We start from the raw sequence: 121,896 nt of genomic DNA, 5'->3' as shown, positions 1-121,896 counted from the left end.
AAATGGATACTCTTTCATCCTCATAAAGAAAATGTTCCTGGATATTCAAACATTAGTGGGTGGTTACGCTAACAAGATCACCTAAAAATAAAAACAAGCCATGTCAGTGTTTCTGTAACATCAATGCACACTGAATAAAACACTACAGTATTTTCAGAGGGCATTTATATGCATGAGTCATCAGCTGAGTCACTCTTTTCCTGTCTGTGATGCTGGGGCACAAACGGCTGTCATATCCCCCTCCTTTCCCCCCATAATACCCTAAAACCCACCCACCCATTTTACCCACTGTGCTCCTACTTAGACTATGGGTAGTTAAAAGAGGAAGGGAGGAAAGGAGTGTCTGTGAACATTTTTTTGGGCTACACTCCCTGTGGTGCTATGTTTGCAGGGAATTACTGCAAAAAGATGGGTTGCAGAAAATGTGAGAGACCACAACACATTTTCAGCCAGCCCACAGATTGATTTGGGTTTATTAAATTTTGGCCCATTGCATCTCTCTGCTGGCCAACAGTGCAAATCAAAGGCAAACCGCTCTCTCAGGGTGCCAAATGATCGCTACCTCCCTGCTGTGCAAGCAAACAAGATTCTCTTCCCTTGCATCTGTGTTCTCTCAGGTACTATTCACTTTACAGCCCGAAATAAAAGTGCATTGCACAAAGAGCTCTTTGGTCATTGGTGGGATGAGGGGGTCAAGAGAGATTCAACTCACAGTAATTCTTCTCAAAAAGTAAAGCAAGATGAATATAAAGAGGCAATGTGGTTTTTGTTATGCATATTTAAAATTAGACACGCTGCATGTCATTTATTAGTTAACAGTATATGAATAAAACAGCGTGTTCTCTTGTACAGCTAAAACAATTCATATTTTTGCTATATCATTTACACATTATAACGTGTTACAGCACATTCAATCTGCACATCTGATTCAGAAAACATGTTCAGATACAGACAGAGGTTAACATACTAACCATAAGACTCAAAAATAATGAGTCGAGTTAATTAAGATATAACCCCGCCAGTTCATGGTCACTTGTGACATTTGTCCAAGACTTTTTTATCAGGACCACAGCAACCACTGAAGACACCATGGTCATGCAGTCTCTTTTTCAGGGAATGTGGGTGTTTTAATGACCTGAGGAGGAGTTTACATTATACACTTAGACAGAAATCATAGATGGTGGGGGTTTCAAGGTTCATTCTGATATGTTTGCATTCCCTTTGATGTTTTTTTGGAAAATAAATAAAACAAAATAGATGGATTTAATATTTCTTTACTAGAAGTAGACTATATAGGCCTCCCTGGCAGTGTGCTGGAGGCTTTGAAACAGCCTTTAAACCATCATATTAGAGGATCATATTTACAGAAACATAACTGAGACAAATAAATATTGACTTCCTGGCTATTAATCCTTGTTGGGATTAGTGGCAGAAGTGACCTAATACAATAATGGATACCACTCACACCCTTTATAAAGGGTTAACACATAAATGATTTATTAATTCTTTACAGATCAATTACAGTAGAAGCCATCAATATAGCCTAAGAACATATTGTTGTCAGATTGTGAAACATTCATTCAGCTTGTGTTTACAGGCTACTCTCTATTTGGTAATTATAAATGTTGGAAATCCATCAATAAACGCTTTAAAAGTTGGTAATGAATTCATTTGGGTCCACGTCTTCTGCAGCCCCTTTCCAGTCCAATCAGTCAAATGAATTTTAAACTTGGCAAATGGTTTACGACTGATTAAAAAGCTTTAGTAAATTATTTACAATCAATTATAGAGCATTATGTTACAGAGTATAAAATCTTCATAAGGGGTGCTTCATTTCAAATGTATTAGCCTATTACTTGCACTGCATATTCTCGTGGGAAAAGCCAATTTTCCCCTCATGTTGTGTTGACAGCATAAAGAGTTGACTATTTTGTTGTTGTTGTGTTGGTTTTAAATGAAAATCTTTGGTTTCATTCAAAATGCATTTTTCATGTATTTTTGTAAATAAATGAAAATATTTGAGCTGTATTATTTTTTATATATTTGTGTCTTTAAAGAAGAGGAGGGGGGGTCCCCATCAGACGCTGGTTTCCTTTGAGACCAGCGCACTATTTAACAGGAGGTCCATTATTCCGTTTGTGCGGATTAATCCACGTTTGTGAGAAGGCTCTGCTTGTCAGTCAGACTTTGAACAGTGCACTGGCGCTCATCACCGCTAATCTCCGGCCGCTGCCTGTCATCAACGACCCCGCTACTGACAGTCACCACCGACGAGCTCAGAAAAAGAAAGAGAGAGAGAAAAAAGATTAGGATGAATAGTAACTAAGAGAGGTAGGAAACCCGAGGGCAACACTGTAAGGGACCGTGCGGAGATTAAAACGTTAGCTACGCCGTTTAACGTTCACGTTACTCGGGAGTTGCGATGGTCCAGTCAAGGGATATTTTTCTAGCCTTGCTTCTTGTGGGCTGTGCAGGTAAGAACATCTCACATTCACCATTTTACGTTTTTTTCCCTCGAAAGCTTTTACTGCTTATATTTCATCCTGTGATATTTTGCCCATCCTAATAGCTGCTAATAGTGGTCAGGACCGCAGAAGGCACACACTCGCCTCCTGGTCTCCCCTCTCCCTCCGCCCGTAGGCACTCCTGTTAAGTAGGTGCAGCGGTAACGGTGCTGCGACTGCTGCTAATTAGCTTACTGGCGAGCTTGGTGTTTTTTTGAACTAGTAAACAGGCAGCTCTGCTTCCAGTGTGTTTGGGTACCATTTCCCCTGGTCAACACACTCACAGTGGGGCTATATTAAACCGCTGCTCTTTGCGTGACCACCCTGCAAGCTGACTTAGCGTCATTTTGCATTAAATAAAACGTGCTTCAGAGGGACAAGCCTTTTATATATGGTGAAGTAAGGATGTGTGCATTGTGTGAATGTTAATGTGGCGGGCCATTTATTATTTTTCTTTTTCCTTTTTTTTAATTTATTTTTTTTATTTTTCATTTACTGTCGTGTTGGTGTTGGCCATGCTCGGATGGGACGTGTTTGTTGTTGATCTGGAAGGTGATGCTGGGCTCCCCATACAACCTCCATGGCTGAGTCACAGTGTTAAAGGTACATTGTGCAAAAACAAACCACTTTGTAGTGTACCTGTCAATGTGTGGTGGAGGTACCATGATGGCGTTGAGGAGGGGGTACCTGACATTGGGTGCTTGCTTGCATTAAGTCAATCAAGGGTCTTTCAGGGACAGTGATGATTTATTTGGTCTTTTCGTGCTCACTAAAAGCACACAGCATACACAACTTCTACTCTGAATCATCTGTTATGTAATCTGATGCCATGATAAAGGCTTTGAAATCAGATCCTCTAAGTTGATTTTTAAAAAAAAGTGTTGTTATGTAAGTCTAATTGAGGGAGATTTATGTTAAATTACATTTTTGATAACCTGAACACGCCCCTTTAAAAAGAATTAAATTCAGTAATTTGGCATGTGAGGGCTTATGGGTCGGTGTATCACTCTGAGCTATACTCGCAGTACAGGGTTTTCGTGGGATAGCCTTTTAATCCTTTATGTACAATCCAGTATGTGCAGGGGTGTTCCTCAGGCAGGAGAGCAAAACGCAGAGGGAGTGGAGCCCTCACTGCATTGTAATGCTAATATAATTCATGTTATCGTTATTGGGGAGTAGAGCTTTTCAAGAGCTTCATGACTGATTCTTTTTCTTGTTTCTTTCTTACACCATCGTTTCATGTGTGTGACATTTGTGTACTAGTACCAAACACTCTCAAACACAATCCTATAAAAAAGAGCTTGTAATACAGCATGGTAACTCATGAGCCGCTTGTGAACAACTTTAGGAGATCTTGTTAAATTAGGTTTGAAAGCAAAAAGAGAAATAATGCAGACTAACTTCTGATACCTCTGAAAATGTCGTATTCTGTTTGAGAGGGAGCATCTTTTTTAAGTTTAAGTGTCACTTATAATGTCGTTGGAACATCAGATGCTAGAAGTAATGTATGTGTGACTTGAGTTACTTCAAACGAACAGTCTTGTGCATACATTTATTAGCCAGATAGTTAAAGTACAGACTGATGGATACTGAATTTTATAAACAAATAGCACAAACAAACCTTTTTCCTTTCCAGAATTGTGACCAAGCTATGTGCTAAGTGGAACATTTAGTAGTTGAAAAATATCATTGGATGTAATGATGACACTGTTTCTAAATGACCTTCAGATATATCTTCTTCTTATCACCCAATCAATTCATCGTTAAGAGCATAAAATACTAAAAAATCATGAAAGAATGGCATTCACAACATGTCCGAGGCTTCTGTCACGTTAATTACGCTATCGCCTTATCGTACAATACGTGGACATGACCTTGATCATTTTTGCTGACCTCGATCATGCCCATTGTGTGTGTGTGTTTACATGCGTGTTTGTTGACAGAAGAGAGGTGTGTAGGCAGTGTTTGGTTGAGAAAGAAAGATAGAGTGAGAGAGTGAACATGTTTGCGTGGGCAATGATGTCAGCAGTTATCTGTATGTGAATCAAAGCTATGACCTCCTCAAGACCTGAGCCAAGGTCATGTGTGTTTCCCACCTGCTGATTGAAGTGAAGGGGTTAGCCCTGAAGTTAGCCACAATAGGTTAGCCTAGCCTGGTCCGGGCTCACTTAAGGTGGAGCGACTTTGATATGTAACGAAGACAAGACATTTTACAGTTTAATAATAATGATGATATATTGGCTGACTGATAATATCGGTTGACTGATAATGTCGGTCGGGCTCTAAACTGCTACTAAACTGAGAGTGGAGATGTGTTTGGCGTCTCTTTGAGTTCTGCTGTGGTGGTCGTAAATAGTTTTTTTTGAGACAGAAAAGGACGGATGTGTATATGAAGTATTTAATTCATGAAATCCTTTCTCTTTATGAGCAATCACATCACCCCAACATATAGAAATGGTTCCTGACATCTCTAGAAACTCAAAATTCTCCCTGGCACCTTCCAAATGGTATTTTAACCAAAACCTTAATTGAGTTTCTTTTTCTGAATTGGGACCAAGTTATATCGTAAGTGGGAAATTTTGTTGTTGAAAAATATCAGTGGATGTAATAATGACGCTAAAGGCTTTTCTTTACACCCAATTGATTAATTAAGTTTATAAATAATGAAAAAATTGCATTCACAATCTCTCAGAGGCTACTGTTTTTTTGTCTCACTAAACGTTAAGATATACAGTACATTTATTATATATGAAAACGAACAGAAGCTCAAACCCTCAAATATTTGTCATTATTGCTTGAAAAAACAACTGAGACGATTAATAAATGATCAAAATGCCAGTAAACGATATACGCTATATTTGCAGTGTGCTAATATTGCTACAATCAGTGGATTGAATAAGGAATTTAGGATCTGGTTTTGGTTTGAGGCCCATGTAATAAAGTCCAATCATTACCATAGCATCAGTCCACGTCTCTATTCTGATCTCGTATTGTGTCGACTACGACTCTCACGCTGCATCACTGAAGCTAAAATTACAGCGTTTCCTTTTATTTAATCTACTTTTTCTAGTGTTTGTTATGCCGTGCACACAGATGTCATAAATAGTGCTTTTTTTATCTAAATATGGCTTTTAAATCTTGAATAGTTGAATGCGAATCAAAGAGAGTCCTAATCTTTTTATAGATGGTTATATGGCGTGGTTGCAGTATTTATGACTGAACTGAGATTGAGGACGGATTAGCCATCGTTCCTCTTCCTTTTATCCTCCCTGCCTGCTGCATGCTCAATGGGCCTGTTGAGCCTCTTGACATAATTATTAATTGATCCTCTTCAAACTGATAACTGGAATACGGGATATTTTTCAAGACTGCGTTTCTGGCAGAAAATGAAATATGGCCTCCAACAATCAAAGGGATGGAAATGAAGCAGGACCGGCCAAGATAAGAGACGAGTGCTAACTGTCCCCAACCTGTGGGCTCTTCGATGAATGGATTGCAGCTCAGTCCGCATCTCACCATATGGCTTCTTCAAACAGGGGATATTTATGGCTCTCCGGTTAACAGTAGGATTGTTTGACTGAGCCTGTGTTACATCATCGACCAGATCATGTGGAAATGATGACGTAGCTCCGTACTGCTCCATTTACAAAGCAAGATGGAAGCGCAGCTGACTGCAGGCCGACTTTACAAACGGCTCCAGACCTCTTTACGTCTGACTTAGCTTCACGAGGATCGTAATCAACACTGCCAAAACCAACGGCCGAATGTCCACTAGCTTCAACTTGATGAAGCGATTATTTCAGAGTAGTGTGTGCACATTGTGAGCTGCCCAGCAGTGTTTCCCATATTTAAAATTTATTTGGGCAGTGCACCAAATTAGATTCTCCTCCCACCCTCCCAAAAAAAGACACAGCAGATCCTTTTTTTTTTTTTTTTTTTTAATGCAGTTTTCTCTTCAGGTGCCTGCATGACCTCAGCCAGCCAGTTTACACAATAGCTCGAGTGAGTGCAGCGAGCATGACAGTGTGTCCCTAAAAAAACCCTCATAATATCACAGCTCAACATGGTCATCCCTTTCAGTGAGACTACAGGGAAAATACATTTAATTAGGACTGTGACTAATGATTCATTTACTTGTATATTAATCTCTTTTGATTAGTTGATTGATTGATTTTGTTTTAATTGTGGAAGAGGCCTGTCTAGTCACGTTGCGTCTTTGCACATGTTGATTTCTTTATATTTCTTGTTTTGGCAGCTAGTGATGCAGCAGCAAAACCAAACATTTGATTTTAATATGATATAAACATATAAAACATAAACAGACATTTTTAATTGATTCCATTTGAGACGCTTATACCAGCAAATGTTTGACATTTGTGCTCAGCATATTACTCAAAAGATGACTTGATTATCAGCATTATCATCAATTTAACTTTCTGTCAATCAATTCATCTTGTCAGCACTGCATATGATCATGTCTACAGTGTCCTTTATTCAACCCAAAATGTTAAACATTATTTCACTTTGGAATAAAAACCACCAAAGAAAGCAAATCTGTCAGTATTTGAAGCAGAATGAGTCTCTTATAAAGCAGCTGCAACAGCTTTGCAGTCTGCTAACCCAAACTGGCCTTCATCCAGTGTCTAGCAGGAGAATTATGCCAAATCACATTAATATCAGACAGACACATTCACCTTTGGAGAAAGATCCATTAGGGAAATCTAGCCAAAGCAGGTAAAGTGCTAGTCTAGTCTATCGTTTCACCTCAATTTTCTGTGATTTTTCTGTTTTGTCATCTCAAATAAACCAAACTGCCAACAATATATGGTGGCTACTGGCAAGCTGTTGCTAAACTTTAGAGGATGTTTATTGCACGAGATATCATTTCAAAATGAAGCCACATACGGACTGGGTGAAACCACTGTCAGCCATGTGTATTTTAGGTATTTTATTTACTCAGACTAGTAATTTTAACAAATCCATATGTCTTCTTAACCCTAAAACAGTCAATGACATACCCATTCCCCACAATTTAGATGCACATTTACTTTAAAGCCCCCCCATATCCTTTTCAAATCATTTTTTAAAAATTCGCAACTTCAGGTTTTTCACCCAGTATCAGGGAGGAGAAGAGAAAGAGGCTGTGATTTTGTTCCAGCCAGGACTACTTGACTCTGTGGTGATGGGAAGTAGATCAGACAGATCCAGGTCTGAGAGAGTTGAGAGGAGATGTGTTGCCTTAGGACGCTAAAAAGATGACATTACACGTGCACGTGACCCTGTGAAGCACTGTGAGAGGAACATAAACAGTCTTTCCTGAGGGCTCGTTCACAGTAGAGGCACAGACTCTAGCTCAGTAGCTGCTTTTTAACTAGCTCTTGTAGTGGTACCATCCTTTATTTCATTTCCTGTTAGGCTTCAGATATTAAGCAGTGTGAGGAATTCGTAATAACCAATTATAATTTCAGAATGTACCAATCAGGTTCAATTGAGACCTGGCTAAAAATGGGCCTTGGAAAAAAATGTTGAACGTGTTTCTTTTTAGTTAAAGATTGCAGTCTACCTTCATATAAGCCTGCTGCTCTGAATATTGAAAACATGCTCAGATCTCAGCGCTATTAGGGAATTAGAACAGTGTGTCCTTGTCATTCATCAAATTTAAAAAAAAAAAGAGGCCAGCACTTTGAACAGAGGATCCCTGTGGACATGTAACCTTAGATTGGCACCTTTAGGCATTATGTGACTTCTCTCTAAAGCTTTTGCTTTGTGGGAGTAAAGGAAACTGATGGGAGTGTTGCACACTGTCAAAAGTTTCATTAATCCTGCAGTTGTCTGCTGGAAATAGGCTTGACATACTGATTGTATTTCTTAAGCACTCAAGTAATTCTATAGGCAGGAAATGTTTATGATTACCTGTTTGTAAACCTCTGAGTTTATCCTTCATTCTGAAGCTACGTTTGGGCAACCAGCTCCCTCTGCTCGCTGAAAACAGTTTTTAGCTATTTCACTGTGAGTATTTCCTTTTTAGATTATCATTTTCTCCTAGACCAGTCATCTACCGCTATGTAAATGCTTGTTGCACTTGGCAGAATGCATCACCTCCTCTCACCAGGCTATTCATTTGCAAATAAAGACTGTTTTTCTCTTTTTGTTCAGGCTGTTATGAACAGAGAGCACCTCCTGGCTCCCTTTTTTGCCTTTTCGTGTCTTACTTGGCAGTGAGAAAAGTGGGGAAAGCACAGGACTCTTGTGACCTAAACTAAGTCATCACAGACTTGTCTGTGGCTTATGTGGCCATTGAAACAGGAAATTAGTTTACAATGTCACTATCCACACTGGGAGGGACTGTTTACAAGAGGTACAGATGCGTCTTATCAACTCAGAACTCCTGACAGCGAGCTTACAGTACGTCTGATTTACGTAAATAAGTGTCTCATCTTACCGTGATAAAGCAATACGCTGTTGGCAAGGATTTAGCTTTCAACTTCTTTTATGAAGTGTGAATGGAAGCCGTGTGTGTCTTCTCACGCACCCATGCACATCATGGTACATTCATTACTGAAACACTATAGGATGCATCTCTATGCACGGAGCAGGGAAAATTCAGGTTGCTACGCCTCAGGCTGCCTTTTTATGCAGTCAACATAGTGTTTCACCCTTTCTAACATTATACCCTTTTACAGGCTTAGTCATTGCCTGGAATCTTAGAGATACCTCAGTTTCTCACAAAATGATGACATGCGTTAATATTATTATGGGAAAAAAATCCTATCATTAAAGTATTGAAGTGACACTCATTCAGTAGAAAGCTGTTATTTTTAATCTCTAATTAGATCACAGTAAGAAGGCACTATCTCCAGAGGAGCTGTAGCAGGCTGTAGCAGTTTCTGATCCCCTCAACGTGCAGGATCCACTTCGAAATGATGTCAGTGATTCCCACTGATACAGTCACTAAAGTATATTTTGACCCATTTAGCGTTTTACAGTCAAGAGTTTTGTCTGTCTTGTAATGCACAGCAGCGGAAGACAGTTCTTTGCATTCAACTCCTATTTGAGTGTTTTATATGTAACCTTGCACAGCAATCCCAGCTATAAGAAGTGATCTCTTTTTTTATGAATTTATTAGCCCAAAGCTACAAGGATCAGGCAGCTAAGTGTCACGTTATTCTTGAGTTGAGCATATTGTAAGAATAAATGTCTGTTCTGGTATTATGAGTTTTGGAGTACTAGAAGGAGAAGGAAAAATAGTTTATTTCTATCACTGGGGATGGGAATTAACCTCATTTCATCCTTATTCATGCAGTTTAATCTAAAATGATGTAACAGACTTGTCCAAAGATAGAAAGAAACCTATAACATGGCACCCGGTTTTGATGTGTAGCATATATATAGTCTAGGCTAATTCCTTTAAATATAATGGTATTCTATAGATGTACAATAGTATAGTTTTACAGTATGCTGTTTTTAAACATGAGTCTTTCTTTTAGCCATCAGATTTCAGTCAGTCTAGTCGAGCCAAAACCAATAATGTTTTTATCATTTTAACTTGTTTTACATAAGATTTGATCTGATCGTCATCTGATGAGAAACACAGTTTGAATGATTAAGAACACAGCTTTGTAGAAAGAGTCTGATGGTTTCAATTTAAAGAATACATCAGGACCTGAAATATGTTCTGATTTGCATTTTGCACAATCCAACAACTGGGCCCAAAACTCTTTTTTAAACAATGAGCTGTATAGACAATAAAACGTTTTGAAACCAACTTTTTGGTTGCTAGTAGCTAGTTCACATCTCTTCAATATTAAAGGCAAAACAAGGCAAGGTATGCTAGATAAACAACCATGATAAGGCAACATTATAAGCTTCTATTTTAATCCATACAGCTATCTGCATGAGCTCTGTGAAGGCTCGTGTTTAATTTGGCTTTGTGACATGTAAATGTGACCTGGAGTCTATTTTCCTCCATTTCATGCTTGTGACTACACTACATTGTGTACTGGGCTCTGAGCGCTTTCAACACATGGGTGACCTACACCCAACACTACACCTGCCAGTGTAGATGCACAGACAGAGCACTCGCTGCTGCTAACAGGCTGCTCAGTCTATGCCTCCCCTAATATTTAATTATCTTGCACGTTCAAATCTAGATAAAATAACAATATATCGTTCAGCCCTACTATCAACGAAGAGATTTTGGCAAAGTTTTAAACTACATTCAGTGTTACGTTTGTCATCAACGATATTGTGTGTTGATACAGTCACAGTAAGTGACATGGGGGCCGTCTCGTCTTGTCTTAGTCATGGAAAAAAACCTGTCAACAAACACATTTACTCACAGCTTCCATGAAGGAAATTATAATTACAATTGTCAGTAAAATGTGCTTTACTTTCAGAACTCTCTCTATATATAACTCTCTACAGTGTTTCAGTAGCTGATGAGTCACACTGATTATTTTACTTTGTTTTATCATTCATTCTCATTTTATTTTAGACAATTGTCCTTTTTTGTATTTGAACATCACACCAAGGTGATAATTTTGACCCAGTGCAATCTGAGATCTTAACATTGACTTTGACCTTTTTTATTTGGACAGCACATGCAGGCTTGTGGTGATTGATCCCAATGAATAATGAATGAGTAACGGTTGGGACATTACACCACCTCTTACCACCATTTGCCTCGGTACAGCTTGCACTCTGCAATAAGTGCAAAAATACTACTGTTGCTGATGCCCTTTTAACAGATTGTGACATTAACATTTCTTTTTTTTTATGTATCTTCCCCCGTTCTCTTTCCACAAGTCCTCTTAACACTGAGGTATGTAGCTGCTAACTGGACAGCTGTGTAATTCCTCTAATACGCACGGAGTCACGACAGCCTTTTTATTTTTTCTCCACAGAGAGTAGCTTCACCAGGAGCCAGGAGGGCGTAAAACACACATACACACACATGCACACACAGGTTCACACTAAATACTCTAGATCCCATCTCCTTTTATACACCCGACTCCTCGACCAATCAGTTGTAACCACAGACCTGGGCCGAGGAATGAATTTCAAGAGGCTATGGAGTGATAATTTTGAGGTGTTTTCAGTGAGAGTGCTGAATTACTAACGCCAACAAAGCAATATTACAGAGAGCTGGATTCTGGATTGAGCACTCAGCAGAATAAACACCACTGAACAGGAGGTTCAGCTGGAAGATTCGAAGGGATTAGAGTCCATCTTTGAGTCAGAGGTCACTGGAGTACTACGGTTAACTCCTCAGTGGCAGGCTGGTGGAGGTGTGAAGAGATTTGTCTTGAAATACTGAAGGCTGTGGATATTGACAGGCTTGGTGGCCAGTACAGTTCTGTGTGTATATAGTAGAGCTGGGTGATATAGATAAACTCAAATATCACAATAGATTTGACCAAATACCTCAATATCGATATCCCAACAATATTGTAGGGTTGACTATTGGTGCTTTCACAAAATAGTTACATAATGAGATTTTTGATAAATAATAATCAGTAATTTGGATAAAATGACAAAGTGGGTAATGGCAAATAATAGAGCAGCTAGGACAGTTTGGTCAGTTCAGAAAATTATCATTTTACCATAATGCAGTGTTTAAAACCAGGAAAAGACAACACTTGTGCCGTATCACGATATTATGATATCCAAATTCTAAGTCTCATATCACAATATCGATATAATATCGATATATTGCCCAGCCCTAATTTATAGCCTTGTAAGTCCACCTTGAAAGCCTGTTCTAAGGGGCTGGAATATATTTCTAGCCTTTCGCCAAACAGATTCACCCGTGTGTCGAAATAGTTGGCTGGGTTAGCCATGGTTAAAGGGTCATGATGGGAATGTGTTATTTTTAGGTTTATGACAGTGTTTCATGTGTTATTGTGTGTGAGGGTACTACAGGGGGGTGGAGGGCGGCTGTTGCAGTCTTCCCCTGTAAACAAGCTGCGTTTGCAATGTTGGCATTAGCTCAAGCACAGTCAGTGCTGGCGTTGGACTCTGACAAGGGTTGACTTGTCACCTTTACTGTGTATGATACTCACAGACAGGATATCAAGGCACAGTGTTTGGTGACATTGGCGTCCTTGCTAATTATGTTGTGATTCTTTGAACAACAACACAAAGCAAAGCTGTCAAACTCTCAACAGCGGACAAAGTCGGACTTCACCTTTGCTTACAAGTGACCAAGGTTCTCAGCAGGGTGACTACGGATATAATGACTTAATAGGGAGTCTCTGGCTCTCACTGCTTGCTTAACACACCTTACTGTAGCTCCAATCAGGCTCTGCCATGTTGGCCAGTTTTTGGCTCCAGTAACCGACAGAGATGGCAGTGAAGTCTAAATTCAATTCCTGGCACCAACAAATATCCCAGAGGCCCAAAATACTGAAGATCTCGAAAAATCCAGGCAGTTTTATCTCCCGCTTCTTCGGGCATTCCACCAAACACAATTAGCATGTTTACAGGGGGGAAAAGCTGGGGAGGATCTTTGTCCATGTTGCTGTCTGCACTTACTGGTTGATTTGGGGTGTCTGTCCAGTGAAGGTGCAACAGGGAGAGATACCTTTCAACCTGCCATGCATCGTACCCTTATGGTGAAGCACATGGGTGAACATGTCTGTCTGTAGAAGCCCCAAGTGAACAGTATGAGCATTGTAAAATTTGAGGAAAATCTTATGTATCAAAAAAGAAAAATAGGTAGGATTACATTGGTTTCATTAAATAAGATCAAGTAGACCTTTCTCAAAACTTAATTGCCAAATATTTCAAGCACAGAGTTATTAAACCGTTCATATTTCACCTCCATATGTGAAAACTCAGAGACACTGTTGCTGTTTTATCTCAGGTTAAATAACAACAATGAATTATGAAATAAACCAATCTGACAAAAATATTCTAATCACAATGAAGTGATAAATATCTTAAATGTGCAATTTTTTAACATTATATTACCAAATTGGGTATATCATCTTAATATTTATGGTTTTAGAAGTATGTGGATCTCACAAATAGTCAAGTGCTGATTATAATGATATGAAAACATTTAGAGTGCACAAAATAAAATAGAAACCCACTGTGGCTTTTTCTGTAGAATAATTCATTCACACTGATATGATGTTACAGGTGCAAAGTTTCAGCAAAACAATCCTCATATTATCCTCATAATCGTTAAATGTGTGATTACGATTATTAATTACTGAATTGTTAATTATGATGGTCATGGATTGATCTGCTTGATACAGGTAAAAGCTATTATCCTCTATTATCATTGTTCCCCCTGTACTCCTACTTTAATCACTAAAGAGTAGATTGGATACAGAGAAGATAGGTTACAGTATCTTTTTTTTTTTTTTACCCCTGAGACAATTGGTATGACAAATCCCATGCTTAATTGAATAGGCAGATCTTAAATCCCAGGTTGAATGAATGAAACATACAGACATTAAATTGATATAATTTCTTTGGATCTCAGTATTCATAGACAGTACCATTTGACACTTGGATTGCTAAAATCTTAATGATTCCCATTCACGGTTAAGAGTGTGTAATGGAGAGTGAGAAGATAAAAGGAGAGGAAGGACAAGGGTGGAGATCCAAGGTTACAAATCTGACTTAAACACATGATGTGAATACATAATAGTAGGATTTTTACTTTCATGTAGGCCAACCCAAGACTTTGACTGGTTTTTATTAAAGGACCAGTGTGTAAGATTTAGTGATATTTAGTGGTGAGGGTTAGGGTTAGTGTCCATTCTGGGCCACTGTAGAAACATTGCGGCCTCCATGGAAGAGGACCGCTCTCTATGTAGATAAAAAAAACTAATTGTAATAAGAAAAATACATTTGATTATACACTAAAACATAATTATGAATATTATTTTACATTTTATCACCTTAAAAGACAGCAAAAGACGATAATGTAATATCTTTTTGAGCGAAACTTTTTTGGTGTACATTTTATGCTTTGCATTTTTTTTAAACCATGTCTCTCACGCTCCTTTCTGAAGGATCTCGTCTCAGAATGATTCATTGACTGCCTCTCCACTGCCTGGAAGCTGTCTTGCTGTCTGTGCCAACAGAAGCCGGATGTGTCATGAACCCCATCGTGCATCTTTTCCATGAATGCCATAGAGTGCAAAGGCAGATGACAGGCCCTCTGAAGCAAATAAAACTATCTCACATCACCAGTCATACTGACCAAGCCATTGTAGGGACAGAGTATCCTTTACTGGAGACGGCTGCAGAAATGACTTTGGATGAACCATCAGTGTAAACTGCTGCTATCCAGCAATAATAGTGGCATAACTTCTTAATACTAGCAGTATTAACTCACTTTTACAAACTTGTATTTTGAAGCAGTTCACGTAGATTTATTTCCACGTTTGGGGTCAAAATAGTCATTGTGCTGTTTGTGTCCCAGTTCCTTTTTGGCATCATCTTTTTCAAGCTACATTTTAAAGCTTAGAGGCATTTTGAGATAAGGAAAACACATTTGCCGAAGTAATATTTGCATCCTTCAATAATTGAACATTAGTACGAATGTTATTCACTGTGGGGGGAAAACGCAGGCATGTATGCTGTTAGCAAACAGTAATCAGCCCCTGTATTCTCAATGGCATATTGTTGACTTGTCTACCAACTCCCATCGGAGATTTCTTCACAACAGTCACCATTAGTGGGGAGAGGGTGTGTGCCTGTAAAGGGCTGTTCTCTATCCTGTGACAGCACTCGGAGGCTTTCTCTGCCTGACTGGCTCCAATATCACACAGTTAAAACACATTTTGACTGAACAGGGTCAGACCCCTGATTCACTAGTGGATGAAAGCCACCTTGCTGGAGCAATAAGGATATTTGACATCAGCTGTTGCTGCGTTCAGAGCATTTGTCTTTCTTACTGCACCATATTGTGTTTCTGGTATATTGATATTATGGGAACGTTGAATCCAATAAACAAGCAACCACCCATGTCAGTTATTGTTGCATTACTTATCCTTACTATTTGGGATTATTTCTTTCTACCACAGCAGACATGGACTACATTTGCTTGCATTGTTTCAGATCAGAAAACGTATCTTTATTTAAGATATGCATGTAAATATCATGGGAATGGTTACTGATACTGAGCAAAAAAAATCAGATATTGATATACTGGCTGATAATGTTATATGTACATAATATTTACATAAACACTCACACACATAATGGAGTCCGTGATAGTTTACAGTTAAACAATAAACTTTGTTGTGTAAAATTACATTAGTGTACTGAAACAGTTAACTACACTGGAAATGCAATGATTATAATTATTAGCTATCAATTTAAAAAAAAACACAGAACAAAAAAGAAATGCATTTATTAAACTTGAATTAAAAAAAATGATCAAGTATACATAAAATGCTGCTTATATAACTTTAAAATATCGGCACATATCAGACAGCATACTCACCAATACCGATATATCTGTAATAGGTCAATATCAGCCAAAAACTATTGTTTGACTGATATATCGGTCGGGCTCAAGTTGTTTCTCACTGTAACTTTCTGTATTAAACGGTAGGTTTAAAAGGTTTAAAAAGTGGGACTTCTACTGCTGCCAAGGGTGGTCATGTTCACATTTTCGTAGAACTGCATCAATGAAGCGATTAGTTGATTAGTCATTTGACCGACATTACAATTTTGGTAATTCTTTTAACTTGATATTATTGTCTAGTCATTATTGTGATGTGTTGTACAAAATACACAAACCAGTTCTCCAGCTAATTTTCTCATAGAACATAATTAGGAACTTGGCTTGAAGGAATACCATGTTGAAATTCTTTTTGCAGCGTGTGATGTTGTGATTGAAGGACTTCATCTTAGAGCAGCCTCAGGTTCTGGATATTTAGAGTGATCGGGTGACATCTTCTCCACCAATACTAGCATGCTGTGGGGCTGAGGCATAATTACTGTCTCAAATTGATCTCTTGTCACCTGTGATGTAGCTGGCAAAATAAAATGAAAAAAAGAATAATAACATTAAAAGCTAGAGCAATACTAAACTAGAGTTGAGTAGTCTTGTGTTTAGTCTATGTTTAATAAATGTTTGTAATATCCCTGCTGCATTCAGGCTCTGTGTTATGTGCTTTTGGCTACTTCGGTATGCCTAAATTATACCACATGGTTGCATTCGATGTAACATCCTTGTAAAATTTGCATTTTAGACCTTGTGCGCAGATGATGCATGTAAGTGAAAACCTCTTTAAAGTGCAGTGGTCCTAGTAGTTTATTTAAATAAAGGATGAATTTCTGAAAATACTTAACATTCTCAGATGACTTGAATGTCTCGACTCGTGAATTTCACACATTCGTGGCAACAAATTTATTCTAGCTGTGCATCTCAGCTCACAGGGTTCATAACAGAACATCCATTGAACTGTGAATGAATCAGCTGGCTGGTTATTATCAAACCAAACAAATGAACTCCATCAAGAAAAAAATAAAATCTAACAAAATCATGACACATTATTGCAACATGTCATAAAATGAACCACACCTAATGTTATTTTCTGCTGTATAATACCTGAAAATCATTGACGGTAAATGTTACCCTCAAATCCATGAATATCTACTTATAATGAAATATTAGTTCGGACCAATTAGCTGAAACCGACACACATTCAGAGTCCTGTTATCTGTGTAATCAGAAAGCAGAAAATCAGGAGGGGAAAAAAATGCATTAACCTACTCTCATTCATCAGAACCTTGTTTTGTAAGTGGCCAGATTAATGACGATAGTCCTCCCCTTCTCTCTGCAGATGTCTCCGGAGATTGTAGCCCTGAGGAATAGAGTAGTGAAATCTCTGGAGGCTAGCCCTGTCCCGGTATCTATTTTTACTATCTGGCCTCTGATTGGTCAACAAGGTGTGGAGGCTCATGTTGTGTCATAAGGTGCCTCTGTGCCATCTGTCGCCCTCAGTAGAGCCGTTGTGAAGACAGACCATTGCCAAACCAAGCCTGTCTCAGAGAATGCAAAACACAAGCTTGGGCTTTCCTTGCTCTTTTAGTGCTGACAGCTATATCAGAGACATGACGGGAATGTGGGATCAAACCTCCCAATTCAATATTCAAATGTTTTTTTATGAATGAAGAACAAACAAAGTGGTCCGATTCCTCTTTTGTTGCCATTTCATGCAGATAACTATATGTGTTATGATGTAGTGCATTTAAATGACATCTAATTGTTAGTGTGCTTTCGTGCATTAAGTTTCTACAGAGAGGAGGAACACCTAATACGACATGTGAACAGCAGACACCGACAGATTTTCTGAGCAGGTGTACTAACAGGCTGTTTATGAGTCATTGCTTGTCTAGTCTGAGTATTAGTTTGTTGTCTCATCAAAAGTGCCTGATGATTAAATCACAGCTTTTGTGTTATAGGCTCGAGAAAGAAAGAAAGAAAGAAAGAAAGAAAGAAAGAAAGGAAGAAAGAAAGGAAGAAAGAAAGGAAGAAAGAAAGAAAGAAAAAGATAGAAAGATAACACAAAACAACATACTTTCTTAATGCTGACTGACCAAGACGTGCCTGATCTGCCCCCCTGCTTATACTTTATCCTCATTAGCATTAGCAGCCCACACAAAGACACCTGGGTTTCCTCTGGGTGCTATGGTTTCTCATCCAATTCAGAGACTCTAAGTTGGAAACGTTAAATAACCCATAGAAGATAAATGTTGATCTTTCTGCACTTGTCTGTATGTTAACGGTTTAATAGGCTGGCAACCTGGCCACTGTCTTTGTTCATTGCTCAGTGCATGATGGGATTAGTGTCTCATTGTTTTGCTACTTTCTATGAGGGGAAAAATAAAAGTACATCAAAACATTAGGTCACTGCGTAGCATACAGCACACTAATCATACTAGTTGCTCTCTGAAGGAGTCTGAAGCTCACAAATGTGTTTCCACAAGTGTCAATCTGAATAAGGGGCAACTTTGTTATTGGTATTCTCAGCGGGCCACGACTGAGTCAGAGCAGTTTTGTCAGAAAAAAAAGTTTGCCTCGTGTTACCCAACCTCATCTAGCTTGTCAACAGCACCTCTAATTAGTCCGAAACCGGAAAACTTTTTGGAAGAGTACGGCGCTGTTGCTTAAGAATGCAAATGGCCTGCTGTTATGGCTTAGCACAATTAGATGTGGCGTGGATTAATGAGGGACATCAGGATGGCCTTGAATAAAATGAAAACATGCTACCAGAGTACCAAGCATACCCTTGTCAGAAGGACTATATACAGTAAAGCTTTTCCCAAATATTAAAGAAATCTGACATGCTGTGTTGAAAATCTTCAGTCCCAAAAGAGTCTGAAATAAGAATTGAAAGCATAACCCTGAGCATAAATAATACATCACAAAGCTATCAGTCTTATTTATTACATCATATTTTCCTTAGCATTGCTGTGAATACTGTTGACACTCGAGGCTTACAGCAACTGGGTTTGAACCCAGTATTCCAATCGGGCCTTTTCTGTGTGGAGTTTGCATGTTCTCCCCGTGTCTGCATGGTTAGGGTTACGGTGTCCTGGTACCCCAAAGACATACTCTTTACTTATTATGATGATGATTTCTACTACTGCCCCTGATCAACGTGCTCATCTCAAAAGTGGAGTTACCCCCACACACCTCCCCACACCCTCCCCCAGGCTCTAAATTGTGGGTGCCCGGTGCTGCTAAATAGTTAGGATGGGTCACATTCAAAGGACAGATTTCCCCCCTCAGGGACTTATAAAGTCTAAGTCATTTTTAAGAGGATAAAACAAATGAGCTCTTAGTGGAGCATGTTGTGTTATGATCAAAGGTATTATTTTGAAATAGCTTAGACAGCCAGCGGCCGATTTTTCAGCATGGAGCGGTAATGCACGTCCATATCAAAAAGATTTAATTGAAGGTAACACAGTCACTGGTCTGGTGGTTGGAGATGTGGTTCATATTGACTGTTTAAGATGAGAAAATGTTGTGTAGCTGTGAAGTCTATAAGGTTAAATCACATTATTGGACAGACGTAACATAAGGGAATTATGTTCAGTGTTATTTGGTGTTTTGAAATTAATTACAGTCTATTAATATAGTAGGAACAGTACATATGTTGGGCCGTTATATGTGCTTCAGTAATAACCAAAAGAGAAAGTATGAACAAGTTGCAGGTATAAATGGAGAATTTATAGGAGCAAATTGAATGAATTCTTTAAATTTAAAAACAAAACTGTCATTAAAGAACATTTTCTTCAGCATTATAAGATGGAGCCTATATATACAAATTTTGGCCTTTGTACTCATTGACTAAATTGTGACCCCAATTCTGATGAAAATGAGTTTATCCAGGAGAGTTGCTTTCTCATACTGCAGAGAACCACAAGACAAAGTGTAAAAAAGGTGCAAGTATAAAATAAATCAGCTTTATCAGAGCACTAAATTCATATTTTTTCTTTCAATTCAACATAATCAAAACAAAACTGTCATTAAAGAACATTTTCTTCAGCATTATCAGATGGAGCTGATTATATACGTTTCCTGGCCATTTGGTACTTTTTTTTAGATTTATTTTTGGGCTTTTTTGCATTTATCTGTCAGTACATGGCCGAGAGAGAGAGAGGGAGGGGGATGACCTGCAGCAAAGGTCCCTTGATGGAATTGAACCAGGGACGCTGCTGTTATGTAGCATGCACCTTAACCACTTGACTACCAAGGCACCGTTATTTTACTTCTTCACTAAATTGTGCCACCAATACTCATACTGCAGGTAACAGCCTTGTCGTTCCTGTTTTATGGACAGTCTGCATGTTTTCAAGTCAGTGCAGAGATGAGCAAGTAGAGGCTTTGATTTTAAACTTACTTCTAAAATACATCTTTTTCTCTCTGTTTTTAAGATAATCCTTTATTAGTCCCATGATGGGGAAATCTACAGTGTTACAGTAGTAAAGTGGATAGCAAAAGAAGAAAGAGCATCAATAAAAAGGAAAAAAGAACAATAGATAATAATATAAGTAAACAAGCAATAAGAACAATTGGAAATAAACAATAGTAACATTTTAGCTTGCTGTTTTAGGAACAGTTTTCTGATGGATCGCCTTGAACTTTTATACAGACATTAATGTTTGCCAGAGTATGAATCTTACTGACTTTGGTGATACTTTTCATCTGGTATCACGTTGGTTTACGACCAATTACCTTCAAAACTCATTTATTGTCCGCAGTCTCAGCTGCACTCTGTGTTTTTGTGCTAATATGCCGCCAATGTTTCTGATTGTTTATATTACTTATGATAAAAAGGCCTGCATATTTATTGGAAAAATTATTTTTAAAAAAAGTTTTAAAACTAAGATGGTGAGTATGATAAACAGCCTGGTCACTGTAAGCTCATTGTTAGCATGCGCACATTAGCTCAAACCCCAACTGTGCAGCCTAATAGAGCCTCGAGCGTGGGTGTAGACCTTAATCATACTGGCTGTTATCTGTAAACCAGTGATAGGATAGATCATCATTGCATTCAGGCAATTGGGGAAATAGCAGTTTAGCAGTTTTGTTGTGCAGCCAGCAGCATGATTGGCATCTAATCAGAGGCCTGTTTGATGCACAGCCATTGTTGTGCTTTGATTTAATTGGCTTACGGTTAGAGAGAACGTGTGTTGTAGTCACAGCATCGTAATCTGAAGACCAGGAAAAAAAAAAAAGACCAGCAGAGGCATCATCATCATCGCCTTGGCCGCTGTGGTGGATGACCCTTGTTTATTTATTGGCAAAGACACATTTTTTTACTGGCATTTGATACTTGGCAGGTGTTAACTCCAGACTCTGTTAGTATGAGAGGCGGGACATCAGTGTGTGATTGACTGCTGGTGGGCGATGTCCAAATGCCCAGCTGCAGCCAACTGTTTCCATGCCAGCGAGCGAGGGAAAAGAGATGACCATGGTGAACATTGTCCAACATTTCTCTGGTCATAGGATAAGTTTGGGCTTTCTTTACCTGCGACGTGTGGCATGCTCACAAGATTTTTTTTTTCTCAGCTCCGTAACCTTGATGGGAGACATGCTTATGCCACTTTTTATTTTCATTAGTGCCGTTAATCCAATTACTGTGTGGCCTGCTCTAATCTCTAATGGGTCTGTGTCGTCCTCCTCCTCCATTCATAGATTACTCCAGAAGTGGCTTGCACACGCTGTGTCATCTTACACAACATAATGAGTACTCAAGTGCTTGCTCTGCCTCTCTTGCCCTGCCCCTGGCTCTGTCTGGCTGTATCTGAAATGGTGCATTCCCTCCTATTGATCCTCTTCCTGGTGGAGTCACAGGCAGGCTTATCCGGCTCGTCCCAGCTTGTCTGCCTTCTGAATGGACACACAGAGAGCGCTGTGTGCATGTGCCAGGCTTCGGGGCTCTGTGTAGTCCCAGGCAGCTTGTGGCTGAGTGGTCATTGTGGCTCCCTCTCTCTCTCTCCCTCTCTCTTTTGCCCTCCTGCCCTCCTCTGTCCCCTGTTTTTTTTGCTTCTTTGTTGGTACAGTAATCATTAGAGATGCATGCTCACATTCTGCTCACATCATTGAGTTATTTTTCTGTAAAAACTTTAATAGCTTTCTCGCTTGTAGCAGCGGAGACAGTCTCTTTGTGGCCTCTTTTTTCGCTTTTTTCTTGGGAATGTGTCGTGACTAGTGCTAACAGGGAAGCCACTGGAGTTTTTTTGTGACAGTCTGTGATGATTCATTGTGTTTGCAGAGATGTTAACATTTCAGTCATTGTTCATGCCACACAGACCCCCTATTCTTTGTATGTAGTTGCCACATAGGATCCGAGTCGAAAATATAAAAAAACCCTTGCACAGACCCCAGAATTCAGCCTCCAAGAATCTTTCCATCTCACTGATTATACATGTCTCTCTTTTTTTTTTCTTCTTTTTTTTTAAGACTTCAGGACAGACTGTTCTCTCTTTTCTCAGCACAGGTTGTACAGCTCAACTGGAGCCCCTAAGCTGGATAGAAATCAAACTGGGATGTTGGCGTAATTACTATTTCACACAGCATCGGATATCTGTGTCTCATAGGTGACAAAACATGTTTACCATGGATTATGGTAGGTTCGGTTTGCGCTCGACGAATTGTCACAACTATTCCAAATGCCACGATTAATCACTTGCTATGATTTTCCAGCAGCCCCCCCCCCCCCCACACCCATCCCTGTATTTTAAGTGTCCCTGCCAGCACTATCTCCATTTTCCTCTGGCCTTGTTTTCAGCCTTTCTAAATACTGACTCATTACAGGAGAACACAGCGTGGCATGATGGGCCACAGACGCTCAGCTCTCTGCCTCCCTGGGCTTTTGTTGTGTGGTGCACAGCTGAGGCAGATGCTGAAGGGCACTCACACTAAATTGCCTGAATGAGAGCGAATTCTGTTTGGCTGCTGAAGTGGGGTACACCGCCGCTCATTGAGTCGTGGCTTATCTTCGATGAAGAGGAGAAGAGCAGTGTAGCTCAGAAAGGCGTGCTGTCATTGGACTGAGTTCATTTTTACTCATATCTTCGCTTCAGTTTGAGTCATGTTATTTTAAGGATGTTATTGCACCATTGTAGTGTTTCTCATATATGAAGGTTCGGTTTGTTTGTTTTTTGCTCCAGCACCTGTTGTTTTTAGATGTGCATGCCTCACACTGTCAGTGCTTCCCGTATATAAGATATATTGAGAGGCCTACCCAAACAGATTTGCCTAAGGCCAAACATTTTCTATGTTTTGGATGAATTATTTGATCTTCTCAGTGGTCTGTGAAAGTGCTAAGTGTTTGTAAAGTGTGGCAGAATGGTGCACTCATGTGCAACTGCGTAGGCTGGAAAAATAACTTTCCTAATCTGAATTTAGCTTGTGAATGCAGCGCTGCTTTGCAATAGACTCAAGTTATACATGTTGTAGTTATCCACCATAATTCAATTCTCATCTAGAGAAGAATCGTTCAACATCCTGTCCAACAAAACACCAGGGTATATCCTTAAAATGCTGATAACTGTTTTTTTATTTTTAAATGGTACTAATGTCACATTTATATTTATAATAAAGACCGTGTACTGGAAGTGGTGCATGGTATATGTGTGCATAAAGGTATCAAAAACAAGTTTAGTCAGTGGCCTATTAAATGAAAAAGTAATTTTCCATTAGGCCTCTTAATGCTGCAGTGATCAACGAGCAGGAGTTCAACTTTCAAGTCTTAAAAATGCTGTCAGGAAAGTTTTTTATTGGTTTCAGTTGAATTAATGTGTTTTTATATCTGTAGTATTCGTATATTTCATCATGCAATTTTTTCAAGAATGTATTTTGATATTCATGAGTCAGAAATGAAATTAAGTACATTGGAATAAAATAATCTCTTTGGTTTATGACAATATGAGGAACAAGGCATAAAAATTACATTTTATGATGCTTCAGTATCAGAGCCAAACACCTTTGGAACAGCCACTCTTAAACAACAGATTGGAGGCTGAATCATCTCTGCTGTGGCAGCTCAGCTTCTGCTGCCTCGGCCTCTTACTTTAATGTGCGCTGCCCTATTATATAACTCATAAATATGACCATTACGTCAGCATTTCAAGTGATATTTTACACCCTCATTTTCTAACATGTAATATTCTGTTGCCACAAAACAAATCCTTTAATCTCCAGACTGTGATTGCAGAATATCTTAATTTTCAGATGTAATTAATCATTTATAACTAATAAAAAGGATTCAAGTAAATGTGAATTACGTTTTAAGCCTCATTGAGTGTCGTAAATGTCACAGAAGAAAATATTTGGGATGATGATTTAGTTTTTAAAAGGGTAATATTTTTACATAAATCCCTGAAATAGTAATGACTTGAAACCCAGGCAGTTTTCTCTATTGATAGCTCCTTTTGGGTTGGCACATTACCATTTCTTTTAAAGCTAATGCACGGAGATTAAGTGTGATCTGCTCACCATCTGTAATGCAGTTTCATTATGGTTAAAAAGTAATGCGCAAATGAAATGCCCCAAGTGTCTAAAGCCTGGCAGATATTGATGCCTCAGCTTGTGGCTATAATAAGGGAAGCACCAGCTGAGCCCCAAATGAATTGTTAAGATTTGCTCTTTAAACATCATGGGGGTTTCACAGAGTAATATTGTACACAGGGTTGAATTGTTAGTTTGGAACAATAATTTACAGTATGTATGTGCAGCTGGTGCAGATGTAAGAAACACTGTGCTGTACCATGAACTAAAATCAACATCCACTAAATCTCTAAAGTCACGGTGATGAGTTTAAGTTGCAGTGTTTTGACGGCTTCTTCTATGTAAATAATCACTGCTCACCAGGTTGCACTGCTACATCCAATCAGACAGCAGTATAAGAGAGAGGAAGAGAGAGCGAGGGGTGGATGGGGGTGGGGGGAGAAAGCGGAGAGCAGTGATTTCAAAATATGGGAGAGGGTAGCCGGGAAACACGTTTCCATAGCAACCGGTAGAGGAGAGTATAACTGTGGTTGAGAGGCATGAGCAGCAAGCAAATACTCACTTGTTCCTTAAAACTAGCGAGTCCTGAATGCTAGACCACTTTGGGTGTGCATTGTCACTTTCAAAAAAAGATTGCAATTTGAATGCTGTGTTTGTTTTCTGCATTTGAAGCTTTGTGGTTCATTTCTTGTTTGTTAATTATTAGTATTATGCTGCTGCCCTAGGAGAATGAAAAGATAAACCAAAACACCTGAATATGGGCTTCTGCATAATATAATAGACCATTTTTTAAAGAGCAAAGTGTCTAAGAGCAAATGTTTATTTCAGATGTGTATGTGTGTGATAATGAATTTACACCATGTATTGGGTGGGTAGTGGGTGTGGGGACAAAATAACATCCTGATACAGTAAGGTCCCAAAGTCTGAGACCACTAGTCAATATACCTCTATTTTACATTTGTTTCAACTGTAATACTATTTTAATGTAACACAACAGTTTTTTAAGTTGAATCTTTGAAAAAATGCACGTGAATATCAGAATATCTTAGTATTTGTTGTGTCCACCCTTTTGCTTTAAAAGCGGCATGCACTCGAGCTGGCATGGACTCCACATGTTTGTGCAAAACCTGATGACCCGTGCTATCCCAGCAGGATTTGACAGTGCTCCAAAGAGTTTCTTTTGATGTCCCAGGATGCTCTGATTTCTCGGTCTTCAATTGTCCCCCATAGATGTTCAGTGGGGTCGAGGTCATGTTACTGTGGAGGAAAGTCCATGACAGTCAGGGGTCCTTGGTCTTCTTTGGTTGTCATGTAGTTTGTTTGGATTCTTTATCCTGCTGCAGTATGAGTCCTTCTCCACAAAGATGCAAACCAGAGGGCAGTATGTCTCTGAAGAATGGAATGGCACTTCTCCTTGGTCAGGATGGAGTCATTTCGGTGCAGGTGTCCAACTCCAGAGAGACAAAACACCCCCCTGGATTTTAATATTCCCACCGCCATGTTTCATTGTCTGATACTCTGCGGTATGGTTCTCTCTTCTGTTCCTCTTCTTACATACCCCCTTCTGTTGCAGCCATGAGTGTCAAACTTGGATTCATCAGTGAACCGGACTTTTTCTAGAAATACCACTGTGGTATATCTTAGCCCACCACAAGAGTTTGGCTTTGTTTCCCTCCTGAGAAGTGCTTAAGAAACTGCTCCTCGTCCTCTGAGACCACTACAAGACAGCCATTTTTTTGACAGTTTTTTTGCTGATTGGAGTCTTGTGTTCTTTATTTAGCAAAGTCTATATCTGTGGTGAAGTTGCTTTTCTATCTCTCAGGGAGCTAAGCTTGATGTATTGATCTTCTGATGGTGTGGTCACTTTTGATCTGCTTGATCGTTCTTTAGATACAACCCATCCAGTTTCTGCAAACCGTTTCTGCCCCTATTAAAAAGCTTTAGTCTAGCAATGATTTGACACTGAGAAAGCCCCTCTTTGCTTAGAATAACAACACTTTCACTTAGTCCTGATGCCATGTTTCACACTATGTCACAGTGCCACTTAGTAAGCAATGATCTGCAGGAAACTTGAGGCACAGCCATGTTTACAACAAGTGAACACAGCCTACAAGTAGAGACTCTTAAACGAGCCTCTGCTGAGTAGATCTGAACGCTTCAATTGAACAGATTCAACTCAAGGAAATCTGACCTAATGAAAGAGTTGAGTTGGTCAATGCCACAAATTAGCTTATATTTGATTGCTGATCTAGAAACAGTGTAATCTTCAAACGTTCTGATAGGGTTTTATGTGAAAATATTAGAGATTTTCAATGTGGTCTCATATTTTTAGACCCTGTTGTATATCCTAGTCCCTTTTCAGTAGCTTTTGAATTATATATTACAGAAGAAGAGCTACCTTCTTCCTCCCTTTCCTGCAGACGTTTGAACTCTGAAATGTTTCTTTCCGGCAGTAGAGCCACTACCAGTTAAAGACTGTGTGTTCATGTTGTGTGTTTAAAGGCTCAGTCTTCCTTCATTTTAGCACGCAGCTTTTCATCTCAGCTGTCTATAAAACCTTCTTTGAGTCCAGCTATGTAAAAGCCCCCCCCCCCTCAAAAAAACAAAATGCAATTCTGCTTTGCTTTCGGTAACACAGGTAGTTAAATTTGTTGTGAATGATGTAACACACATCACCAAAGCCCCCACTGTTTTGACATGATGTTATACCTTGGGCAAAAATATTGTGTTGGTGATGTATCACAAGGTGCCCGGTGACTCCAGGCCTACTGGCTAGCGTGCCCATCCTGAAGGACACATCAGATTTTTTCCTGTTTATTTTAAATTACAGATAGTAAAGCTAAAGTTCATGACTGTGACTGTCAATTTGGAAGGTTTATAGTTTAAGTAGTTTTGTGTGTGTGCATGGGTGTGCGTGTGTGTGTGTGTGTTTTACGCTGGCAGAATAGATAATGAGCATAATCCCACACAGCAAGTGAAGCGAGTCACGGCTTGGGTCGAGGCTTACTACTACATCCAATAGCAGAGCACCCGAGGTGTTGTTCTAAGATAACTACAGAGGCTGGAGGAAAGAGGCCAGGCTCTGCATAAATTCTTATCGGTGGCGGTGTGTCCTTGTGCTTCACATCTTATCAGTTACTTTCAACATAACTGTGTGAACGCCAGTGTATTCCTGTAGGGAACTCACATTTAAGAGACAACCCGAGCTAGAAAGGATAGGTTTAGGGCTACATAAGGCTGTTTAAGCACCTCCAACTGCAACCACTGATTACTGTTGCCCCAAGGACATCAATGTACATCATTTTCATTCATGAAATAACCTTCTACCACAGCCACCACAGCCACCACAGTCACTACACAGTCACGTGCAAGCAAATGTGCATGTACTGGTATTAAGTAGTACAATGCCTCATGGCGGTGCTGAAGAAATCATGGCCATGCCCCTTAAATAGCAACACAGGACTATGCTATAGTGTTAATTAGAAACAATGGCGGTCATTTCTGGTCTTAAACTGTAGTTCAAATAAAGTGTATGTGATATTATGTGTTTTGCCACATTAGGAGTAGCAGAAAATGAGTCTTGTAACCGATAATATGATTCACATGAATAATAATGTAGTATGTTTACTATGTGCTGTTATAAATTTAATGAGACTGCTCAAAGAGTACAAACACTAACATTTCGTTGACCTACAGATGCATGAATTATTGACACTGCAAGCTGTCAGCTATAGTCATTTTTAGCCTGCATCCAAATATGACGTTACATGCTAAATGAAGCGTTACAGTCAGAGGCACAGCTCCTATATTACATTCAAATGTGCCTTCTGCTTTTCTGTTCTGTAAAAAAAAATGTGAAAAACAACTTGAGTTATTGCCGGTGATTTTTTGGTATTTCTCTTGGTACTGTGGTAACATTTAGGCGAACCGTGATTCTCTACTCATATGTCATCTGTCAAGTCATTTTCAGCCCAAGCACAGTGCGTGATTGTAAATGAGACTTAAATTGCCGCTCAGATTTTGGGACAGACCGGCTTCCCTCATCCATTTGTTGGCAGTCAATCGAGAGGTTCCAAACATATTATGCATCCATGGTTGGCAATGCCTCAAAGGCAAAGATTATAAAATCTAATTATCCTCCTTGGTTTTTAGTCAGTATGTCTTTGTTTCTTGACTTATGCCTTTAGAGAAAAATAATTGGTGTGAAATGGAATCTAAACCTATTCAGAGCCATAACTCGTCTGTGGATGTTTTGCGGTCAGTCTCCAGTCCAAATTTGGTCTTTTCTCACTATCGCTGAAATTCTTTTAAGATGCCTTTGCATGTTAGCTCCACATTCCTGGTTTAATTTACAGTATTGTGGGTGTTTGTTGTGTTAGTTAATTTTGATGGGGAGTGAACTGTATTTTTTTTTTTTTTAATTCATTTTGGCTCAGTGGTTTTAAATCTGTGGAAGGAGGCATTTTAATATGGAATGTCAAGTTTAACTGCGGGGAGATTGCATGTTTTCTCAGAACTAGGTCACTCTTATCTACTTGAATTGTTTGTTTCTGTGTAGGTCTCTCAACCAGTCTAGTTTTGAGGGGCTGTAACAGCTAGGAAACTTAAGACAGGTTTGGGCATGTTACCCTGTTTGTATGCAAGTTTTATAAGCCTATGGTCAGGTTTGCCAATTAGTGGTACATAGCACCTTCTGATGCTCTCGGGGGCCATCTTTCCCTCCTCCTAATTTAAGTCCTTGTTCTAGTTTTTTTATACTTACTGCAACAGTCATACTTTGAATCGTCTTTGATAGAGCACTGTTCCACCTCCAGGCGAATGATGTGCTTACAGTAGTTTTTTTTTTCTGAGTTCCTGTCACAAAAGTAACAGAGCAGTTTGATAATGACTCTTGAATGAAGTTTTCAATCTAACAAAATAGAACAAACTGGAGAACGTAGCATTAAATATTCAGAGGTCGGAGGAGGGGTTTCCCATGTGGTTTGGTGTTTGTACTGGGCACAGAAGGAATTGAATGCACTCATACAAAGAACATGGACTCTGTGTTCATCAAAAACTCAAGACAACATGTCCAGGGGTTTTTCACATTACTGATGTAAGACTACAAACAAAGGCAGCCTGTACCCACCTATCCCTTATACCCTACACACACAAAAAAAAAGAAAACCCAACAACAACAAGTCAGACAAAACTTAAACCATAAACGGTAGATGCCAAGTTTACAGTATCATGTATTTTTACCCGCACGTCAAGCATAGCAGCAGCAGTTGCGGTACACACAGCATGTCATTGGTGTGGAAGTTCTTCAGCGTGAGTAAAGAAGACTCAAAGTTTTTAATTTGTTACAATTTGAAGTCCAAAATAAGCCATGGAGAAACAACCTTGAAAACATTTGGAAACAGCTAACTTAATCAGACACCGGTGAAAACATGCCGGAAGAAGAAAAATGTCAGTTATTTAAGTAGTTAATGAACATACGATCGAATTTCAATTTTCCATTAGAGAAAAGTTGCTGAAAATGTTTGTGTGTGCCATCAATTATAGCTCTTTAGAAAGAAAAGCAATGGAAAAAATAAAAAATCAGAATCTGCCAAGAAAATTGCAATCAGCGCATCTTCACATTTAAACATCACACATCTCATTAGCCACTATCAGGATAACACACTCAAGTCTCCAACGCAAATGGCGGTGCTCGTGTTGCAATGTGGGTAAGGTAGTCATTAGGTTTTGAGGGAAGAATGCATGGCTCAAAAATGACATTATCTCTCACTCCATTGTGAGCGCGACAGCATTATAGTGCAACTCTAAACCGCTGAAGCATACTCTTGAAATACACCATCCTTTTATTCTCTGCACTCCTTTTAACTTCTCCGTCATCTCCGTGCAGTCTCAGACCTACTTGGGTTTAAAATGGATTGGTCACTAGGGATTCACATTCAGATTACATTTCTAGGACAGGCAGTTGCTTCATGTAATTTGGCCACCCACTGCTTTGAAAGAGTTTTCTGCCCCTTAAACTAGACTAAAGCTACAGTAGCTTGTTAGCCTCTTTAATATATGAAAAGTGAGCTGTTGGTTGGAGAGCAATTACGCTGTCTTGTTCATAACTATCTGCAACGAGAAGCCACGGCTTCGATCTCAGAGAACCAATTAGTGTTTGGGCCACAGAATAATTAAATTTGGAAAGCTCCCAGACTGGGTAGGTGTGTTGCTCTTGTATTCTACAGAATAAGGAGGAAAAGAAATTAGTGAGTGAGAAAAAAAGAGGGATGGGAGATCATGGCGGAAATTCCCTCGTGGAACCGGCATCCTCCCGATGTCAGCTTGCTCGGAGGTTATGAGAACAGTTTTGCATTATTGGTTTTCATACAGAAAACGCAGCGTTGTAAAGTACACTGACAGATTTTATAATCTGGTTCTCTATTTTCTGACTCCATGACATTAATGCCATGCACACAATTGCTCTGGATAGATAAAAGTTTGGGATGTTATAACACTCACTAAAAATGTCAGTGCCTATCATGATGGAAGAGGTTTTTTTTTTTCTCATGTTAACGCCTTTATCAATTCACCTGTTCCTCTCCCTGCAATAAACACTCCCTTTAGTTAGACCATAATGTTGTTGAGTCTATTCATGCTGTTTATTGTATTGTTTTATACTGGGAGGTGTTATATTTAGTCTGCCTGTATTGATATTTCTGGGTGGAAACAAAAACCAAACACAGCCTTCATGAGTGTAGGATTTATGGCAGTGTTGCTGCTGTATTTGACTGCTTTAGTTTTAGCCAGATCTACTTATTAAACAGGCAACTAAGTGTATAATATCACAAATAACTGAGTGTTGCATTTAATTTGCTCCTCAAACATAATGCTACACTAAGCATTTAGTATATTTTGGCACAGTTCTCTGGCCTCAGCCTTTTCCTTTCATGTTACAAAGGCTACAGTAAATCCTCAACTAACATTTTGACTGTACCATCTGGGTCTCCTCCCAGCAAGAATGTCAAAGAGAATAAGCGTCTGAAGAAAATTTGTTTTTGCTTTCACCCGCCAGAACAAAGTAAATGCTCACAGAAGCCAGCTACAGTATTTCATTCAGTATGTAAAATTAATCAACCACCCAACGCCTCCTTTGTCCTCTACTGCTACCACACCTACGTTACCCCTTTTAATCTGGAGCAATATGAAGAGGTCATACTGGACTAGTCCTTGCACTTAATTCATTGAGCTAATTCTGACTTTAAGTACATGAGTGTTGAATTATAATCTCACGTTTGCGTTTTGTCTTTGTAATGAATGTTACCATTTTCATTTATATTTATAATTTCACACATTTTTTGATGTAATTAACATTTTTGAGGAGTTTTTCTTGACTGCTTGCATAGCATTGGGTAGGTTAGGAACTGCTTGTGGTGTAAAACCCTTTCAGACACTGAATGTGATAATAGGCTGTTCAAAACGACTTGAATAATCATTATCATGTCTCCTTTGCAAATGAATTGCATGTTTGTTTGACTAAATGAATACCAACTATATTTATTTTCTCTACCCAATTAAAACAAAATCTGTATCCATAAAATTAGCATAACATTGTTTTAGTTAGTAGTTCATATGAAAACAAGGCAAGTGTTTTTGATGCCTGGATTTCATGTTGTTTCACTTTAAGCATCAAAACCAAAAACGAAAGTAAAACAAAATTTGGTTCATTTAAGAATAAAAGTTTAAAGCATTATTGCCGTGCATCCAATTAAAGATGCAGTGCTGTGCTTAGTTTTGACTTGTTTAAGGAAAAACTGACAGCAGAGACTCATTTTCAGATCCTTCTTTTAGTTTCTACGGTACACTGCAGCTGTGATGGATTCATATAATTCTCTAAACGCTGACTTAATATTAATTCATGGAAGCTGCAGCAAACATTATTTGGTGTATTTAAATGTTAATACAAAGGTTCTTCTGTTCGCTACTGATGAGGGACATTAATATTTGGATCTGCGGATAAGAAAAATCAGATTTTAAATCAGTACAAGGGACCAACAAATTCTCTACTTAGAAGTTTAAAGCCACTTTTTACCAGTTTCAGTGTCATCTTGTCCCCGTTCCCTCATTGATTAATATTGACATTACTACAAGAGACGTAAAGATAGAGAGTTACTGAAAATGTACTGAAGATGAATTAAATGTTATCAGAAGCTTTCCAAGCTGTTTTTTTTTTGTTTAGTCTTTCCAATATCAGTAACTGTTGTCTTGTGGGTTTTACTGTCTTTGGCTGAGAGTCTGCTCAGGGTTAGTGATGCCCCATCTTTTTTTTATATTGTCACATAATTAATTAAAAACAAACTTATCAGAAAGCGGAGCAGTTAGACAAACATCAGCGTGATAAGAACTACGTACTTAAAATTTTTTCTAATTTTGCTAACATGGAGGGGACCTATAGTGCAGCCAGCCACCGGGGGGATCGAGATGTTTTGGCTTCACTTTTGGGGATTTGTCATCGAGTTCATCTTTAAATAGCCCGAGGTTGAATTATTTTTCATTTTCATTCCAGATTCTCATTTCTAGCTATTTCTTGCTAGTTAAACATAGCAGCAGCCACTGAGGAACATAAATGTATATTGTTACAGCCCAGCAGTTGTCACATTTGAGGTGGTGTGACTTTATGATGAACAGAATTTAGTTTAAACAACTGTGATCATAATTTATCAGTCATTACTTGTTCACATCATGTGTTGATGTTACAGAAATAGTTTTGCTTATTCAACCCATCTTCACTAGACATCGTCATCATCTTTCCCTGCGTCACCTAAAAACACTGTGTCCTCACTCCTACTCTGACCCACACAGTGTGTGTATGTGTGTGTGCACTCAATCAAAGATGGTTCCACACACACATACGCACATTCTTGCTCATGCATAATATAGAGCTGGATTTTGGGCCTATTTAGTCACACTTCTTAGCCCACTGCAGGAACCCTTGACTGCCCCCTTGAGAGGTTTCTGCAGGAAACAAGTGAAGCTTTGTTCTAATTAAGCCCAGAAGTGTTTCAGGCCATACTTCTGTCTGTCCATGTCGAATAACAGAAATTTGTCTTTTTCACCCAGCCTTTGATGAAGCGCAGGCTTTCACTGACATACACACTGCATTTATCTTGCTTGACAGCATGATGTGTGAGAAATTTTGAAGCATCTTAAAGATAATTTCTCTCAAGGTACATTGGCAACAGAGCATTGGTTCTTACCAGCTGCTGAATGTTAACTGAATAATTGCAGCGCTGGTTTGATGTTATTTCTCTTGAAAGGATTGAACGACTGCAGGCAAAAGAGGAATAGAAAAAGTCCATCTTTTTGATAATAAGGCTGCTAAAGTCATAAGTGGCATAGACACTTTCTTGATGTGTATGAGCAGAGCTTCCCACAGAGTTGCTGTGCTGCCTTTTCAGAGGCAGTGAAAATATACAGACGGGTGACAAATTGAAGGAAAAACCAGTACAGGTCTGAATGCTTGACCCCTACAGTGAGGGGATCCGGTGCCTCTGTTATGCTGTGGGGGGAGGGCGTTTTGCTGGCATGGGTCCACTTAAAGGGAACAGTCACTGCAAATCAACACAAAGTTGTTCTGAGTGATCATCTTTATCCTGTGATGAAATGGTACTTGATGGGAGTGGTCTCCTTCAAGATGACAATGCCCCCATCCAGAGGGCACAATGGGTCACTGAATGGTTTGATGACTCTGAATATGATATGAATCATATGGTCTTTTGCAGTCATCAAATCTCAATCTAATTGAACACCTATGTGAGATTTTGAGCTGACGTTTTAGATGGTGCTCATCAAAACACCAAATGAGGGAATGTCATTTGGAAGAGTGGTGTTCATCCCTCCGATAGAGTTTAGAGACTCGTTACCCGTCTATATTATTTATACAGACAACGCTGGAGCCACTAAAATTTTGACACCTTGCCCACTTGCAATCATGAGCTATGTCTTTTAATTACTTGCTCAAACTGTTAAGCAAAATTAAACAGTTGACCTCACAAAACGACGGTCAGGATTTGCTGTACAGTTTAATTTCAGTTTTCTAAACATGTATGCCTTTATTTTTATGCTTTTTGGAGGTACTTGACCATCAGTCAAGTGTTCATTGTGTTAAAATAATCATCTGTCCTCAGAGTTAAGTATACATTCCTGTATGACTGTATGAGGATGCACATGAAACCAGTGTAGTTTTCTACAAAAATATCACATTTTTAAAAATGTTGGTATTTGGTATTGGTAGCAGTGCCTCAGTGCGCAGTTTCTTATTTTGTCTTGTATTATTTTTTCCTTCTAGGTTCACTGGAAGTGCAGATCATACCCAGCCACGGTGAAATTAGTCTTGGAGAGTCCAAATTCTTCATGTGTGAAGGTAAGTTAATGTGAAATACCACACTTTTTCCATTTTAAACCATCAAATTGAAAATTTCACCACCATGTTTGCAAACATGGAGTGTAATCAATCACCACACCAGCGTCAGTACGAACACTGGAAGAAGTCAGCCTGTTTTTATGAGTTTACATGTCTCACAAATCCTGTAAACTTTGGTTCAGGTGTGAGACTTAAAGACTTAAAAATATAGACAGCCCTTTAGCAACAGTCAGATAGTGGCCTCACACAGATTTCATGTATTGAGTGCTGAAAGGTGGTTATGATGGACTTGCTTACTCATGACCTACTTTATTATACATGTTTATTGCCATTGGAGGTGTGACAGGAGTCATGAGGAAAAATGTAGCAGGGATTGTATCATGTTCAAGGTAATTGCTGCCAAAACAGTCTATGGTATCTATAAAATGATATAATTATTTTTGATATTATTCATATTCATAGTATGTTCTGCAACCTGATAACAGTCCGTGAACCGGGTGTTGGGAACCCCTGGCACAAAAATCAGGCTTTTGTACGTGCAGTAGTATGAACAACCTGCAGTATTGAGTCTGTGGGCACTGGTCAACTTAGCTTATTTATAAGAATAGGTGCGATCATAGATAACTGTTTTCTTTTGCTCTTTATTGTTCTCACAGTTGTAGGCGTCGCCAAGCACATAGAGTGGTATGGACCGAGCGGGGACAGGATAGAACCTAACAGACCAGACATAACAGTAACCCGTAACGATGAGTCATCTTCCACCCTCACGCTGTATAAAGCTGGGACTGAAAATGCAGGGACATACAAGTGTGTCGCTACCACTGGAGATCAGCAAGCGGAGTCAACTGTCAAAGTGAAAATATTCCGTAAGTATTTTCTTCACCTTACACACTCAAAATTATTGAGTGGCATGAACAGAGAAGAAAAAAAAATCTTGTTTTATAGAACTCGTAGTATTTTATTGACTGCTCAAGGGCAACACATTACTCATTTTCTTTTCAAGTGAGGATGGATTTTTCATCAGTTCAATAAACGGTCGGAAGACCATTAGAGGGCTGCTTAATGATCCTGTCTGTTGTGCAGTTCTTGTGAGTAATGGTTTTTATTTTCCATGAATGCCAAGCATCAGCAAATGTCTGTCAGAGATGAAATCTTTTGATTTTCCAAACAGAACTTTTCAGTTTGTTTCAATGCTTATTTTAGGTAATCATTTCAAGTGGCCAACCATATAAGTTATTGCATATAAAAATCCATTTACAGTTTCAGTTGCAAGAAAAAAAAAGTTTAATTTAGATGTTTGTAGTCTCTTAGGAGCAAGGACAGTATTCAGATTGGCTCAGCAAATTTTAAAATCTGGATTTTACAAAAAGAAAATGAAACCATTTGTATATACAGTGTGTAGAACCTCATGGAGCACACTCTCAAACTCACACAGTCACAGTAAGCAAGCTAGTGTCATTGTTAGACCAATTAGTGTACACATGCCACCTTCTGTTACAATGTCACCCCCTGCAGGAAAATAGAATAATAACTACTGCAATTTCATCAAGTGTTCCACCTGCAGAAAATTAGTATTACAGCTTTAATTGAATCTTTTTAAAACTGTTGTTTTCTTTGTGTGTGAGATTGTATGCTAACTTTTACACCTGCTGCACCTGAGACTACAGAAACAAGTAGTCCATATAAATGTAAATGTGCAAAATGAGAAAATATGAAAACATATGGCTATAAATGACTTCATATCATATGTTACTCCTTAATGTGATTGGCTTATGTTTGGAAGTGGAGTTAAGTTAACCTGAGGTAAGGTTGTGCTTCATACCATGCCATGTAATCCTACCAGTAAATTAGTGCGTAGAAAATTAGAAAATCTAATCTGCAGTAAATTGGAAATGACTGTATATTATGAATGTGTAAGCTCTGATAATTTAAGAATAAACGGTGAGTTAGAGGAACTTGATTAGATTAATAATGAGTCTGGGTTAACCACTGCCTAAGAAACACATTTGAGGTAAAGATACCCTCCTTATTGCAGTTCAAGGAAATTGAATTAGTTAGAATAGAATTAGTTTTATTTGGCATCGGCTTTTAGAAATTATTCAAAATGAGAAATTTATATTTTTTATATGGAAATGAAGCAATTAGTAAAATTTAATTGAAAGCAAATATACTAATATACAAATATGATACTGAATGAATTATATTTATGTCTAACAATCAAACTAAGGACAAAGACATTTTTGATGAGACTTTTTATACCACTGAGTAAATGATGTGTTTCACTTGTTTATTCCAGAAAAAATCACCTTCACGAATGCACCTTCACCACAAGAGTTTACTGAAGGAGACAACGCCAACATCATCTGTGACGTGGTCAGCTCACCTCCACCCACGGTCCTCTGGAAATACAAAGGAGCAAGAATACAGATGGAAAAAGACGGTGAGATTCTCTGGAGACAGCATGCTAATCATATTTTCATTTCACTCACTTGTAAGGCAGGTCTCCATTATTTGTTTTTAACTTGCCGTAAAAAACAGTGTGAAAGTTGCACTGGTGTATAAGACACAGTCAATTTTGGGGGGTCTCATGCTTGGAAAAACGCTTTTCTTTTAAAGACTGGTTTATTTGAATGCACCATAGCATTTCATTCATAAACACATATGATTATAGAAGTTACTCCAAAACTTTTTCAGTCTACTTTTATTTGAAACACAATTAAAACACGCACATTACACCTGAAACAGTGTGTCGGGTTAATGGTTAACGGTCCCGGTAATGATTTGCTGAACTGAACTGGACCGGTATATTAACTGGGTTCAGGTCAGGCTATGAGTTTCAATAAACCTTTTAAATGAACACGTTACTTTACATATAATAACATTAATACAATGTGTAGCTGTAGCTCTTCATCAGAGCTGTCCCTGTGTGCAAATATTGTACTATACTTCTGAACAACACACTGAGTCAGCACCCACCTGTGAACCCGCCTGGTTTTCTTTTTCTGTACAACATACAGCAGTAATGAGTCATCAATAGCTTATCTGTTTTCATCAGCTGCTGACACAGCTGGAGCGTGCAGCCCGTGCTTGACTGGACGTTATAGTTCAGATTAATTATAGTTATAGTTATTGTTCTCATTGTGGATGGCCTTTCACATATCAATAATCATATCCAGATCCAGCCTCCCCCTGTATCTTACTGGTGTACAGGATGCGCAAGTGTATAAGACGCACCCCACAAAAAATTACTTTAAAGGTGCGACTTATACACCAGACTTTGTCATCTCTTAACTTCTTATGAATAATTTTAAAAGCCCTTTGTTTCATTTTACAATGGTTTGCACAATGATTTGCATTAAATGTCTATAAAAAAAACTATCACGTTCAAAAGACATTCAAAACCCTGTCATCCGGTTTCATTCAGACTCAGTGTTCCATGTGCAGCTTTTGAAAGCAAAAAATAGTCTTGAGTTTGTTAATCAATGTAACAAAGTAATACGCCTGATCATGAATAACAACATCAACATAAAGCATATTTTAAACATAAATTTCATACTATAAGACTGCATAATCCAAATACATCCACAATGCATTACTAGTGTTTTGTGACTTGAAACTTTCATGACCTGCTTTTGTTGTCATTCTTCTCCCGGGTCTATTCTGTGCTTTGAAAGGAAAAATTAATTTGATTTTGAATTTGAAAAATACATTTGATGCTCTGTTATTCACCCTTGACACTGAGCAATATTGTAGCGTGTATTGTCACAAAAAATAATAACACGAGCCCATGTGTGGGCTGTAATAGTATTTTGAATTACCACACTGTTAAATTTATTCGTTTTACATTTCATCTCAAACTGAGAGAGATGTCGTGGGCTTTGGCCGTATTTCTCTCCTGCTGGTACAGGATTGGGCATTTTCACAGATATGAATTTGACAGAGTGGAAATAACATATAATCTGTGCCAAATAAAAGGTGTGTATTTTCTGTTATGTTTTTTGTTTTTTTTGTTTTGTTTTTTTCATCCAACAGTACACCCCAGACTGAGAAAAATATTGCATATTCCTGAGACAAGTTGATTGCAATAAGAAATACATAAATTCGACATGAAAATTGTAATAATGATACAAAAATGTCCGTGATGAAATCAGTTTGTTGTTGACAGCTTCTTCAGACAACAATTTTCCTCTCTATATTTATTGCGTTCCATTACATCCCCCACGTGACCACAGCAGCTAAACTCAATGTTATTCATATAAAACCTTTCATACAAACATGCAGCCAAACAACATGTTTCACATAGTGAGATTAAAACAACATGGACAAGAATAGATAGGAAAAAAATACAATTTTGCAAGATTCATGAATCTCAGTTTTAAGGGGACTTGGCTGTTGGCCAACATTTCCTGCCAAAACAGGATTTGAAGCTGCTACTGCATTTGGCCGACACATAGTCACACTAATATACCTTGATTTTCACACAAAAACATGGCGCTAATACTGCATACTGCACTGTTTAGCCACCCTGAAAAAAAGACAAACTTGAACATAGTGCGGTTGTGGCATTTGCTTGCCATCCACTGCAGTTGGCTTTTCTGTTGCACAGTATTACAATATAGTAGTTATTGTGACAGCCCTGCAGCGCAGGGTCTTAAACAGTACGATACTGATACTGATTTAGCTGTAATTTCTTGTAGACTCTTTAAGTAATCCAGTAAAAATGGAAATCGCTCGTTGCTTTCTGTCCTATTGAAAGAAAATCAGTTTTCTCCTCATTTAGTTTATTACGCATCCATAAATGAATGTCAGTGAGACAGGCATGAGAGCATGTACATTGGGGTCATTTACTGAGACAGATATATATCGACATAAAAAATGATAACTGTCATGGTGATGTTTAATAATGATTACTAGTAGGGGCATATGTAATGAAAACAAAATTGGGCAGTGAATGCTTCCTTGAGGAATACCCTATTTAATATTGTGAGTCTATGATATGCACCCAGGCTGATAAAAAACTGCCTACCAGTTAAATAAGATGGAAATCAAGCTAATGCCGATCATATTGAATGCTGCATTGAGCTGTTTCGCATCAAAAATTGTGACTTGTAACATACAAGGCGCCTAATGATGCATTTATCATCTGCTTCCTTTCAGTTCGGTTTAAGGTGCTGAACAACAATCACCTTCAGATCCGTGGCATAAAGAAGACAGATGAGGGCGCATACACCTGCGAGGGTCGCCTCATGGCTCGCGGTGAGATTGATCTGCGGGTCATCAAGGTCGTTGTGAACGGTAAGCACCCTTCTCTCTCATTGCACTACTTCCTATTCCTTTTTGTTCTGTGTGTATGTTTTTGTGTGGCAGGTGTCCCATGAAGCTTAAATAAGCTGTGGATCCTTAGAGGCGACCAGGCTCAGCATCAATATGGAAACAGTTGCCATGAGCAACCATGTATCAAAGATGATCTATGCTAATGAGAAGTCTGTTTCCTGCAACTTCTGAGCCTAGTAAATGAGTGCCCAAAATAAGTGTTCTGAATTCGTCACCGCTTCTGTTTCTGTTTTCCCTCCTTCTGTATATCTCCGTAACTAGCTATGCATGTACTGCATCTATCTGCCAATTTGTGTTATTTATCTATCTCTCTGTGCCTCTCAGTGCTGCCGACCATCAGGGTATGGCAGTCAGAGGTGAACGCCACAGCAGATGTCGGGCAGTCTGCCATGCTGACTTGTGCTGTTGATGGCTATCCTGAACCCATGGTGACCTGGACAAGGTAACACCCTGCTGGTATACATCCAACATTTGCAGCAACACATGTCAGATGCCACCATATTGCCTAAGAATTATAAACTATAAATTAGTTGATTTGTAGAATTTAATATGTAAACCTCATTGCAAACATGAAGAGAAAGATGTCAGTTCTTACTGAAATAAACTACTGTTGGGCTGAACCCTATAAAAACAAAGTTTATATGAGAAATCCAATTAAGATGCCTGACTTTAATTTTCCAATGACAGTATGTGTGTTTGTAGATCTGTAGAAGGTTTTTATGCATTAGTGAGGCAGTGTTGCATTGGTGAAACCATTCAACTGAAGGTTAGTGACACTCAAGGATATTGAGGATATTCTGCTGACTGGTTCATTCATTGCAATAGGATACTTAATCACAGGGTATCAAAGGTGCATGTAAACACTGAAACCTGATAACTAGAGTGTCATCAATAGCTACATTGTTCTGTGTCTGAATACAGCCATTGATAGGATCCTGCTTTGTTAAACTGTTCCTGTTCATCTCGTTTCCAAGAGAGCAGCTACTCTTGTAGACAATTTGAATTTGAGGACACAAAGTGCAAACAGACTCAGAGCTAGTGTTGGCCTCGGTTTTTCAGAATTTTGTGGCCCTTGAAATCACCTTTTTATACTTGTGTAGTTCACATCTGTGCACTTCAAAGATATCAAAGACAGTGCCTGCACTTTGTTGAAAGCTGTATTAAAACTCCAAATAAGTGATTGTAAAAAAGGGATGAGAACATTATATTTTCTACATTCCTGGCATTGCTGATAAACAGTTTATACTCCACGAGGACAAAATGAAAATATGAGCCATTTCTTAAAATGAGCTCTTAACATCAAATGTGAAAAAGCTTACAATAGAAAAACATTATCACTGAATATTACACGCATGTTCTGAGCTCTGAAATGGTCCACTTTCACCCCTACTTTTTCTTCTTTATCCTTGTACTTCATCATTTGATCCTTTCACTAACTCATTGAAACATTTAGTGTTTTTAGAAACTCAAGTGTCATTAAGTTCTCTTTGAAGAACAGCGTGTAACATGGCATAGTTCATGTTATGATACGTTTAACATTTGTGTTGGTCTGTCGTTTTCTTTCCTACAGGAACCAAGTAGTTCTAGAGGCAGGAGAGAAGTACAGCTTTAATGAAGATGGCTCTGAAATGTCAATAATGGATGTTACTAAGCTGGATGAGGGAGAGTACACCTGCATTGCCAAGAACAAGGCTGGGGAAACTGATCAAGAGCTCAGTCTGAGAGTCTTTGGTGAGGAGGAATGTTTTCTATACTATATACACATGAACTAAAGTGACAATATGAAATCTTCCAAGTGTGTGGGATTGAAGTATTGCAGTATGTAGGTGGGGGAAGAACAATAGTATGGTTATGTGTCTGTTTTCTAAAGGATACAAGATGAGGTGTTGTTGCAGTGTGGGTTGTAATTGTTTCATGTAAAGAAGGATCTTAAGGATTTAGAGAACCAGCCAAGTGGGAAGAGCACATCTGAACTCTTAAAAGTACATACTTTACTTTGTCATCTAACAACTACTATAATTTCAATCACAATGACAGTGCAGGTTGACAGATCCTTAAGGAATAGGGCAAATAAAGCAAAGAAAACTGAAACCAAAAGGAAATTCCGGGTGAGATTTGCCATTAACATATAGAGAGATTTAGTAAGATTGTTGGTGTTTACTCTGTAGATTTCGGTTTTAATCAAAGTGGAAAAATCTGCAATCAGATCTCCTCGTGAGCTCCCACCTCTGAATATGAAAGCTGTTAAAGTGGATTTCCACCACTTTTGCCTCTGAATCTCAGATCTTAAGTATTGAGTACCTGTCAGTGCTGTCTGGTGGGATATTTATACTGTGCACACTCAGCATTAAGACTTGGTAGTATTTTAAGTATTAAGTATTGTTCTATAATATTGACTATACAATGACTAAATAAGCAACAAGTTAGATAATGTTTGGGGGGAAAAAAAACATCCTTGAATATCATTTATTTAATAGTTTAAGGTTCAAAACCTCACTTGCTTCATCCAAACATGTCTGTGTGTCTGATTTGGTCAACTGGATTGACTGTAGCCTGGCAACAGAGTTAAACAACTCCGTACATGTCGCAGATTTTGATTCACATATCTGATTGGAAAAAGTAGTTTTCAGGAACTTTTTTAATAGAAGTACATTGAAATAAGTTAAATAGTTTGAGAGTCGAATACCTCTAAAGAAAATACGTTCTGTATAGAGATGCGTGGAGCTGTAGTGGCAGAGAAGTTTGGGAATTTCTTTTATCTCTTCTCTTCATTTTCACCATGACTGAAATAATGAAATTCAGATGCATTTGTTATGCAGACACTTTTTAGAGCTGTGGTGCACCTGCAACAATGCTCAAAGCAGCTCTTCCTCCTATAATGCTGACACACAACATCAGTGCGGTTACTATTATTGAAACTGCTGGCAACTGTTCATTTGTTTGTGCTTATTTCAAGGTTCACTCTCCCACTACGCTGTGTGCTAGAAAGTGATTCCAGTGTTTTCACGAAGAATCAGAAATGTCTGAGGGTTTATATAGCTGATACAACAATGATAATTAGTTTGGTCCCAATCCTGCAGATTAGCTGTAAATACAAACTGTTGCATTTTCAAATATGATTTATTCAGAAATAACAAAATGTCAAGACAGCTGTTCCTTTGTTCTTGTAATGACTGTTAGTCGAGATAACAGCATTTAATATACATTTGAAATTGCTTTTGTATGCTGAATATAGTAAAATATTCATTATACTGAATACTTCTGTGTTGCTTGTAGGTATTGCTTAATCCATGTGATCATCGTTCATAGGGTGGAATAAAAAGATGAGAGTGCATGCACAGCTGCAAGCTTCAGAAGTAGCTCTCCAATTTCCTTAGCTCTGCTCATGTCATACTTGTGGCACCCTGCTGTGTTTTCAGGGTAGCTCAGGTGTATTGTAACGTGACAGGTCGTTTCAATGTAAACACAAATAAAGGCCGGATCCTTTGAGATAGGCTAAATAAATTATAACATGAATTAAGTTTGGATTCACACAAGTTTGCCGCTGCTGGGAATGGGGAAAGCTTAAATACAGTTTTGCTGCTCTAAAAATCCCCCTCACCTGTCAAGCTGTGCATCTTCATCCTTCCTTTGAACTCATCCCAAATCCTTTGCTGTTTTGCTCATTGTACTTGTTCTGCCAAACCAACTGGCTGTCTTGTTATGCCAGTGCTGTTGTGATGACTTTGTGTTTGTGTTTTACAGTCAAGCCTAAGATCACATACATTGTAAACCAAAGCACTTCAGAGATGGAGGAGCAGGTAACTCTGACTTGCGAGGCTTCAGGAGATCCGACTCCCACCATCAGCTGGAGCTACGGAGGGGATGTCTTCACTGAAGGAGAGCAGGTAAAACATGTACAGATGTGTGGATTGCTGTGGTAGATACATATTTAACTGGGTACTCAGTTTTGGTCCTTGAGTTCCGGTGTCCTGCAACATCTTTCCTCACCTGGCACCTATTAACTGCACCACTGTTGCCCTACACTACACATTGATTCTTACCACTAATTTTAAGTCTGTTTAAGAAGGTAGCAGACACTGGAGAAATTACACTAAAATAATCAATACAGGGGGAAAACATAATTTTGTTTCAAATTGGTCATTGCTCCCTAAGTTGTGGTTTGACATCAGTGCAGAAGTTATACAAAACGAGCAAAAAAAAAAAAAAAATTCTTTCTCATTTCTTACAATAGTTTTCTCAATAAAACATTAATATCTGATGACAAATCAGGACACAGTAACTATTAACCACCTGGGAGGAACACAAGCCTGCAGGACACCAAGGTCATAAGGAAAGGAATTGAATACCTTTAACTTAAATTCCAGAGGTATATTGATCACATGCAGGTGGGAGACTTTTGCAGTTTCATTGTGAAACACTCTCAGCAAGGCTTCTGTTCTGCTGATAATTCTCCCTAAATTAGCAGCTCCTTCGAGATGGCCCAGTGGATCTCATGTAATTAGCTCAGTACTCAACCAGTAATGTGGAGTACACTCAAATTTGACTGGAGTTTTCCCAAATGTCAAAAAAAAATCAACATTAGAAACCCAATTATAACATTCCCAAAATAAGCAAGCAATTTTAGGCAATAATTAAACTCTTTTTGCTTCTTGTGTTTGCTAGAATGAGCACTTGAATGATCAAGTGTTGATTTGGCATTTTCAATCACCGTTACCATTTCTCTGCTCATGCTAGTGATTGAAAATATTCAAAGTTATACAGTAATGTTATAATCTATATTTTTTTTATTGGTTGATTAATTGCTGTCATCTTTTAAATTTGTTTTGGCACTGCAATGGTTAACTACCATTACATCCTTGATACGACTGTATGTTTCCTTGGTAATGTCTCAATATTTCATGCGCCATCAAAAACCATCAAAAACAATGAATACCTGATTGGTATTCTCGTACATCTATTGCCCACATGACCTGGTTCTTCAAGGTCGTAGTGTCTTGCAACAGTTGAGAGGCAATGAGGGGGGAAACACTTCAGAGATATACTGTAGGTTATGGAGTAATTTTGGTGCCAGTCCATTACATGCACTACATTTTCTTCCTACAGGCACATCTAAACAGGATCTATCAGGTATGAAATCCGCGTGGCACAGAAATGTGGTGGAATAGTGTCGCAAAGTATGCCTCCAGATTTGACAAAACCCCCCTGCTAAAATCAAATAATCCCCTTTCATTGAAAAATTCCCAGCTGTTTCCTGAAAACCCCAAGGAATGATCTCATTAGAGTTCATGAAATTGATTTGACTGTTGCATGCTTTAACCTGGAAACTTCACTGATCTTGTGATAGAAAGTGTGTGGAACTTATCTCATGAGATCAGATGAAAATAAGGTGAATGACATAATAAAAAGGGAAGATGCCATTTCTGTGTCGCTGTTACCTGAACATTTCAAACTTTCCATCACAGCATGAGGTTGCCTGGATTCAAACCCAGCTCAGTCTGTCATCACCATAATAATGTAGATTGAAAACATTTTTTTTCATTATCACAAAATGAGTGTAAAAGCAAGCTCTCTTAAAGTGATGCTCCTCTTACATTGACTCACCCCTGCACACTTTACTCAGCTGTATTTTGGTATATTTGTGAATTTGGTGAAGATGTGGATTATACTGTAAGAATAGCTTTCAGTTTTTATGGACCATATGAAAATGGGTCCCTTTTGGTCTCCATTGTAACTAACACAAATTCAAGCAGAATAAACCCACTGTGCTCTATGGAGAACAGAAGTATTGGCTTTTTTATAGCTACCTGTGAAGCCTGTCGGGTTGAGTGTATGATTATCTCAAATAGATTTTGAGTGGAGCATCACGTTGAGTGCAAAACACGCTACCACCATATGGAATGACGCACGTCACAAGATGGCTATTTTTCTTCTTTGTAAGCCCACACACCCATCATGGTGAGGTGCTCTGACAAACATGGGCACACCACCCAGTAACAGTTTACACCTCTTGTTATACAGTGAGGATGCCCTGAGAGAGACAGCTTTTTTTTTTCTTTTTTTTTTATACAGAATATACCTCCTAGCTGCTGTAGCTCTACTTCTTCTTTTGTCAGTGACAGGTCGTCTTCTTCTGAGGTCTGGGAACTGTCATAATGGATGTGGAGGGACTCATTAGAGGTGTAGAGGAATACTCTATACCTCTTCATCCTCCAGTCTCCCCGTTATACCTCATAAAAACATTCCCTGGTTAGTTTTATTATAGGTGTGAAGATTGGCTCTGAGGACATGAATAACACACAAAGGCTTCATGTTATTACAAAAGAACATTAGCCACACATTCTCTGCACTGTTGTCCTGTTGACATGCAGCATTATGGCATGTCACATGGTACGCGTCACGTGATGCACAGCTGTGCCGTGGTGGAGTATTTTGCACTCTAGTCTGCAGTACGCTCAGTGATCTGTAGCCATCTCTTCACAGCTGTCTTCAAAGAAATGATTAGCAGCCTTACCAAATCACTGTAGTGTTTAGTAAGAGAGGATGCAGAAGAGACTGCATCGCTCATGTTCTCCTTTTATAGTTCTGATTTTCAACAAGGGAAATGATTGTCATGGTGGGGCTATAATGCATGCATGAGGAAATGGCTGCTAATTGTTTAATTGTCTTGTTCTGTTTGTTCATCTGATGTCCGTCTGTCATGCTATCCATAATCATCATAACAGCTGTATTTCATCTAAGATGGGTGTAAAAAAAGAAACAACATTCATTTGGGGTTGACACAGTAAATTTAAATGAATGCAACTGTAGCTCCATTGGAGCATGTTTGCACAAAGGGGCAGATTCACACAGTTTCATTGCAATAGTTTGTTTCCAAATGAACATTTAAATAGTTTTTTCTAGCTGTAATCATTCCCTCTGTTCATATTATCCATTAGAAGATCCCTTCATAATGCATTTACAATGTAAGTGATGGGGGGGGGGGGGGGGGGCACGTTCTACAAGCCTCTTTCTGTGCAACAGTGTTCTTAAAAGTTTATCTGAAGATAATAAATGAGTCAAATCAAGTAGGTATTGTTCAGTGTAACAGTCTTCTTAGTGTCTAAGTTCCTCTGTTACTATATTTCCACTGCAGCTCAACGGGGAAACAAAAACAGGGAGATGCTATAAAGGCTGTAAATGTGACAGATATCCACTTAAAGTGACTAAACTGCTGAAGCCTCATAAAAGCTTCAGATAAGATTCTGAATACATTTTTGCACAAAATGTGTTGACACACTGTGGATTTTGGCCCCCATCACTTCCATCACTTTAAATAGCCAGTATGAACAGGAGGAATGCTTACAGCAAGGAAAACTGTCACTGTTCACATGGACACCTGACTGTTAAATGATTAAATTTCCTTTATTATATCAGCGTGAGATTTTTATATTGGTCAGAAAACAGAGTAGAGATCTATACTGTGCCATTTTAGATGTGTGGTGGTAATGAGTAGACTGAAATAATTAGCTGTTTACTTGAATGTGTTTTCAGTTGTTTGGCTCCCTAGTTGATCAGTTCTTTCATTTTTTTCTCCAAAGATTGTTTATAGCATCATGCTTACTGTTCAGATTTGAAATTCAGTTGTACACAAGAGGAGGATTATGAGAGTAATGTGAAAAATCCCAGCAGGGTTTAATAGTTTGCTAGTCATTAGTTTTAATTTCACAAAATTCAATTTCTCTTGTAAGTTATGGACTACTGCTCCAGAAATAATAATGTCCTCTTCAATGTGATACACTTTAGTGACACTAAGTTTATCTGCCCTGACTTTTATCTGCCCTGACTACACAAGAGACTGTTCAAGGACTGTACATTTTGGTAAATAAGTCATTTGATCACCTTTAATCTATACAATATAATAACACATCAAGTAGCTGTTACACCACTGCAGCAGTGTATCAGTGAACATCTTGCAGTTGAGAAAGACTATAGTGTCTCTTTCTGGTTCAATAGGCAGTCAAAATATAATTAGAAAGATACAAACTTTGAATAATCTTCACAGTATTTATTTATTTGTTTGTTGTTATGGCTTACTGCAAAATAAGATGTACATTATCATTTCATTTTCAGTTTCTCGATTACAGTAGAGATACTATTAGACATGTCAGAATAAGAGGGAAAAGAGTGGCAAAGGTCAAGGTTTTAATTAGGTTATCTTCCGTTTACTATGATATTTCTGAAGCAGTAGATTGAGGACACCATCTCTTTCGCTCCAAATATTGAGCTGTGATGTTTGAGCAAAAAGATCAAGATTAAAAAAAAACTTTTAGATTCTGTTTTTTTTTTTAAATCATGCAAGAAATTAAAGCCGCTCCATGTTACATTTGATCTTCTGGGACAGATTAGCCATTCATTGTTGTATTTGATGGCTTTGTCTGGCTTCGTTTGACTTATTGTACTGTGGTCTGGAGTTTTAAAGGTTAAGACGAGGAGAAACTAATTCGTTTTGAATAGCCTCCTACACAGAATCTGCAGTCTCGGCAGAAAGAGGCATTGTCCGATAACCGTGAGTGAAAGGTGCAGTTGGAGGATTGAGGGAGATTATTGTATCATACAATAGAGAAGCAGTGGTACAATACATAAAAAAGGCAGGATCAAAGGAATATATTGAGAAAAAGGTTGTACATGTGAGTTAGTTATGTTTCAAATTCAAATAGGCACTTATCTTGGGATAGTTTTGTTTTTGTTTATACGTCTATTAAAGTTAAGTGTTTATTTATTTCAAAACTTTCATCAACTTTACGTGAGGTATTTGGTTGTTTCAGTCAGTGAATGCATTTGCTGCAAGTCACTCTAGATAAGTGTGTCTGTTTAATAACTGAAAATGTAAATGAAGCATTTATCCATGCTTTGTACATTATCTACATAATGAATGTTTGCTTATTTGAATACATATTAAATATTCAGCTTGATTCACAGAGTTTTCCAGCTATAATTATCTGGAATATTGTGAGCTATATAGAGGAAAGTTGTAGCAAAATAGGACTAATTATAACAATTTAAAAGCACATTAAAGATTGTAGTTGATTGGATGATAGCACTTAATTTCTGTGTTTTGTGTGTTTTTTGTAATAAATAAGTTTTAGGACACAAATTTGCTTTTTCAAATTACCACAGGCCGTGTCTACTGTACATCCAGATTACTAATTAGAAATTAAAGAGTTGAGAAAAGAAATTCATGATTATTTTATTACTAATGAAATGCTTAAAGAAAAGTTGTAATTAATGTTGTGTAGCAGCAGTTTAAGCAGGAATTCAGAAACGGAGGCACGCAGGCAAGTGTTTCAAGCCAACACAGACAGAGCATTGTTTTCTCCAAACACAAAAGGCTACATTTACAACAGCACGCCTGCTAGTTCTGTAGTGGGGTTTCTTCACTAAAACGCCTGTCTGTGATGTACTGGCAAGAGTTCCCGGGCTCAGCGGTTAATGACACAGGACGATGACGATATGCACAATCAGCAGTTTCAGCCAGACGCTACCCAGTGAATGAAACACAGTTATGGTTCAGTACATTTATGTTAGTTTTACTGCCATTTGTGTTGGTATGTCTCCTCTCTGTATTACCCTCTTCATGCTGACTTTACTATTCATGCCAGAACAAAGAGAGAGGATAATTCTCGATGGAAGAGAATAACAATGAGCTAGAGAAATGATAAGTCCCAAGGGAACCGTCACCATATTGTTCTGCGCGATTGTTCGGAGAAGTGATTGTGTTATGGTGTCTTCCGTTTTGCACTCTCGCATCTGCTGTTGTTCATTGTCCTTTTGTCTTAAACAAACACCTGTCACAGATATGACAGTGATACTTGTCGGCTCACTTACTGCAGAGGCAGCGCTGCAGACAAGTGTGTGTAGATGAGGTTGTGATGTTCCAGACTATTAGGTTGCCTGTTTTAATTGGGCTAGCGCTTTCTCCACAGCATCATGGTGATACGCAGCCAACTGCTGTTTGTACTGATGTAGAGCACACAGCGTGTTTTGCTGTGACAGTAGAGGACTTAGTATGCTTTTAAGAACATTTGAAATTACACTCACGCTGTAAGCTTTGCATATGATTTGCCTAATGAGTGTTTTACCAGCCTCCTGCTCATTTTTATAGTAAATGGTGAGGCAGGTTTGTCATTGATATCAGGTAGATGAATGCAAATGCACCATATGGTCTTTGTGCTATTTATAAGCTTTCTGCAGTTTTTGTGAGAGGATAATATGGGGGCGACTTTAGATGTGAATTCATTGATGGTTTGATTCAGTGTTTTGTTTGACAATTATTCCAGCAGATTGCTTTCATTTACTTGACATTCTCTTTCTGTTGCACCTGATGAAATAGCTGTTTATCATTTCGCCTGTTACGCTTCAACACTTTTTTACTATGTGGGCCATCACATCCCATTGTCATGCTTAACATTTTCTCCTAAGCATCCTGAAATCCATAGAGCATGCTTTTGTCATGTTTAGTTGGGGCTTTGTAGTGTCGTTGTGATTTATATTGACATTGCATGTTGTCTGGTGCAGTTCAAAGGATTGTTTGTTATCCAGAGGGTTGAATTCAAATCATGATGTTATATAATTCTGTATTCAGTGGGAAATTAAGACTGTGATAATTATTTCTTAGTTCTTATTTCTTTTTACCTATTACTTATTATAATAACCTATTATTTCAATGTGATTCTATTTTCCTTAATGACTTAAGATAACATGATCAAATGTTCAATGTTCAATTCATATAAATCCAAACCAGATCGGTCCATAAAAACACAATTGACTACACAAGAGACTGTTAAAGGACTAAGCCCTCATGAGAATGTGTCACTACATGATTGTATGGAGAGATGGTAAATTACAACATTGGATAATAACCCCCCTAGTTGTCAACATTCAAATAATACAGGTTTGGTAAATTGATAAATCTTTAGTGTAACCATTCATATAATACAGAAAATAATATATTTAAAGCTAAAACACTGCCAACATTTTTTTAGATGAATGAGACTCTTCAACAATTCATGAATTAATGCAAATAACATTGTTTGCTTCATTCAGCCTTGGAATACAATTAGAGCATAACAATGAATAATCTGAATTTGTAGTCGAGCTTTTTGTTAACATTCAGAGCAGCATATCTGACTTGCAAAGTCAGACTTAAATCCCGCCACATGTAAGCAAAGATTTATTCCAGGTCTCACAAGGAGTGTAAAAACAAAATTAATTCTTTCAAAGCCCTCGTTGCTTATTGAGAAACCGTAGAAAAGTTGCTCAGATTGATTGACCAGGATACTAGCTGTTATTTCCTGATTTAGGAATGCACAAATAAAGACAACGGCCCTATAGTAAATTTAGTTTATTGGGTGTTATATTCTCTTTATTGCTTTAAGCCTGTGGCCTGCCGCTCCTCTAAAATAGATTGTGAATCGATAATTGCTGTCGTACTTTCACCCAAGTGGCTGACATATCTCTGTTGTTGCAGAGTTGTTGCAGAGTTGTGGAGTCACCTCTTCGTGGCAAACCAATAATACCAATAAACCAATAAAACCAGTGATAAATAATGAACCAACAATAAATCATTCTTATCTGTAAGCGTTTGTGCTACTATGATGGCAACAGACATATTTCTTGTGGGCTTATAAACAGTATTGTTACAGTGTGAGGTATAGAAAATGTCACACCAGAGAGATCCTAAAAAATATTTACCTTTTAAACTAAAACCTTTGTTGTCACTTAACAAGCTCCTCTATTTGGAGAATCCACAGCATACTCTGTATTATATCTCCAGACTTTCAGCTCAGGCACTGTAGATGTACAGAAAATAAACTGGACACTTAATAATTGCATTCAGTGTGCAGCATCCCAGCTTTGCCGGGATAAGGATTACTCTCTAAGAATTGCTTTGCCTTTTGTTTGTTGTTCTGTCTCTGCTCTCTACAGGCATCATGGACTCGTCCCGAGCAACACAAGGTATTCTAAATGCATGACTTTTTCCTGGACCCATCCATCTTTCATGTCACAGGAGTCTAATTCAATCCTGGATGGATGCAGATCCAAATTCATGATCAAATCAGGGTCAGGGAGAGTCTAAACCCTGAGAAAATGCAGTGGTCAAACAGGCCAGCGCATTTATTCTGTGTCTCTGTTTAAAGTGTTGTTTGCATAAACTTTACATTCTATAACTTACCTAAACTTTTTTCCCTCGTACTTTTCACCTAGCCTGCTAGAACATAAATCAGTCCACAGCTTGAACAAATCTGACTTTTTTATTCTCAGTTTTTGTTGATATACATTTTCACATATATCTGTTATGTCATGCAATTTCATGAAGAGGTAAATACTCTCTTTGTCCTTCCATCCACATCTCCATATCTCACTCAGTCGTCTGCCAAATTTTGATAATAACTTAAGCATTTTTGACATTAGAAAATACAGTTTTAATTTGTTGAACAAAAGACGACTGAATGTGAATGTGTATGTAAGTGAAAATGTAAGAAATGTTTGTGCAGCAGCCCAGAGCATCATAGCCAGGGACTATTTCTGAAAGAAAGTGAAAATTGGCCAAAGAGAAAGAGCTGCCCACATAAGCTTTTCTCCAACGTACTTCACTTTTGAATATGTGTTTTACATATGTGTGAAAATAAGTGAGAAAAAACACTTTGTAATTTCTAAAATTAGTGATGAGAGCACCGTATAAGTCTGAGTTCAGAGCTGATACAGATTTATCTTTCAGCTTTCAGATCAACAGAATTTTTTTGCTCCAGTGCTCGTCAATTTTCAATCAGCTCATCAGCTGACGGATGCTTAAAGTCAGTGTTTCAACTGCAAGATCAAACATTTGGGTTGCCGACATTATTCATACCTCCGTACCATTTGACAGGAAATTGATGAGTATTTTAGACCATCAGTTCTTAAAATAGCCTTTCCATTTATTGTCCAATTGCAGGAAGCACTGCACGTAAAAAAAAGGTCTTTTCCTTTTTTACTCGCCTCTCTAATTGTGTTTTGAGAATGACAGCTCACATCCATTCATTAATGACACCTGTGATTACACAAAGTTTATAATGAAAATCCTCATTACTACCCACAACTGGGGGCGAGAACTCACTCATCAACTTGCTCATCAAGCACATGCCGACAGTAAATACCAAGTGTGTGTGTAAACCAATTGTGAAATTTTGGGCTGATGCTGATGTTTAATCCTCATCCTACCGACATATTTAACATATTTAACATACAGGGACTACCGACTGTCGTCCCTGGGGAGCCAAATAATAAACTACTGTAAGAAACAACTGACATAGCAAAATGTAATTCTTCTCAAAACCTTTAGTAAGTTATGTAATTCATATCATCTGGAAAAAATATGTATTAGTTTGCATAGTTTGTGTGAAATGAAAATTGAGGGTTGTTGACAGAGCATGAGGTAATCGGTGTCGGCTATGTGTGTCTCCTTCCCAATTAGGTCCCATTACAAACATGAACACATTAAGTAGTTCCATCTATTAATTGGGTGCTTTTAAACCAGGGTCCTCTAGGATCCCAATACACTGGTATTTAATTATTTTAAAAAGCACAAATTAAAACAGAAACAGAAAACAATAATTTGAAGTCATAATGAACAAATTGATTGACTGTCATAAACAGTTAGAATGATCGAATAAAGCAGTTGTGAGTTATGACAAAAAGTATCTCTGGGTCCTGCGGGTCCCCTGGTCCTTAAAATAACAATTTGGCTGGTAGCTGATGCCCATTCTGATGTGTTTGTTCCCTTTTGTGCTGGGAAAACAAAGACATATTCATTATAAAAAAACGAAACAAAAACCTCCTGAATTAAACTATAAATTATTTCAGCCCTTCATCACACATCTTTTGAATGAGTACAAGTTCAATCAAACTAGTTTATGAAAAAAACCTTTAATATAGTCTTCTTTCACAAGATAAGATTATTTTTGTCAAAAGCCTTCTTAGCCTGCGAATAACTACCTACTCTATGAGAAGAAGTTTTCACTACTTTTTTTGAGACAAATTAAATGTTTCTCAAGTGCTGTGGTTATCAAGGACTGAGTTTTGCTGGCAGTGATTTGTGCTTTCTTGGTTTCTAGTTCCCTCCATTTTTTAAAAATTAGCTTTCAGGTAAACAGTAAGTCATAACTCCAGTTCTATGAGTACGTGCATCATAAGTCTGCTTTTTAGATAATAAAACAACAGATGGCTGATGAGACACTGACGTACTCCCACATAGCCAACGTTTTCTTTCACTTCTGCTGTCATCTGTAATTGTTGAAAGGCCCACGGGAGTCAACGAGACGAATACTGGTTGATACCGATGTTCGACCAATAAATCGGTGCTAGTGTAAAGTGTGATTTGCACATGGTTGCACCATCATTTTTGTGTACCAGCAATAATAAGCTTTTGGAGTCATTTGGAATGTATCGCTTATGTTTGCTAAACATGTTTCCTGTGAGTTTATGGGTAAAATATATCATTTTAACAACATTTGGATTATTATTTTTATTTGATCCTACTGTTACAAAACCCAAACAGTGCATGATACATTAGTTCCCTAAGTGTCTCAGTTTTTCAATAAGAATACAGATAATCCCGTGCAGGAGATACTATTCCCCAGAACGGGAGAACATACACAGGAAAGCATAAACATTTCATCTGAGCAGTATATTTGCAGCACATTTGTGGTTGCAGAGTGTGAATGGATTGGTTTACATTAATGGAGCTGGCAATAATCATTTTCACTCTCTGACATAATGATATGGTGTGAAGGTCCACCTGCACTCTGAATTGATCAGTGTGTCTCTGCAGGATACATTATAAACTGCACAGGAGAGGAATATGAGCATGCTGAGCATGTTTGTTGTGAATGCATGGGCAGCTGAGTGTTCATTTGACAAGCTGTGGAAGTTAAGGTACATTCAGGCAAAGGTACATTTGTATGCTGGGCCAGTTAAGATTTGGTTAGACATGAGTTTAACATGTCCTCAGTGTCTTCTCAGTTTTATGCTCCGATGTTCCAGCAGTGTTTCTCTCCGCTGCTGAAGAAGCTGTTTGAGAGCTCTGCTGTCAGTTTGGTTTGATTTATTAGAGGAGCTTATGAGGAACAGTCTCCTGTCTCTTATTCTCTTATGTTTTCTCCCTGCATCTGTTTTATACCTGCTTTTCACAGAGGCATGTTAAGTGTTTTTGTACCACTCACACAGTATGTGTGAATAAATGTATTATGCATTATTCTGAAAATCCATCATTATGAAACATTAACGAACTGCAATATTGCATTGGATTGCGTTGAACAATTTTTTCCCCCCTGCTAGATAATAATATTCATCAGGGGCTTCATATATGGAGTTGAGTAGCTGCCGTCCAACATTGTACATTTAATAATCAATATTAAATGTGATGGACTAATTTGGACGTCATGGCTTACAATGTGTGGCATGTTGCACAGCTGCAGGAGCCAGAAGCAGTAATCCAGGGGTCGAGAGAGAATATTTTCTGCACAGGGGTCAAAATAAAAGGGTAGTGTGTTATGTAAGTGTCTCCCTGGTCCTGCTACCCGTTATGCATAATGAATGCCCCAGACATGCTTTGTCTGTTGAATTTGAATACAAACTAACAAGGGTTTCTCTTACATGGCTGCCCAGACTGGGCCCTAATTCAATATGTGTAAAAGCATCCGTGCCATTGTTTTGCCTGCAGCTTGGCTTAAAGCCACGCAAGCTACCAAAAGAGGTGCTTAGATATTCAGTTCTGCAGCACCTTATAAAAGGAACAATTCGCAAAAAAACACCAAAGCTTACTGTATAAAAGACTGCTGTATAATAACACTTGCATGTCCCAAATCCATATATTAAGCTACAAAATTTAAATTATTTTGAGACTTACTGAGTTTGTGATACTGAGAGGAAATGATGAGAATTGTCTAGAATACGGGTGAAATTTTCTATCATTATCAGCCTAATGAAAGTGTTTAGGTATTCATCACCCAAATCTTCAGTGATGGGAAATTAATAAATGTTTTGATTTGTAATATCCTGGTGGAGAAATTCTGTTTGTCTGAAATGTAACACCCTGACAGTTTAGTGTCACATGACATACAAACCACCACACAGAATTGGAGGATGTTGTAACTCTACATATCAAGTTAATGAAACCAGGTACCTGTAGAGTGGGAAGGTCATTTACACATCTCATTAGCCAGCTGTCTGTTATTTCCTTGGTTTCAAATGCTAGCTGACTTGACATGTGCTCCTCATCACAGAAACTGGGGCATGTGCTGCATGTGGGTTCATATCCATGACAAACTCGAAATGTAATTTTACAAAAATATGACACGAAACTCTGAGTGCCATCAGTGTAAAAGTACATGCGTGTCATGTCAGGTAATGCTCTGCTGTCTAGCGTCATGCATCAGCATATTTCATAAGTTGCTAAGCCCTCCATGTGAAAAGCTCTCGATGGTTTCCAGTGCCTTCTGTCATCAATTATTGATAAGCTCCCCTGCACTGTCAACTGTGTCCTTATGTTTCCACGTCCTTACAGAGCAGAGTGTGCCTTTTTCATTAATGTTTATACTGCTCATGAAAGGCAGGCTTTCTTAAGCTCTTTTTTTTTCAGGTTTCGCCGTCTTGTGCATTGTTTATGTAAATGTGCAATATGGCTACAGAAAATAATGAATGTTATTTCCATTTTCCCCTAAACCAAGTCTTTTTCTGCTCATTTAGAGTCCGGATGGAAATGTGGTGGTGAGGAGTGATGCTCGTGTGTCCTCCCTCACTCTGAAGTATGTCAAGTATACTGACGCTGGCCAGTACCTCTGCTCAGCACGTAGTGCCATTGGAGAGGATGAGCAGTCAGCATACCTGGAGGTCCGCTGTAAGTATTTCTGTCCCTCTTAATATAAATATATATGCTATATTACAACAGCAGTATGTCATCCACCTTACTTACTAAGGTCAAAAGGTTATGAGATAGTGTTACAATCACCAAATCTAAAATGGTTTGGAAAGAAGTTGCATTTTTTCCCTCTAGATCCCCCTAAGATCCACGGTGCAGTGGCAGTGTATACCTGGGAAGGAAATGCTGTCAATATGAGCTGTGAGGTCAAAGCCCATCCCAGTGAAGTGTCTATTGTGTGGCTGAGAGATGGACTTCAGCTACCCAACTCAAATACAACCAATATCAAGATCTTCAGATCTCCATTAGCCAGCTACATGCAGGTAAACATACACATATGCGTCAAACCATGATTTACAGTCTATAAAATAAATGTGCACATTACAGAGTTCATTCACGTGCACACACATACACACACACACACACATACACACACTCTGTGTCATCAAGATTTCTTGATATTAGACTTGAAGAGAAGGGTTTCTTTTCAGCACTATTGTGGAAAAAAAATCTGATTAATAATTCAGTGCCAGGAAAGCTCACAGCAAGAAATAAAAATAGGCTACTCTAATGGACAAACAAAAGGGTCACTTTCAGAGTGGTTGACACACATGTTTGTTCATCTGTTTTGGAACACTGCCCTTCTTATGTTTTCTGCTTTATTTTTATTTTTTCTCCTCCCCTAGATAACCCCTGAGTCTGAAAATGACTTTGGGAGCTATAACTGCACTGCTTCAAATGAGATGGGCACAGAGTCCAAGGAGTTAATCCTCATTCAAGCCGGTCAGTCATCATGCAGTGATTCACAGTGCTGTGCTGTTCTGCATCTACAGTGTGTGTGTGTCTGATGTTTCAGCAACATTGAAATGAATCGAATGGCTATTGATGTCTTTTTTATAGTGCATACATTTTCGAATATGTTTTCAAACACAGCTTATTAGTGATAAATGAATGATATATAGTTATGATATTTCATTGAAGCACATAAATTCAATTTAAATGAATGAAAGAGACTTTTTTCCTGGCTACAAAAACAGATTTTTCATATTCAAAACACACATTAGACCAAAACATTTAACAAACAATGAGATTACACAGCAGTTTTTGATTAGATGTTAAATTAAGATGAAATGTCTCTTCCCTCTGTTTGTTTATACAATACAATAGCCCTAAAGATTTATTTTGGTGCAGTTGAAAAAACTGCAAACAATAATATTGTGCATGAATTTGTCTGTGTTTTCCATGTGTTTTAGGTAAAAGACTATTTAAAACAGTTACATGATTTTATTATAACATCTTCTTAGCAGCAGCGAATACTAGAGACTGTATACTCACCACAACATTAGACAAATGGAACAGAGAGCAGAGAGATAATGCCACTCTTAAGCCACAATCTGAGGTAAATGAAGTGAAAACACCACATTCTTCACTCAGAGCACAACATGGGCAACCACAGTAATTACAGTATGCCTTCATTTAAAACTGTGCTCACACCAGAGCATGTGAATTTATTAACAGCCACCGGGACTCGTGTATTGTTGAGCTCAGTAGGTTTAGTAGTTTAAATGTAATTTTCTCTAAAAGATGGGAGTATGTGAACCAAAACAAGGTTGTTTTGATTCTTAATCATTATGAGGGGAATGTAAAGGAAAACTTAATCATGAATTAATTGAGTACACTGTAGGTTCAATATATACCGGTAATCTACACAAATCCAGAATTTACAGGCGCAGTCTGCTCAGTTTTTATTTTTTCAGTAACAGGTTGGCCACAATTTTAGGATGTATCCATTATGTTGAAACCTGAAGTTGTGCTTGGATGACTGCGAGGTGTTTGAGTCCATTTAAATTCAAAACTTTATTAGTATCAAAATCTCTCAAAGTTTTTGCTCTTTGAGTCCAAAGCTGTTCACTGTTCTGTATTGGAGGAGTCAGCTGATACTTCAACCATTCAGTCATATCTGTGTTTAAATCCAACATTCAGTCTTATTTTGTGAAATAATGTCAGGAGTATGCATCGTTTTAAGATAGAAAAACAGCATTAGTGTCACAAAGCATAGATTCCCTCCAAAGAATTAACTGTGTTGAAATGCATTTTCATACTATTAGGGGCTGTGAGCTCAGTCTCTTATTATAATGAAACAATAGATTCTGAACGTGTCGGTATGCTGCAATTTTACAGTTTTTGTCACATTTCACTTCTTCCCTTTATCAGAGGTGCCATCATCTCCATCCATCAGTGAGGTGAGACCTTTCTCAACGACAGCACAGATGCAGTTTGAGGAGCCCGAATCCACCGGAGGTGTTCCTATCCTGAGATACAAAGCTGAGTGGAGGATGCATGGCCGGGGCCACTGGACGCATAAAGTCTTTGAAGTTGAAGATGGTACGACAACAAGTAAACGGAAACTGAAACTTTCGGGCAACAAAAAAATAGTTTTTTTAACTTACTTAAATTCACTAAAAGTTGAAATTACGGTGATTAATACACATTTTAACACTTTTGTTATATGGGGTTACACAAGAGATAAGAAATTAGTCAAATCATTTGATATAGAAAATAATCCCAATCCTTAAATAATATATGTGATTACAGCCACATTCAGATTAACACTGTATGATGATGACTGGGAAACAGCTGACAACTGTTGTTTCTGTGTGTCTGGTTTTAGACCTTTTAGACCATCTCTAAATAGATTAATCTGTTGTTTAAACATTGTTGAAATGAAATCAGAGTTAGTCTAATCAGTGTTTACCTGATGAGATTAATTATGCATGTATTGTTGGAACAGGAGACGTGTTTGTTTTACTGCTCATCAAAATTATGAAGGTGTTCTCAACAGGGATTGCACTGTCTCTGATATTGTAACAGGCTCCATCGGCGAGACGACAATCACAGGCCTGAAGCCAGAGACCGGCTACGAAGTGAAGATGTCAGCCATCAACGGCAAGGGTGAAGGTGAAAGCAGCCCCGCTGAGTTCTTCAAGACCGAGCCCGTCCGTAAGTTTCCCATGTCGCAGAGTTCACTGCTCACAGTAGAGCTTTTATCACCCTCTTTTAAGCTTACACAAAAACCTTTTCCTCTATCTCTTGGAGTCAGAAGTGCTTGTCCATCACTGATCCATAAAAACTAATCGGAGAGTTGTAGAGTTACTCAGTTGCAGGACAACAACACTCAAGTCGGCACAGAAGCTGTTTGGACGATGTCACGAAAGCTTCTGGCAGTCTCAGCCTGTCTTTTGTCAAGTTCTTTTTGTCTGTCTGGGAGTAATACTGACAACAGGAACTGACTCACTGACCTCTTTGTTCTGTTGATTTAGTTTTTCCATGAATGGACCTTTCTAAGAATTCAGGAAACATTTTTGTCATTAAGTACATTTGGTTTAACAGCATCTTGCTATTTTACATTTCAAATTAGACCCTCATTTCAGCACACACTGGATCCAATTGCACGACCATTTAAAATCCACCGTTTCACAGTTATTTATTAGGCTCATTATGTCATAATGTGCTTGCAAAACCATGAATTTGAATATGAAAGGGATTTCTTGCTTCTATAAAAGAGACGCTTGCAGTGAGTCTTGATTTTATTGTTTAGTTTTTAGCTCCCTCTGTTGGTCGGTGATGTCTGTTTTAGGAGACGCTGCTACCCCCTGTTGGCTTCAATGTGCCTGTCGACTCAAAAATGATCCTATTGTTATTGTTTGACATGATTCAGTCTTCATGCTTATTATCATCTCCGCATATTTTCATTTTATCATTTTAATCATCCATTTTTTTCCATTTGCTCAATCTGTTGTGTCCATCAGGCCACAAAAGTAAGTGCCTCATTTCTCTTTGCTCTGACTGTCTCGACTGTTTAGGATTCATAACATAATCACGCTCATGATCAAAATTAAAGCCACGGCAACGTCAATAAATCTGTTTTGATATTAAAAATGATTTATTTATTTTTAAAAGTCTCACACTGAAGAAATAATGTTTGATGTCTGTCTAATTAGAATAACTAGATTAAATTTTGCAGCAATGTTTCCATGAAATATAATTTTTAAATGATTTTCACTTCGGGCTGCCTTCTTGAAAGCAGTGTTTCTGTTTCACGTACACTTGGCTCTATCTCATCCTAATCATAAATGCAGCCATTATTAAGTAAAATGTTTTTCCCCCTCTTGCTTTTCTGGTGCAGTCTTGGCAGAAATGATTCTTGCTGAACTCAGTGAAATGTTATTACAGAGATCCAGGCAGTCATTTGTACAGACAACTGATGCTGATTGCCTGATAACTTTTCTTTTATGTCCCTAGATGGAATTTTTCATTTTTTCTCTGAAGACACAGGTTTGTTCTGTAGTGAGGATGACGATTAGTTTTTCCTGCTGTAGAGTTTTCTATCCCCGCAGGATAACCCTCATCACCTCTGCTAATTAGTTGCATTTGTAGTAACTTTACAGCTTAGCAAAATGTGTATATTGTTTTTGTCTAGAAGCTGTGACCTTGTGTGGCCTGATCATCAATGCAAACTCCCCCGTGTTTGTTACCTGTAGATTTATACAATTATAAATATTAATATCAATGTGATTTGCAGCTTGTAAATTAATTGGCTTAAATAACAGTATGATGAATCAAAGTCACATTTTCTGCGTTTCAAAAGCTGCACATTCCCCTTTGGTGTAATTTGGGGAAAGTTTAGATTTGGATTAGGCCCATAAGCATTGATTAATCAGTTGCCTTGTAAATTAAAAAGTCTCTAATGTCAAGAAGATGAAGCTGTGAGATGTCTGCTGCCCTTTTCAAGTAGTAATGTACACAGAAGAAATCCATCTGTGCTTGGCTCATGTTTAATAGTATAATAAGCTTTTATGTGATGTTTTAGTTTGCCTCCATGCCATTTTTGTTCCTCCCATACTCATATGTGTGCTTTGTTGTCTCTCGTATTTTTTCACATCCATCTTCCCCTTTCCTTTCAACCACTCACATGTGTGCAATTCATGTGCCTGTTATTTGTCTTGCATGGTGCTGATGATCCCCTCCGCTCTGCAGAAGGTAACTTGATGTTGCAGATATTTGAAAGAAGATTCCTAACTTTAATCAGAGAATCCCACTAATTAACACCACGTTAATTGCTTATATGCAGCCACGTAATAGTCATCTACCTCAAACCTATTAATCAGTCATGTAGACATTTGCTTCAGCAGCGTGAATGAGAGAGGGCCAGAGCTGTCCTGATGGTAATACAGAACAGTCAGTCTGTGTTTAATATCACCATCACTTGGATAGTATTGATAGCTGACTACCTGATAGATGTCACCCCTCTTGCTTCTAGGATATGTTTCTATAAATCAAGTGTGTAATAAACTCAGTTTCCTTTAATCACAAAAGAATCATAATCAATGTCCTCCCACCTACCTGCAAAATACTGCTCCTTCCAGCAGTCTGCTCTGGTTGTCAATCAAGAGCTTTAAGTATTCATGCTGAGAGCGACAGCTAACCTTATGCATTGTATCTTCCATAATGTTCATCATGTTTAATCTTGGCAGGAGTTCATTTCAGGCGAGGACCAGTTTAATCAGGTTTATGAAGGCAAGAAATACCACAAGTCAGAATATATAACAATAACCACAAAATGCAAATCCTTGTTCTTCTTACCATCTGATTAACTTTTGTCACACATCATTTCTAGAGCAAGTCATCTGACACTGAACCTCATTGTCCACCTGTTCTTTGTTGAATGTTAAGTGTGATCTTTGCAGGCAGACCTGTTTGTTATGCAGTTAAGTTTTGAGTCAATGAAAAATAACTGTTTGCCCAAAGTGACACAGACAATGTCGGTCAGCAGTTTTTATGCCAACTGAATTTCACTCAGTAACTCACAGACTGAATCAGATGAGCATGTAACTGTGACGTTTGGTAATTAGTCCGACTTGACCATCTTGAGCAAGTTTCAAACTGTGGACTTTTACTTTAATTTCTAATCAAGTTTTTTTTTCCCTTTTCGTTTTACAATTCTAAAGGTGAACTCACAGAACAGCCTCTGCTTCTCCTGATAAATTAACCCGCTAGCTCTCTGCATCGTTTAAACGAGTCTTTAAACAACCTCTGATTGCTCTTGTGTGCCTGCAGGAAATCCCAATCCTCCTAAGCTTGAAGGAGCACTTCAACCGAAAGGCAACTCCCTCAAAGTCAGCTGGATCAAGCAGGATGACGGCGGCTCGCCCATTTTACATTATCTTGTCCGTTATAAGCCAGTGAGTATGACGATTATAGCTGACACGATAGAAAGAGCCGACAGAAAACTAATCAAAAACTATCTTAGTGATTATAAATCATTTATGTAATTTTTTTAAGCAAAAATGCCAAAAGTGATGTGCTTCTAGCGTCTCAAAAATGAACATTTGCTTGTTCTGATCTTTTTGATCTTTTGGTTTTCATTGCTTGGATGAAACAAGACATTTGAAGACATCACTTGATTAGTATTTTGTGACAGTTTTAGGCTAAACAGTTAATCATTAATTGGCTGTAATGAATATGATTGTTAGTAGCAGTCCTAATGGTGATTCTAAAAACAAAAGCTACATAATTCTGATAAAAAACATTATCTTCATGTAAAAGTTAAGTTGTAGTCTAATTTCATATTCACATAAATGTGTCTGTGTCTTTAGATACAAGCGCCAGACTGGAAACCAGAAATCCGGTTGCCCAGTGACAGCGAGTATGTGTTTCTGAGCGGGTTGGAGTGGGACACAGAGTACAATGTCTTCGTGGTGGCAGAGAATCAGAAGGGCAAGTCCAAGCCAGCAACCATGTCCTTCAGGACGTCCACACAGCCAGAAGCAGCCATCCCAGGTACCCCTCCCCTCAGGTCACTCACACTGCAAACTAAAAAGCCAGAAAACGGAGTAGCCAAACTCAAAGCTCACAACCAGAACGTCACGGTCTATTTTTACCTCTCGAGCTCTGAAAGGTGACTGACAACTAAATAAATCTACAGGAGGGAAAAAAAAAAAAAAAGATTTCCTGGACAGCGATGAGCCAAAAATGATTTTCCGGCTGAATTTTCTCACTTTAAAGTTTTGACAGCCCTTGCTAAATGAGCTTGAGTTTGCTCTCGCAGAACTGGGACAGGCAGTTTCCACAGAGGATGAAATGATTTCCTGTGAATGATTGCCGTTTTCTTTAGCTTTGTTTACTGTTAAAATAGAAGTTATGTGCCTGTGTGGAAGCAGCCTTGATAACCATTGATTAACTTGTACCTCAAGGTTTTGACTGAAGCTGAAGTTTTTTTTAGTTTTTTTTTTAAACTAAGCGTTGAAAAACCATACAGCTTGTCAGATACCCTTTAGGTGATACTACACACTACAGAGTGCTTTGCTTAAACATCGTAGCAAACCGTCTTCCTTTTGCTTTAATTTTCTAATTCATTTTCCTATCTAAGCATTTCCCACTCACCCACCACTGAGTCACCATCTAGTCAACATGGTGGAGTTTTTCCCCCCTCTGTGCTGTGCTTTTGCTTTGATGTGTTGCTGTATTTTTTTTTTCTCCCTCGATATGAAAAATCTGTTCTTTTTTTTTCACTTTTGGTTTTCAAACACATTTTCACTTTCTCTTTTCCTCTGTTTTTCCCCACCCTTCTCTTGTTTTCCTCTTTGTTTCCCTTCATTCTCCCCCCTCCCTCCCACCTCTCGTCCTGTATTCTGTCCCTTTCTCTTTATCCTCTCAATGTTCCTGCTCTCTTGCCTGGTCCTGGACATTGGTGTGATGGACCACGTGAACATTTCCGTCCCGACCTGTGTGCATTTTGGTGTGATCGGGGTTGTGCTGTCCCCCCCCATCCAGCCACTCAGGGCTGTTCATCTGTGACATGCACTTTGGCATCACTCATCTTGTCCCTCATCACTGTATTCCTGCTCTCATAGTTTCGCAGGCAGGGGTAAAGGGGGGGCGGGGGAGGAATTCGCACATAACCGTAGAGGAGAGCTCGCCTTTCTCTGGCATGGCTGTCTCTCTGGACGCTTTCACTCCTTAAAAAACAGACTTTGTCCATGACAGACGTGTCTCTGTTATGGGTGAGAAAAGGGTGCTGTGTAGCTTCAGAACAGACCAGACAGACGCGCTGAACCAAAGGCAGTGAAAATCCTCCGTCTCCCACAGATTTACTCTGCTCAGCATTAGCACAGCCAGTCATCAGCACTAGACAGAGAAGAATACCAGTTTACAGTAATGAACTATAGTTGAAATGAAATGAGGTTATATTAAAAAGAAATATAGTATTTTACATAGAATACAGAGTGATTTCTGGAGTGCTGGACATGTTTGTTTACATAAACATTGTATTATATTGTTACACTGCTCACAAAATCATGTATACAGAGTTACAACATTAACGTTTACATTATTGAGAACAGAAACATCTAACTGAAAAGTGTTTGTAATTATATCGGTATAATGAAACTTCTTAGTTATTACTAAGATAAATGTCCAGATATTTTTTGTGCGTGTAAATGTGTATCCAATGTCTTTCAAAAAAAAAAAATCTAACTATGTTTTCTACATTTATAATTGGAGGGTGCTTTACTCGGCTGTGTTTGATTCTCTAGCATTGTTGGTATCTAAAAGAGTTGAATTTATCTATAAAAAAGGGCTTTTTTTTTTTTTTTTTTTTAGAAAGTTCTGCATTCAACTATAATTAAAAAGGGATTTTTAGACAAACACTGAAGATGCATCACAGCATTTTGTGATATTTTAAAAAGCTGCACGTTTTTTGTTTTTGTTTCCTCTGCAAAATATAATTTCTGGGTAACTCGCAAAATATTGTAAGCTTTGGTTTGCTCTTATTTCTAATACCAAATAAACGGGTTGTATATAATTCAATGTTTTGGATTTTTTTAAGGACAGTGAGTGGGTTGCATACAAATTCCTTGACATGCCTGATATTTGAAATGAAATACATATAGATGATTGAACACAGGTCAAATACACTGCATTTAAATTTCCTCTCAAACTACTAGAACGTGTCAGTGCTCATCGCAGGTGAGTAGTTTCTATTTTATGAAACTATTTGTAGTTACCGTAGCATTTGATTTAGTTGTTTGTGGTCGTCTCTATTAAACTTTTGTCTTGCTACAGTTGTTCAGCGCTTCGTCTCTTGTCTCCTGTCTGGCAGATGTGGGTGAAGAGTCAGCGCTCCCCATGGGCACCATGCTCTGGGCGGGGATCCTTGTTGTAGGGTTTATACTCCTGCTGCTGGCCGTGGATGTCACCTGTTACTTTGTCAACAAATGTGGCCTCATCATGTGCCTCTGTGGCAAGTCAGGCACGGGGACCAAAGGACACAACATAGAAGAGGGCAAGACCATCTTCATGTAAGTATCAGAGACTACACTGCTCTGATCAATATATCTTCATTAAAAATGTATCAGATGACTGTGAGTAATGTGTCAGAGGGGGCATGCTTGCAGTGACAAACATACAGACAGTTATCACCCGACTCGGCAGCTCTCAGCCCAAATTCATAGCGTCTTTCAGCTCATTGTTTTGGGCTTTACAGACAGTATCTATTTTTACTTATCATCCTGACATGTTAGATGGTTATACGGTAATATGACAATATTTGAGTTTAAAAAACAACACACAAAGCTGGTGAGTTTAGTGGAGCTGAAGAGAGAGACATTTCCATCAGGAGTTGGCAGAGTTCAAAAGTTGGACTTGCATTCGCTTCACAGACTGAAATATGACTTAATTTAAATGCTCTGTATCTTCTGGATGTATAAATACCGTTTGTTGACATGTTCACCATATTAACTTTATATGATAATCATGTTATGAGCTTGATAAGCATATTAATCCAAGTTTAAATATTTGCAATTTGAAAAGAGAATGATATAATAGGTTTTTTTTGTAGACTTTGGCAAATCATTTTAGTAAAAAACACCATATGGTAATCTTTGCACCATGACGAGTACTCAATCTGTGATGTTGCATCTGCTCAGACTGCTCAAGTTGTGTTTAATTTATCTTTTTGTTGTTTACATGTTGCCTAATTGGACAAGCTTCTACTTTATTAAGTGACTTAAGATATTTTCAGAAGGTCTTACAACCTAAATAAATATCTTTTTTAGGTTGTAATTTTTTTTGCTAACCCAAGATTTCTGTTTAGGTGAGGAGAGCAAGCGATAACTGATGAAGGGTTTCAATCAAGACAAACAGATTTGTGCTTTGTGTAACTGCAGTGCATTATAGTCGGCTCTGCCAGTATCCACAAATACACAAATCAATAAAATGGTCCCATAAATGAGATGTTTTAGTTTTAAGAGGGAATTTCTCCTTCACTTGAAAAATGAAAGATGCTGGGTTTAAGTGAAGCATTGGAACAAATGCCCTTGTGTGCACAATAATCAATTTGAGTGGGGAGCTGCATTGATTTCTGCTACAATTCACTAAAATACACACGAGTGAGCTTTTAATATTCAGACTGTGATTGGGATGAAATGTTGTCTACTCTTCTGTGTCTATATCACTTTCTCTTATTGCACACCATGTCAGAGAGAGAGATCATTTGATCCGTTGCCATTATACTATTTATGATATTTGTGTCTCTGTCCTGCAGGAATGATGAGTCCAAAGAGCCAATAGTGGAAGTCAGAACAGAGGATGAGTGCACAGCCAATCATAACGCAGCAGGACCGACAGAGCCCAGTGAAACCACACCTCTCACAGAGCCAGAGTGAGTGAACGCTGGCATACAGCACTTCTTTTACTGCTCAAGTCTTTTTAGCTGTTGTACTTTGCACTCCACTTCAAAGAATAATTACCGTGTTTTTCAACAGGACCAAATTTGACCCTCAGTTGAACACTAATTTGATTTATTTGAAAAGTTCAGGTCATTCTTGAGTGGAGTCCACTGAACTGTGTTGCTTTCTGTTTTTATTCCCTTTCAGAGGGATTACTGCACTTTGTGTTTACTCTCCAGCCTTTGGAGATTTTTTGTCTCATTATATCAAGGTTGAAGCAATACCAGTCAAAGACACAGAAAGACTTTTGTCCTCTTGAGTGTGGTCAACTCATATAAAGTCATTTGACAACCTCAGCAAGCCATCTCTCATATCAGCAGCCTGGAAATATTAGATTACACAAGATTGTCACTGGTACTGTTTAACCCTTATAGGTGGTTCTGCGTGGTGCTGTAGTTTTCTGCAGGAAGACTGGTGCTTTATAGTACATTAGTTTTCCTAGTCAGTGTACTCCATGTTGGTGTGTGTATGGGATGTATCCTTCACTCACAGCATGACGCCCTATTTTCTTTCTCTTTTTCTCACTAGGCTTAATAGTTGCTGTTTTTTAGTTGCTTTGTCTGTTTGTGTGAATTTTTAAATCCAACTAATCCCTCTGCATGCTCGTCCGAGCCACCCTTCCTCTGTCACAGTCACCCTGGTGTCTAGTCTGTGTGTCTCTGTTCTCTCCCTGCTTCTCTCAGGCTGGCGGCTTACACTGCTGCTCTGGCACTGGACACCCTCTCCTCCGTAGCCACCAACTCTGACACAGCCACTGCAACAATTGACCCCGCTCAGGACAGCCCCTCTAGCGAGACCACTACCCTCACTTGTAGCCTGTCTACCCCGGCCAACGACCCCTCACCTACCCCCATATCGGCCCCAGCGCCGACCCCAGAGTCAAACACGGCCCCGCCGACTCCCCTCATCTCCACCTCCGCCGTCGAAGCTAAAATGGCCCCGTTAGTAGAACAAAGAGGAAGTAACTCCCCGGAAGAGCAGGAGAAAATTTCCTCTCCTGAACAGACTGAATCTCAAAAATCTGGGACACCAATACCACCTAAACGTAGACACTCTCCTAAACTCGCAGCTTTGAAAGCTAAAGGTAGCCCCCCTGTATCACCACTCGCTGCATCTTCCCCCGTTCCCTCCCCCACTGTAACCACCAAGAAACATGCCCCGAGCCCGCCGGTCACCAAGCTTCCCACGCAGCCAGACACTGCAGCCTTACACATTGGGACACCAGCACAAACTGCCTCCACTATAGCAACCACTGCCACACCAAAACTAGACCATGATTTAAAAACCACTGCCCCATATCTCAGCCATACTGCCTTTGATATTAACAAACCTGCTGACCAAACTATGGACACAAACATACCTACTGCCAAAGATACTACTCCTCTAGTGGCAGGCATCCCCTCTCCTCTACCTGCCACCCCTTTTTTTTCATCTCCTGCCATTGCTAGTTTTGAGTCACCGCTCTCGAATAACCTCCCGTCAGACAAGTACGACTTCCTAGGCACTAACACGGGGCCCAAAAATGATTTCAATTTAGAGCTGACTAACTGCACAGACAGAACCTCTCTGCCCACCGAATTCCTCATTAGCTTAGCGAGTCCACCCTCTGCCCCCTCTCTGCCCAACGGTGATGGAGCAGACCTCCCCCCCTCAGGCCCAGTTCTGGAGGCATCAGAGACTCTGGCCAAGACTGCTCCTCCTGTCAACGATGAGTACGGCTCCCTCTAGAGGTTTATCTGTGTGTGAGTGTGTGTGTGTGCGTGTGTGTGTGTGTATCTTGTATGCCCATTCATTCACCACCGCATCTTGCCATTGACCACACAATATGAAATATTGTAATGGTAAATTGTGGTAATGACATTGGGACAATTAGTAATATGTTGTGGATCGTGATAGACGAGTGATATGTCCTGTTTTTATGCTTGTGTGTGTGTGACAGCTCTCCATTTTTGGGGTCTTTACTTTTATAAAATTCATCACAAGAATAGTTGAGCCCCTTTCAGACATTATACAGATGTGCCGGCAATTTTACATGTCTGTGACTTGTCTGAATATGGTTAAAAGAAGTCACAATGACAATCCTGCTTGGTTGGACAGAGTTAGATTTCTGTTAAACGTCCATCACTGCACAGATTTTAATGCCGTCTGAGTAACATTAAAGCATCAGCAGCACCAAGTTAAATACAGAGAGAGAGACTGAATGCATGTCTTGTTCTGCCTTTTAAAGAGCATAACAGCATGAATTTATCATTTGTCATCAATAAACCAGGAAACACTGAAATGAGGCAATTTAAAAAACTCCTCATGTTAGATCTGTCTATAAAAATGCACTTCATGTTGTGGGGTAAAAACAACAAACGTCTCCCTCTCTATATTTTTTCTCTCATGCAACTTCATGATGAAATATTGAATATCCAGAAAAAAAACACTTACAATTAACTTATTGTCATTCTATAATTGGCCACTGTCAGACAAATATGAAAGAAGCAGCAGAATTCACTTTCTAATAAATGATGAATGATGTTAGTCATTAGTTGAGGTTTCAGCAGCAAAAGTTTTAAAATGCAACTTGATTTTGTGAGAGAATAGAAAACATTTTCCTCCTCGGTAAAACTTTGAACTCAGCGATGCCACCGCTCCTTCTTGTTCATCTGGGGCCACATGCATAAACAATGCCACACACAAAAACCATGCGTACGCCTTTTTTTTCCCACACATGAACTGGTAGTTATAAATACAGAATGTGCACAGTTCACGCATACGAGGTGTACATATGTTTTTTTTTAAACTGATCTGAGGGTTAAGTGATGAGGTGGAGGTGAGATAAAAGGTGAGAGAGAAGATTTTAGTAAAACATTGTTTAGGTTTGTTTAGGTTGATAACCAGCAGCACACAGATTTATAAAATGCCAGTTAAAAGGTGCATTTATAACACTGATTAGTTGATTTTGCATGAGTAACTTTAGTATTATTTTAAATTACATAGGAGTCCACATTTTATTTTGCTGTTAATATTCTTTTTTATCTTTAGTTGTGTAACACTTTAAGTCAGTTTAGATATGAACAAAGTAATTATTGATTATATTTCCGATTTATCACTGTCAATGATGGCTTATACTTCCATGTCATTGATTATTGATGTGGATGTTATAAAGAGCCTCACATCCATGTGTAAGGTCACACGTCATGACAGCTGTTTGCTAGTGCAACACAATCAGTGAAACAGCACTTCTTCTTTCCTGTTGGTTCATTGACAGGTGTACATAATGCAGGAGCAGGCGGCGAACTGATATGACAACAGCTGGTTTAGGGCTTGTGCACATGACATGCGCCCAGTTCCTCAATGACGTAGATTTTTTAAAACAGGCATACACATATGAGTACACATGTTTTTATAAATGTGACAAAAAGAATGCGTACACACAGTTTTAGTCATGAATCTACAGATTTATGCATCTGGTCCCCGGTATCAAATAAGCATGGTGGCTCAGAGGTCCTGTCATGTCTGAATAAAGCTGTAACGAACACTTACATCTGTCTGAATGACAAAGAGCTGTCACTTTAAGACAGGTAAAGGCAGCCATGTTATGTAATCGATGTCTGAAATGGGCTTCATTTTAATAAAAAAAATGTTTTGTCTCTTACTCAGACAGTAGTTTTTATGCTTCTGAGTGTTGCCTAAATCCTCACCAACTCTGCAGCTCTACTAAAAGAAAACAAGCAGAGGCTAGACGGTGTTTTCCTGCTCTGAAGAGAGGAGAGGAGAGGAGCTGCAGGCAGGATGTTACAAACTGCTTCACTGCTCTAACATGAACGTTGATATCACACAATACCAACCATGGGCTCATTAACTGTCCAATCATAGTCTCTTTGAAGTTGAACTAAACTGATTCATCAGTATTTTCTAAATAGTTTAGTGTAGATTGGAAAAGCTAGTCTGATACAGGAAGAATTATATGGTACGTCATTATGTGTCTGTTGAATTTTATCCAACTGTTGTAAAGGTGGTGAAGAAATATGCAAGAAGACATCTACATATGTAGTGTCTTCTTACATATTGGGTGAAGATGTCATTGAGAATAAATGGTTAACATTATGTTCAACCAAACTGATTTTGTATTGTCTTTCCACAAATGACCACATTTCTAATTTTGCACTTTTCCATCCCCCTTTTCCATTTCAGGAGCATTTTTTCTGATGAGAAAGGCAAAATGGAGGAGGCTGGATTAACAAACGCCCTAACGGAGATCGCTGCAGAACGCAACAGTGTCATACAGACAAATACCAACGAGAGCAAAGCATGATGGGCCGGGGGAACCCCAGCCTGATCCAAAACATTTTGCAGCAGCAACAGCGAGAGAAACACTGCAAGAGTTTTGATTTCCAGTGCCCTTAACTACATATTCAAAACAACACACACTTGTTGATTGGTTAGAGCGCACTACGACTGTGGTTTCATTCATGAAATGTTTACTACACCCGAGGAGTTTATCTTTAGCTCATAAGAGATTTATTTTATTTTTTTATTGTTTTATTTAACCAGTCACGATAATTAAGAACAATCTCTTAATATAACGATCGCTTGGTGAATATATGAAATTACTTTTACTGTGCTTATAGTTTGAATTCTGGTTGCACACAAGCATTGGATTATTATGAGAAATGTAAAAAAACAAAAAAAAGACTATATATATATATATATCTATATATATACATATATATATAAATTATTTTTCTTATTTTCATGTTCGACTGTTCAAATGTAAACTGTTTGCATTTTTTTAGTTTGAGTTCTTAGTTTTTGGGCTTGTCCCATTAAATAGCTTGTTCTGCATGTATGACCTGCAAGTGGTTGTGAAGTTCTGTTTACAAGGTTTATTGTCTGTTACAGGGATGTTTAATCTCTCACAGTTATGCTGGCAGTGATTAAACACAGGCCCAAGTTCAGTGTTTGGATTATAACCATATTTGTTATGGTTATTAAAATACAGGATTAACCCACAGCCAGCTGCAGGAGGAAAGAGTGACAGAGAATCCAACAACACCTCGACAGTGTGCACGATTAGATTTGATTTGGCTCATTATATCATCAAATATACTCTGTCACTGCCTTAGCACAATGTTACTTAAAAATGTTCATTATTAAAAATGTATTTAGTAAAAAATAAAAGAAGAAAAAAAAGGCAACTCATTGAGCACAAACATTCACAGAAGGACAAAAAATGCCAGCAGAACTGCTGATTCTCAGCCAGGGGTTGAAGAACCGTGAATCAAGCGAATGTCATCTGATCTTGAGCTAAATATACACCACCTATTTGTTTGAGGGCAACAACTATGAAAGCTATCATTTCTTCCTCACGTTTAAGCAGATCAAAGGTCTGGCTTCATACTTTGAGTTGTGCTTTTTAAGCAAAAAAATAAATAAAACTCTAAAAAGCGTTTTTGTACTATTTAAAAACTACAAAGATTTATTTTCCATTCCTGCCTGCAAGCTTGTGCACTGTGCTTGTGTGTCAGTAGATTGTCCTGTCATCAGTTTCTATGATAATCTGCATAGCTTTGTCGTGAGAGCTTTAGCTGATACCTTTTTAAAAAAAAATTGTATTATTAGAAGAAAAGTACAATAAATGGACTAATGTGGTCATTATAACACGTGTAGTGTATTAAACTGTCCGTCTCTGGTCACAGCACTATATATTGCCAGCTATAGTGAAGGAAGGTGTTTTGAGCCTTGGCATGAATTCAGTCAGTACTTCATAACTATAACTACAGGGCAGATAGACGTGCCTGTGTCTGTTTGGGGCAAATCGCTCTCATATTGATTTAATGAGTGTCTTTGGGGCTGGTTCTGGCATAAACTACACATTGTTTTTATTTCTCTCTCCCCAGTTGTTATTCAAGTGTTCTGTAATGTGGTTTTTGAATTTCATTTTTTCAGTTTTTGTCTTTTGTATAAAAAAAAATTAAAAAAAGCACACACCCAGAGCGACTGCTTGATAAGTTAAGGACACCATTGGCAGGAAGCAGGGTGGTCAACCTGAAAAAGGAGAACAAATGTATTTTCTAAAAGCTTTAGATAACAGATGTAGTGTCAAGAGAACTGGAAACAGATTTAAGGTGCATCAAAAAAAAACAAAAAAACAAAACAAGCTTTACTCACCTTGTACTCCACAACTGTTACAAGACCACCCTGCTCCCTTGTCTTTGGATGCTCCTTTTGGTTTTATTGGGTCAAACTCAGAAAATATCTGTTGTGTACAGTCTGAGTGCTAACCCATTTACAGAATAAAAAATGGTTTCCGAATCTAATTTTGTCCTGGCCCATTTTGTCATTAGTCTCAATTACTCCTCTTTTTTTTCAAAAACGAACTGTCCTGTCTTAGATTCAAAGCATGTAATGACATATTTTAGACACTAGATGGCAGCACATACTTATTTATGAGTTCCCTCTTTTGTTTTCGCCATGTCATGGACACAGGACTATTTACAGGAAAGGTTACAGAGCAAACAGGTTACAGTGGGGCTGGAAATTCCCTGGGCTACTTGTTCAGATAGACAGGAGGGCAAATAAACACGTGTTACATAAGGCATGTTTGTGCTGGAGTAAAGTTAATACTTCCAGGCTTGGATGTCAAAATACTACGTGCCAGTGAGGGTTTGATATTTTCAGCCCTGATGTGACATGAGCCCGCACACCGGTGCTGTGTCAACAGAGTGTCAACAACCACCGCGGCCAGCAGTGACCCGGCATGGCATCCTGTTTCACTCTTACCCAATTTTACCCCCCACACCCCCCTCTCTCTCTCTATTCGGTGGCATAATAAATGCAAACTGATTTGACCTTTATACCCGCTGAATTAATCCGTTTCTGCTTCTTATTCCAGGGCGACAAACTGGTCTTAAACTCATAGGCTGTCAGTAGTTGAGATGCCCTGTAGATGTCTCTGATTGCAGCTCTGATGGAGAGACGAGGAGCAGAGGGCGATCATTCAGAGCCGTGACGTCGCCCCGGTGATGATCTGCAGCCGGTCAAGTCAGCAGCAGGCAGACACCGATATACCGGATGTTAGTTCATGTGGCCTTCCAAGCAAAATGGTAAAAAACAACAAGTGGTTTAGATGAAGACGTGATAGATGTGCAGTACAACAGCTATAGTAAAGAGATTTTGCAACAGGACACTGAGATCATGTGTTCAGTGTCAATGTTTTCTGGAAATGTGAGGTTTTGTGAGGCAGCCATGGACTTTACCCCCAACACAATTGGTATGTTAAGGGTGATTCTGGGGGCTGCAAATCAATTATTTTCATTATCAATCCATCTGTTATTCATTTATTTATTTATTTATTTTTCATTAATCATTTGGTCTTTAAAATGTCAGAATCATTTTAAAAAACAACTCAAAGACATTAAGTTAAATACCACGGATGCCAGAAAAAAACTGGCACCGGAGAATATTAGTATTTTTTCTTAAATAATGAAATGAAATAGTTTTGATTATCAAAATAGTTGGTAAATCATTTTCTGTCTATTGATTATGAGATTCAGGTTAATTACTAGAGTCTTGGAGACCACACATTCTCATTGAGAGGTGGGTTGGATCAAAATCTCTCACTTACAAGAATTCAGTAATTTAAACCTTCACAAAAAAAACAACATACAATAAAATACTTTAACAAAATAGTTCAAATATATTTGAGACTCTTTACTAGTGAAAGTTGCAGTAGGTGGACTCATTTCTCTTCTTCACTCCAATATTATCGGACGTGTTTGCCTGTAATAGAGAGTGTAGAGAGCTGACAGGAAACAAAGAGAGAGGAGTGAGCTGTGACTAAAGTGCCAGCCAGATTTGAACCACATGATCAGTGTTTTTTTTTAAACCACTGGGACCATCAGGAGGCCAGAGCATCCATATTTCTAAAATCCTGTCAAGGGTCCTAACACCTAACAATAATAACTACAATAATAGCAGATGGGAAGTAGGAGTCCAGTTGTAACATTTAAGTTTTCTGTTACAAATCTGAGTTACATCACTCATGCTCCCCTCCCCCCAATTGTTCAGAGTTGCTTGCACACCAAGAATGCCCACCCACATTTTTGGTGACTCTAAAGACAAAGGTGTCCCTTTTAAGTTTATTTCTCAGTATTTTTGGTTTCCAGATTTGGTATCATTTTTAGTTTCTAGATAGGTTTTGTAAAAGTGATTTGCAACTGACAGAGCTAATAAATCAGATCAATGATCAATTAAAACAGAATTTTCAGTTTCAGCCTAGTAAAACCTGTATGTTTTAAAACAAAATGAAGATGAGTAGCACAAAAGAGTTTTAGGATGAATCCTAAGTTAGAAATTTGACAAAAGGTGTCAAAGTGTGATTCAGTAAACCTTCGCCAACTATTTTAACATTATCTGTTACGCTCGTGCATCCTTTAGGGTTTGTTAATACAGATTTTATCACATAGAATTCAGAAAAGGTAAATACTGTCACAACTAACCTTTCATTGCAGAAATATTCTGCCAGAAGCTAATCAACCAGCACGAACACTACAATAGCTTATCAGTAAAATTAATATTATTGACCGATGTGTTTTGACTAGTCTGTTATCTTCATTGAACTGGATTAATTGGCAACATCAGGCATCGTGATTTAAAAATGCTCAGCTGTAAATCATTCATTTTGGTTACAACATAATCAGTAGGTGATTTGTACAAGAGGGGGTGGCCCAATCCTTACCCAAGGACTGCAGGGCCATCATATAGGCTTAATCTTGACATTATAATTGTAATTTTGATGTAATAGAACTGCTATTTGGTTAAATACATATTTTGCATATTTTGTGTAGATCCATTTTTTTTAACCACACGTGGACATTACGCATTTATTTTTCAAACCACATTGTAGTTTTAACAGTATAAACTTTACCTTGACATATGTAACTGTGGCAGCTGAGCACGATGTAGGTGTGTCATATCACCTGCTCCACTCAAAGGTTACACCACACATCTATAGTAAAAATGTCTGTAGTCATGTGTTCCCAAAACTACTTAATAAGAGGGGGCTTGTTTTTATTTTCAGCAGCACAGATGCTACTGAATGATTGTAGAAGTATATAAAATTATTATAGGAACACACATACAGATAGCAGTGGGTCTCTATCATCCACTTGCTCTTCCATGACTACATGGTGCTATTTGTCATTTTGATCATGAAGGTGACACTACCTTATAGATTACAGGCTACACTGAAGTATAGAATTGAGTGTTTATAGTTTATAGTTTCAAGAATATTATAGATGTATGACCAAACTGACAGAAACAGAGGACTGAGATGAAAAGACGCAATTACAAATCCGTCTGCTACTTTAACACCATGGATAGCGCCATGGATTTATCAATACACAGCACAGTTAGGCTACTGATATTTCAGTGCCATGGCCTGGGTCATAGATTTTAACTTATACCAACCTCCATCAGATAAAGGATCAATGAGGACTGGACTAACATATTCAACTAAATATCCCCTCTGCTCCAGCACTCTCTCTGCAACTAGGGGATGGATAGGAGGGATGGTCCACTCCCCTCATCCTCCCTCTTACTTAATATAATCATTTATTTTATAGCCTATTTGTGATAATGTGATAATTAATCACTTCATGTTAAATCACTCCTCAATCTCTGTTCAACCTTTCAACATGTGTTTTTTTTTTTTTTCCTAAAGTCTTATTTTGAAAGAGGTATCCGGAAGTCTTTCTTTCCCCCGGTGGGCTTGACTGTCTTGCCCGGGTGATGATTTGCTTACTCGGAGCAGGACTGAGTTTGGAGCGGGTACTGTGAAATGTGTAACCATGATGTTGCCTGGATAATCAGCGGAGGACGTTAGAAAACAAGAGGTAAGAGAAGCTGTGACAGTCTCTACTTTTCTCATCTCTGCTCATATTTTCTGTCAGACATTTCTGCTCCGATCAACTACTTTTCATCCTCAGACGAATTGTAATAATTAATTAGAGAGAAATACCAGTTTGATGACGGGTTATTATAATTTTCCATTTACATTAGACATGTTGAAATGCACCCAAGTTTGCCTGCAGCCTGATTTGGGATTTTATAAACTTGATTGAGCTCAGACTGGACCGCAGCTTGTTCAGTTCACCGTCACATTCTTGTGACTATTTTGGATAAATTGGCTCTTTTCTTTTGTGGCGGGACGCGTCTCCTCTAACAGCGTACAGGCAGTAAATAACACGTGTTGTGGGCATTCATTTGTCGCAATGTGTCAGGATATTAAAGGTAGATTTGTGCGTCTGCACCTGATGCGCTCTGATGTTGCGGATAGTTGAGGATGCAGCCCGCCAGCATCACTCGAGGTGCTGCTGAGTGGTCCTGCAACAATAAACATTATATAGCCTAATCATCACCCTGATTGCTATTTACGCCTTTAAATGTAGTTTTAAAAAAAAACCCGCATCCCAGTTTAGAATGCGCTTCATTTTCACGCTTTCATCAATTTGATAGTTTGATAACTTATTTGAGGTATTTTCAGCCAGAGTGGCTTAATTGTCTTTAACACATCTAATCATGAACGTGCGCAGCTTAAATTAACTAATCAGCCCTGCAAGGCGTCTGTTAATAGCAAGCCTACCTGTTGAGGGCATCGATGTGTGTGTGTGTGTGAGAGAGAGAGAAAGAGAAAGAGAGAGAGTGTGTGCGTGTGTGAGGAGCTTGATAAATTGAACCGTCACCTCTCAGTATGCAGACGTTATTACAGCGACGTGACCGCTCTCAACGAGACCTCAGACTAATCACCTGCAATGGAAACTGTTGCTTTGCGCTTATCGACCTGTTGTTTGCTGTTTGCTCCTTAATTCAAATAAACAAACGTGTAGGCTGCATGAAATAAAAACCTCAGAAGACATCACTTAAAGCTTTACATTTCATGAAATGATTTGATATTTGTGGTTTGAGTGCTTTAAAAAAAAAATGTAATTGATTGACCATTAGTTCAAGTGAACACTGGGGTGTAATTAACTGGCTTTTAAATCACATTGTGAGTAAGGCCGGCACTAATGATCCTCTACCCTCCATCCACCCACAGACCTACAACCAGCTGAAGGCAAGTGAAGCAGGCAGGACAAGCCACACCTCATGCGTGGGTTCAGCAAAGGTGCGAGTGGATACGGATCTGACAAACATGGGTGTGCTCCAGCTCCACAATCCCACTCACCCCAGCACACTTCTGCAGAAGGCCAATCAGATGCGTCTGACCGGCACCTTGTGTGATGTCATCATCACCGTGGACGGCCAGGAGTTCCCGGCGCACCGCACCGTCCTGGCCTGCACCAGCAAAATGTTCGAGATCTTGTTCCACCGCAGCAGCCTGCGCTACGCACTGGACTTCCTGTCCCCCAAAACCTTCCAGCAGATCCTGGAGTATGCTTACACCGCCTCCCTTCAGGCCACAGCGGAGGATCTTGATGACCTGCTGTACGCCGCTGAGATCCTGGAGATAGAGTACCTGGAGGAGCAGTGTCTGAAGGTGCTGGAGACCATCCAGGCCGAGGAGAGCGAGGACGTGTCGGTGAGGAATAACAGCTCCGGAGACCACAGTGACCACAGCCGGGCCAGGCACTGGAGGCACATGTTGATGTCCAAGAAGCATTCCATACAGGATGGACCCATCCGCACCACTCCCACTGCCCTACACCACCTGGCGCTGTACCACATGACGGAGAGGAGCTCTCCTGGTGTTGAGCCGGACGCGGCTCCTGAATCAAGCCCCAAGCTGGACACAGAGGTCAACATGGAGAGTTCCCAGCAGCCTCAGCACCTCAGTGCAGAGTTATCCCAGGTCTCATCCCTGGATCCTGCCAGAAGTATAAAGTCAGAAAATATGCAGGTGGATGATGCCAACGGCTGTGAGGGCAGGTCCTCCAGTGCAGGGGAAGGAAGCTGCATGTCAGATCAGCCCAGAGACGAAGGCCCGGGTACACCTCTGAGAAGCAGCGTGATCACCAGCGCCCGAGAGCTGCATACAGGCCCGGAGGACGGAGCACAAGTGGTGGGAAACACTCTTGACTCTTTCCCCGGGATTGCCGAGAAACATCTGGCCTCCATATACTCTGTGCCCTCCAACCACACAGGGGAGGGGATGATGCCAGTGTCTGTGTCAGTGACCCCGTCCCTGGGTGTGCCACTGGACCCGAGGGCCTACAGCGGCCTGCTGCACCAAGGGTTGCTGCACAGGGAGCTCCTCAGCAGGCTGGGCCAGTTTGCAGCCGGGATGAGGCACGAGAGCCAGGCTCAAAGCCAGCAGTGTTGTGGTGAATGTGGGCTTCAGCTGCACAGCAGACAGGCCATGGAGCAGCACAGGTAAGATGCACAAAACATCCAGCAACAACGCATTTTTTAACATTTTCTTGTATTATATTTGAAATCTATTTTACTATGCTATATTATCAAATTAAAGTACAAAATCTAATTACAGGTTAAGGAGCCTCAATTTTTGTCTCAGTAACATTTTGCTGGAAAAAAACCCACCAAAAAACCTGCTGCATTCAATGCTCAACATTTTTACTGACAAACACGTCTCAAGTGTGATCAAATATGTGAGGGATATGCAGGTGCATGTGTGTTTTATGTTGAATATTAGTAGTTAATTATGCTTTCAAGAAAAGCATGTGTCTCTTAAATTGAACAGTCTCTTGGTTTTTAGGATTTTTTTTCTTGTACTGCGATGAGAGTTAAAAGCTGGAGGGAGCAACAGCAAATATGTTAATTTCTTCTCAGGGACACCTGCACTCATGTCTTAACAGTGAGACGTCTTGGGAAGTTTTGAATCGGGTCTTTGTGAGGGATTTGATATAAAGAGGCCTTGGTGTCGCATAACGCTGTTATTTACAAAGCCTTATTTTTCTAAATTCTGTTTGATTACTTGCGCAGAAGTGTGCCTCACACAACAGGCTGTCTCTCAGCCTATTTGATATGCATTCCTCTGCAGCAGCAGAGAGAAGCCGCTCAGCAGGGACCAGGCTGGACGCTTCAGCTAGATGATGGATAACTTCTGCTTCTGTTGTTTTTGTTTACTTTTCCCTTTATTTATAAGCTTGTCAATTCATATTTTGTCACTGCACGCAAAAACTTAGCAACTATATCAATGACAACTCTCATTAGCTTGATTGCAGATGTTTCTAATTGTGCGTGCTTGGCACTGTTTGACTCATCACTAATCATTAGCAACAAGACAATCTGTGAGTCCCCAATCCTAATATGCTAACCCGTGATTACTATCTCAGCATCAACCTCCAGCCTTTTCTCCCCATCCACGCCTGTGACTGATATGTCAGCCTCGTGCCACTCCAGAGTTGTGAGTTGAGAAACCGCCCGGTGAAACAAAGCTTCCTGTGGGATATTTAGTGATGCGCGTTGCTTACTCATGGAGACAGGTTGATGTCCACAGGTTGCAAGAGCTGCATTGGTGGCACTGCTTGAGGATGTAATAGTTGCTGTAGGTCTGTAACCAGGTCACTGAGCATACACCTGCTGTGCAGATTGACATTTTGTAGTGTTGTTAGAGGAAGATCTCCTGGCTCTGCTTTAGTATTGAAAAGTTTGGATTTCTTTTGTTTTATTTTCTTAATTTCTTTTTTTGAAATGTATAATTTAAATGTATTAATTGTTTTCCAAAGTTTTGGAAGGCGATGCTATAAAATGGTTGATACAAGATTAAACTATTTTAGGGAATGTTTAATTGCCATGTCTATCATGTAAAGGTATCTTTTTGGCAGACAAGATGCTGAAACCTCTAATATAAATAATATTCTTTATAGAGGGGAAAATCATCATTTTGGAGAATGTTTTTATTCTGACATGTCAGTATCATTAGAATTATTATTAAAATGATATTTTTTAGGAATAAAGCTTTTTTAGTATTTGTGGTATTTTTTTACTTTTATGAAATAGTTAATAGTGGAGAGAAAAAAAGGAAATTTGCAGAGAGAAAGACAGATGACAGGCAGTAAGGACATCATGGTTCACACCTTAGACTGCCGGGCAATCGGGAATCTCAAAATAGAAGCTTTTCAAGTCTCAAATAAATGTTCAAGTAAATTGTCGTCATCAAATTCAGTCAAATCAAATCAACCATCCTGTGCAGGCAGATCCAAAATGATTTATTCCACTAATATTTGAATGTTGGTCACTGGTTTCATGTGTGTTAAAGTACAATTCAGGACTCATTTATGTTGACCACAGAGTGTGTTTTAATGTTTAACGGGAGTCTTTTTAGGCCATTTGCTCTGCTGTTAGCGGGGTGATATAAGGATAACAGTACAGATGCCTTGCATGCTTGAATGTCTGTGATATGATATGATAGGTTTTGCTGCCGGCTGAGCTTGAGCGAATCATCTTCTTTTCTCCTTTTCAGTGCTGTTACAGGAGAAGCGTGTGTGTGTGTATGTGTCCGTGCGTGTGATGGTAGGATGTGAGTTTGTGTGCATGTATTTGCTCTGTGTGTGTGTGTGTGCGTGCATGTGAGTGTGTGTGTGTGTGTGTGTGTGTGTGTGTGTGTGTGTGCGCTCAGTGTCTTGCATTGCTGGCGGGTGGAGGCACGCGTATGTCTGCACTCTGAAATTAGCCAGATATCCTATTGTCTGTGTTCTTTTAGCATTCATGCGTTGTGATTCACAACTCCAAGGGCCTCTTACACTAATGATGTTGCATTCAGCGAGGGATTCTTGCCGGAATTAAAACATGCTCCTCTTGTTACGAGGACAATGATGCTTCTGGGTTTGGGAGACCTTACAGAAAAGGCGCAGAAATTAGATAGTTTTATTATCACAAGTGCGCTGCCTGTGTTCTTCTCGCTGTTAACACGCTCACATTAGTGTTTGTCTTTCCACAGGAGGCTGCATAATGAGGAGAAGGGCCATGGCTGCGAATACTGTGGCAAACACTTCCAGGACAGCATGCGTCTAAGGATGCACATGCTGTCTCACACAGGTACTTAGTAACTCACACACTCTCATCTCACAGTATTCAGTGCTTATGAAGTCTCTTGATAGTCGGCCTTTCAAATGCACCTGTTCATACTACAACCCCTCCTCCTACCAGTTAGTGCTGCTCCGAATACTTGGATCATGCTTTCTTTTCCATGCTTAGGTCTGTGTACCTCTCCCTCCCTCTCCTCTCTTCTCCTCTCTGTCTCTCTCTAGTCTCTCTCCATTGAATCGTTTCTGTGTTTTTTCGGAGAGACACTGGCAGCTCGCCAGCTCTGCCCCTTCTGAGTGATGACATCATCAGCTGCCGGCAGGCCTGGGTGTTCTGCCAGTGTTCCGAAGCGTGTGTGATGGCTCGCTCGCAGATGTGTGTCCAGGAACACACTGTACCCAAATGCAGACTTAATCAGACCTGACTGCTCTCCCAGCTACTTTATCCAAAATAGAGAAAGAGGAGCAGGGGGGAGGAGGGGGGAGATCAGGGACTAAAAATGAAACTAAAACAGAAACAGAAACCTCAGTTGGAAAATGTGTATAGACAAGGCAAGGTCCCTGTCCTGTCTGCCTGTTTCTCTGAGGATTGTTCGGGAATGACATCCTGCTGACAGATGAGAGAGAATCTGCTTCTTTAAACTTACAAAGGACTTCACCTGAGTCGTCCCTTTTGGCTCTTGTATACCCTCTGAATAACCCTAAACACACACACACTGTCTTGGATTGCTCTCAGACCTCAACAACACGCTTTGATTTTCAATTGGCAGTGACATCTACAACAGCAGTACCTTTAACCTAATTTGAATTTTTTGCATAAACTCTCAACATCCCAATGTGTCAACCCATAATACTACAAAAAAGAGATGTGGATCTCATTTCTTTGTCACTGTGTATTTCGGTATAGCAGCCTTAGATCCCGCTGGTTGCTAAGGAGCGAGTGCTCCACTGCTCTAATGGGCTGATTTGGTATTCAGCTCGATGCTGGCTCTTATTTTGGTATGCCAGACAAAGTGTTTTGATGGAGGACGATTGCAGCCGCGTCTGGAGACAGTTTGATGGTTTATGGATGAGAGCACACTCCGTGCCTTTGACTGCACAAGACAATGCACTATGTTCTCTTCTTCCCTTATCACACAATCTCACACAACACAACACACCACACTGGACAGCGTCACACAACATCAGGATCTACAACATTGCTGTAGTGTTACCACTATATAAACTACTCTCTACCAAGTTTTATTTTTGCTCCGTGTAACAAAACGCGCCGTTCCAAAACAGTAACAGTTTGTTTTCAAAAATTGTTGTTTTCAGAAATGAACAGATTGGGGCTTTTTTTGTTATTTGTGTGCAACACTGGGAACAGTGGCACAGTGTCTGTGTATAGAGGCATCATAAGAGTTGAAAGAGGACCACATTTAGGCTGTAGCGCTCAGAGTTCCCAAAGCTTGTGGGTGTTTTAATGAGTCATTTTAACTTCATTTAAAGCCAGCTGAGCAGAAAATAGATCAGTGAATGAGCCCTGGGCCAGTATGGATCTGCAACCGATTTACATCTCTGTGAGAGCCAACCCACATCCAAACAGCTGTGTGTGTGTGTGCGCGCGCGTGTGTGACTGTGTGAAAGAATGTGTGTGTGTGTGTGCATGCATATCTGTCCTATGTGTCTGTCTGTGCAGGTGTGAGGTGAGTGCAGAACAAGGATTGAGCATTTCTGCAAGCAGTATGCATACTTGTGTCTTTCATGTCTTCATCAGAATAGACAAGGGCATTCCAAAGGTGAACTGGGAACTGTAGTTACAGTGTATGCGATGGGATTTGGGGTGTTGACTCTGAAGTGCTTTTTTGATAAAGGGATGTGCCGCAGGCAGGAAGCGTCTGCTGTAGAGAGAACACCCAGTCCTTCTGTGGCCTCTCAGGCAGACAGTCTGCTCACTGTTCAGAGACTGATAACAGGGCACGGTAAATAAAACTCTTCAGCTCAGCTCTTTTTTGTCAAGAAGAAGGGCCGTTGCACCCTGTCTGGTGCCTTTGTTTGTCCTGAGTTGTGTTTTTATGGCGGTTTCCTCCACTCCATTGTACTGTGTGCATTTGCTTCCTTGCGTTAACACCTGAAAAGCACAAGTGTGTGACAAGCGAGGCTCTTTGGTGACTTTTGAAATAGGGTGCCTTTGTTCCTCTCTTGTTGCCCCCCCCCCTCCCCAGTGTTTCTTTAAATGCTAGATTAACTGACATACTATGCAATTACAAAACACACATGTTTGTGTTAACTGTCTGATCAAGATACCGTCTTATAAATTTGATTTTATCTACAGCTCCTGCAGAGGCGCTGGTGTGTGATCAGTGCGGAGCAACATTCTCCTCAGAGGATGCTCTGGAAGCCCACAGGCAAACACACACAGGTATTTTACAAACATGTATGCATGCATTAACACTCCTTACACACACGCACATGTACACATTTAACCTGGGCAGCATGCATTGAGCTGTCGAACAAGCCGTGACTACTGGACTTGTGATCGTGGGTCTTAACTTGCTCGTCATGCTGGCTGGGTTAAACTGTTCCTGTCATGATGCTCCATAATTTATCAACAGGGAGGTGGCCTCCCACCTCTCTGTTGATAATATCACTCACTAATATCTCTTGGCATCCAGACGCACTGCATGCCACTTTCCTACAGCCGTAGCTTTAGAGTGCCAGCATTACAGTTTCACAGACATACTATCCTCACGTCCGGCTGTGGAATTATTTACCTCACACTCGCACAGTCAACAACAAGACGAACACCTTTTGTCTTTTGCAATGATCTCAGATGAAGAAAATGTCTATCACTGCTTTTCTTGTACAGAATATGTGTGGCATTAACAGTTGGCATCAGGATGAATCCAAATATTATTTTCATAAAAAGTGGACAGTGATTTAGAGATTTCAACTTGGGTTCTTATAAATGGGTAGATCAGTACTGGTATTATTAATGGTACTACTGTAAGAGTATTATCAGTATTATTTACTACTACTATTACTGCTATTATTAGTTTTGTTGTCACCTTGTAATTAGAGTAGACTTACAAATAGTTTGTAAGTTCTCAGTAATGACTTCATCACAGGTAATAAATAATGAATGCAACAACAACTTTATTTATAATCAGAGTGAAATTTTTTCTTGGGGTCAGGTGAAACAGACCACTTGCAGACTTGTTATATATAGAACATAATACATTAAAAAAACACACCACACACGCTCACATAACCTTGTATACATCAATGTATCAGTATTAATTCATAAAAATGAATATAAAGACCTCTTGTGGTTGTATGGATGTGTGCCAACGTTAAAGTAAGTAGTAAGGTCTGTGTATAATCTCTGCTAATATGATTTGTGTTTCAAGCTCTTCAATTATTAAGGAATGACCCCTCCTATAAAGCAGGCTGGTAACCAACCAACCAAGCAACGTAGTACTGATCTAAAGACTAAATTCATTTTAAAAATTGCTAACAACTTTATTAGTAAGCCTTGTAGTAAAATGGTACTATTTAATATTTTGTCACCTCAAGCTCATGGGGGAATACTCAAGAGTAAAGGACAGGTTCAGAAATGCTCAAGTCTGGTATAAAGCAATAGTCAGGTGCCCATGTGAACTTTAGTTTTTCTTTTAATGGACATTAAAACATCCCTTCCTAATGCCCTTTTTGCATAAATGATGGGGGACAAAATCCACCGTTCTGTGCAAGTATGTCAAGTGGATGTCTTCTAAAGTATTTTTAGAATAAAGTTCTCTCTTTTTCTCTGTGGACAGTGTTTCCCAGTTGAGCTGCAGTGCAGGATAATAACAAAAAAGCTAATTTGTACTAAAAAAGGCTTGATTTGGCTAAATTAGACAGCTGAAGCCTGATATTAACGTCAGATAAACTTTTGAATACAGTTTTGCGCAGGAGGAGGACTGCAGCTTTAGTCCTCCGTCACTAACATTGAAGGGACATTTTGTGTGTGGACAGGAGGAATGATTAAAGCAAGCAAAACCTGTTTCAAATGTCCACACAACTGTCTGCAGTGTCCCTGTGGAGTTAATAGAGTAATCTTATGACACACTTGGAAAAATTGTGATCCTACCCTTTAAAAACCAGCGTTTGACTCAAACCTCTAACCATGAAAAAAAAAAAAAAGCTGTGTTGTCAGACGGTACATATGCCTGACAGTGTCTGAGTCCACACCTTTTCTGCAACTGTCAGAGAAAGGTGATAACCCTCTCAGGAGCATTGGCATGTAACTGTAACTCCAGGTGGCACACACAGTATGAATAGTTAATGGACGTGGACATGGAGGGGTGTTAACGATGCCCAGAAGTTTCTACCCTCATCTCCCTGAGTTGTAAACACCCAGAGCTCGGTTTCAGCTTGGCAGCGTATCCAGTGCAGGGTACAGGAGGGCATTACTCTCTCGTTTTGTCATGGTCTGAGCTTAGTCTGCTGTGACGCATGAACCTTATTTTTGACTGACTTTTATTGTAGGCTTCACAGGCTATGACATGAGCTACAAGTAATTTAATCAGTTGTGTCAAGGTTATGTGAGAAAATAATGACATTTCTCTAACTCCATGCAAATATTTACATTTAATAACTATCACCTGTATTTTACTTCTACTAAAACACATGGTGGCCTTTTAGTGTTCAGTGCTGATGGTGCAGCCACAGCATTAATTTGCCATGTGGCATAACCAGTGAGCCAAATGAGTTTCCTCTTAGCAGATTAACACTTGTCAGACCTCAGCAGCTGCAACACTGCTGTCCACCTCCTCTGGAGGGAAAATAATACTACTTTTGGAAGACCTTACTCTGAAGCAATTTGGTAACACTGGCTGCAAGACTAGTTTACATTGAAAGTCTCTTTAGCCATTTTGATATGTCAGAGGTGAACGGCCGTGGGTTGCTGAAGTTTGAGATCAAAGAGAGAAGGGGAGGGTGGGGGAGTTGGGGGCGGAGTAGAGTGTGGGAAGGGATGGGGGTCGGGGGTATGTGAGGACTTCCTGAAGGCAAGAGGATTGCTGCTGGTGTTGGATGCCAGGAGTGAGAGGAAAACAACATCATGTGCTGCTGTTTACTCCTCACTACAGCACTGTCATAGTCTCCTCTGACCTACTTGCCAGTGCCCAAAATAAAAGAATGGATCTGTCTCCGAACTGCTCTCACAACAAAGGGGTTTGTTTCATCAGAGCAAGTCGAGGCTCTGGGGCACCAAGCTTTCAATTTTTGGAAAACCCAAGACTGAAGCTTATCTACAGCACACACAGATATCAAATGTATATGCTTCAAACCATGCTGGCTGACCATTTTGCCACCTTGCCTTAAAGGCAAAGGCCATAAGAGTGCTGGCTTTGTGTACTCACAGCAGCTGCACTGTTTCCACACATTATAGGCTGCTTCATCAAGTGAATAATATTACCTTCTGTCCGAGCTCTAATTAAACAGTGCTGTAGTCCATTCAGATAAAGCCTGGGCTTTATAATGCAACCCTCTTAAAGCAGACCTTTTAGCTTGCCTAATTGCATGTCCGTCATCACACTGCACCCTCCTGTTTAATACCCAGTTGTAATTCATACAAGCCTTAAACTGAAATGAATGGCGCTCCATTTGGCCATTGTGCCCCCCAGTATTTATTTGCACCGACTGTCATGATTCACAAAGCTCTGCTGAGGCACTGTCACTTCACATGGAGTGAAATACAATAAGATATACAAAATATTGTAAACATTCTAGGAATCGAGGCGACTGAAACCGAGCGTGACCTCAATGAACTGGTCCATGGAATGGTGGTTAAACACGAGCAACGTATCTCTTGTTGCATTAATTATTGAGTCGGTTGTTCCTCACTCAGGTAGATTAGCAGTCTACTGATGAACGCCCGGGGTTGTTTAAGGTACTGTAGTGTTTGTGTGTGTGTGTGTGTGTGTGTGTGTGTGTGTGTGTGTGTGTGTGTGTGTGTGTACGTGCGTGCCCCTAGAGTCGTCACATTTACAGGGAGCTGTCTACATGAACGCATACAGTAGGGACATGAATGCACAGGGTCATGTGAGGTCTAGCACATAATGTAGCCTGCATGACTGTGTATGTTTAACTGGGTGAATCATTGAACCAGCAGATCACTGTATATACGCTAGGCCTTAGGACATATTTTGTAGTTAATGTCTTCACATCGCATACTCTAACTGGTAGACATGATCGCCCATGATGTAATATTATTAACTGCCTTATATCCCTTTTCCCATTCAATAGCAGCAGTGGATTCAATAAGCTTTGACTTGGCTGTCATTCACAACTTACTGAAACAAACTCCTTAATAGATCAAATTCTGCTAATATTTATTAAGAAAAGGCCAATTGTTTGCAAAATACTCATTAAAATTAGAGGTTTTGTTTGCACATAATTTAGCAGATATAAAAAGAAATTATTCACAAATCAATCAGTTTAATTGGTGGGCTCCCTACACTGAAGTTAAGATGAACACAGAAGAAATTATACAGATTTGCGGTCTTCACTGAATACAATCTCTTGTTCAATTTGCGGTGGGTTTACTCCCAGATTCTCAGGGTGGGAAAACTTTTGTTTGCGGCTTGAAAAGAAACAGGCTGCGCTTATTTGTGAATGAAGGGATTAGCGCGAACACTTCACCCCAACAAGGACCATGATCCTATCTGGTTGCCTGGACACATGGTTTTGTTTCTTAGGCAGCGTGAGAGCCTGGCTCGCTCCCACCTCAGTTGAACTGAATAAGTGGCAGATGTATGAAGGCAGACCATGTTAAATCACATGAGCATACACACCGTCTTAGTGGAGATATGCTGAAATACACAACAACTGCAAACCATTAGTAACCTAACTGTGACATGCAGTTCAATAATGTAATGCGCACAGTAAAATGTTTATATTTTCTGGCTCATGGGAGGATTGCCTGAGAGTAAATCATTATTCTCACTGTTAAGGCTCTCTCCCACAAGACACAATGCTCAGTCAACTCTCTAGCCTTTGAGGAATACCATTGATTACATGGTATTTACCCCATTGAGGGCCAAGGGTCAGGGGGTCATCCTGTGCCTTAAAACCCAAATCCCAAGCCCATTGTCTGGTTAAGGGTGAGAAAGCAGGGGGCAATGACAGCCAACTTTAGGGCTTATTCTCTCACAAAGAAGCTCCTCTTCACTTACTTACTGCTTACTGGAAAACTCTACAACTGCAAATCCTTTTTGTTTAAAAAAGTTATCAGGGCGCATCAAGGCGAAATGCCACCACTAACACATACAAACACCTCCCTGCCTCCGAAGGTTTTTGTTTACACTTCAAGATATTATTTGTTATTTTTATTTTCAGCTTCGGCTGCGCAGAATAAAATGAAAATAACTGTTGAGCTGCTGTCATCGTGTGTCAACTCGAGATCAAGAGTGAGATTCCTGTGACAGAATATTTGTCATATTTCTTTACTCAAGTTTCAGTATTGTTGGTGACAGAAGGATCAGGCTACAGATCTGTGAGTTTCTGCGAGTGTGCCAGGGAGTAACAATTTACCTTCACAAAGAAGCCAGGATGTTAAACTTTCTGAGAAAACAGAAGAAAGTGTGCAGGTGGCACTGAAATGCATTTAGATATATATGATTGTTAATAAGAAGCTTGTGGAGAGAAAATAATAAAAAAGCTTTTAAGTATCTACAAGTTGGATACTGTGTTATTCAGTTGGTTGAGGGCTATCCTCTGCCTGCACGTCAAGTGACTGTGACCAGTCTGGACACTTTGGAACAGAAAGTACTCCCCCTACTGTCTGCAGCAAATATTGCAAGAGAAACTAGTTAAAGTGGATCAAGGATCTACATCACAGTTCACGCAAAGACTGCATTTTGTGCTTCTTAAATGTTTAGCCATTTTTAGATACATCATTATCCAGACTTCACTGTTGCACAGTACATTGTGAGCAGGCATTAGTTAGGTATGACTCAGGCAGAAAGTAAAGCTGGTTAGACAGTAAAAGGATTTCCTGTATGGTCAGCGGATAAGGGGAGTGGGGAGGGCGCAGAGGCGTTGAGAATGGAGGGTCTTTTGTCTTCAGCTAAAATATTGGGATCCGTGGGTGAGAAAGGTCTTTGGTCATTAGGTGACAGCATAAAGGCAGGGATTGTAGGAGTTGCATGAGGAGCCTATGACTAATGGGTTTGGTCAATGAGGGCCTGAACCTCATTGTGTGCCCTTTGTGTCAAAGTCCACAGGCCAAAGCCTGTGAACAGGTGCAGTTCATTCCACTGGATCGCCTCTCTGTAGGATTGTTAAGATCAGGGAATGTCTTTCATCCCATCGTCTTTCTGTTAATAATTACGAATGATCTATTAGTCTTTTTTGGGGGGAAATTTCAAAACTGTGTTCAAAAAGGAGCACGGTAATTTCAAAAGAAGAGGCTTTTTGTGTCTCTATCAAATTGTGCTTATCTGTGAAATGGGTCTTGCTTTGTTTGAGCAAATTTTAACATGTGGATTAGAAAACAACACGGTGGATATTTTTTTATTTATCCCTCAAACTTTCACACTTGAAATGCTGTCTGCCTGGACCCACACCAGTTTGCCTACCGCTGCAACAGCTCAACAGAGGATGCTATCTCCATAGCACTGCACTCTGCCCTAACGCACCTGGACAGTCACTACTACTAAGTCAGAATGCTGTTCATTGACTTCAGTGCAGCATTTAACACTGTGAGCCACTCTGAGCTTAGCCAGTTTGGTATCAGCACATCCCTCTGCAACTGGACTCTAAACTCTCTAAATAAAAGACAACCTCTCCTCCTCCACTATCACACTGAATACTGGCGTATACCACAAGACCACGTGCCGAGCCCTCTTCTGTATTCCTTGTTCATCCATGACTGCGTTCCTGTCTGTGGCTCACACACCTTAGTCAAGTTTGCAGATGACATCACCTACAGGGATGAGGTTTAGCATCTGGCTATATGGCGTGCTGATAACAAAATGGCACTTAACACCCAGATGACCAAGGCACGCATCGTGGACTTCAGCAGGTTGGGAGCCATGCTTTGTGAGTGTCAAGCTTCAAGTTCCTTCGCATCCACATTTCTGATGATCTCACCTCGTCCCTAATCTTTCCGTGAAAAACAGCATCTTTACTTCCTACGGAGCCTTAACAAAACTTGTCCCAGACTACTGGGGGACTGCATCTCAGTGTACTTTGGCAATTGCTCTGCATCAGACCAGAAAGCACTCCAGCAGGTGCTGAAAACTGCCCAACGCATCACTAGCACCCAGTTACTTACCATCCAGAAGATTAATCACAAGCACTGCCTGGGCAGGGTGAGAAACATCATCAAGGATGTCTCTCATCCATGGACTTTTCACCCTTCTCCCATCTGGCTGGCGTTACAGGAGCCTCTTCTCACCACCCTACTAAACTCCACACCACCACACCACCACTAATACCATCATTGCACTCATTAATGTTTACAGTACTTTAATGAACATATAATTTGCACATTCATATTCTGTCATATTTTGTCTGAACCTTAACACTGTTGAAATAATGTTGCAACTATACGGTTTACACTCTGTATACTTAACCAAATGTACATATGCTGTACATGCTGTTTACAACCTATTCTCTAGCTCCACTTCTCATCTGTATATACGTATTTAAAATATTTACATACCTAATATTTGTATAATGAAACTCTTCACTGCCCGTCTCTGTACATATTGGAAGATATAGCATCATTTATACTTTTGCACTCACTCACTTTTCTTTGCACTCATCTGTAAATAATTCTATATTTTTGCACTTCTGGTTGGATGCTGACTGCATTTCATTGGGTTTACACCCGTACTCTGCACAATGACAATAAAGTTGAATCTAATTTAATTTAAAATTGTGAATTTACTTGATTTGTTTCTCTTTCTTTCTACTTTGAACAGGCTTGTCTGTTAACTTGATTGAACCTAAAGCAAGTGTCTGACACTCTTCCCTCTTAGTATGAGTGTGCTGTATCCCTTTCCCTGCGTTAATTCCAATTTAATTGCCAGTTGCCTCAAGGCACTTCAATAACAGTAACAAATGATTTGATTTAGTGGACCTCATCAGACTGCATTTTAAATGCGACACAGCAACCCCACTTGAATTCCAATGAAGTGCTGGCACGGTCCTCTGTTTACTAATGATCCTCCGCTGGAGATGTCTGATTGAATCTGAGTCAGGAGCAATGGGACCTGCAAGCATTGTAAATGATCTGCAACCTGAGCAGACAGAGAAATAAGGACCTCATAATCTCACATTAAAGCCTTACTCTCAAGGACATGCACATTATGTCCAATGCGACTGATTAACCAGTCCCTCAGTTTTACCACACATATGAATTTGCATCGGTGAGAATGCCAGAACGGATTTAAGTGCTGGCGTACACAAGTGTTGACTGTATGACAGCCAATGTATCTTCTTCACATAGCCATTTTGACTTAAACTACCCTGCCAGCGACTCCCTATCTGTATTCCTCTCCACACTCTGTGCAACAGGAAAGCAGCCCCAAAGAGATGCCAGGTCACACACAGGATTAAACTGGATTGTGTTTTTTCCTGCAGTCCTGCCTTTAATGGCTTGATATCACTACTTAACATTCTGCACAGAGCGCATAGTGTAGGCATCATTTGGGGTGGAGCTACTATCAGCCGCTCTTTAAGCACAGAGACAGAGGACTTCACAGGCTGGAGCTGACTCCTGATGGGGAATGAAGAGAATAATTACACATCTAACACACCAGGAAGGAGCCATTGATTGTGTGATTGACATGCTGTGCATTGTGTGGGAAATTCTTAAAGAAAACAATGACTTTCATGGTTTAAAATAGAATGTATAAAGACTCACAGTTGAAAGTGCCTCTGGGCTTTTAGGGGAGTTAGTTTAGGTAGAGGCACTTGCTCTTTGAAAGAAGCTTTTCCCTCAGAGGACTCACACAAAAGTTGAAGTGACCCAGTTTCCCCACTTAAGGCCCTTTCTGTGTATGGTACTAAAATAACTGTGCGTCTGTGTCTTGTGCGTTCTCCAGGGACTGACATGGCGGTGTTCTGTCTGCTGTGTGCAAAGCGCTTCCAGACCCAGAAGGCCCTGCAGCAGCACATGGAGGTCCATGCAGGCATGCACAGCTACATCTGTAGCCACTGTGAGCGCCCCTTCCCAAGCCACACCACACTCAAACGACACTTGCGCTCTCATTCGGGTAAGAGTCAGTCCATTTGCACCATCACGCTTGTTTATAGTGTTATCCCCTGTCATTTAATATCGACAAGTAGTGTCAAAATAGTGGATAAGCCAGAGCCATCTTTGAAGACAAAAGCAGCTGTATTTATTTTTGTATTTGGGTTAAATTCCTCAGGTTATTGGCTTTAAGGTTTGAGTTGATTTGCATGCATCTTCTCCCATCCCCCTTTTTCCTTCTCTATAAGATGACTCACCTCTCTGATGACAGCACTGTACCGTTATGGCCGGTGCATAATTTGGGCAATTTCATCCTGTTTATATTTTGGGTTCTTAGACAGCCTTTGGGCTTCTGCAATTCACAGCTGTCAGGTCTAGTGTGGTTCACCCAAAATGATAGAGGAAACCCAAATAAATATTGAAGGAAAAGCAAATGGAAATGACTTGTCTGTGTGTTCTACCGAGGGTGAGTCTTAGTGCCGCAGGAGACGGAGAGATATTTACTGAAAAGATGTCCCCCTTTCTTCTTTTACCTTAAATAACACTCCCAGCTGTCAGGACGGCTTGATGTCTAGACAGGAGAAATACATAATTGATGTGAAGAGACAGAAGTGAAGGGAGTTTTGGCCATGGCAGCGTATCTTGTTTGTATGCCATTCTGCTTGGAAGTAACATTTTGTAAATGTCATCTGCTCCACAGTGGGGTGGGGGATTGGGGAGAATCGGCCTGTAATGAGGAGAGCAATGTATCCTCTGACTTGACTGTTGCTGTGGACACTGAGATAATGAGGCACATAGGTCATTGGAGATGAGTCAAACCCTCAGCCTAGGAGAGAAATAGATTAACTACAGTATAGAGAACAGAGCAGCACATGCCTTAGAGGACTTTTATTAGCTATTAGCAGACAGCCAAGAGGAGTGTCTTCATGTCATAACATTTGCAACATCTGAGAGCACATTATTCCCCTGCTTGATATGCATGTGCAAAAAGAGGGCTCTGTTTCAGCTTGACCTATGCAGTTACATATACACCATACCATGTCATGCCAAGGAGAGAGTTAGCCTTAAATGCCTCTCATGAGATAATGGGTTGTGTTGGTGTTGTTGTGGCTGCTGTTGTGACATGACTGTGTTTTTCTAGGCGATCACCCGTTTGAGTGTGAATTCTGCGGGAGCTGTTTCAGAGATGATGGAACGCTAAGGGGCCATAAACGCATCCACACAGGAGAGAAGCCTTATGAATGCAACGGCTGTGGGAAGAGGTTCAGCCTCAAACACCAGCTAGAGACACACTACCGTGTACATACAGGTGAGAGAAGTCAGAAGAAATTGTCGCATTGGGTGACATGTTACCTCATTATTATGAACATGGGCATTGATGTTTACTTTGAAACAATCCCATGTACACCATTCTGTTGCTGTAATCACCTGGAGTGTGTACTAATCCACAGCTACAAAATACAAGTGCATCTGTTTCTCCTAATATTTGAGGAAAAAATACAAAGATCAGCTGTTTAAGAAGTTATTGAGGCCTTGTGAAAATATAACATTGGACATGGACACACAGTGTAGGAAAGTCAGAAAAGTGTTGACAGTAAGAAAGATATAAAGTAGAATTGGAGCAGCAACAATTAGTAGATTAATTGATCAACAGAAAATTAATTAACAACAATTTTGACCATTCATTTATTGTTTAATAGTTTTAAGCATAAATGGACAAAAAAATGCTAGTTAAGTTTTCCAATGTCAACATTTCTGTTTTTTCTGTAGTAAATTGAGGCTGCATTTTAATGAATGGCCTTATTATTATATTAATCTAATTAAACCTAGACTGAATAAATCCTAACCACTGAATGCCTTTATAATTAATTATTTTATATTAACTACTATTAAACAATTCAATTCAATTCTTAGAATTTTCAACAAGTCAAATTTCCTCTTCAGCTACATTTTATTGACTGTTACCTGATATGTCACTGCCTCCGCTGTATTTGTGGTGGATGACACTGTGGCAAACTGATATAGGTCTAATTCTAGAGAACAGGCAAGTGCACACACACACACACACACACACACACACAGACAGACACTCAACACCACAACTAGTACAGTAAACTGAAATACAGGTGAATCCTGTTTCATCTGGTGGGCCTTTGGCTTCAGGTCAACAAGGTTAATGCTGTGTCGTTGAATTTTTCAGGTGAGAAGCCATTCGAGTGTAAGCTGTGTCACCAGCGGTCCAGAGACTACTCGGCTATGATTAAGCACCTGCGCACTCACAACGGAGCGTCTCCGTACCAGTGCACCATCTGCCAGGACTTCTGCCCAAGCCTGGCCGCCATGCAGAAGCACATGAAGGGCCACAAACCAGAGGAGGTGCCGGCGGACTGGAGGATAGAAAAGACTTACCTGTACGTCTGTTACGTCTGAGCAGGACTTGGACCTCATGCACACACACACGCACACACAAAGTCAGTGTTGGATGAAAACCTTGTAACTCTGATGCTTACTGTGTGTCTGTATGGGTTAAAAAATAATAATAATTTAGTTTCTTTTAAGAGAAACTGAAAAATGCATTGTGGGAAGTTGTCAGTCTGGTAGATACAAGGTTTTTACCTGACAACAAAGACATGTAAGCATGATACAAATGTGTGTACATACTAGGGCTGCAACAAGCAATTACTGTCATTATTGATTATTTTTACTATTGATTAATTGTTTAGTCTGAAAAATGTCAAAGAGTAGTCACATTGTGACATTATGACATCTCATATAACTTGTTTGTGGACCAACAGTCCAGCCCAAAGAGATTCACTTTACAATGAGAGAGAAGCAGCAAATTAGGGCTGCAACTAACGATTACTTTCATTATCGATTAATCTGTTGATTATTTTCTTGATTAGTCGATCAGTTGTTTGGTCCATAAAAATGTCAGAAAACGGTGAAAAATGTTGATCATTGCTTCTCAAAATGCAAAATGCAACCTCACGTCTTGTTTTGTCCTGACAGTCCACAGCCCAAAGCTTTTCACTTTACTATCACACAAGGATAAAGGAGCCAAAAAATATTCACATTTAAGATATGAGAACTACTGAATATTTGGCACTATCTTTAAAAAAAAACTGCCACAAAATGATTGGTCAGTTATCAAAATAGTTGTTAATTCATTTTCTGTCCATCAATAAATCATTGCACCTCTACACTAAATTCTTACATTTTTAGAAGACAATAAATATTTGGCATTTTTCCCTGAAAAAACGATGAATAAATTACCAAAAAATTTGACATTTAGATGCCTGATGACTTGTTTCAGTCCTTGTGCACACAAACATACACACACAGGTATTCTCTCTCTCTCTCTCTCTCTCTCTCTCTCTCTCTCTCTCTCTCTCTCTCTCTCTCTCACGCACACACACACACACACACACACACTCAAACACACACGCACACACAGAGTTTTGATAATAACTGTATCTGTAATGGATCCATTGTGGTTAAAAATCAATACCACAATGGCTGCCACTGCTGACCTGTATGTGTAGCAGGAGCTTTTTGATTGATTGCTAAACCATCAGGAAACCTGAGTCATCTTCTATGATTGTGCAGTAAATGCTGAAAATTATTCCACGAAGGCTTGATTGGCTGAACTTTGCAACATTTTCTCTCCTTATTTCCTGTGACGTTTTTTTATTTTTTTTTCTCCTGTTGGGCTTTTATTTTGGACTTGTTTATTTTTTGCATGTTTTACTTGAATGGCTGCCACGTTTTGACCTCATAAGCTTGATCTCATTAATTGCCTTGTCTTTCTTGCAGTGGGTGTTATTTGTTTCGAGGTAGCTGGCTCACAGTTTGCGTTTCTCTTGCAATGTAATAGGTTTTGCTATTTATATGTTGTTTATTTGTTACCAAATATGTGCTGATTATCATCATGCAGTCAGTGTCTCTTGGGATGATTTCTTGTAGAGCGAGCTCTACCTCTCCACACGTTTCACTGTTTGTTTTAAAAAAAAAAAAAAAAAAACCTACTGCAAATTCAGTCATGAGTAATTTTAATTTTCTAACAAACACCTTCATAATTTAAATGGTCAAACAGTGTGTAAAAAATGCGAAGAGCCTCGACATGGCTTTTAAGTGTAGTTTTTTATCATTAACTATATATAGATGTCTTATAAAATCTCAATCAGAATTTTCTAGGAGAAAATTGAAGAAAACATGGAGAAGTTGTTGTTTTTGTTTTTTGTTTTTTACAAAACATGAAAAGAAAATTCTGACATTGAATCACTATGAGCAGGTTATTGTCAGTCGTAGTGTAGCTGTAATGTACAAACTGTCATTGGTATGTTATTCCCGTATGTGAGCCTAACACAGGCCTTATAGAGTTAAACATGTTGTATTTTTGTATTACAGTAATTTGCTATCTGTTTACATTTGGTATTATTTGAGAAACATCTTAATGTGTGTGTTTTATAAGTCTCTGATTTGATTAAGATCCCTCCCTTGTGCCTCTTTTATAAGTAGAGCATTGATGTGCTTGAGTACATGGGTCTGTGCTATTGGTAGTTGTTTCTGGGTGTTTGTTTATTGTTACTTAGTTAAAGATAGACTGCCATGTAGATCCACTTGTCTGAACATTGCAACTGGAAGCAACATACTGTGATAGTGGCTGATACTCTGATGCAAGTTCCAAGCAATTTTGATGTAAAAGTACACGCTTGCCTCAAATTGTTCCCTTCAAAGTGACAATGGACTGAGATCTTTGGATGAAAACAGTGTGTATAACTAATCTTGGCGTCTGCGGGCATTACCGATGCCCTCTTAAGTAGCCAACAACACTCAGTGCCATGAGGACGCACATTCACTGTATCTATTCTACATGAACATGCACTATAAATGGATTTCCTCGGTGGACCAAAAGAAATAGAGCACTTTTGTTTGAAAAGGGTTTTTTCTTTGATCTCTCTATGTTGTGATAATGCAGATGTCCTTTTATTTGATGTGTCCTAGAAGGATGTGATTAGCATTGTTTAGATTATGTCAATGTCTGTCTACCTCAGGGCCAGATCAAAGCTCGACCTGGTATCCAATCAGGGTTGTTCTTCTTGCCATGTGTGCAGTAAAAAATCCCTCTTCATTACAGCTTTGTAACACAGTGTGTGAAAGTGTTTTCTCAGTGTGGATTCAGGCACAACTCTGTATGCGTCAGTGTTCGGTGGCATGGTTAAAAAAAAAAAGAAAAAAAGAATAAAACAATTTACTATTTTATGCATTCTGTCTCATTTGCCGACTGTTTCTGGTGTCTGTATTTAATCATGAACTCACTTTTAGGACAAGAACTTTTTCATCAACACTGGTTTTGTGATATCAGACAATCAGAGATCTCTGACTACTGAAGTCTGAGGATTTTCTAAATGCACAGCAGTCGCTTGAACGGCAGCTATACCCCTTACATTTTGTCAAGGACATGCCTACTGATTATATAAAAGTGCAATGATTTCAATTGTTCATTCATTACTTTTAGGTTATTTTAAGTTCAATCATTTATACAACTTTTAGCTTTCTATTTTAACCATTGTGTTATTTTATTTTTACACAGACTTTTAGGTTAATAGACTTTCTATTATTCTAAATATTTATCTGTGTACTCTGGCTATTTAAACTCATTACTCACTTGGTAACTAGTTTTCACACACACTCAACCACAACATGTGTTCAGATGTTACAGCTGACTTAATATGTAGATTTTTTTTGTTAATTGTAATTTCTGTTCATTTGGATTAGTTCAGTTACTTTACAGTCTTTCCATGTACCCTTTAGACTGCAGAAATACCCCCCCCCCACCTCCACCCCTTTCCAATGGTAGCTGTATGGTCTAACTCCTAATTCAATCTCAACATTTCTCTTTTACAGCGCAGAGACATTGCTGCTGATCCCTCTTACCGGTTTATTGGCTCCTGCCACAAACCTTCACAGTCTTAAGCTGTTTATAGAGTTTATGTGTCATCTGGGCTACTTGCAAACAGCTGGAATGACTCCAGGCACTGCAATGACCTCTGATGGCTCTCTGCCAGGGCCACAGCTGGCCAGATGTGGAAGGAGCTAAGGATCAGTCTATCAGGTCTGCCAATGCTCCCCGCACACAGTGAAAGTGAGACTGCTGAAACGCAGTCAGACCTCTTAATTATGAGTCCTGGCAACATTTACTGTACATATTTGTGATATTGGCTTTTTATGTTTACCTAATGCCTTTGGGATTGAACAGGTTATTGTTCCACTGCAACACATTCCTTCACTTTCCATTTCTATCATTCCCATAAAGTCGCCTCTGAGCACATCGAGTGTTTTATTGTGTAATCTATTTTCTAGCTATATGACTTCAATCCCATCAGTTAAACTCCAGCCTGCAGTGTTTACAGTTTCTCTCTGCAATGATCACACTCTCTTGTTTCCTAGCACTCTGTGTTTTTTCAGCTCACTCAATTTCGCCACAGGGATAATTTAAGATTCATTATAGCTGCAGTTTATGACTACATTCAATTTTTCTCTGCTAAACTCATTTCCCACCGAACAACAGCCTTAACATTGTGAGTATATGTGTAAATGCTATTGAGATAATATAAGAGAACTCTTGCTGATGCTTAAAATGAGATTCAGTAAATTAATCAGGTCACCTGAATGCTCTTGAACACTTTACTGTTTATACAGCGGTGAAACATAAGGCAGTGTTTCCCAACTTGGGGATTGGCGCCAAGTCAATCTAAGGGGTCGCAAGGTGATTAACAAGGGCAAAAAACAAAAACAGATTTGTGCTGCATAAAACTATGTGTTTTTAAATGTTTCTTTTTAGTTTTAGCTCTTTAGAGATTGACAAGGTAAAATCACTCACAGATCACACTAAATACACTTTAACAAGAAGGCAACCCAAAACTGCTGGGAACCATTATATATTCCTTATTGTCATAAGGAATATAGAAGAATACAGCAGGTGCAGGATGAGGCCACAAAAGTCAAACTCCTGAACTTCTTGGCAGTGTAAACACAGAAGTCATGATTTATCTCAATCAGCTTCAAAAAAACGTGGACCATTACCGAGTTTGGGTGATAGAAAATGAGATGTGAGTAAAAACACGAGATAGATATGACTGCACATAAAGTTTTACACCACAAGGACTCTGGAGTGCTTCTTCACTGATAAGAGAGCGGGCAAACAGAAAAGGAAGCAGATGAATCCGTGAATTAAACTTGCAATGATAGAAGAGAAAACCCTTTTTAATTACTTCTTCAGGAGCTGTTGTGTATTTGTGAAATCAAGAATCAATTTCATTTTATAAAACATTAATGTCAAATTCATTCACAACATCTATTTTTCCATCGTTTTAAATAACTGTATAAGTGACAGGTTTATTCATTCATTCAATGCTAATTAATATTAATTGGATGATCCACATTTAATTCCTGTTTACAGTTTTTTTATGCTTATCAGTCAGTTAATTAATTGCTTGATAACTCTTTCCAAAGCTCTCTGGTTCCTCCATTACCTCAGAGCTTTACAGTAGATCCAATATCAGATGTTGTTCACCACTGAATTCATAGCCAGAGCAGATGGGGGTTGAGTGCCTTGCTCAAGGGTATTTAGAGAATCAACAGCAGTTGTTTAAAAAAAAGAAAAGTGTGGTAAAAGCTTTTAGATGTTTTCATTTGATTTGTCAGTCTAGTATGACGCGTTCTCCTACTTTCATTTCCTTATGAATTATTTTAGCATTGTAGCAAATATGTGATCTCTGAGTACTCTGAGAACTCTGACAAAACAGACGATCACCTCTGTCACCCCTCCACCCCGCCTTCAGTCCAAGGCCACGCTCAGTGGAGGAGCAGATTGAGTGGGAGCCAGTGTATGTAATCTCCTCTGTTTAATTAGAGTGTGCGTGGTGGGCAGCTAAAGCAAACCACATTACCCACCATCTGGTGGGGAGCAGCTCTGCTCTTACCCACCCTCGCTATCATTAGCCTGTACAAGACAAGACACAAACACATACATGACAGGTATTTATTCATCCTGCCACTTTCAATACAGGCACAACTGTATACCGGTTAGTGGCTGTGATGAGGGGCATACTCATGTTCAGACCTGTCTCAAATATAGTGTCTCGTAATTACTGAAAGCAGCACACTGACATGTTCTAATTAAAGTAGCTGTCCACGATTTATAACAACTCTGTAAAAGCCACAGGTGCTTTTCTGTGACCTTTCACGTTTTTTCATCCACTCTGGCCTCCAATAATAACTACAACTTGTTCAATATGATAAAGGAGGTAAATGTCTATATGTCAAGTAGCAAGTAAGCATAATATTTTATACTTCAAACGTGTGTGAATGTGGTATTGTTAATATTTACAGAAAATTAATCCAGATTATATTTAGACTTCACTGCAAGGTTATTCTCACCAAATCCGAAAATGAAAGTCTTCAAATCGGCCACCAGAGGGCAGTATCTGACCACAGCTGACATCAAGCCCAGACTGCAGGCATGGCTCAGGCACAGGGGATTTACTGCTCCACAGAAGGCAGAGCTCAACTGGCAGCCAGCAGATCAGTACAGTCATTGGAGCACAGATGAGAGGAGGCATGGTGTGTATGAGAGAGTGTGTGTTGTGATAGAGGGGGCATAGATCAGTGGGTTCTGCCCTCACCCTCTGCTGCATCATGACCTGGACAGCTTTCAATGTGCTTTGCTTCTTCAAAACATGACTGTGTTATGACACTGCACACAAGCAGGGCCAACAGCCTCTGCCATGCTCTGGCAAAGTTAAAAAGGTCCAATCAGTCATTGTTTTTAACTCATAGTGAAGAAATCAAAATGAGCATTTTACCGTCAGTTATGCAGCTGGAGTTTTGGACATGGGGGGGTTTTAATATCTTAAACGTGTGTGGTGGAGTTATTGATCCTAACTTTGAAAGCCTCTGGAGTGGTGCCAGAGGCCTTAAATGTCACCATTAACCAGGCTGTACAGTATCTGTGGCTGTTTATACGCTGCATGCTGTCCAAATCACCATCATAAACACCACCTGGAATGACACCCCTCAAACTCAAAACAGGTACAGCATTCCTTTCAGAGTTCAACCAGAAAGTTTGATCATATGTGGCAAAGTTTTCTGTCCCATTTTCCAAATTAAATTGGTCAAATTAATGTAATTAGTGTGCACAGCAGGACTTCCTTCTTTACTCTCATTTGATATCACATATTTCTGTATGGGCTAGTGTCACTTAAATCTGTAATATTTCCATTTTGCACATTTATGTTCTGAAAATCCAACAGAAATATTTGAATGAAAAATAAACATTTTGTATTTCATTGCTTTGTTTACAAATATAACTGCATCAGGAAATATTTATAACTTCAATTCATTTCTTGTAAATGGTCTATATTATCAAAACACCTGTCAATAAACTGGTAATTATAACTTCCAACTTTTTTTTTACATTTTGATGTTGGGGTGAGCTTTTTATTTACATTATAGTGATTTCTTTCCTCTGGACGTACTTCTGCAGTTGCCAAATAACATACACATACTATACATTAACAAATTGGTGTGGGGCTGTGTTACTATAATATATTTATAGTTGCACCAATCAATACACTACCAGCAACCAACCTCCATCAACCTGAGATGTAACATGGCAGGCTGTGATGTAGAGTGCAAGAAAACTAGTTAGCAAGCAGGCAGCAAAGTGGGAAAAGATGGAAAAAAGTAATGAATAAATGGTTGAAATGTCCTTCTTCTGCCACTCAAACCAGATCAGACCTATTCATGAAAAGCCTAAACATTAAAAATGGTGTGTAGTAGACGCGCACATCCCAGAACAAAACTTAAACTAGGTTCCAGGACCAAAAGAAACAAAAGTACAAAAGGATCAAAAGTATAAAAGAAAGAAGAAAGTCTGCCTTCTGTATCTCCCTTTTCAAATGCAGGTTTAATGGAATAACCAGCTAAGCTACAGCTACATGCTCCTCCTCTTCAGACAAAGCCTAAACATTGTTAGTTCCAGGACTCAGAGTTTCTAGTTTTATGGGGGTTCATCAGATGAAAAACATTGAGAACCACTATGGTGCACTCCACTCTGCTCTGTCTGCATCTGTGGGCAGTCCAGCCTTTAATGGCCATCTCTGCTGGAGAACTGCGGCCAACAGCATCACTGGCAAAACTCTCATATCCCACACATCAGTGAGGCCGTTTTAAATGCCTTGGTGGGCTGGACTTTGGCAAAAAAAACTATCAAGGCAAAACCGCCAAGCGCTAAAAGAAGCTTCCCTCTTCACTGTTGTTAGAACCTACAGTGGGATTTATGTGTGGGGACCAAGTGACCACATCTGATGTTTGGACACTGAAAGAGGCACACATAGTAATGGCTGAGATAAGAGTGGAGCTGATGATCAAATCTCTCTACACCAAACGGGGAGAGTGCTTCCCCCTCAGAGCAGAGAGACATAGATGCAGCTCCAAACTGGGCAGCAGCCAGTCTCCTCACAGTGAAGCCTCAGACTGTGGTACATGAATAAATCAATGAATGTAGCTCACACTGGGGAGTCTGTGATCCCCCCCGACCCCCTCCCAGACACACACCCCATGCAAGGTGACAGACTGCTATTGTTGTGGTCACGTTGGGGGGGATTTACTGATGAGATTAAAATTTTTGATCAAAAGATGAACATAAGGCAAGTGTGGTCATTTATTGATTAATGAGCAAAAGCCCCAAATTACATTCTCAAATGTCTGTTGATTCTCTGTCTGATCAACAGTACAAAACCCAAATATATTGACTTTATAATGACATAAAACAGAGAAAAGAAACAAATCCCCACATTTGAGCTGGAAACAGAGAACATCTATCATTTTTGCCTGAAAAATGTTGTACGCTTGCTTGATTATCAAAGTGTAGTTGGTTCATTTTCTGTTTCGATGCCAAATACGATAAAACACATTTAAAAAGCACCACAACATAGACTGCATTATTCCAAAATTAAACTTAATAGAATACTTGAATATTTCACTCTCACACTTATTCTGGTACTGCCCAGTACTGGACAACTTTTGGAGTGACATATTTAATTGGTTCTCTAAGCAATATAAAATAAACATTCAACCAGACTGTAGCCTGGTTATCTTTGGCTCCTCTGAAGGGACATCGACCATCCCTTCCCACTGTAAGCAGACTCTCAAAACAGGCATGGTAGCGGCCAAGAAATTGATTTTACTCAACTGGAAGTCTCCATCATCCCCTTGCTTTAAGAGGTGGCTCAACGAAATGGTTTGTGTTTCTAGGATGGAACATGTGCCTTAACAGAGAGAATGCACCAAACTATTATGAGAAAGCATGGAAGTCATTTTTGGCTTTACTTGATGAGACCTAAATGACCAACTTAGTATGATATCTTTTGTATTTTTTCTGTACTGAGGTTTTGATCCTCCTCTCTGGGTTTTTTTTTGTTTGTTTTTAGTTTTGTTTTGTTTTGTTTGTTTTATTCATACTCCTGACGGTATCGTGAGAGGAAGAACTGGACTACTTTGGTTTGTATATATCCTCATATAGCCTCTGTCTTTCTTTTATTACTTCAATAACTTGATGTAACAATGTCAGGTGCTGTATACCCATCTTGTATGTAGGTTTTTTCTATTTTTTGTAAAAAAAAAAAAAAACAGTTAAAAAAGTTAAAATTATTATTTTTTTCAATCAATCAATACCCCTCTAAATACTTAACCTTCATGAAGGTTCGATTTATAATCTGTTGAATTAGACTGCATTCATTAAAACCACTGTAGGTGTACCTGATAAACTGGCAACTGGTTGTAAAATGCCTCCTATTCATAAGCACTTCCTTTCAACTGAGGACCAGATAAAGCAGCGATGGTATTAAAAATCATGAAACACCATGTTGCTTTTGTTCATTTTGTCAAAAAAAAGGAAACAAAACAAAGAAAACAAGAGAAAATTGTTGTGAAACTGACTTGGTTCATTGTTCATATGATAACTTATTCCACGAAAACAAATATGCATCATAGACACGTGAGAAATAAATAATCAGATACTGTAAAATCCTTCTCCTCATCTACAAAGCCTTTAATGGCGAGTCACCATCATATCTTAAAGAACTCATAGTACCCTATTATCCCACTACAACACTGTGCTCCCTGTATGCAGGCTACAGTCTGTAAAAGTAGAACGGGAAGCAGAGCCTTCAGCTATCAGGCTCCTCTCCTATGAGACCTTCTTCTAGTTTGGGTCTGGAGGGCAGGTAAACGTAGAGAGGGGGCTCTACGTTTAAGAGCAGGCTTAAAACTTTCCTTTTTGATAAAGTTTATGGTTGGGCCGACCCAGCCTTAGACTAGCTCCTAGTTATGCTGCAAGGCCTAGACTGCCGGGGGGACTTCCCAGGAGGCACTGAGCTCCCCTTTCCTCCTTTCCATCTCCATCTGTACGCATTAATGGAACATGAATGCATGTTACTGACTCAGCATCTCCTCTCTCTTGTAGTTTTGTGCTTTCTCGTCTCTCTCCTCTCTCCTCCTGGTGCTTTCTGCAGATATTTCTGCCTCTAAAGCTGTAGTATCTGGATCTGTGATTGCTAACCACCTACTGCCCTTGTCTTATTATTATTATTATTAATATTATTATTATTTATTATAACTACAACTACAACTATCCATCTCTAAGTAGAACTTTCAATATGTCACAAAGTGCTTGCTCTGTAAATACTATTGTAAAAAGTGCAGTCTAGACCTGCTCTTTATGGAAAGTGCCATAATATTAACTTATATTATGATTTGGCGCTCTATAAATGAAATTGACTTGACTTGACTTTGCCCCTGCAGCACAACAATTCAGAACAAAGCTAATATTATCAAACATTATTAACCTCAGAACTCCGGTGATATGAATTTCGGCTGTTTCCCCATCGCATGCAAATTACACCACTGCTGTAATGCTCATTCCTCTGTGTTTGATTTCCAAATAATTCCATATGACACCTGTTAGATGAGCCAAATAGATCTCGGGCCATTTCTTGGATTTGGCTTTGGCGGTCAGATGAGGAGGAATTTTTCTTCCTGGCAGTTGTTCCCTTCACCTGGACTCCTAATTAATCCCACACCACACATATGGGAGATACTTAAATAAGAATCAAATTAGTTATTCTTTTTCAATAAAATCTCAATGTTTCTTCTGGGAAGTGAAGTGACGACAGGCTTTGATCTCTGAGTTCAAGCTTTTTCCCACCGTTTTCAAATCCCACTCTTCATTGTCTGAGTTGTCAATTATTCTCACTATTTTTAGAGTAACTCATTCATTTCTGAACTACTCAGGTCAACTATGCTGCTGTACTTACTGCGGGGGGGAATAAAGATATTTGAAATACAGAAATAATGTTTTGACAGAAACAGTGTGTGTGCTGGCTGAAAAAAGTGAAGAGAGAAGAGAAAGTCTCATCTGTCAGCGGGCAGATAGAGCAGACTTCATTTTGTTCTTGAGTGTTGAGAGACGATAGCTTTGGATTCCAAATGACAGGCATTGACATGATATGAGACTTTTCAACAATTTGCAATAATGACCTTTTCTCAGCACCTACAAACTGTCAGGTAATAACAAGTCTTGGGTGAAAACAGACAATCTTTTGGCACGGGTAAAAAGTGTTACCTAGCAACACCCGGTGTCCTCTCAATAGTCAGCTTGGAGGTATCTCTGGAGATGCTCCCCCCCTACAAAGACCTGGTTCAGCTTGCTTCCACAGGCCCCATGACCCCCCTGGACAAACAACAGCCTCATTCTCTGCACCGCTGCTGACCTCATTGTCTCTTTGTGAAGGGAAAATCCAGAGTTGCATTCTGTTAAATGGTGCACCAACTGTGAGCGGGACAGACCTCTCTACCTCAGGCACAGGCCTACAGATGAGCCCGGACACCGCTGCCTTTTCCTCAGGACAGCACACTAGGAAAACATGGTAAGAGAGGAGACCACTAAATATTCTCTACACCTTGCTCCATCTGTCTGCTGTATGCACCTCTTAGAAAAATACTTCTCTCACATTGTCACCTTCACTTGCACCCTCACAATTTACAGAAACAGATGCTGTCTACACATGTAGTGCTGACAGTAAACTTGTATCACACTAGTTTCCCTTCATGTATAATATTTTTATACTCCATGTGCACTTTTATGATATAATTCTGTACAGCTGTACTACATTTCTACATTGCTTTTGCATTAATGCTAATTTCAGTTGCTAAAATGACATGTTTAGCTACACTCAAGTGCTACAATAATACAAGAGAGCAGATGGTATGGCTTTTATTTAGATGGATTTTGTACTGTAATTGTATTATACCAAGTCTGCATCTTCTGTCTATAGAGAGGTTTATTATAATTAACATAATGCTCTCAATATGTTGCTTATGGAAACAGCTGCTCCTTGAGATAGTTGGCCTAACAAACACACTTTCAGTCCAGAATGATACAACATTTCTGAGAAGTGGTAACAGGTAACACATCGAACAATATGCAACACATACATGCTGAGGTTTCAGCTCGCTAATTGTGCCTCACTCACATTGGAGATGTGAGACATACACCTGTATACACCTACAGCTCTGACTCCATACATCTGGACTGATCAGTGACAGCTAATATCCAGTATTACAGTGCTTCTAATTAAATCCAACAGAGCCTGACAAGCGCTCTGTTGTTGAGAAGCAGATGCTCAGCAGGTAGCTTTTATCCCAAGTAAGCAAACCTGCCAAAACTTCATCAGTAAGAACAAGGAGTGAATGAGTTCTGATGTGCCCGTTGTAATTCTTACAGAGTCTTGATGGAGACACTTTATCAGTGATTGAGAACCCGGCGGCTGTCAGTCAATCTTTTCACTCAGAGAAAACAGCAGGAGTTGAAGAGGCCAAGGGAGTGCAGAGCTGGTTAAAAGGGATTCATTCTACGACTCACAGTAAGCTTGAGTGATGATGAGTGGCATTAAACCTCTGACTACAACAACAATCTTGCTTTATTACTGTAAAAATGCTGCAGAAACATAATACCCCAACAATAAAGATGACATCCTCAAGACCCTTTACTTTAAGCGCCTCAATTTAGAATTTATAGGCAGTATTTAAACATTTACTAAATGGTTTATTACACTATTATGGAGTTGTAAGCAGACAATGAATGACAATATAGCGAAACACAGGCGTAATATTATAAAATATGTCTTCATAGGAGATTTTAAATGACTATATTCTATTAATAAACACTTAACATGTGCTTATATATGCTTAAAATCACATTGTGTTATTTAAAACACATATTAAATGTTTATATACTGCTTATAGACACTAAATATGGGAGATTAGTAGAACCAGTGTTACCAATCAAACCATCTGCAGCGATAAGAAGTACAGCAACACTGTTTCAACTGTTAAAAGTACTGTGCATGTGTAGGATATAGCTTATTACTTTCTCCAATTTTCTCAGTGCTGTGTGTCAATGTACTATATATGTAAGTTGGCATTTAATAATTCTACTGAGCTCATAGCTGAGATCAGACAACATTAATTCCAGTTTTCGTCATTGATTTAGCTCACAGGTTGGTGAGGCTCCTGGCAGCATTGTGTGCGGTTGGACTCCTGGGAGGCTTAGCTGTAGGTGTCTGGTTTCTAGGTGAGTCATTGTGTCTGAGAAAGAATGACTAAATGAGCTTAACAGTGATCACCAACTGGAAACCGATGTGCAAAGTTACAACTAGTATGACTAACTGTGCATTTTCAGGTCAGTTCTGCTCTACACAGAGGAGTCTGATTGATATTGACAGTTGAGGCTGATTGAGAGTTTAAAAACTATATTTGCAGATGAAAGGCACATTAATGAATTCTTGATTATCTCAATTAGTTTGTTAAGTCTGAAGAGGACTATTTTACAGTTAAAAAAAACATATCAGTGATCTGACTGATACGGTTTCTAAATGATCTCAAACTTAACTTCATTAATCAACATTAATGTAATTTGTGGTAATGCAATTTCTGGTGATACAGATATATCTGCAATAAGCCAATATCTGCTAACATATTGGTATTTAAGTATTGAAATTAGTTTAAATATTTAATGTTACATTATACCCATTTGTACTTCAGTGAAATCTTTATTGGGTGCAAAATAATTCATAACTTTTCATTCAACATTATCAAAGCTTTGTGGATGTGCCTTCAAAAATGAAAATCCACATTATTTTGATTGATAACTGCTCATCAAAATATTTTTAAGGACCACGTCAAAACGGATACTTCATAGAGGCAGCACTGCACACTAAAGGTTGGGATATCTTGTCCGTTGCTGTATTGATGCTGCATTGATTTTGAGCATTCTTGATTTCATTTCATATGTCCCCAAATTTCACTGACGTACACTAATAAATTGCTGCAGTACCCTCAGAGGAAATGGGCAAAAAACAAATACATAAATCATGTTGAGCTTTTCTTTTTTTCCCTAAACAACAGCACTGCCAGCTATGAAAATATTTCATTACGTTCCTCTTCTGCATCATAATATTTTATTGCTCTACCAGACAGCGTTTGCCTGTTCTGTGTACTAATTCTGGAAATATTTAGTAACCGTGAACGTGTTTTTGCTGCTGATTGACCACCTCATTAACTACAGTTTGTCTTCACCACATTTAGTCAAACTGCTACTGAGGCCTTCCTCCTCTCAGAGTCCAGTGGGACTTGGAGATGCTAAGGAGACGTCCTTCTGCAATGTGACAGAGGAGATTTCTATCTCTGACCCCAGGAAAGGTCTGTGTTGCCTCTTGTCTTTAATGTTTATTGGAGGCAGGCTTTATTTCATTGTTTCATGAATTAACAAGCAGAGCAGGATTGTGTGGTTGCTCATTGTTATGCAATTCATCACACTGGGTCATAGTTCACCTGTGAAGTGATTTTGAGTTCACCAGTCGCAAAATTATCATTCGACAGCTGCTTCCTGTTGCCTTTTGCTCACTCTTGAGAGATACCCATTGAGTGACATGAAAACATCACAAATAATGATCTGTTTGTACAGACTACATTAGCATAGATACTCGTCGTTTTTCCTAATCATTTCCCACTCTTAGAAAAGGCTCATTCATTACTGTTGACTGAGAGCTTGTCTCTGGAGGGATTTTCAATCAATCAGGTTCAGTGTTTTACAGAATCAGCCCGGAGAACTCCCTCCTGGAGATCCAGCTGGGGAAGCTCCCCACCTGGCTGCCGGTGTGCTACGAGAGGTGGAACTCTTCACTGGGAACACTGGTCTGCAGACAGCTGGGATATCTGAGGTGGGTCTGCACTCCTTACAGGATCACACATCACCACCTCCCTGTTGCTCTAGCCTCTAACATAGATTGAAACTCACGGGCCCACTCACTGACTTACAGTATAATCTTAGCCTGCTCTGACAAGGTTGAATGCTTGGCTTATTTACAATCTGCTAATACCTCATTTACAATCTTGCTTCACACCTTATGAGTCTGAATTATCTTAAAAGTCACTCCCACCCATTCTGCATATTTGTCTCCTTACAGACTGACTGAGCATAAAGGAGTGAATCTAACTGATATTGGGCCAAACTATACTGATGGCTTCATACAAATTACCTCCGAACAAAAGAGCAATCTGGAAAATATGTGGCAGTTCAGGTAAAGCAATTTGTCTGAGGACATCGTATTCATAATGATGGAGAGGAAACTGTGGCTACTAACACATTAATTATGCATCATTAGTTACCCGATTTATTTTCATTTAGGGGGAGCTGCATCACAGGGAAGGTTATCGCTTTGCAATGTTTTGGTGAGCAAATTAAACTTCACTTTATGTTTGACCTTGCACCTAACACCAAATCCTGTAGTCTCTAGATTATTCTTGAGAAAAAGCTTGTTTTCAATAGCAGAGAGTGAATGACAGCACTTCCCGCTGCACTTTATGACCAGTTCAATTCCTTTTTGATGAATGGATCTCTGTGTAGAGTGTGGGACAAGAGCGAAGCTGCCCAGGATAATCGGGGGAGTGGAGGCCACGCTGGGCAGGTGGCCATGGCAGGTCAGCCTCTACTACAGCAACCGCCACACCTGTGGAGGCTCCATCATCACCAGTCAATGGGTCGTCACAGCTGCCCATTGTGTGCACAAGTAAGACTGCTGACCTTCTCAGCACTAAAGGTCAGAGGTTACAGACTTCACATAGGAGAATAATCAGTCATTAACAGCTGCACCACACAGGACAGATGACAATTCTCTGTGATCCTTTCCCCTCTTTCTTTTCTTCAAATGTCAGCTACAGGCTACCTCAGGTATCTAGCTGGGTGGTCTACGCTGGCATTGTGACACGCAGCTCTGCTAAAATGGCTCAACACACGGGATACGCTGTGGAGAAGATCATTTACAACAAGAAGTACAACCACAGGAGCCACGACAGCGACATAGCCCTGATGAAACTGCGGACTCCGCTGAATTTCTCGGGTCAGTTTGAAAGCCTCTTTGAAAACTCTGCAAACAAAGCACTCTAAAACAGAGAAATCCCAAATGTACAGTATGACTTCAATTTAGCACTTTACTTTCTTGTACTGACACTTATGAGCAAACAAGCCCCAAATAGAGCACCACAAGAGTATTATCCTCCTCCTTTTATATGTATAAAAATATGTTTTATAAGTATGAACAATCATTCCTAGGACTGGGCAGCACCAATTATTTATAAATCCCTCACTATAATCTATAATATCTATAATAATATCCTTCACTACACTACTACAGTATCTGTGTGTAAAGTCATCCCTAAATGTTTAGTTTTTTAGTTTACTAAATTTAAGTGAGTTGTATCAATGTGGTAGGAATGCAAAAGCAATCTACTGTATGTAAACAAGAAATCACTAGAGCATCAAAAGCTGTATTTTCCCAAGATACAGTAACAGTTTTTGGGGCCAAACAAGATCAAAATGAACTGCCAGGCCTTAGAAATATAGGAATAACCACGTTTTATACTTCTATATTGAGAAATGTGCGTGTTTCAGTATCAATACATAGTATTCTTGCAGTTACTTCACAACCTGATTATTAGTTAAATGTTTTTCAATTTGAGATATGTTGTGTTTTGTAAATGATAGTATAAAACCTTCCCAATTTTTGAAACATGATTTTGATCTACTGACCTGTCACATATGTCAACCGTATTCCACCCGACCTCTTACAATATTCAAATCAGCCACAGTACACCTGGCAGCTGACAGGTCAGAAGTCATCTCTATGAGCTAGTTTGTGTCATGCACTGTTTTAATTAAGTCATCTGTAAATTGGCAAATACTTAGTTGGTAACAAGGCTAAATTTAAACTTGCTAACAGAAGCTGATTCCAGGTGTGTCGTGAGTACAAATTTCTGCTGCAACAATGAACAATAATATGAAATCGACACTTTCTATCACACATATGCAAACATGATGCTGCCGATGTTGCACCATAACATAAAATCCCATTCTGAAACCACAACATTGAACAGCACAAATTCTGTACACAGTATTCAAATGCATACTTGCAGTGTGTCAGTCAACTGTCAGTTAGTTGTGAATCTATCACAAGAACTGAAACAGAAAAAAATAACTTAGTACTGTATGTCTATGTCTTCCTTTTTCCACTTTAACTAGACACCATTCGGCCTGTGTGTTTGCCTCAGTACGACTATGATCTTCCAGGAGGTACACAATGCTGGATCTCTGGATGGGGATACACACAGCCTGATGGTGGTAAGACTCTACTCCACTCTAAAACAAATTAACATCTGCTTCCAGTCTCATTCACACATCATAACTGCGTGTACCAAGAGTATTTACTGAGTAGCCCTTACAGTACATGTGTGATTTCTATCTCAGTTCACTCACCTGACACGTTGAAAGAGGCACCGGTTCCCATAATAAGCACAAAGAAGTGTAACAGCTCCTGCATGTACAATGGAGAGATCACGCCGCGGATGCTTTGTGCAGGATACACAGAAGGAAAAGTGGATGCATGTCAGGTCAGATGCTTGTTTTGAACAGCACCTTGTATTGACGTTTTAAAGACTGATCCTACCTTCTGTGAGTTGTTTACTGTGAAACGTTGCCATAATAAATGCTGGGTCAGTGTGTCACCTTCATCATCTATATTTACCTCTCCAGGGGGACAGTGGGGGTCCTCTGGTTTGCCAGGATGACAACATATGGAGGCTAGTGGGGGTCGTCAGCTGGGGGACAGGCTGTGCTGAGCCCAACCATCCAGGGGTATACACCAAAGTGGCTGAATTCTTGGGCTGGATCTATGAAATGATTGAGGTACACACACATTTACTCAGATACTGTACTTAGGTACAGTTCTTTAAGTATTTACTGTTGATGCTACTTAATACTTCTACTGGACTAAATTTCAGAGGGAACTATTGTGCTTTTTAGCCCAATACATCTACCAAACAGCTAGCTTCTTGATAGCTTGCAGATCAAGATACATACTAAACATATGTTTACCTAATAAAATGTAATGCAATGTTATAAATGAACCAAACACTATATAAAGTATATAAAATGAGCTCCTCCTCAACCATCAACATATAATAATATATCTTATAATATAAAATAACACTCTGAGAGGGGCCATTTTGCAACCTAATGAATACTTAAAGTTTATATTTGACTGCAAATGCATTTCTACTATGCAAGTAAAATGTGCAATTCCTTTTTAGTATTTTAAAATTGAGATATTGCCTCTTCTACTTAACTCAAATATGACAATTTTTTTCAAAAATGTCAGAGAGCCTTAATCAATTTCATAGCCCACCATTATCATGATTTAAACAACAAGTTTTTAACAAGTAAGGAATTGGAAACCGAACAATGTAATATAATTGGACTTGTTCAAACTGATTGTTAATAATTTTGATTTCTCTTTGCAGAATTACTGACGGGGGATGAAGCACCACAAGCAGAGGATGCTACTTATTACATAAACTTAAAAATAACTTTTAAATACTAAAATAGTCAATATTTTTACTCTAATTGTCCGTTATATCATGTATACACAAAGGGAGGCTGGAGACATCAAAATGCATTTTTACGTTGTATTTTTCATGTACCTAATATAAATTATGGCTCTTATAACACTTTGTCCAGTGTCATTATAGAGTTGCAAAGTTTTCTCTTCTTTTTCTTCACTGACTTCACTGTAAAAACAATAGTAGCATATCTTTTTGCCCACAATGATGAAAATATTATTTTTTCAGTTTGCAGAAGTAAATAAAAACATACAAAATGAGCTAGGGGGAGTTACAAGTCCTATAAAGATTTTCCACAAAAACAACAGGTATTCATAGTTTGTATAACCTCTGGATTAAAACAAAATGCTCATGAATCAATGTATTGTTGGACCCCCAGGAAGTTAGGCTTTATACCTGTAATTTTGCTTTGAATATGAAATTTAGTCTTTCTTTAAGTAATATATAGCTACTAGGCCTAATCCAAGAGTTATCTTCTATTATTTCAAACAGATCAAGTTTCCTAAATCATAAAAAGTTTCATCAATACTGAGCTAACAGACTAATTCAATTTCCCCTCGGGGATAAATAAAGTAATTTTGAATTGAACTTTGAATAATAACTCTATGTTGATAAAGATACACATGCAGTTCTCCTCCTCACCGCTAGGAGGCGTATGTGTGGCGTTTCTGCTCACTTAGTTTCCATAGCAACTGACAACATTAGCAAAGCAGCGTTAGCTCTAACTTTAATTTAGCAGGAATTCACTAGTGATATTTTCAGTGGTATTGCTCTACAAACATTAATATTCTAGCGTCTCTTTAAACGGCAACACCGTTGACAGGCTCGTTCTCTAACTTCAACTCACAAACTTTATTATTTTGCTTGACATTTGGCGTTCTTGTCAGACATCTAAGTAGCCAAGATAGTGTTGGATTTAACAGTCACCTTAAGATGTCCTTCACTGGCAGTACAGGGGATGTTCTGCAGCAGGTCAATCAGTTTGTGTCCATGTTGGACGATCTTTGTGAGAATGATCCAGAAGCCTACCACAAGTTCATTGAGAAACAGATGAAGGAAGGAGCTGAATATAGTGCACCGCCTGAGCTCCACTCATGTATGTGCACTGACGTACTGGTACGTAAAGTCACTTATTACTTTGTCAACTAGTTCAACTAAATTAACCTACACATGCCTGCATGTACAGTTCCATGGCACAGGTGTGTCTCATGAATGAATGCCTCGTTCTGTATAGATGCAGAACAGGTGTTACACCAAATTCTGTTACCCAAGTCAGTGACCCAAAGTGGAATATCATTTAAACTGAATCCTCTAGCATCATGTAATCTGATTTCTGATTTCAGTGTCTATAAGTGATGTCTTCAGATGTCTGGTTTTGTCTGACCAACAGTCCAAAATCTCGAGACAGTTGATTTACTGACATGGAGTAAGGGACTATGGGAATCAGAAACTATTTACATTAGAGGCTGGACACATTGATTGTTTGCCTTTTTTTTTTTCTTAAACAGTTATTTAAATGATAGAGTGATTACCATAACAGTTACAATTGATTTTCTGTCATCTGAGATTCACCACATATGGTAAAGTTTTCACACCTGTAGCTCTAGCTATTGTACCTACATCCATTTATAATGTAAGTGATTTGTGTTTTTTTACATCTGTTTCCTCAACAGGAACCACGGAAAGGGTTGCTTTACATTAACATATGCAGCTGGAAACGAGTGCCTGCATGTCAGGATCCCAGCAAGCCTTTACCTGTGTTTGCAGGAAAACTGGAAACAGACACAGATGAAGGTCAAGGTAAAACACAAAGCTGCCCCTGTATCACAAACTACAGAAATGCCCTTTGTGTGACACAATATTGAAAAAGGTTGTTTTGCAGGCTGGTATGCTGTGTTGGATGTGGCATTAAACGCCTCAGTGCTACAGGAAAGTAAGAGAGACAAAACAGAGATGAACCAGGTTTATCTGCTGGCACTGAGCCTTGCCCAGCAGCAGCATGGGTTCAGGTTATCGCACCAGTATACCGTCATCAGCCATAGCCCAAAAAGTAGCCTGGATGACTTATACCACCGCCTTGGGTTTCAGCAGAGGCCTAACACAGCCAAACAACCAGAAACAGGTAGAGTAAAAAGCCAATACACTGATAAACTGCTAAGTCCTTTTTATTTTAGCTACTTTTCTTTGCTGCTCCAAGTGTATCATCTTTTACCGTCTACCAGATTTTCTAATAATCCATAATGTTCCTTTTCACAGTCTGTCAAACGCCAGCTGCCCTCCTGCAGCAGATCTCCTCTCTACGCTCAGAGAAACAAGACAAAGACCTGGCAGCACAAATTATCCCTCGACCTGCGGAGCACAAAAAGAAGGGTTTGATCCAGGTCATTTCCACTACATTTGAGCAGCCTCAGAAGCCAGAGTTCCAGCTGGAGGTGAAGACTGATACAGCGGGAGTTCCTCGCATCGTGGAGCTGACAGTAGAGCTGCCAAAGGTTTGCTCCATGTCAGAGTGCCAACTGAGAATTTCCAAGGTTAGCAGCTACACACTCTCTTGAACAGAAAAGAGTTTATAATGAATGTCCAGAAGTCATAAAAAATACACCATTGGTCTGTTTCAACTATTGCGAGTCTTATAATGTGTTAAATGTATTTTTCTACACAGGACGATGTCTTATTGGAAATGGAGGATGTCTACTATTTGCTTTTGGAGTTCCCAAAAACTGTAAATGAAGACACTGCAGTCGCCATATTTAACAAGAAGAAACGAAAACTTACTTTAAAAGTGGATATTTTATGACATTTCATCTGGATGCAGAAAGCCAATGAAACTGAAGTAATTTGCTCCCATCCGCCCCCCAGCTATGATCAGGCTGAGGACACTTCTGCTACTAACACACTATAGACGTGCACATCCAGTAAACTTCAAACAGGCACTGGACCAAAGAAACAATATAACAAAGAAAGATGAAGGTCAGCACACTGTAGCTCCCTTAGATGCAGTTTGGTGAAACATCCAGCAGTGATATATTGAGCTACATGCTCTTCTTCAGATGGACCTTGATCTTTCTTTGTGACACTTCTGCTACTAAAATACCTTCAAGTAAATAAGGAAAACAAACTACAATTCTTCAATGTGAAATCAGAAACCTTGTGAACACATGGAGGAACTCGTGCTCTTCCTGTATAACAATAAAAAAAGCTCCTCTGTGAACTGGTCCATTTCCAAAACCTGTATGTTATTCTGAAATGAATTTGTCACAGTGTCTCTTTTGTGCTGTTGGTTGATCTACAACAGCGCATTTAATTTTTAATGCAAAAAATAAATAAATAATAATAATAATTGACTTTAATGGCAATCAGTGGGTTTTGGTTATTAATGTGTGGGTGTATGAGTGGAGGTGTAATGGCTTGGAACTGGTGTACTATGTCGTTACCATGTGCCTGTGGAATAATTGACAACAAAATTATTCATGCAATAATTCATGTTTATTAAAACATCAAAATTGATGCAGAACAACAAACATCACTATTTGGCAATCTGGAACTTGTGAAAAATGTCAGTAAACACTTTTTTTTATTTTTAAGGTTTGCATACAATGCACTGATTACAGCTTTTTTAGAGCACAGCTTATAATGTTTTATTTATTGTGAATCACCTTTAACTTTCTTTTTCAAGTATCACATTACTGACCATTATTTCCAAGTCCCACGTATTAAATTAAGAGTTGCAAACAATGCCTAATATGCATTCCTTCAAAAAAGTGATACCAGTGTCAAGTCAAATTCTTTATGAAACATTCACATTTAAAACTTTTTTTTTTTTAATTGAAATTGTATTATAGCCATTGGTCCCAGTTGATTATATTATAAGTATTCCTTATCATGGAATCACAAGTATTTTCAGTGGGCGCAGTTGAGGTTTGTAGTGGTGATCTCTGGTTTTTCAGATTCTACCTCCTCTCTCCGTGGTCCTCCTCCACCCACGCTACAATCTTTCCTTCCCAGCCAGGAACGACTGCACCATCCTGGAAAACCTGCACAGCAACATCCATCATTTGCATATCCAAGAAAGACTCAGATCTATAATGTACAAAGGTCCGGATAGGAGCTAAAAATGACTACTCAGTATTATCAAACTCTCTAGGACAGAGATCAGTACACCTGCAGTGTTTTGAAGGAGAGCTAACAGCCATAGCTATTATTAGCATATCATACTCTATAACTGCCTATTTATATTTCCCCCTCGTGAAGCTGATGTGAAAAGAAGCAGGGGCTATAATTTTACACGCCTACCTCCTCTTTCACTGTGCCAAACTCTGGGTCGAGGGCCTTGAAGTGGTATCTAAAACTGCCTTGTCTGTCCACAGCAGCCTTGAAGTCTCGCAGTGTCACCTCACCCAGCCTATAAGAGCACACAGTCAGTCATGTGCAGATTTACTCACACATACATTAGGTTTTTCTAGGATAAACATTTACCCAGCAAAGAGCAAAGCCACTGAAGCATCCATTTATAGGTCTGGTCATGCATGAATCCAACCATGCGCTCTCAGTGTGCAGCTCTTAACTCAAACAGCAATATGCTTAAAAATCATGCATGCTACAGTGAGGGAACAAATACATACACTGTTTTATATATCCAACATGTAGTGTTATTATTTTCACCTTTTTGGGATGTTAATAAGAAACGGAGTAAGTGAGCGATCAGTGAAGTATAGCACTTTAGTGTAGACGGCGGAATCCAACCCCGGGCTGCTGTGGGAGTGTGCCATTTCTGGAAATGATTATGAAAACAGCAAACACACGGTTTTTCACAAGAGTTGAAAATGGCTCTAGCCTCACAGCCAATAATGCCCCTCTTACATAGCAGAGTAACTGAACAGCACAATTTGATTTAGCAGGCAGACTTGAGATGGTGCAGAGATGACAAATCCTAAACAAAACAGAGATTTTGTCTGTCTTACTTGAGCTCGGTGGCCAAGAGTCACGGTCTGTCGAGTTGGCTCTGCGCCCTGGTGATCTAAATTCCTCCTAGAAGAAGAACCAATTCCTCATGATAAACAATTGAGAGTGTCATTTGTTGTTGACTCATCATTTATCAGGTGACAGATGTGTTGCTACTTTTTAAATGTATACTCTGACATGATTTGTGTGTTTTTGTGAGCTTATGTACCCCTTTGTCCTGTCTGCGTTGGGTGTCCAAAGTGTGTAAGCGGTCCATGAGACTAGACACACCCTGCTCCAGAGTGTCCAGGGTGTGATGTTGGGGGTCGTGGCCAGAAAAACTGTCCCTCAAACTACGCAGGGCCTCCCTCACCAGCTGCAGCTCTTCTCCCTATGACACAGCATCAGGATGATCATACAGTTCATATCAAGCTAATAAGTATAGAAGTCTATTTCTGCCAATAAAAGAGGGATACACAATAAAATAAAAATACTTGGCCTAAGGAATGAGAGTAAATCTGATTTATGAGATACTGAAATAGAAATTATGACACACCAAGTCAAAAATCTGAAATACTGATGATTTAATTGTTTTGTATTTTATGCATCTTATACCTTAAGTATATTGACTTGTACTTTAAATGTAATACTTTTGATTCATGTTTTCACAAACTATTCAGATTTTCTCCAATATTATTCACCCTATCAAAAGGGGCAAGATGGCTTTGAAAAGCTAAAAATGATCAAAGACAAAAAAAGGAGCAAAGTACTGAATTATGAATTCTAGCGAGTCACATGATGATTAATATTTTATCATTTTAATTTAGTTTTTTATGAATTTGTTCTAGTATCTTATAATTCTGACTTAAGCTCTCGTGATTTTGACTTAGAAATCAGACAATAAACTTATTACAATTTTCGTTTGACCTAATATAACTTTGTTCATCAAAATGTTCATCTCATCATTCTGACTTAGCAGCTAATACTGTAATATTGAGTATTTTGTTTCATAATGCATCCCCCTCCTGGTCTACTTTTTATTATTTTCTTGGCAGAAATAAGCTTCTGTTCATCAAACATTAAAAGCAACACATTAAAACAGCAAATTATTGTATTATTGCAAAAGCGGGACATAAAAAAGGGTACGTCTACATACTGGAGCACTGTGCTGGAATGCTGGAGGAGATGTTGAAGTCACTGAGTTACTGTAACCACCGCTTTCACTCCTGAATGACTGTCAAATGAACAACAGTACATGTAAATACGCACACAAGGCTAGAAGAATCAGTCTCATGTTTTAAAGGATAAGCCTGGTAATAACCTATAATTTTCTTATTATACACAAGTGACATGAAAAGAAAAATATATTGATTCTTTTAAAAAGTATTGCCTGTGTAGCCATGGCCTTGTAAAGCTTATTCCCCTCTGCTATTAAGTTTCATTGTTGTTCAAAACCCATTAAAAACACATCAATGCTCACAGTTGCACTGGGTGACATGTTCTTTTATCACCATGAATATGGAGGCTGTAGTTTATTGATCCCACATACACAGTCCTGCTCCTATAAATACTAAGGCGCCAAACGTGTATTTTTATGTGTCTAAAAATAGTCCCCCTATTAAACTACTATACTACTATATATTCTCACATCCTGTTTTTACAGTTTATTTTCTCAGTAAGAACAAATAGGCCTGGGGCTGAGAGTCACAGACAAG

General features: G+C 39.2%; 5 protein-coding genes across 8 annotated transcripts in view; 4 read left to right on the top strand and 1 right to left on the bottom strand.

Moving 5' to 3' along the window:
• Positions 1 to 2,230: 2,230 nt before the first annotated feature.
• On the top strand, positions 2,231 to 74,259 carry ncam1b (neural cell adhesion molecule 1b). 4 transcript variants are annotated; one of them, XM_053320403.1, is made up of 21 exons: positions 2,231 to 2,474; positions 34,826 to 34,900; positions 35,557 to 35,766; positions 37,197 to 37,340; positions 40,058 to 40,195; positions 40,559 to 40,676; positions 41,805 to 41,965; positions 43,979 to 44,121; positions 45,341 to 45,364; positions 52,202 to 52,231; positions 56,999 to 57,149; positions 57,306 to 57,493; positions 57,857 to 57,953; positions 59,385 to 59,555; positions 60,042 to 60,170; positions 63,288 to 63,412; positions 63,827 to 64,010; positions 66,331 to 66,529; positions 67,774 to 67,890; positions 68,641 to 69,669; positions 72,140 to 74,259. In XM_053320403.1, exons 1-21 carry the CDS (start codon positions 2,423 to 2,425, stop codon positions 72,258 to 72,260), a joined length of 3,606 nt encoding a protein of 1,201 aa, XP_053176378.1. In that variant the 5' UTR covers positions 2,231 to 2,422; the 3' UTR covers positions 72,261 to 74,259. The 4 variants fall into 4 exon arrangements, with proteins under 4 accessions (XP_053176378.1, XP_053176381.1, XP_053176380.1 ...); XM_053320406.1 differs by lacking the exon at positions 68,641 to 69,669; XM_053320405.1 differs by lacking the exons at positions 45,341 to 45,364; positions 52,202 to 52,231.
• A 3,480-nt stretch (positions 74,260 to 77,739) lies between these two features.
• Positions 77,740 to 96,617, top strand: zbtb16b (zinc finger and BTB domain containing 16b). The gene is made up of 7 exons (XM_053320674.1): positions 77,740 to 77,841; positions 79,044 to 80,317; positions 82,848 to 82,945; positions 85,250 to 85,336; positions 94,014 to 94,184; positions 95,304 to 95,471; positions 96,363 to 96,617. Exons 2-7 carry the CDS (start codon positions 79,140 to 79,142, stop codon positions 96,590 to 96,592), a joined length of 1,932 nt encoding a protein of 643 aa, XP_053176649.1. The 5' UTR covers positions 77,740 to 77,841; positions 79,044 to 79,139; the 3' UTR covers positions 96,593 to 96,617.
• Positions 96,618 to 102,615: 5,998 nt separating this feature from the next.
• tmprss5 (transmembrane serine protease 5) lies at positions 102,616 to 115,150 on the top strand. The gene is made up of 13 exons (XM_053320213.1): positions 102,616 to 102,801; positions 109,011 to 109,149; positions 109,779 to 109,859; positions 110,873 to 110,986; positions 111,372 to 111,507; positions 111,754 to 111,867; positions 111,975 to 112,018; positions 112,194 to 112,356; positions 112,502 to 112,686; positions 113,865 to 113,963; positions 114,090 to 114,232; positions 114,375 to 114,527; positions 115,142 to 115,150. The coding sequence occupies exons 1-13, from the start codon at positions 102,616 to 102,618 to the stop codon at positions 115,148 to 115,150; spliced, it is 1,566 nt and encodes a 521-aa protein (XP_053176188.1).
• A 1,023-nt stretch (positions 115,151 to 116,173) lies between these two features.
• Positions 116,174 to 118,037, top strand: pih1d2 (PIH1 domain containing 2). The gene is made up of 5 exons (XM_053320822.1): positions 116,174 to 116,356; positions 116,914 to 117,040; positions 117,123 to 117,362; positions 117,497 to 117,771; positions 117,903 to 118,037. The coding sequence occupies exons 1-5, from the start codon at positions 116,174 to 116,176 to the stop codon at positions 118,035 to 118,037; spliced, it is 960 nt and encodes a 319-aa protein (XP_053176797.1).
• Positions 118,038 to 119,164: 1,127 nt separating this feature from the next.
• dixdc1a (DIX domain containing 1a) overlaps positions 119,165 to 121,896 on the bottom strand; it is an 11,230-nt gene continuing 8,498 nt past the window's right edge. The window contains exons 10-15 of the mRNA XM_053320821.1: positions 121,338 to 121,415; positions 120,411 to 120,572; positions 120,202 to 120,268; positions 119,903 to 120,011; positions 119,534 to 119,642; positions 119,165 to 119,274 (exon numbers count right to left, since the gene is read on the bottom strand). Coding sequence (XP_053176796.1) covers positions 119,191 to 119,274; positions 119,534 to 119,642; positions 119,903 to 120,011; positions 120,202 to 120,268; positions 120,411 to 120,572; positions 121,338 to 121,415 — 609 coding nt within the window. The 3' untranslated portion in view covers positions 119,165 to 119,190. The remainder of the gene's footprint in view (positions 119,275 to 119,533; positions 119,643 to 119,902; positions 120,012 to 120,201; positions 120,269 to 120,410; positions 120,573 to 121,337; positions 121,416 to 121,896) is intronic.

This window comes from Scomber japonicus, chromosome 6 (assembly GCF_027409825.1).
Source record: "Scomber japonicus isolate fScoJap1 chromosome 6, fScoJap1.pri, whole genome shotgun sequence".
Lineage (NCBI taxonomy): Eukaryota > Metazoa > Chordata > Actinopteri > Scombriformes > Scombridae > Scomber > Scomber japonicus.
This window is presented reverse-complemented; position numbering and strand designations above follow the sequence as displayed.

Coding starts and splice junctions, on each gene's coding strand:
- ncam1b (XM_053320403.1), top strand. CDS start 2,423: ATGGTCCAGTCAAGGGATATTTTTCTAGCCTTGCTTCTTGTGGGCTGT. Junction 40,677..41,804: donor CCCATGGTGACCTGGACAAG/GTAACACCCTGC, acceptor TCTTTCCTACAG/GAACCAAGTAGTTCTAGAGG. Junction 41,966..43,978: donor GCTCAGTCTGAGAGTCTTTG/GTGAGGAGGAAT, acceptor TGTGTTTTACAG/TCAAGCCTAAGATCACATAC.
- pih1d2 (XM_053320822.1), top strand. CDS start 116,174: ATGTCCTTCACTGGCAGTACAGGGGATGTTCTGCAGCAGGTCAATCAG. Junction 117,041..117,122: donor AGACACAGATGAAGGTCAAG/GTAAAACACAAA, acceptor GTTGTTTTGCAG/GCTGGTATGCTGTGTTGGAT. Junction 117,363..117,496: donor AGCCAAACAACCAGAAACAG/GTAGAGTAAAAA, acceptor TCCTTTTCACAG/TCTGTCAAACGCCAGCTGCC.
- zbtb16b (XM_053320674.1), top strand. CDS start 79,140: ATGGGTGTGCTCCAGCTCCACAATCCCACTCACCCCAGCACACTTCTG. Junction 82,946..85,249: donor GCACATGCTGTCTCACACAG/GTACTTAGTAAC, acceptor TTTTATCTACAG/CTCCTGCAGAGGCGCTGGTG. Junction 95,472..96,362: donor ACACTACCGTGTACATACAG/GTGAGAGAAGTC, acceptor TGAATTTTTCAG/GTGAGAAGCCATTCGAGTGT.
- tmprss5 (XM_053320213.1), top strand. CDS start 102,616: ATGAAAGTCTTCAAATCGGCCACCAGAGGGCAGTATCTGACCACAGCT. Junction 109,860..110,872: donor TGTAGGTGTCTGGTTTCTAG/GTGAGTCATTGT, acceptor CACCACATTTAG/TCAAACTGCTACTGAGGCCT. Junction 110,987..111,371: donor TATCTCTGACCCCAGGAAAG/GTCTGTGTTGCC, acceptor AATCAGGTTCAG/TGTTTTACAGAATCAGCCCG.